Genomic DNA, 144,179 nt, shown 5'->3' with positions numbered 1-144,179 from the left:
CATGACGACATACCACATGACGACATACGATATGGTGACATACCACATGACATACACATGACGACATACCACATGACGACATACCACATGACGGCATACCACATGACGACATACCACATGACATACACATGACGACATACCACATGACGACATACCGCATGACGACATACCACATGACGACATACCACATGACGACCACATGACGACATACCACATGACGACATACCACATGACGACACACCACATGACGACATACCACATGACGACATACCATATGATAACATTCCACATGGCCACATACCACATGATGGCATACCATATAACGACATACCACATGATGACATACCATATGACGACATACCATATGGCCACATACCATATGACGACATACCATATGACGACATACCACATGGCCACATACCACATGACGACATACCACATGACGACAAACCATATGACGACATGCCAAATGACGCCATACTACATGACATACCATATGACAACATACAACATGACGACATACCATATGACGACATACCATATGACAACATTCCACATGGCCACATAATGACATACCATATAACGACATACCATATGGCGACATACCATATGGCGACATACCACATGACAACATACCACATGACGACATACCATATGACGACATACCACATGACGAAATACCACATGACCACATACCACATGACCACATACCACATGATGACATACCACATGACGACATACCACATAACAACATACCACATGACGACATACCACATGACGACATACCATATGGTGACATACCACATGACATACACATGACGACATACCACATGACGACATACCAAATGACGACATACCACATGACATACACATGACGACATACCACATGACGACATACCAAATGACAACGACATACCACATGACGACATACCACATGACATACACATGACGACATACCACATGACGACATAACATATGATGACATACCACATGGCCACATACCATATGACGACATACCATATAACGACATACCATAAGACGACATACCACATGACGACATACCACATGACGACATACCACATGGCAACATACCTCATGGTCATATACCACCTGATGACATACCACATGACGACATACCATATGACAGCATACCACATGGCCTCATACCACATGATGACATACCATCCGACGACATACCACATGACGACATACCATTTGACAACATACCATATGACAACATTCCACATGGCCACATACCACAAGATAACATACCATATAACGACATACAATATGACGACATACCACATGACGACATACCACATGACGACATACCATATGACGACATACCACACGACAACATACCACATGGCAACATACCACATGGTCATATACCACCTGATGACATACCACATGACGACATACCACATGGCCACATACCACATGACAACAAACATATCAAAAACGGAATCATAAATATGTCCCACTGCTTCTATAACGCCAGGAATACGCAGCCTTCCCCTTCACATGTCCCATGGCGAGCCGAGTCGCCGACAGCACAGGTATGACAGATATATGTGGTTTTAATGGGGGAACGACGATAACGACTAGCTAATGTCTGGCAAATACCCGACGCCAACTGAATGCAATATTATCTGCTGCTGTGATATAAATAGGCCAAAGCGAGGGATATGATCTTGCAGGGTAAGACAGGACGGTTAGACCAATTAGGCAAGCGGACGAGAAGCCGAAACACAGCTGCCTAACAAAAAAGACAGTTTGTACATGTACATGAGTGCAGTCGGGTGAAATGGAGCGTAATATGGCAATCAAGCCTTATTTCAGTTGCGTAGCGACATGCATGCACCTGTGTGTGGTTGCTTGGGTAGTTGTATGCCAGTTGTATAGTGCTGAGATACCATGCTGCAGTTTAACATGGACGCCCCGCTGACTTTGACTGAGATCTAATCAAAGAATATAAAACAATTCATTGTCTATCAAATACATGAAAAACAGTATGCCTCAGACTGCTGAAAAACAACGAAACAACTGTCATAAACGTTACATCACTGTGAAGTGTTAATTTTCACCCCAAAAAATAATATTGGCGCATAGTTTGATTCCATAATATTTGGTTTTACATATGCGGCTGAAAAATATCAAGTTTCTAAGTTCATTAAGAAATTGGTGAAGTAAAGTTACACGTAAGTCCTCACTGTTTACTTAGCTCACAGGGTTCACAGTGTATGTAGGCTACACCGTCTTATCTGTCACGAGAGAATGAGCGGATCGAGTTTAACGCCGCTCTTAGCAGTGTTCCATCACTAAGATATCAGAAATATGATCCGATTTTTGACGTGACGAGGTAGGCGTCAACCACCAGCCAATTCCTGTGGAACTCAATACAGCTGTTTTAAAGATGTACATATTGTAACGTGCATTTGTCCGAAAACTCCATCTAAGTATACCTGAAACCAGAACAACGTCGGTTCAACAGAATACCCATTCCTGACTTCCTTCAGAAACAGGTTGCATTTGGGGTGGAAAAATAACTTTGAAATATGAATGGAACCCTGAAAATCAGTGATGACACCAGGTATTCGAGACAGGGTAAGCATGTCCTGCCGTACATGACTGATGCGATCTACAACCAGACTTACAGTTGGGCCATCGTGACAGGACACCACGGGTTACATCATTCGTAACTACTCGTGTCGGTCCGGGTGTCGTGGTGTTACTTGTGTAGATAACTGAATGTACAATATACATATACGCCGGGTTCGTGGTCAATGGATTCCTTGAAGGTATCGAATATTCCCGTGACCAGATTCTTAAATCAGACAGACAGGCAGTTTTATTCAATATAAAGGCCATCGGCCCAAAATACAATTCAATACAATTCAATTCTTTTATTCGGTATAAAGGCCAACGGTCCATGTACAACATAATACAAAATAATCACTTAATGACAGATGGGAATTTCTGAGAAAAAGAGCTTCCTTAATAAACTTTGCTTCCTTAATAAACTTTGCAACATATAACAAAATATTTATCTTATTACATGTTAAAAGCATTTCAAACTTAAACATCGTGGGTGAATTACAATAATATCTTGGTATATATTTGGATCTGAGATAGTCATACAATGGACATTTTAGAAGGAAGTGATATTCATCTTCTACACAACCTAACACACAAAATGTACATATTCTAGTACTGCGGGGAATGTATTAACCATTAAAGGGAGCTCACATATTCGTAATAAACATAAAAGTCTTCTGTATTCTCTTTCTGGGAGAGCACACAAATAATAATCAATTGACAAAAGAGATTTATATTCTTTATAATTAGATAATTTACTTGAATCACAAATTTTGTTGATTGCAGTCTTTAAGTCTTTGTACAAAAGTATTAAGAAACATGTTTATATCACCCACTTCATGTGTGATCCACACTGAACCAAAGCCATAACTAAATAGTAAGTGTTAACCTTTGATGCCAACGTTATACGATTACATTCATCTAATGATTTACATAATAAATAGCATTGTATTGGATATCTAACAGTTGGCATTGCTAACATTTTAACCAAAAAGTAATACATCGTTTATCATATTCAATAAACAGACCATGTCTACAACATTCACCCACAGCAACATCATTTGAGACATAATACCCAACACCTAAAACATATTTACAAAACTTAATGTGAAAACGTTCAACATATTCAATTTTAGAAAATCTCCATACCTCACTAGAATAAAGTAAAATTGGTTTTATCTGTATATCAAAAATCTTAAATAAAACAGTGGGAGATATATTCTTTAACAGTTCAGATTTACAAGATTTAATCATCTCAGGTGTAACTGCATCAGGTCCAGGCGCTTTCCCAACACTGAGATTGTCAATAGCCTGAAGAATTTCAACGTTCGATATTTCACTGTTTAATATGTGGTTACCGCCATCATCATTACAAGCACTACAAGTTTTGTCATCATGTTCTTTCACAAACTGATCAGCTTTATTGAGATGATCTTGATCAATGTTAGTGCTTATGGTATTAAATCAGTTCCAAAATATGACACCTATTCAGTCGCTGATATTGAGTTTGATGTGCTACATTTTGGTTTTGTCAGTTGTTTAATATGACTCCAAAATGTTCTGGAATTACAACAGCTGCTAGACAGCATGTTAACCTGCTCCTCCTCGTGTCGTTCTTTCTTCAGACGACATAGATGTCGATACGAGTTTCTTAATAAACGAAATTCAGTCCAATATAAAGAGATGCCAGTTTTCCTGAACATGTCCAAGTTTGAATATTTAAGCTGTTTCAAGTGTCTACACTCCCGTCATACCACTAAGCACTACGAGGTTGAGAGGACAAACCTCCGTGGACTCGCATACCACACTGTTCTGCACTACGGGTTATACAGGAAGTTAGTTTTGAGACAGCGTCGTCTACACTCCTCAGAACATCGCTTGTGAAGTCATGAATGCCATAAGATGACAATTCACATGTGAGGCTACCTGAATAATCGTATATCTTTTCTTCCTTCCATTTAAGTTTAAGAACAGAAATTTCTTCATTGTCATTCACGTCAACTTTGTCACGATGTATTTTCGTTCGAAAGGTCAATACAATCGGCAGATGGTCCGATTCACATCGGGTATCAGTCTGAAAGTCATGATCTATATCAAACAGATCAGAGGAACATAAGCAGTAATCATCAAGGCTGGTGCCACTGGCAGTATAACATGTCATATCACCGTTAGGATCAGATTCACATCGGCCATTCATCATGTGAACATTCAACGAACAACAGAGGTCTATTAAATCTGTACCATAAGAACTCACAATGTTATCTAAGCTTTTCCTAGGTGTTTGAAAACTGTCAGAGATGTATTCCATATCTTCGAGAATCGGGATTTATTTATCATCATCACGTAGAATATTGTCTCTCAGGTTCCAAGTCCTCGCTTTCAGATCACCCATGATGATGCACCGAGTGTCCGAAATGTCAATGTCGGATAAACACGACAATAAGCAGTCTTCCAAATAGTCCAATCCGTTCAACAATCTAGAATCATTCTTTACCGATGGATTTACTGGATGAATGTAAACACAACCAAATAAAATGTTGTGCGACGTTCGACAAAGATTTTTATCAAACAGGATGAAAATTCAATCAACAAAACAATTATTTGTCATTGAATGATTAAAGCGTGCATAAAATAAGTAATGAATGAATATAGGATTTCCTGATTCCTGAGGTCAACACGTGTACTGTAACCAGGTCAGCTATGGCCAAATCAAAGATATAATACATGCAGATTATTTGCCACGGCACACTTGAAGATCCGGATTAGAATTGGTCTTTGGCAAATCCACGTCGTAAGAGGCGACATTTGGATCGCATGGTCAAGCATTCTGAATTGGCCGATGCATGTCATAGTATCCTGTGTAGATAGATGTCTGTCACTGGAATGTCTGGCCCAGACTCGTTCATTTACAGACCAGACTCAAATATCTGGAACATTAATACGTCGTTAAAGAAAACAAATCAAACAGAATTTACCACGGGTACAACTGTGTATAGTGAATATTATGCCATCATATTGAAGAGCATCTCGACATATTTCATCATGGTGTTCCCCTCCATCGGGACAATGTTCCACTTTACACCAGTTATGTTGCAATGGCTGCGTGCCAGGATGTGGATATCCCTATCCTCCCTATTCATCAGATCTGACAACTTGTGACTACCTTGTGTTTCAAAACTGAAAAAAACATCTTTGCATGGTGACAGTTTTGACGAAGACTAAGAATGTCTTGCTGTTGCGGAACAGGACTTGACCATCCTACAAAGCAGAGATGACTGGCCTACAGAAGAGATAGAAGTGAAGTGTGTTCGAACTCCACATTCGCCCCCGTCCACGACTCCTGGCATATCTGCCCCCTAAACGTAATGATGTGTTTTACCAACATGAAGACAGCAGTTGCCACAACTGACATGACCTTATTTTAGATAATCATTTCGTGAAAACACCAGTTAAACGTTCTGTCACTTGTAGGAGCCTTCTGTAACCTGTCACTGTGTCTAAATGCATATTTTCAGAGCGCTTCGCCTGCAAGCTGCAGTCCTCCGCATTTTGCCTCGTGCTGAATCGATTTATCTGCCTGCTTATTGTACACGTTACTTGACAAGATTCTCTCAGATAGCCCCGAGCACTGTTACATAATGGAGACGATATTGACACATGGGAAAACGACATGTTTTGATGAAGTTACAATCATAATAAATTTATAATGTATCATTGGAGAGCAATTATAATATTCAGCTTCTCTCACACAACTTTAATGGTCATTGATGTGCACAGACTGAAAGCGCAGAAACAGCGGCACAACTGCGGTGTGATGTATGTGACGTCCAGGTTGGAAAGCCATGATATCCCCCGCTGACGCTCCTTGCCGTGCCCATAGACACTGGGAACACATACTGCGACGTCTTACATAACCATCTGATGACCTTGTCCATATGTCATTTACCGTTACATATTCTCATATCACGACTGCCTATTGACTTAATCGAAGATAATTTCAAGTTGGTACGATCTTTATGAAAACAGGTTTGAGTGCTTGGCAACATGTATTAGCACACCGAGACTGAGAACCGAAGATAGACATTAAATATTAATTAACAGTCTTTAAAGGATCATGCCATGCACATAAATATATAATGTTTCGTTCAATGGATGCTTTGGAAAGTGTCCAAACTGCCAACGCAGTAGTGAGGCCTAACTCATGGCTAACATTTGGAACGGTGGTTGCCTTGCCCCTGCATGTGTTTTTGAGGGGTGTCAATGCTAGGGCAGGTATGTTTACCTTTTGGGGAACGTCTGGTATCATCTCTATTTGAAAGTGAATCACAGACAGATGCTACCGTCGGAATTTAGGCAGAGACTTCTTATGTTTTGTTTGTTAGTTAGTTTGTTGTTTAACGCCGCACCCAGCAATATTCCAGCTATATGGCAGCTATCTGTAAATAATCGAGTCTGAACCAGACAATCCAGTGATCAACAGCATGAACATCCAAATACGTAAAATCAACCAGGTCAGCGAGCCTCACCCGATCCCGTTAGTCGTTTCGCCTCTCATGACAAGCATGGGTTCCTGAAGATCAGATCTAATCCGGATCTTCACGGGTCGATTTCTTATGAATAACCACGGGAATTTTTCACTGTTAATCAATTGTTCAATTCATACAACAGCAACTCATGTATGATAAATCGGCTTGTATTTTCTTCGCACTTGTTAAAGTGAACTGATAATACACTACATGGCACATAGTTATTTTAGCTGAAACTTATCACCCGATTTCAAACTCCATCCCTACTTAATTAATCGATTACCTTGGAGTCGTTCAAACACGTGCCAGGAAAACCGGATATCCTGTGTTTCAGTTTACTGGTGGGTCACGTGATCATCTTCTGCGTCAACATGTATCTAATCGAATAGTTGGGATTTGAGCTCATTGTAACTGATTATTGTTTATACACTGTTTATAACTACTACAGAACTCGTCTCAGTATTGCTGTATTCAATATAATAACTCACCGCAATAAATGTATCTTGCCTGAAGTTGGTCAGTGGCTGTCCTTCATTAAAGACAAAGGTGACGTTGCCACGACAACGTGATACTGGATGGAATTACGGATGATAAATGGATGTTGATTAGATTCGCTAATAACCACATAAACAGAAGATACTAAAGGGTCAAAGGTCAAGGATATATAGCTTAATGACTGGAGTTGGAACTATATGATGTTTTTGTACCTATCATCGGGAGAGGGACCAGTCTATTTAACATTTACATCCATGTTATAATGAAGAGGTTGAAACCCTATATTTACGCAGACTTCCCATAATGATTGAAAAACAGTTTTTACATAGTTTTATATATTTGACAAATACTGCAGAATAATTGCTTTCTGTATTCGTTGTATTGGGGGGGAGGATATGAATCACAGGTTTAAGAAGTTTACCCATTGGGCCGAACCCGAGGACGTAGGATTTTGGTTTTCCCAAGGGTCGCAAGGAATTCTGGCTCCGCATACGACTGGGTGCTTCATTCCCCGTTGGTGACATCACAAATCATTCGGATGATTGAAACGCCTAAAGGACAACAGCATGTTTAGCACCACCATAATTAATCAGAGGGTCCCATTTATCAACTATCCCTCCTACACACCCATCCACCAACACCCAGGTTGTTCCACACACACGGAAGAACTGCTGTCCTTTGCAGTTCCCGACAGCCAACGCACGTCGTGCCAAATTAAAGACAAAATGCCACAACGCAGCCAGGTAGAAACAATCGATGCCTGTTTGATGAAAGGTATGCTTTGCCGGCTCTTGCTGCCATAGAAACATGCCCGATATAACGCGGCGACAAGCCACTTCGCAATAGTGTTATACGCCCGGGAGCGTTGTTCTGGACTGATTGTCTCCAACAGGACGGGACGAGTCGGGGAGGTTGTTGGACGTTGTTGGTGTCTGAGACACCTATAGAAGTGGGAATCACACCAGGCTGAAAACAGTACGAGAGGGGACTTTCATTCTCTCTCCTGGGTGCTCTCTCCAGCGTGACGTGGACATACTGGATAAATATTTAACCATTCATAACCGACTTGAACTCTCTCACGTAAAGGGTCGTTCGTGACACGAATAATAAGTGTTGTAACCACGGCCTGGGGACTATCGGGAAGACGGGGAGCTGGCATCACGACTCTGTTAGACACCGCTTCAGTTTGGTGACCCGTAGGATGCTATACGATGATGGCTTCGCCGTTGATAATTCTGATGGCGAATGCCATCTTCTTTGGAGCCCTGTCCGCCATGATGATAATGATAGCAGTTTCCGTGGACGCCTGGCAGAGCTACACGTTTGATCAAACCGTCTTGAAGTCTCTGAACGAAAGTCTGGATACTTACACCATCCTCCAGCTGTCCAACACAACGCCAATATACAAGGTTTTAGTTCAGACGAATCCGCAGTCTAATGTCACGGAAGACTATTATCTCCATGGTTCGTACACGGGCCTGTGGCGACTTTGTGACGATATGTCAGGTAGGTCTTTCGCCATTCGCAAACAGGACAGTTTACCTGAAATCGCTTTCAACTGTAGCATCCATGCTTCAAGACCTGTTATGTCTAGAACACATTACAGAATCCTAATATCCATGTACTAAACTATTCAAATCATTCACGTTATTTAAACAGCTAGGTTTGTAATTAACTAATTTTCGGAAAAGAGTTTTATAGATGTCAACCTCTTCATTAAGAGGAACACAATGTTTCGGAGTATATCCTTACTCCTTCATTCACCTGATGAAGGAGTAAGGATATACTCCGAAACGTTGTGTTCCTCATAAGAAAGAAGTTGACATCCATAAAACTATCTTCCTTATGTGTAGCACTTCTAAATGCCAAAGACCTAACTAACTTCGGTTGGCATTTTTATACTTGGTGGATTTCAACTTGGTGGTTGAATATTAAAGTTACATTGTATTCCAGTGCAAAGGTAAAAGTCACACACATAGACACTGATACGCACACGCACGCACACACACACACTAACACTAACATAGGTAGTATATGCCAAGTGGCTGGTAAAAAATCGTTTAGTTCTTTTAGGTTTTCAAAGTCCAAGTTTCGCTACACATTTTACAGCTGTTGTAGAACTAATTCCCTGGTCCGGACTCACGAAGCATTACATAACAATAGCAAACCCCTGGCAGATGGATTACCTGGACGTGTTATCCAACGTCACGTCATTTGACGTCCGGGGAAACACAAGAATTGTCAACTGATTTGTTCTATCATTTACGAAGGTCTTGCCCACAGCATCTGTCATAATCCGTCGATTTCCCATCTGTTAATTACGTTGCTGCTATTGATACAGCTGACGCTGGGCTTGCAATTACATTCCTGTAACGTATTAATGGAGATTTGAAGTAAAATGTCACTATATACTTTGTTCACTTATTCACGCCTTTTTGTAAAGTGAAAAATGAATGTTTCATTTTTCCACATTTATCTGTAAATTTATTGTCAACACAGACATCACACATAGTTCCGTTGAACATATGTTATAACATGTTCCTAGTTTGGGTTCAATCTTAGATTTGGCCCCACCCCAAAAATACTAAAATTTGTACTTTACCAAAGAGATGAAATATAACTTCCGTCACTGTAACGTATTCTTATACTCACGGTGTGTTCGGTTTGTACAAGAAGTGATGTACAATTGTACGATCCATATACAAACTAGAGATTCACCTTTTGTACATTTAAATACAGGATTTACTTTTAATTTCCTCTATATTGTCAAAGTGGTTACTACCTCAGAAAAGCTGTGAAGTTAAGGATCCACTTGAAGGCAGTTAGGTAACTGTTCAGATCCATACTATAATTATGTTTGGACAGGATGTTATCGCAAACTGTTAACTGCTTTCTAGCCTGGGAAGAATTTATTGATTCTCTGAATATTAATAATAATGTTATTATAAATTAGTTTGATTCCACTTAGTTTGTTTTCCTGAACATCTGGTATTGGACGGTGATTCATGGACCAACTGCGTGGGATATTTTCGGAATTACAGCTGGCTCTGTTAGGAGTACAGATTTATTGCGGTTATGGAAATGGATGTGTTGCTTATATTTGTATAAACACTGTCGAGGTATTGGACGGCATTATGGACATTTGTCAGTTATGAATAGTGCTGGTTGTTTATTTTTTTAGATGTCGAAAAATATTTTTCATAATTTGATTTGTTAGAATATTCCATTACCTGATGCCCTTGACAGAGTGAATATTGTTTCTAGTTTGGATAACCGTTTTTTTAATAAGGTCGGCGTTGTAGCTAGTTGTATCTAGAGCTGAAAGGTATACAAATTATTATTGATATTTGTACATGTTTGGCCATAACATATCATCTTGTCTGTCAACAAAAACAGTGAATACACTATGTGGTATTGGATTGTCTAATCAACATTCGATTGTTTCCAGAACGCCAGGGGGTTTACATTCAGTCAAACGAGAACCTCTTGTGCTAATTGTGAATGACCAGTGTTCCAGTGTGACCTGCTTACTTCTTTTGCAAACACATCTGGACTGACCACATAATTTTCAGAGTGGTCAAGTTACGCTTTACTAGAAATATCATCATAAGAAAGTCAATCTATTTAGAAAAGGAAAGCTATTACAAAGGACTGATCTTAGTGAGTGAGTGATTATAATTTTACGCCGCTTTTAGCAATATTCCAGCAACATCACGGTGGGGACACCAGAAATGGGCTTCACACATTGTACCCATGTGGGGAATCGAACCCGGCTCTTCAGCGTGACGTGCAGACGCTTTAACCATTAGGCTACCCCACCGCCCCGACTGATCTTATAATGTGAGATACTTTCTGAATACGAACTGTGTAGTCTATATCTTTTATCTAACTTTACGGTAAACTCATGGAGGACAATTCGGTCACACAAATGATGTCCGATGCAATTATTTAACGTGACTTGGCCCATATTATCTCGCATTTTTGCAAGTAAAGTATTGACTTACCTTTGCATGTGTTTGTGACGGATATCACGAGATAGACAGGATACGACACCTTTTCGCGAACACCTGGTGTCATTTTAATTTATTATTAATTCATACACAAATGTTCATGATGCAGTCAGAATCACACCATGCCTTCAGAAGAGATGCTGGATGGCTTTGGAAATGTTTTGTGAGTTTTCATTTCTAGACACATACCGTACAGCCATACTGTTGAAGCTTATAGTTCCAAACTGGTAATAAGGTATCACACATGCATGGTATATCAAGATGCTATTTAAAAACAACAATTTCTAACTTCTATAGGTTTTTCCCTGGTACATTCCAATAAGCCTACCCTTAAAACGCCATACTGATATGAGTACCCATTGGTATTACAGACAAGAGACGATGTAATGCATTCACAACTTGTCATTAAACGTTCATCTTACTATCAAACAAAAGTGAAACATATATACCATCGTAAAATGAAATATTAATCCGAACGATGACGTTAGGCCTCATTGCCTTGAGGATACCTTGCCAATCCTAGCTGTGAGGATTTATGCTTTGACGTATTTTTCTCTTTCATTTACATACTGAATTAAACTGCCGAGCTAAAGAATAGTTGAAAATGGGATTTGACCAAAATAACATTGGTTGTCGAACTGAAAAAAGCGAAGGACAGCAACCTTTGCTCCATCTATGATGCAAAAATATCACCATCAATAAATTAGTACTTTTTTTGTTAGCTACCAACAAACATGGCTGTATTCTCTTTTGTTCGGTAAGATCTTCTGGAACGATATATCATGTTTTTGTGATAAGTACTGTAACCTGTGGCAACATGTTCGAATCCCTTGATAACGTCAAAATGAGAACATGATAATACTTCTATGGATGATGATTCGTGGAACCGTTTCTCTCAGTACTGGACTGGCTGTTCCGGTGTCATACCCTACCCGGATGTTGTTAACCGCATGCATGACACGGTAAATTATAGCCAGGTTGGTTTCGACTGGATGCCCAACAAATGATGAGATGCACATTTGTATAGGTTCATTACAATAACCAGAGATGAAATAACACTCCCAGATGTTAGTGTGAAAATGTTGGAAGCTTACACTATTTTGACAGTATTACGGTCTACGAGGTGCACCTGAAAAGTTATGAAAGATGTAAAGTACATCCAGTTTGCGTCCCATGAAGATCTTGGCTAGAATTGATCTTCAGTAACCCATGCTTGTCGTAAAAAGCGACTAACGGGATCGGTGGTCAGACTGGCTGACGTGGTTGACACATGTCATCGTTTCCCTATTTTGTAGATCGATGCTCATGTTCTTGATCACTGATTGTCTGATCCATACTCGATTATTTACAAATTGCCGCCATATAGCTGGAATACTGCTGAGTGCGGCGTTAAACAACAAACAAGCAAACCCACATCCAATTTGCGACTATGAAGGACAATATTTTCCATGCATTTGAACCGGCAACACAGTGGACAGCCTATTCTGCATGCATCAGAGTGACTAAGTACTAGGGCGGTGGGGTAGTCTAGTGGTTAAAGCGTGGGCTCGTCACGCCGAAGACCCGGGTTCGAATCCCCACATGGGTACAACGTGTGAAGCCCATTTCCGGTGTCCCCCCGCCGTGATGTTGCTGGAATATTGCTAAAAGCGGCGTAAAGCCAAACTCAGTCAGTCAGTCAGACTAAGTACTGCGTTGACGAAAGTGGACAAATCTGACTATATGAAGTGATCAAATATTCTCAACTGAAAGGGCTAACTCAAAAAAGCCATCCATGCGAACACTGAGTCGTCAGTTCGGAAATGATGACCCTCTTTCGTTTTCCCCTTTTGAGATCCTCGGTGTTGACCAAAGACTTCACAAAGTTCTTAAATGATCCGTGATGTTGAGTGATATCAGTCGCTGAAAGCAATGTTAACATCGGACTGTGAACATCTCCGGAATAGAAGGAACGGTGTGCTTGGTAATGCCTTTAGGCTTTCCAAAGTAAACGTGACAAAACCCTTTCAACATCCACAAGACGTCTTTGACAAAAGCAAGTTTCGACTGCAGCATGAGCATGATTTCTTTAATCACTGTAAATGGTGATGAATGACACCTGTGAATCTTAGAGGTTGATAATCTCTGGAATGGTGAGACCATTAAAGACAATTATTACGTTAAGACGTAAAAGGTGATTTCCCCCAGAAGATGATACGCCTGTTCACCATGTTGTCACCGTGGATGCAAAGTTCTGAAAGAACTGTCTAGCAAGCATCATGACAATGATGATGATCTTTTTTGGTTTGCTATACATCACATTTTAAACTACGACGATGAAACCATCTATACTAGTGTCCTCCAGATAATCCAGAACATTTGGAAGAAAATGGGAGCACCTTGGAGTGAATTATGTATACAATATCGAGCAACAAACTCAATCACTGCAGTCAATAATTCTCAGCATATTTCAACCCCCTGCGTAGCTTCTGGTATATATTACATACAATGCCGTGAGAATTGAACCACAGTTTTGTAATACCACCACAACCATTTTTACGCCCAACTGCTCTAATGCTGGATTTCCAGGATCAGAATATACATGTGTCACGTTCTGTGTATTGCATTTATTACTGAACTGCCAACCATCAGTGCCGTCATTGCCATCGATCAATGGCATGACTGAAAGTAATTTTGTACTGACATGTAACAAAAACATTATACGGAACATGTGTCACAATGTGTTTCAGCAATTTCTTTTAAATGAAATTGGAAATGAATTTGAGCATGAAATGTTGTGGCGTGGTTCGTTCATCGACAGGCTGTTGCATTCAGTAAGCGCCAATCAACGGTATCAACAACTAGGTAACTGATAGGCTTTAATATAGTATGTCTGGGCAACAATACGTTTCATGATAATTGTACACGATACGTTATCTATCTATATGTAAAAATGTTTGACATATCAAGAAAGATCTGTATATATCTCGATAGTTTGCGATATGATAATATATTGTGCACGGTAAGTCTTTAAAGGTGTGTGCGCTGTTATAGTGATATATATATATATATATATACATGTATGTATGATCGTAACTTACAAATTCTCCAGAGGAGATCTCTTGCACAGTGTCTGCAAGCTGTCTGTATGTGCCTTCCAATAGATGGAGATCATGACTGCTCGTGTCAAAGAACAATTCACAGCCATAGAGACTGGTCTTATGTGTCATTCTAATCTAATGTTCACTCTTTAAATACGATAACGTTATGCACACTTTGCTGAATTGTACTCACGTATTGCTTGTTTTGGTGGAATATATGTCTGGCATCACCTTGATACAATATCAAGTGATATTTGTAAGTTTCTTGGTGTAGTGCAGTCAGTGAGTAAAACCGTAGGAATATTCATTCTATATACACAAAGGCCACATTGTCTTTGTATAAGTGACCCGTGATGATCCGGGTTAGAATTCGTCTTCAGTATCGGGTGGTCAGGCTCGCTGACTTGGTTGACTCACATGTCATTGTATCCTATTTCCGTAGAACAATTCTCATGCTGTTGATCACTGGATTATCTGGTCCAAACTATATTACTTACAGACCGTCGCCATATAGCTGGAATATTGCTGAATACGGTGCACAACTAAACTCACTCACTCACTCACTCACTTTATATAAGAGCTGTAATAAGATCATTGATAAAACAAGAAACACTCTCAGAGATGACTCTGCTTGGGTCAGCTCCTAGTTGAATGATGTGTCTAACTGACCTGATTATATGTATAACAGTGATGTACTAATGTCGTTGTATTCTCTCTAATACCCAGTTCAGGCAGTTGGTAAAACAGTCTATCGTGCAATATGCTATCGAGTATTTTGTTATTGTGCAAGTAAGCAGGTTAGACTGCAGAACCCCTTTGTTTGCAATATTGAACGCCTTCTAACAAAGTAAATACAGACATAATGGCTCCGGGTTCCTTTCATAAACCAATCTGAAACATATCAAGACAATATGGCGTAATCACACGATTTAGTTTAGTTTAGTCTTCTCTCTTGCTATAAGTTTTAGTAGTAAAACTTTCAAAGAACTTACAAAACATTATGTGAAACCTGAACAATTTCCCGGACCAGATTTCTCATTGTTACCCCTATCGACTGATATGAACACAGAATGTCGATAGTCACAGGATGATTGATCTTTTCACGTAATTAGAAATAATACACAAGGAATAAATATGTTTGCATGAATAATATGTTCATCTTTAACCAGGGGTAAATTCCTGCGGAGAAATTTGACGCCCTTTGTTATCTCTTGAGATGTAAATTCATGTTCCAATTCCCTTTCAGGCCTCAGTTTAAATATCTTACTATGCCTTACTAGTTATGTTTTCTATACATATCCCATACGCCTTTCAAAGTACTAGGATGTGCATTAAATAATATGAAAATATTGTCTCATAATCAACTAATATCTGAATGTGTAGAACCACTTAAATCCTTTTACTGAAATAGTATATCATCCACTCGCCTCCGCTGTTTTTTCTTAAAAGAAAGTAATTGAGTCACCCGTGACGGCACTGTACGTTGTTGTCGCCACAGAGACTCATAAGGAGCTTAAATAAGTGGTGGGGTCAATGATCTGGACCGATTGCAAGTTGGCGTGTCGCAATAGCAGTTTCTGTGTGCGGCTGTGAATTTGCTTTAGGAAAGTAACGGCATCACGGCTGCGGCGTCCTAGTCGTCTTAGACAGCTCGGCGTTCTTTACCAGAGTGGGAATTCTAAGGTCGCGCGTACGAACCTATATTCGAGCTTGTACTGTACTTGATCTTTCGTCACCACATTCGCGGTTTTCAGGAATCGGATTGACATCTTCGAACTGAGTTGAACCCTTCCTTGAGCAAATGCCCAGCAACGGTAGGTCGGCGTTAGACCAAACTCTGCGTCACACCTTAAGCCGTGACAAACGGTACTTGTTGTTAACTTGCCTGGCAATAAGCATAAACAGGATACAACAACCACCATTAGTCCACACTGTTTACTGTGCGATTAGGGGGGGAGGGGGGGGGGGTAGTGTAGTGGTTAAGCGATCGCCTGTGACACCGAAGGTCCGGGTTCGATTCCCCACGTGGGTAAATTTCTGGTATCCACCACCGTGATATTGCTGGTGCAATAAACATGTGGGGAATCGAACACGGTCGTTCTGCAGATGTAACCACTAGACTACCACGTCAATAACTAAGTAAGATAGCATCTTAAGCCTACAAAAAATGTTTCGATTTAAAATATCATTTCTTTTAAGTTCCAAATCCTTTTTCTTTTTCTTTCCAAGAAACACTTTAGTTTTTTCTCTGTTCAGTAGAGAAACATGAAAGCATAAAAATCACAAAGTGAAAACGACCATGTTGACAATCGTTGCTAGGATAAACTAAAATGAATAATGTGTTTCTCTATTTTCTCTATTTACTAAAGCACTCACGGATTAATCTATATAATGTGAAATCGAAATACACTTTAATTCTTAATTGAAGACGTGTTCTCCGTAAAGTTCGAGATGTGTCAAAATGCACATTGTTATCTCCAAACACGTCTTAAAGATCAAAAATGACCTTCACAGCCAAAGTAAGTTTATCTTGTCAATACTGGGCCTTATCAAAATAACCAGGCATGGAAAGACGAGTTTCCTATGAACTTCCTCGGTGAAGATAATCACAGGGCTATCAAATCGATACCTCGTTTACTATAAGGAATTATCGATCTTGCCTGTTATAGCGAGGATGTTATTGATTTGTGGTTTATTAGGGAGATAAGTGTGATATCAGTGTGACACCCATTTCATGTGTTGACTCATTACCCTTGTTTCAACACCTGGTGTCATCACTGATTTTCATAGATCCGTTCACCGCTTGCGCGCATTTTCGGAATCTATATCGGTTGACAATCGAGACAGGCTATTCTCTGGCGTTGACGTCTTAGGATATTGATAGAGTTATTAATTCCTCCTGAAATATAGGCCGATGTACAAACGAGCTGACAAAGACACTGACCACATTTATAGCGTATCTTGGATTCAAACCGAAGATCATAGGATCCTTGCACGACTAACACACTCACAAATGATTGCAGCGATTTAGACTCCAGCGCCACCATTACCCCTTAGTGATGTTCTGTTTTAGTGTTGAGAATATTTAGAGTAGGTGGCATATATATATATATATATATATACAGCTGTTTCTGAAGTGACAAATTACGTGTGTGTTTGTATCCAGGGCCTAGATTTTCGAAGCTCGCTTAGCGCTGAGATAGTCGTAAGTTAGTGTTAATGCATGGTACTTACGGCTACCTTAGCGCTAGGAGAGCTTCGAAAATCTAGGCCCTGGACTGCCAATGTCTAATGACGAATTATCAGGTTTAACAAATTTCTTGTTGCCGAATAATTGATTGTTGAACTCCGTAATCATCAGTAGCACGGTGATTATTGAAATGATGGTGACTAAACCAGACAAGCCATAACCGCACAGCCACATCCCACAGTCTGACCACCTACTCTGTAAACTGACTTGAACATAGGCATTATGGCATAAGGTTTCTCTCTGAAGAGAGAAGACCAACACTTTGTCTCTGGAAAGAATAAATGTCTCCATTTAAACTGAAAAGGATCCCTGTGGTATTACAGTAGTGTGCTGGGCTGATGTAAAGTAATACGGTTCGGGAAGTGTGACAAAGATGGATCTGTCCAAAGCAAATTGATGCGACATCCGCGACTGGGACAATAACAAATAAAGACATTTAGAGATAATTATGTCGCATACATTCCCTTTCACAACGTTCTGGTATCCATGGGGAAACTATTCCCAAGACTATCCACAGTAACCTTTTCTGTTGTGGACTCCAGCAACTGCACGTGTCTGATTTACAGTACGTTACTAAGGGCACTTAACTCAATAATCATCTTGTTCGAACCCCTAAACTGCCAACACAAACGACAACATATATACAATGCATGATATTATAATCAATCACACAACACACTGGATACAACAGGAAAATTTCATGACAGAGTTGAGTACATTCTGATTAATGGACATGGCATGACTGACAATTCCCATGTTTCTGACTTCTGTGTTCATCGCGTCTCGTGAAAATCGTTTTGAAGCAACTCCAGCTGATTGTGGTGAACGATTTGTAACCATGCAACCAATAGGCTAAGCAAACAGTCAAAGTGGTTGAAAGTTTATCCTCCAAAAAAGAAGCCAGCTCGAGTATTCTGGGTTTTTTTGGTGCTTCCAATGAAATCTTACCGATGAAGGTACTCCAGTAAAGGTCAAACATTTAATTACCATAATCTGCTATTAAGATACGGCAGCTATGCGGAATATTAAGGCACTGAATCACTGAAACACTGATCGCCCATCAGGACACAGCACCTGTGTTCAAGTCTGTCGGCGCCATATCTACAATGCATGACTCTGTCATGATCTCAAGAACATCCTCTGTATATACCAAGTTTGGCACCGTCACTTCCTCTTCCCTAATGTGACTGAAATGTCATCAAGCATTATGCAAATTATAATAACAAACGATCAGGTATGGAGGAACTTTCAAACATCGGTAAGGAAGCTTTCCTCAACAGTGAGATGAAGACAACACAGTAACGTTAGAGATTCTGTTGAACACACATTTTCAACCAAATTCATCAAGGGAGTCCATCATATTTAGCCACAGAATGTTTTAGCCACTCCCCGACTACTTCGGCCTGGTAAGATCTGGAAACCCCTGGCTCCTGAGAGTCCCATGTCGTGTGAAGAAAGCATTTCGATCTGCCGCAACGGTTCCACATCGACTTTACCATTGATTTTCTTGAATACCTTTACGTCCCTTGGCCAGGTAGTTATCACGACAACTCATTACCCTATGTAGTCAGAGAGCACATTCCAAGTTAGTAAATAGGGATTTGGGTTTGATGAGACATTGAATAATAGTTTTGCTTTATCACGGTTCATCAAGTTTAATTTGGAGGTAAGTTTGAAGTTGTACGTTTGATACATATTTGCTGACGAGCTTGGTTATGATGATGGCTCAAGAGGACGTATAATAAGGGTGTATTTAGGATTCGAACCCACGCTCGGAAATGAGAGGTATTTGATCACGAGGACAATACTAGCACCCACAGACCCTGAACCATAGTATGTTCCTCTTCCTTCAAGTCCTGACTATATTGCTCTAAATGAAACAGGTGCAGACTATGTTTAACCGTCTTGCGACGGGATGACATTGGACTGACATTGCAGATGACGCCGATGAAGGTGGCCTGTATCAAAGCACACGGTGAACACTCTCGGAGTGAGAAGGAGCTTTCTCTCTATGCACTTTTGCTTGTTACTGTACCTTACCCGTGACGATCCCGGTTAGAATTGATCATTAGCAAAACATCCTTGTTGTAAGAGACGAATAACGGGATCGCGTAGTCAGGCTCGCTGATTTGGTTGACACATATCACATGTGCTACAGATGAAGGTTACTGAGGGTAGATACAATAACTGAGGTACATTGAGAGGTTCTATTTCAGCACATGAACTTGGCAATTTGCAGCCTTTCTTATCGTTTCTCATATTACAGATCAAATATGAATAACAAACGCGTAAACCAACATATAAAGTTCATTATATTTTTACAATAATAGAAAATGGCAAAATACCCAAATGAGTTTGAGTAAGGTGGGTACAATGTATTTGGCTATTCGAAGGAAAATTAGGATACCCAATCGAGATGAACACAAACGAGTACATAACTCAATGACTAAAAAGGTTACCTGTAGCTCTGAACTGAGACATTGTTTTCCCAGGTGATGTAATTAAATAACATGTTTTGAACCATTTTCTTTGGACTGCATATTTCACAATAAGCTATGCCTTTGAAAACAACGATTGCGTGTCAGTGCTAATGAGATGGATTTGGACCTATCTGACCATATACAGTCTCTGCTTCGTGTGGTGCCGATACTCGGTTTACTGTGTACTAAATAATGTAGGTTTCTTCCAACTTCCATGTTAAAATTGGAACGGTGGTGTAGACTAGTGGTTAAAGAGTTCGCCGAAGACCCGAGTTCGATTCCTCACATGGGTACTATGTGTGAATCCCATTTCTGGTTTCCCCCGCACTGGTATTTCTGGAATATTTCTTAAAGCGTCTTAAAACCATACTCACTCACTCACTCCATGTTCAATTGAGATATGCATGTACATCCACAGACAAGTTTGAAAGGAATGTAAATGAATGTTGAGAAAACTTCGAAATACCATGTACTGTAACGCTTCAACCTACAGTGGTGAAGAGAGGATGAACGGGAAGGGGGTAAATGATGAGAGACGATATGTCATCAATGATGCACACTTCATCTTATATGCCTCAGCACCTCCTCCAGTTTATAGCCTCATATTCCATTGATTGTCATTATCTATATTCATTGGACGCTCTGCACCAGTCCTTTGGGGTAATCAAATTTTTCCACGAGAACAGGAAATTAGAGTCTTGCTAGAACCAATATAGGCATTCTCTACAAGGATCCCTTTCAAACTACAGCAACTACAACGTCTTCACTGGCGCCCCGTCGTTGCAATGACGTCATTGACGGAGATATCGATCGAAATGTCATCGGAACCTACCAAGCCGGCCTTATGAATCTCTGAAAACATTAATATGCCCCAGTAACGTAGTGTCCCGAAGTTATCCGACTGAGTTAGAAGGGCGACCATAATGGGAGTAATTGAGCGAGGAGAGAGTTTCAGGACAGAAAAAGGGAAACTATTATATGTCGGAAATCAATACCTTTGATTGTTTAATTACTGTCGTTCTTTCAAGACATAATAGGTATTTTCAAGGATGATTTATTAGGAGTGTACGTAGAAAAAAGCTTTGTTTATGTTGCCTAATTGTTATTCAGCTTCGATTTATTTTGTACTTCTTCGAATATAAGCCTGTGGTTTGTATCTTGTTTTTATCGACATGGTTGCTAATAAACAATGCTTCATGACAGTCGAACTGTCTAACTGTATTTGTTCCTGTTTCCAAGGGAGTATTTTCCACTGTGTGTGGACTTTTACTGACAGCCCTCAGCTCAGTCGGGATTCCAGAATGGATGAATTTCCATGGTAACCACGAACATAATATGGGAATAATGGTTTACGTTTTCTTCTAAAATGGCTTTGCGACTGAGAGACCGTATGACATTTAGACTTGGGCTTGGTAAACAGTAGGGCAAACATTCGAATAATAATTGTCTTTTTGTTTTATTTTAACCCCCATCAAACATGGTGTCGACGTTTTTCATTTGCCCGACTGTTTTGTCATCTATCGCATAACGTATTATTATGTTTGTCAATTGTTATTTACAACAGTTTGTTGTAAGACTTATAGGTACAGCCTTTTGAACACAGACCGGAGAAATCCTATCACTGGTCTACAGTAACAGAAATTTGTTATTGCTATGTTTTTATGAGTTCTGTTTCAAAAGTGTCATTGAATACAATATAATTACAGTTATTTTAATATATGTATTTTGAAGAAAGCCTTAACAGTTATTTGTCGGTTGAATAAAAACAGTGAACCCGTGTTACAATCGTCAGTGTTCGGGGTTGAAGTTCGACTTTAGCCAAAGTCCTCTCTCCCTCTCTTAAATTTTCCCACATTTCAAATCACAGTTTGACACCAATACTGCTGAAGGAACCCACATATTCTTGTGTTCTTTCAGATTACGATCGGAGCATGATTCCAGAATCTCATCGTTTTAACCCAACCAAATGCTTCACTTTCGTCACCGACTACAACGAGGACTCCGGTGTATTCACCAAGCCCGCCATGCAGATTGCACGTGAGTCACGAGCCAGTGTTCATTTCAGCGCCGTTTACTGACAGCTGTCAGTTGTGTTTGGCAGGTGTCATCGATTCATTTGGCTTCGTCAATGTGGACAATAGAAAACTGGCTGTTATACTGTGCTTGTCTGCAAATGACACTGTGATGACGTAGTACATGTCAGAGATATATGATCTTGTTGACAATATGATTATTGACATTTGACATCCCTGGGTGAAATTACGAAATAATGAAACTTATTTTTGATGGTGACCTTACTTCTATACGAGAGTATTGATCCAGTTTCATTTTTCATTAATATCATTTTGTCTTTACGAACTTTAATCAATGTTCTTAGGTATGATAGCCTGTGGTAAGGTGTCTGTTTCGTACATTCGCGGTAATTTTAATTTGTGTCTTACGCCAAACTCGGCAATAGTCCAGAGTTATCGTGAATGTCTGTGTTCGAATCTAGACCCGGCAATCCAGTGTCTGAAGGCTCGGAGAACAGCGACATACAATCATCCATGATAGACTTGACAATCTGATACTCAGACAATTCGCTATAATACAAACCACACATGACCAATTGCAGGAGTAAACCAAACTTTAGGTCAATAAAATGTAGTCTCACAATAGCATTGTGTTGCTTGAACAGCGTTAAAAAAAGATCCTATACAAAACTAAACAACATGTATCAGTCTCGGTTCTCCGTCGGTCAGTAAATATTAATTATAGTATTCATACAGTTTACATTGTTTATGTTACATTAACACGTTCTTTGTCTTGTTAATCGTGCCAACACGATCCTTGTGTTCTTAATGATATCATGTTAACACATTCATTTTTATTATACCTTTTTGCCTTGTACTGTTGATATAATATTAACATGTTCCTTGTATTGCTTGGATTGTATTATTAACACGTTCCTTGAATTAATACCCTGTCCTTTGTATTGTTGATAATATAAAATGAACACTTTCCTTGGGCATAGCGATTTTATTGCACACAGTATTGCAATTCCAGTTTAATTTGGTACTCTGTCCCAGTAGACATACGTCGATCATCAGTAATTTACACTTTTGGTATGAAAGGATGGATCGGGTATACAACCACGCACGGATACCACCCCACATAGTACAGCCATTCTATTTTGGTAAATGACCGCAAGCAAATCATCATTGAAGCTTCGTGTCGGAAATGGCATCAACATCTCCAATCACCATTGTCCGCACCAACTCAACATATCATTTTTCTCGCCCCTGTAATCAACAACCAGTCAGAAGGACTCTTCTAAACAAGACATGGATACGAATTTGCCAAAATTGCAGCCTCGTTCAGACGAGGGACTCGATATGTGAAAGCAACAACTTATAATGATATTCCAGGGGTAGAAATGTCTCCGATACATCAAGAGTGGGCAGGGAAATCTTGAGTGCGCTTAGCTGTGTTCCTGGGTGTATTTGAGGCGATTCACTCACGTCACTAAACTCGCATTTTGCTTCAAACATGAAAGAATGACTTTGATTAAATGATTAGTGTATAACGGCAATTGTCAAGGATAGTACAAAGAAGAAGTGTCCAAACTTCTTTAGTCGTTTACAAAATATACGAATGTTACAGATAATCAAACCAGCAGTCGAGCTGTGATCCAGTAACTAATATACTATTTAATAAAAGAAATGCATAACCCAGAAATCTGTTGCGAAAATGTATTTTAAAACATGTATAACTCGTCCACAAATCCTCGTCCAGACTTTAGGAAATTAATTTAGGGGAAGGAAATATCTATGCAACCAAGTGGATAATTTTAGATAACGGAGCGCCATGGTGACGACGTAGCACGGGCCCGACGTCGAGTCTCCTGGCTCTCAGTCCAATCTCTCTCAACCTGTTCCGTACAGTTTGACCGGATATCCTCCGAAATCCAGGCACCCTGGCTGCTGTGCTCTCACCCGTGTCAGTACGATCACGCAAATGTAGTACCCGGATGTACCGATCTTGGGCTACAGTGGTGACTCGAAGTCTGTCTGTACGGGGAGGGTCATTTGTTATACCTGTTTGGTTGTAACGAGCTGTAAGCCGTGATATCGTGCCCAGACTAACATTCAGACGCCTGGCAACACAAGATTGATAATCTCCAACGTGCATTCTTTCAATGGCGATGTTCCATGTCGCAGCGTCAAGACGTGGCGTAGTGATTTGGCCTTCAAAAACGAATGCCGATTTCCGAAAGTAATCTGGATTTTTATAGCCAGACAGTGCATGCACTCTGCTCACAATTTCAACTGGATGGGGATTTCTGTTGCGTTGTGGTGATGCCTTTTTAATCCTTGTAAGAAATCTCATCAAAATCAACATTTTCATGTAAAGTCGATTTTTTTACTTGTGCAATTGTGTAAAATCATGTTATTAACACTTTTGTTACATATTTTGACGACTGCTTGAACACAAAACGTAATTGATAGATTTTTTAAAATACAAAACGCCTATGCGTTTCTTTTTTGGGGAACGTATACTTCCAAGTCAACTCGAGCAAACATGCTACTCTACTCGCGGTTATATATACAGCTGCAGTCGAAACACGCCATAGTAACAGTATAGACGTAAACACATATAGGTAGACATGGAGAACAGTGGACCCCAGGGGACCAATGGCGTTTGCCTGGACATCGGGAGTGATTACCAGCAATGTCCAGGGGATATTGATTTAGTCTTAAAGGTCCTAATATTAAGTAATTAATTGCTATGTTGTGCAAAGGCCCAATAGATTACAGTGTCAGAAATAATTTCCTTCCTAATCAATGCATTACAGTCTTCATAAAGTCCCCACACGTTATCCGTTGCGATTGCTATGACGTCACACTCTCACTGAATAATAATAACAACTGTAAACACTTAATATTGTCTCTTGTACAGGGTGGTCAGGTCACAGTTTAAGACTTCTCGGAATTTCGATTCACGCCGTCATGCAAGTCAGAGGAACTGTATTTCTTTCGTACAATGACAGGCATATGGAATTTCCTCAGGTTCCGCAAGTGTGATCCTTTTTCCAATCTTGGTTTTGTCGTTATATGCCTGAAATGACGCCGGTTAAACTCGCCTATTTTCCAAAGGACAAAGACTCATGCTTACTGCCCTAATATGTCGCTGAAACACAATTGTTCAATTTACTCGATCCTGTGGCTATACCTGTATGACGTCATGTATTATGACGTCATTCTATGCGTTGGTAAGGCGTTATGATTGACGTTATCGGGTGGTCACGCTCGCTAAGTTGGTTGATGTAAGTTATCGCGCCCCGTTACTTAGATCGATGCTCATGATGTCTGTCACTTGATTGACTGGTGCAGACGTGAATATTTACAGATTTCTCAATCTCCCCCACACCCAAATCCCAAGCCACCCCAAACCCCTCCCACATATAGCTTGAATATCACTGTGTGGCGTTAAACAATAAATATATAATAAGAAGCAAGGAACACGGATGAAGCTACTAGGGCTGCGCAATATAACCGGTTTACCGGTATTTACCGGTTCAGACATGAAAACGATACGTATCGCGATACGCTGATCGAAAACCGGTATTTTGACATGCATTCGGAAAACTTCGGAAATCTTCGGATATTTCCGTTTTTTGAATGGTTCTTTTCCCCGTTTCATTAGTGCCAAATGTTACTTACATTTTTATTTTGTCATGATTAAAAGTTTTTATAAAAGGTTAATCAATCATAGTGATTTTGTTGTGTTTTTGCTTTATAATCCAGCATTAACTCGATTATAAGTAGTTTTTGTTAAAAAAAATAATCCTTGCAATATATTGCAATACATATCGCAATATATGCTTCTGCATCGCAATATATCGCAATATGAAAATTTTCTGCAATACCCACGCCTAGAAGCTACCTACAATCTCTTATCTACCACTGGTGTAGTTAAATAACCCAGACATGACAGTTTAACTCTAGCAGGATGAAAGAAGCGTGTGTTCCTCAACTCCTTTTGAGAAGTATATATATGACCTCTGTGCCATTGTTCGGTTGATATTATACAAGGGTACTCGTGCATGAGGTTACAATTTTCAAGTGTTTGTGAATATAGCTTTAGTATGGCTTCATGGGTTTACCATTGTCACAGTATGAATCCAGACTTGATACTTTTAACTTATAAAGAATGAAAATTGTATTCAGTTGTCAAAACTAATGTGTTTCCGTATTACATTGGATACGGTTAGCGGGATATCCACAGCTTGGGTTTGAAATTGCGAAGTGGAAGACTGTCATTGTGATCACTTTCTGATTGTTTTCTCATCTTTGTACCTTTAACGTCACGTAATGGCGTCACGATTGTTGTGGTTGGCCAGGGCAATTCTGAACGTGCAAATTATCAAGGAAATGTCTGCTTAGCTCAATGCCATCATTCAAAATTATAAAGAAAGTACCTCAATTATACTTTGGTTTCAGTCAGGGAAATCACTCGACTCTGTTGATTCCAGCAGCAGAATAAACAGATTGGACTGATTTGTCCATTAGTTATAAACATCCTGATATCAATTAAGATCAATTTCATGTGCGCTGTGGTTGCTAGGATACGATATTTATATTCCTGACTAGTCTGAGACGAAGATCCTAAGCCAGACTTCGTAACCGGGTTCTAGAAACGTTTCGAGACGATGTCTTGGCAGTGACAGCATGCCGTTATTTCGTGTATGATTTATCTTGTTCACAAAAAAGACCTTTCTTCCATCCTTGACAATTTGTGTGGGCAAGGCCACAGCTTTAAGCTCACACCAGTTAATATGTTTTTGCCACTTCGAACATCCGATCCCCGTTTTTAAACTTTTAGTTCAATTACAGATACCTGATCTGCTCCAGAATCCCTCGGACATTAATGAAAGTACATATACTCAAATCTGCCAGGTGAGGTGAGGTGAGGTGAAATTGGGTTTTACGTCGTGCTTGAGAATATTTCGCTCATATGACGACGTGCATGCGTGTGTGTGTGTATGTGCGGCTGCTTGTACTAGCCCAGACTGAAGCTGGTTTTATAGCGCTAGCCCACTGAGATACCATGCCGCAGTGAAGCATGAATACCCTACTCAGACACATTATACTGATTCCGAGCCGACCAGTCCTTGTTGTACCCATTAATGCCGAGCGCCAGGCAGGGACCAACAAGTACCATATGTTAACGTCTTTTGGTATGACGCGGTCGGGGATCGAACCCGCGACCTTCCGCTCTCCGGGCGGATGCTCACCACGGAGGCGGTCTCAAATGTGCCAGTGGTACATTCGGTCGGATATAGTAATGTCATGACGAAACACTGGGGTAGTGCTGTAACGATGCATCGATAGTATGTGTGACTATCGATACTTTAGTAATTGACTTCCGTTGATAAATGCGCAGCGCAAAATACAGGAAGTACCAGGTTCGTTTGATTTAGAGTTATCCGCCCCTGTTACCTCTTCAACAAACACGACATGCAACTCGGAGTTTGAAATTGTGAATAACAATAAGTTTATGTTTTAACTGTTTACTTGATCTGGGTTTCACGTTTCGTGTCAGTTATTAAAAGAGACTGAAACTACTTCAACTTGTTTTATTTCATATAGACTATACCTTCATTTGGTAAAGGCTTCAAATGAGATAATTCAATCCCTCAAAAGTCATCTCCACCTAGTGGTGTGTGCCTTTGTCGGCATGGGCATAGCAGCCTTGGGTATATGTTCCTCATGGGTACACAGTGTGAGGACTATTTAATGTCCATGTTATTCCTGCTATATTACAAAGACTGAAACTACACCATGTACTCATGGAAACTACACCATTCAGTGATAGTCATATCTGTTGAGCTCCCTGAAAGCTGATGATTATTCTTTTCTTCACATCCGGAATCAACAGATTCTCGTGATTTCTCCATTCCAGAATGGTGCGTACTAGCGGTGTTCCGATTAATTGAAATAATCGAAGATTGGTCGCAGTGACCAAACGACAAAGCAATCGATCACATTTTCTCATAATCGAACATAAACGATTTTGGAACTACTGTTTTAGTCTTTGAAAAACTCGACAATGGAACATATCTTAGAAGTTGTCAGGGCCAGAAAACGAGTTTAATTCTTAGAAAACTCACTTCACTAACTGAAAAGCCATGACTGAATATTTCTGTAAGACTCTTATGTTCATGATATATTAGTCATCACTTTAAAGTAGCAAGTTGCATCATGTTATACATATCTGCGTTAACAACCTGGATTGGAAAATCTGAAAAATCTCGCTAACCAATTTTTTTCGATGATTGTTCGTTGGTAGTGAAGCAATCATCAACTGAGAGATTTCAACCAATTCCCAACACTAATAGTCATATCTGTTGAGCTCCCTGAAAGCTGATGAGTCTGAAAGCGGAATGATTATACTTTTCTTTACATCCGGAATCAACAGATTCTCGTGACTTCTCCATTACAGAATGGTGCGTACATATGAAACAAAGATGGCGTCAGACAACAAACAAAAGAAGTCACCCTGTCTAGTGAAAGTATCAATAAAAGTCAACAGAGATAAAGGGACAAGCAACACTCTAACGTTATGGAAGCATTGGTAAAACGGCGATCTAAGGTGTCGCAATAGTGTGCTGGGATCTGTTTGTTGTGGCTTCCAGTTCCAGTTCATCCCGGACATGCTCAAACAAAGCGTCTTTCCGGAGAGTGGAGGGCTGCTTGTTCTATCCCCGACAGTCTCGTAACAAAAGACATTACAAGATGCATGATCCTGGCTGCACTTGCCTGCACTCGATACGAGATTAAACAAGCACAGAGTCAGTGTGTTCTGTCCCGGGGGTATCCGTGTTATCGCGGTGGGCTAGCACTAGACTTGAAGAAGTACGGACTAGTACAAATAGTCAAGGATATCATACGTGATCTATTCTTGACAGCCCGTGTAGATCCGGGTTAGAATTGATTTTCAGTAACCCATGCTTGTCGTAAGAGGTGTTTAACAGGATCGGGTGGTCAGGCTCGCCGACTTGGTTGACACATGTCATCGTGTCCCTATTGCGTAGGTCGATGCTCATGGTGTTGATCACTGGATTGTTTAGTCCAGACTCGATTGTTTACAGACAGCCGCCATATGGCTGGAATATTGCTGAGTGCGGCGTAAAGCTCAACCCACTCACCGTAATGAGGTTTGAATGTTCTGAAAACATGATGACATTATAAGCAATATAGAGCCCTTGACAAGGACATATTATGATATTTGCCGATGGGGGGTTTTGTAGATTTTCTCAGCAAAAACGTAATGTATTATACCTGATTACTTTTATATGACCACAATTATAGATGCGAAGGACTACAGCACGCCTTTGTATAATGTCAGATTTTTGACTCAAATAGCATGTTGTCAAAGTAAACAGTCGGCGTGTTATTTAACATGGGGATATCCACGTCCCTCTCCATTTACCGTAATACATAGGGGGGGTGTTCTGCTTTAACGTGATCACGTGTAGCTATTTAGTTACAACGGTGGCATGTGGAGTGATTGCTAAAAGTATCGTTTAGTTACATATGTTTTGTTGAGGTTTTGTTTGTATATTTTCTGTATTACAAGATACATATATTAAGCGTTGTTCTATACAAACATATGGGAATGGTCTTAGTGTAGTCTCAAACTTAGACTTAGATAAAGGATTGGAGCGATGAAAGAAATAATGACATAATATAAATTATTTTACAATAACGAAATAAAGTAACAGCTGAAGTATAAGGATAAATTCGAAAATCAATTCAAACTTAAGAACACGATTTCTTATGGACGACGACTTCTTTAATGTTACAATAAGGCGAAGTTTGGATGTAAAGTACTGTCAAACCGAAACAAATTCTTGAACACCGAACTTCTATTTATTGTTTGATTGCTCAGTTCATATTCACGTGTCACAGTTCCTTGTATAATTTGGACGTGAATGTCAAATGTATGTTGAATTATCTGAATATCCTTGTGAACTGCCGGACGTGTGTGTTATGTCTCCGACTCTTGTTACCAGGTTACCAATCCATGGTGTTACACTGTTTGGCACCCTCTGTGATTAAATATCTGCCGCCTTGTAGTGGGTGGAAATCTCACATCTGTCCGCACTTTTGCCATTAGCGAATGGTAAATCAAGATGCCTTATTGCGCTATGGTTTCCAATCCAAATATATGAATAATACAAATGTAACAATTATATAAACTAGGATGCATTTCACAAATTGCGAACAAAGAGGGCTAAGATGAAAATAATTTTACCATCAAAGTTAACAGAGATTTTTATAAAGGTAAAGTAGAAATATTCTCTCTCAGTATAAACCGAGCAAATAAGTAATTCGCGAAATTCGTCTTCTATGTGTATATTACAAACACGACACAAATTAGCTTGTTTTTTACAGTTTTTTTGTGTTAGATTTTCTGAATACATAACATTTGATAAGCTTTAGAGCCTGTAGGTCTCGCGAGGCGCTCCTTCCGGTACTAAGCTGGTAAGCCGTCTCCCTTTGCGCGCGCCGACTTGCGATATGCGAAACGGGGCCTAGCCTACTTCCGGTATCAGATTTCCGGTGACAAGCGTATATTCAAGAACCAGTTCTAGTTCCAAATAGCGCGACCGCCAAATATGACTTTACTAGACCTGAGCAAGTCGTAATGGTTGGTTAATTTGGGTATTGGAACCTGTTAAACCTGCAAGGATGATCGGTTCCTTACAGTCAACTGACAACCATGAGACCATTTGAAAAGGTATGAAACGTTGTCACCGGAAGTACTAAGGTCTTGCGAAGTGCCGTGACCTACTTCCCGGCCCTATAATTTGAATGATAAACATGATCTCAGTTCTTCTTCTAGTCTGTCTTACAGACCCTGAAGCAAATATATCCAAAAAGCCCACGCAAGTCTAGAAAATATGGCAAGTCTAGATTTCCACAGCTTATGGTAAAACTACATGGTGAACACACTTAACATAGATGATCCCATGACTAAATCGTTTGCGACAACAATGTTTAATCCGATTAATCACGCTATGGGATTAAGGCGTCGACGTCCTTAAAAGACACTGTTCTATTAATGTAGTGAGACGATCTTGTGGTGGTGTCGTTGTCCAGTCCTACCACGCCCAGACCTCATTGCAACCCAACCCGTCTGACGGTCTTTGTCAACAGTCCGCCATTTTGTCTCAACAGAGATACCGTCTCGTATGCATTTTACGACTGTGAGATCGACTGGCACGTGCGTCACATGATATTCATGCATGATGTCAGATTTCCTTGTGTTTAGATGTTGCGTTCAAATGCAACGTCACGGTATTACAAATGTACATCCCAAAGATTGCATAGCTACATTCCAATCACTGGTTCCCAATTATCTGTGGGTACTATATATTCCTGATGTAAGGGCAGATAGGTTAGCCTAGTGGTCAAAGTGTTTACCCGTTAAATCAACAACTCAAGTTCTATTCTCCATGGGACCATAACGTGTGAAATATAAACTCAAACATTGCAAACTGCTGTCGTTGTGTAAGATCACGATACCATGTACAATAGAACATTTCTATAAGCAAAAGGAAGATAGATGTATTAGGATCACAACCTCCACCCAACAAGCCAACTATTGTCAGCCAGGCTACATACATCTGGAAGTGTTCAGCCAAGCGCGATCTCGCGAGATATCGCTTGATCTCATAACAGGATCAGGAACTCTCGTGGGAGCCGGAGTTGTATGATGAACGCAGTATTAAACCTTAACGTCTCTCTGGAGAGCACACACTTGTTATTGTGACACCATGAATAATATATGAAGGTGAATGTTTACGATTGTTAGAAAAAGTATCAACTGAATACACAACACTAGGCTGAATATGGACAATGTAATTAGTAATATCCCACAGCGCAACAAACACAACAAAAAATTCAGAAATCGATATTCGCTGCAAGTATATCCTGCACAGCCAGAAATCGATATGGATGTATGTATTGTGTAATTGAAGGTCGGTCAAATGAACTGCTTCGTAATGAGAGAGTACTCAGCAATATGGCATGTGGGGCTGATACTTACTTCATTTGAAAATGTTTGTAAGTAAAGTGAATATTTCAGGCATGTGTGCATCAACCCAGTGCCACCCTGTTCCGGAATATCAAATATACCAGTGATCAGTGAAAAGTCCGGAATATATTTTTCAAAATTAACATTTTAGACCAAATAGCCAAACAACTTGGATGTGTATTTCTGTCATTTTAAAATATACATTTCTTCGAGTGCTTCTCGCACGTTGTGTATCAACCATTGTTAGCCGGAACATGAACACAAAAGCAACTTTGGAATGTGTACACGTTTGAAAAACATAGCCAAACAACTATTTTTCCTACAAGACTAACCACCATAATTCCCATTAACAATTAAATTTCACGTTTCATTGTGGCCTGTGTTACTTACTGTGTCTTGATCCACTACGATTGCTGCTGGTTTTCTGTGTTACTTGCTGTGTCTTGATCCACTACGATTGCTGCTGGTTTTCTGTGTTACTTACGGCGTCTTGATCCACTACGATTGCTGCTTGTTTTCTGTGTTACTTACTGCGTCTTGATCCACTACGATTGCTGCTGGTTTTCTGTGTTACTTACGGCGTCTTGATCCACTACGATTGCTGCTGGTTTTATGTGTTACTTACTGCGTCTTGATCCACTACGATTGCTGCTGGTTTTCTGTGTTACTTACTGCGTCTTGATCCACTACGATTGTGCTTGATCCATCTACGATTGCTGCTGGTTTTCTGTGTTACTTACTGCGTCTTGATCCACTACGATTGCTGCTGGTTTTCTGTGTTACTGTGTTACTTGATCCACTACTTGCTGTGTCTTGATCCACTACGATTGCTGCTGGTTTTCTGTGTTACTTGCTGCGTCTTGATCCACTACGATTGCTGCTGGTTTTCTGTGTTACTTGCTGCGTCTTGATCCACTACGATTGCTGCTGGTTTTCTGTGTTACTTGACTGCGTCTTGATCCACTACGATTGCTACTGCGTCTTGATCCACTACGATTGCTGCTGGTTTTATGTGTTACTTGCTGCGTCTTGATCCACTACGATTGCTGCTGGTTTTCTGTGTTACTTACTGTGTCTTGATCCACTACGATTGCTGCTGGTTTTCTGTGTTACTTACTGCGTCTTGATCCACTACGATTGCTGCTGGTTTTCTGTGTTACTTACTGCGTCTTGATCCACTACGATTGCTGCTGGTTTTCTGTGTTACTTGCTGCGTCTTGATCCACTACGATTGCTGCTGGTTTTCTGTGTTACTACGATTGCTGTGTCTTGATCCACTACGATTGCTGCTGGTTTTCTGTGTTACTTACTGCGTCTTGATCCACTACGATTGCTGCTGGGTTTTCTGTGTTACTTGCTGTGTCTTGATCCACTACGATTGCTGCTGGTTTTCTGTTTCTGTGTTATCCACTACGGCGTCTTGATCCACTACGATTGCTGCTGGGTTTTATTACTTGCTGCGTCTTGATCCACTACTTGCTGTGTCTTGATCCACTACGATTGCTGCTGGTTTTCTGTGTCACCTACTGTGTCTTGATCCACTACGATTGCTGCTGGTTTTCTGTGTTACTTACTGTGTCTTGATCCACTACGATTGCTGCTGGTTTTCTGTGTTACTTGCTGCGTCTTGATCCACTACGATTGCTGCTGGTTTTCTGTGTTACTTGCTGTGTCTTGATCCACTACGATTGCTGCTGGGTTTTGATCCATGTGTTACTTTACTTGCTGTGTCTTGATCCACTACGATTGCTGCTGGTTTTATGTGTTACTTGCTGTGTCTTGATCCACTACGATTGCTGCTGGTTTTCTGTGTTACTTGCTGTGTCTTGATCCACTACGATTGCTGCTGGGTTTTATGTGTTACTTGCTGTGTCTTCATCCACTACGATTGCTGCTGGTTTTCTGTGGGATGACGGGTGGAAAAGCCATGTTGACGACTTATTCTCAGAACCACCAGGCAATGGGGTACTATAAAATCCACTGACCAAACTGGAGGCCCGGGTTTAATGGTTGGAGAACATTCTTAATGCTCCTTTCATGATATGAGTTAGGAATAGAGAAACGCCTGGTCATTTGTCCACCCACACAAACATTTTCCAGCGCCTTCAGGTCTCATTCATTCATGAATTCTCTGTAGTGATTCCGAGTCGGACTTTGGCTTCCATAAACAATGCCAGTTGTTAAAGCATCGTTTTCAGATCGCTGGTCATGCTTTCAATTACTGGTTTGTCTGGTCCAGATTCGATTAGTGACACGTCAGAGAGACATGGTATAACTTGCTGACGGCGATACTATTCACCCACTCCCTTAACGTTCTTATTTCTGCTGTATAGAATACGTATAAATGCATCCTAATAATGGTATATGATAATGATAAAAATATTGCTGATTGTTTTGCTAATTACCACAACAACACCGCTAATGATGCACAGTGGTAATAATCTGATATTCTGAATATATTACAGGTCTACAGAATTCGGCTGCTTCCTGCTACATCGTTGTTCTCATCGACCTGGTGACGGCAGGTGTCGTTGGCCTCATCGGCCTCAGCCAGAAGCAAGTTGCCAGCTGCATGGTGACGGGGGTGTTGTACTGCATGGCGGGTGAGTCGATGACGTCATTGATGTGATGAATGACAACGATCTATCTCGAGTTGTACAGAGTTGCAAAACGAAGTGACGTTAACACGTTCATCATATTATCATATGTTTATCTTATATTTCATGTTCATCATATCATCACATCTTAATTGTATCATATGTTCAACATATCAACATACGTTCATTGTTCGTCATCATGTTAATCTGTCATCACGTCATTGCGTTCATGCAAGGGCAAACTCTGATGGAATTGATTACGAGTACTTGATGTTAACGCTTTTGCTGTACATATTGCAATATCATTTCCTAAAAAAGATGTTATTGAACATAGCAATTCAGGGGCTGATTCAGGATTTTTCTTCTATTTTCCTTTATTTTTGGAGGGGGTTGGGGTGGGGTGGGGTGGCACACATACATCATGAAGTCCAAAGGTTATAAGGTTATGGGGAAAAGCTCCTCGGGTATTATCTTTTCGGGAGGGAGTGCGCACACGCACACGCACGCACACGCACGCACACACACACACGCACACACACACACACACACACACACACACACACACACACACACACACACACATACACACGCCTCAGTTTGCAGTGTAACTGTTTTCAGCCCAGTTACGGTTTATACACCGTATGTAAATGTCGAATTCAATTTACAAATGTATGCTCTCTGTTGATTTGATTTTAAAACATCATCAAAACTTCTTTCTTTATTCTGATGGTATTTCACATTGCAGCACTGTTCGGCGTGTTCGGCTTGTCCATGTTCCACACGAAGAATTACTACGAGACATTCCAGTGTTACGCTATGGACAAAATCCCAGAGCCGCTGTGCCCCGCCCGGCATGTGGACGTTCTGTGGGCAATACCCCTTGCCTGGCTGGGGGTGGTGTTCTGTGTCATTGCCTGCATATTGTGGCTGATCGTCGCGAGGGCATTACGGGTCATTAAGGCGAAGACGATGTTGTGAAGCCGTTGACGTCGTCCTTACACTGACACGCTGTTGAGACCAATCAGAAGCTGTATGGCCAAGTCCACAGGGTCTATTTGTATGTGTCTGTAGGCATCTCATAGAACTGGATTTAACGGAAGAACACGGGTAGCATAGTGATTATTCGTTATTCCGTCACCTTCACGCCCCTGGTTCGAATCCAGTATGTGTTTAGTATGAGAAAGCAATTCCGAAGACAATCACACATACATGTTATATCCCCGCTAAGGTTGTGCTTGAAATGTTGCCCCGAAACATATCTCATTTAATATCTTTGACGAATGACTGTTAAAGTTGTGGCAATATGTTTCACCGTGCTGAGATCACGTCACATGAGTCTATACATAAGGCCATCTTAATAATGAAAGCTTTATAACAGTTGACCGTTGTCTAAAATACGATATTTATTATACACGCCTTTACCTGTTACATAGGCAACAGCCATTCTCAATAACGATTAAAACTGGGATTTAAATACTTAAGGTTTTACGAAAGGTTTTTGCAATTCTAAAACAGTTGAACTACTGTGGATGATAAGCATGGGATTTTACAAAACAAAATCTTGGCAACACATCATGTATTTTGAGAACATTTCCATCTAACTCGCACATAGGCTTTAATTTGACAGGACATACACATCAATGAATATTCATGAGGTTCCGTCCCCCAAGTCCGTCCGTGTAGTAAATGTATCCATTATTATAGAGGAGCTCCGTCAGTACCAGATCATGTGTTCTGTTCATGACGTGACCAGGAAGTGACGTCATTGGTTGAATATTGTCACGATGTTTTATGGTGATGTGAACACGTCATTTGCCTTATCACATATTGCACACAGTGATAATAATGCATACCGACATTGGTCTGGAACACTGGTTTCATTAATTAATTTCATGGTTACAATTTTACGCTATTTACCACCGTTTCTAGACTGGTGCTAGACTTTGTATTACGACGATATATCCATTGCCTATGTATACAGTGAAGCAAATGAGCAGTGTTTTAGTCCGCGGTAATTAGGGACCGTTCATAATTTATGGCTAGGGGGTTGATGATGATTTTTATGGAGAAGCATGTACATTGTGAATGCCCCCCCTAAAATTTATGTACAAATGTAAGTCGTAAGTGACAAACCCCACCACCACCCTTACATGTCATGTACAAATCAATTACCCCCTTCTCCCCTCCCCTACTTTTAAGCATTTGTTTTAATATTGCTATGTACAAAATTGCTGATGCCCCTAGTAGATGTGTAAAACAATGCTGATATCCCCTCCCCCTTAAAATCATCAACGAACGGTCCCTTAATATTGTTTTATCAGAGCGTGAAGTTCAGGGGGTGGGTGAAGCCGAAAATTATGCAGATAATTCCTAGACGTGTTTGGTCAAAGTGTGTAGGAAGTATATTTAACATCAAGTATTTTAATTTATACCTCTCTGCTTATCAAAGTATATTTAACATCAAGTATTTTACTCCTATTTATACCTCTCTGCTTAAAAGTCTGTGTTCACCCTAACAGAAGGTCGGGTCAGGTGAACCTTCTGGTCATCCAATCAGCGCAAAGCTTATAAAATCTCTAAGAATTCAGATCAGCATATCTGATTTCTGTGCCTCGAAAACGAGCTTAAACGACCTTTCCCGAATGTACAAAATGACTACCGCGCTATTATATTGTGCTTCATATCTTACACACACATGGCCGTCATATCTGCTTCTTAGCTTCGTGTTATCTATACTCGAAAGGGAGTGCTATCAAAGCGACTATACGTGTATACTGAATGTTTTTCATGTTCAACAAAATCAAAATGTCCGAATCGATGTGGCAAAGGAAGGAAGTCGAATCGCTGTTGAAAGCTGACATGTGATTGGCTCAAGAACCCACGCCTCCTTCATTCAGACTGGATGTCAAAGGTCACTGAGAATTCATCAGACACGAACTTCTAAGGTTTCCAAATCGCGACACAGAGAGATATTATATTGGAGTAAAACACTACGAAAATTGTTTACGGTTCAGACAGACCAATCTTCAGGATTATAGCTTTACTCGACGTAATACTGGTTTCCTCATCCCAACATGTCGTATTTCAGTAAACTACGTTTCTAACGAACACGCGGATATCACGAACTATCGTTGTATATCTTGCAACAAAGGCGTTATAACGAACTAAAATAAGTAGTCCCTCTCAACTAACCGCATCTTACTGTTTTTTCAGCTGTAAATAACACTGGGCTCATGATATAATAGATTTGAAAAATGTTAATGTTTTGAATTGTTGAAAATATTATTTGCTTTTCTTTTTAGCGTACCACGAGTTTTGTGATTCCAAAGTACCGAATTGTTTTCAGAAACAGGCTTCCATGTGTCTTCAATACCGTAATTCTTCTATGATTCTAAAACTGAGTTCGTTTAGAAAGTGCCGAGCAGGAGACGTATGTCCACGCGAATTGCTTAACACGAACAAGTTGCACAACCAACAGACATCCACGATATGTTTAAAGGGAGATAACTGCTACGTTTCCCTTGACGAATGACCCTTGACGAATCGCGGTATTTGTTTGTGCAATATGAGCGTCTGTTTCCTTTTCTGTCTTGTAATGCTCGGTATGGGATTATCTGCATGCAGTGTTATTGACTAGACAGGTAGCTGTCTTCCGGAGGTTTTATACACCCTCTTGATGAATGTTAATTGTTTTACTTGTGAATTGCAGTCCTCTTCAGGTCAATGGCGCCTTCACTTATGTAACTTACTACTACTACTACTACTACTACTACTACTACTACTACTACTACTACTACTACTACTACTACTATTACTACTACTTCTACTACTACTACTACTACTACCTCGTAAGGATGGGAAAGCCACAATAATTCGGTGCGCCTAGTGGCTGCAAGAGTTGTATCGTCTTCAGGGAGTTGAGATTGATAATTCGATGTGCCGTTGATATTGACATCCAAAGATCGAGGGAAAAGGATACCAGCGCCTTGACCATGTACTAGTTGCGTGGATATGTGCGCTATATAAATATCCTATACTACTACTACCACTACTACTACTACTACTACTACTACTACTACTACCACTACGACTACTACTGCTACTGCTACTGCTACTGCAACTACTACGGCTAATTCCACTGCTACTGCTACTACCACAACTACTACTACAGCTACTACTACTACTACTACTACTACTACTGCTGCTGCTACTACTGCTACTGCAACTACTACGGATAATTCCACTGCTACTACCACAACTACTACTACAGCTGCTACTACAGCTAGTACTAACTACTACCGTACAATGCGCCATGTCACAGACCACACCATATCTAGATTGTATCGGCAATATATACACTTATCGCAGGGGTGAAAATAACCCATTGCCCTACGTCCTAGTCCAGTGTTTTTTTTCTGTCGGGCAAGCAAATTTTATATCACGCTGTACCGGTGTCCAGTTGACTTTCCAATGTTAATTATGTTGTTTATTTGAAAAATCAACAAGAAAATCGGCAGGTATAGTGAACAATTATCAGGGCAAGTGATTTTACATGTGCCAGCGTACCGGAGTACACTAGCAATTTTAAAGTTATTTCCACCCCTGCTTATCGTCCTCATTTTTACAATATTATTTTCATACATTTCATAAATGTAAATAGCATCACCTGCGCTGTACATACTTCAGCGTCTCCGTCAGTCCGTAAACCATAATTTCTCGACAGTTGAATAACGTCGGATTTATCAAAATAGATTGGGAATAGATTCCATCTGAACACTACAGCAGCTTATTAGTTTACTTGAACCAGTTTGCAAAAATGTATTTTGCAACAAGATAGTATGCGAGAGAGAGAAGGTATGATGAGGGGAGATCCCCCCCGTTTTGTTGGTGTACATCGGTGATGTCACTCACTACCAGCTTAGTCGTTTGTTCAAAATGAAATGACTCTTGCACATCTTGTGAAACATGTAAGCACGTTTGAACCTTCCACCGCCTGCAGATGTTGTTCGATTCAGAGATGTTTGTTTGTACATGTAAAGATTCTGTCACAACATATGTTGTACTAGTGAGGGTTTTCTATTTCCAGGATAATTAGATATGATAAATATCACACGTGTTTTTCCCTCTGAGATTAACTCATGTTTATTTCCTTTTTTATAATTCAGTTACTGAATATTGATCAAAACACGTTTACGACATACTTTTTGCAATTTTGCAATACAGTTTCAAGCAATACCATTGTGTTTAAACGTTCAATTTATATACATGTACCTAGAATCCATCCAATCTATTACTGCTCTTAATAAAATTATGACAATAATATGATTTTTAAAGCCAATATTTTGGATCGCTTTTTGCTTGTTTATATGCCATAATGTTGTTACAGCCGAGTTATCTTTGTTGTTTAATTTACCTGTTCTGTTAATTAAATCCATTGACAATAAAGCTTTTACGAGAACGATGTCTTTTAATGTGTTCAATGTATTGCTGTGTTCAAAAACTAGATGCGTTCAAGCGGGAGGGGAGTAGGTGATGACTACATAGTGGTTACAGCGTCATCTCGGGTTCTTTTTCTGGTGAACCCGCCTGGGAAATTGTTCGAATATTGGAAAGAGCGCAATAAAGCGCACGTAGAGTGGCCGATGTCGGAGGGAGACTGAACTGACACAAGGCCAAATCACAAAGCACAAGTGGCACTGTGGTCTCACCTTAGGCAAGTAAGTTTGTTCAAAATTGCCTCTGTTTACCCAGCAGGGAATGGGTACCCGGTAAGATAAGTCACAGGCAGCGTGGGTTAACCGGGGTAATAATGTCTTAAGTAGCGCTTTTTGTGTCCATTATTTAAATCTTCATGTGCGAATTCGTGAGTAAAATGCTGTTTTGAGTATTTCAGCTACATCACAGGTAGCTTGACGAGGGGGAAAGCAAGAAGAATCTACCCCTTAACTATGTTTGAGACAACCACGAACACCGACGAGGCGCTAATTACTAATGCAGTCAGCCCTACAAGCTGTCAGTAAATCAAGCAGTCTAAGGGACACAACTCTGTATATCCCGTTATATCGTCACGTCACGCACAACACAAAATGGTATATCCCTTGAAATGAATTATTAAATATATCCTACTGTAATGTACATCTGTCTAGAGACGCTTTTGTTCACGTAAATTGCACAACGAACTGTTGTAATTGTTCAAACAGTGCCAGTCGATGAACCGACAAGGCCAGAGTTGCTTTGAAAGTGAGTAGACGAATCATCCGACCCCAAGGAGCTTCATAAATGTAGAATAAACAGAAAACATCAATAACTGCTGTTATCAATATGCACTATATATTATTTATATATTTATATATATAAAATTGATAACTGTTGAAATGTAACTTTAAACTCAGAAACGAAATACGCACATCTATGAGATGAAATAACAAAACTGTAAAAATCGAGTCTGGACCAGACAATCCAGTGATCAACAGTGTGAGCATCGATCTACATGGACATACAATCTCTAGCGTGTGAAGGTTATTTCGTTACGGCTTTCAGCTGCAGTTCTGGTGTGTTATTCATAGTTTGATCACATCAGCTCCTGTTGTTTTCTGTATTTCAATTTTAGAGGGGGCTTTAATTTCTTATGGTCTGTTTAAACACTTTCCTTAAAGGATTTGGTTTTAAAAGAGCTTGAATAATTATAAATTATGAAGGATTTTGCCGGGACCGAGATGTTATATCGAGACAACCGAGATATCGAGTTGTCAGAGTTCGACACAACGGTGCTCGACTGTATTTGAAAAAGTATTGTCATATTTTCAAAAGTCATATCCATTTATACACACGAGAAGTCATTTATAAACATTTTGAATTTTGAAAGGGGGTGGGGGTGGGGTGGGGTGTCTTCAATGTGGTCTTAAGTTCTTTTCACAAAGTTTTAAAACACCCTAAACAACACACACACACACACACCTCTCTGGATCCGCCAATGATAAAGATAGCAATATATACTAAGAGTAATGTGATACCAGATTAACTATGAAAATATCGGGTGTTCTTTGACGTCTTTTGAGTAGCATATTCGTAGTTTAGTGGCAACGCATACCGTCCGATGTACAACGACAATAAAGATGGTATTTTATGTACGCTTCGAACCGTCCATATCGTGCGACACAATCGCCAGGGCAACATGTGGTCACTGGGCCCTCCAAATGACCAACCGGGGAACCGGCCACTCAAAAATACCGAAAACAACATTTACCAAAGGGTTTCTTTATTTTAATCACAATTACCTCAGCAATTAAGTGAAGACTTTTAACTCGTGAGTCAACACTTGTATTATTTTTGTTTACTGTTTTTTCGACAATATGGTTTGGGTGACAATAGAATTTATGTTTTGCTTTGGATTACTTCGTCGAACAATTACTGCCATCAGATTGTTCATTAGACTTGCTTTTTATGTTGTTAATGATCTGATACACATTGTGGTATTTTAAGTAGGGCTGTGCAATATTACCGGTATATACCGGTACAGCATCTCGCGATACGATTATCGCGATATGGTTCAGATTCTGCAATATATTGAGTCATCTAGAGTTAGCTCTCTTTGCATTATCTGCCCTTGTACTTTGTCTAAAATCAAGCTGGACTTTAAGTAACTGTCAGATGGTTTGTTCTTTCAAAGATGTGGGGGCCGGGGGGATATGTCATCTTCTGATGACTCTGGTTGCACTGCTTATAGTCAGTGAAGCCATTTCTTGACAAATGAAGTATTCCGACAAAAGTGCTAAACAAATTTTGTTCCGATTGGTTTGAACCGAACAATAATGCATATTAAGAAAGACTTTCTCTGAACTCTGAAATTCGACTAGGATGAATTTGACCTTCATCATTGACATTCCTCACTGGCCCTGACTGACAAAACAATAGATTGGCACAGTCATCGCCAACATAACCACCTTGGAATATGTTTGAATATCGCCTTTTCTTGAGCTAAAGAGAGACTGTCATTGCGCGACAAGTTAAACAGCTAATTTGTGTGTGACAATTTATTAATCCGCCACTGAGTTTTCATCAGACTCTTCAATGTAATTTTCTCTTTTTCTGGAATCCTAAATTACATTCCTAGCTATAGGAATGCCAGTTTGCCCGACTGAGCAACGGCGATGGCAGGAGATGTTTTGCAAAACAAGTACAAACATATTAGGCGTATGTTGCTTTTCGAAAAAGCACAACTTTTCATAGACGTATTGTTTGTTTGTTTGTTCGTTTGTTTACGCCGCCCTCAGAAATATCACATCTAAATGACGGCGGTCTAAATCGAGTCTGGAACAGCCAATCCAGTGGTTGACAACAGCAGCACTGATCAAAACAAATGGGATACGATGATATGAATCACGCAGGCCGTCCTGACCCTATGTGAAACTGATACATTCCGTAGTTGGCTAATCCTTAACGGCATGCTTCGTATTCCTCTAAAATGTGAGTAAGTAAACAAACGCAGACATCGGCCATGACTGACAACTGGCCCATGCCTAACCCTTCAACGTTTTAAGCAACACTCGAGTAAGTGGTGTTTCCATTGACAACGTTACTGCGTTTCAGTTGTTCCACCTCACTAGGGGACATTTTTCCATCCTTCAGTGATGCGGATCTTCTTACTTTAAAAACACAGCAATCCTTATTCAAATTTGCATCGATTTCAAGATGGCGGCGTTTAACGTCTGCTTGTCACTTGTCATTGCGCTGCACCTGACAAAGAGGCGAACGCAGGTGGACTGGAACGAGCCGGCTTAATTATTGATGAGTTTATAGGCGGAAAACTTTATGGTTTAGTTTGATTGGGTTTCTGAATCTAATTCCAAGTGGCCCCAGGGGCCGCTATTTGGTGGGAGACATGATACAGGGATCAACAAACACCTGACAACGATGTCGTACGTGGGTAATGTCTTAACATTGGCACGTCCATGTTGTCGGATCCAGGGACATGAATGAGACGATCTGAGGAATCGAAGTGTGTTTAGTTCGAAGTGTCAGTTTTAACACTGGTGCCAATATGTGTCAGTTAAAACTGTGATCTTTTGGTCTACTACAAGATGTAGAGTACTCAGAAACCTATAAATGTGCATTGATTTCAATGGGCAAATATGCATATCTGCATATTCAGCAACAATTAGATTTCAAAAGACTTAAGTGGACATTTGGAAGGCAGACTGAAGTTGATATTATATGAAAGTTGCCGTTGTGCGAGTTGCTTTTGGAATCTCCCTATTCGTTTCAACGAAGTCAATGTGGGAGACAACTTCAGTGCAGTTGTGGAACCAGTGATGCTTCTCAATGCATGTTTGTACCTATAGCTGTGGCATTTTCCACGTTGACACGACGTAACTCTGTAACACCGCCAATGCCGAACTGTTGTTCCCCGACGATGGTGAAAATCTGCAACTACTCCACCCTCATCCTCTCCGGCAACACCGTCGTGTTGTTGATCGTTGCCGTAACGACCGACTACTGGCAATACCGAGGCTTCAACCTTGACAACATCACCAACTACCTGAAACCCCTGGAAGGTGTTGAGGTCAACACTCCCGATGGCACGTCTCCGTACAAACTGATAACGACGATGATGTCCATGCCGGAGAAGAACTCGTCACAGGCAGCCCATGTGGCCGTGCATTACCACTCGCCCATGTACGTCAGGGTCTTTGACAACGGAAGTGTTGACGGCAGGGGTCACGTTAAAGACGTTATCCAAGTGTATCTGTTCTCTCAATACGGGAATTTGTTCAAGGATTGTGACAACCTGACTGGTAAGCTCTAATACAGATACTTATAAATTGACTATTTCCTTCTATATGCATAGTGATAACGTATAGTCCGCATTGTAGATTAGTGGTATTTGATACCACTGTGTAGAGTTGCTTCCCTTATTATTGAATCATAATCTGCTGACCGTATGTTTGAATTCAAAATTCATCTCAACTTTAATCGTCGGTGCTGAGATAGAGGGAAGTATATATACTACGCCCTACATTGCTGGACAAACTTAAAGATATACCTGAAGACTGAAATTTGTTTGTTGTACTTAGAATGGTGGATTTATTTTAGGGACCCTTTCAAAACGCGACGAAACCCTTCACATACCGACTTAAATCATTGAAAATTGGACATCATTTAGGATACTGATGGACCAAATTAGAAATGTCTTTTTTTCATGTATAATACTGGACGTTTTGGACGCTTTACTCTGAGCTTGAATGTTGTGACACTGATCAAACAACCTTTGAGCACGATTATGACGCTCTTTGCATTCTCTGTAGAAACAGCATGCTTGATTGTACCTCAGAAGTTGTTGACGTTAAAACCTTACTGGAATAATGGTTGTCATAAAGTGAGATTTTACTTTTTGAATGCTAAAGCCAATCTTCATTGAATACAGTCTTGTTCGTAACAAAATTCGCCAAAACAGATATGAAACAAACATCATAGCAGGCATAATCCCCTTTTATGTGTACATTTATAATTTGTGTAAACCCGCGTTGTGTTCCCATAAAGATTGAAACTTATATTTCCTTAGCTTTACAACAATTCATCATCTCAGCTTTAATGTTAATCTGTACATACAGACACATGCAAATACACACTATACAACCCATACTCACACACTCGCTCTCTCAAACGCACGCACTCACACACGCACGCGCACGCACGCACACACACACACACACACACACACACGCACGCAGACACAGACACGCAGACACACACATGCAGACACGTCAACCCGCTACACGTTTCCCATCAACACGCCATCCCTAGGCTCTGTCCGACGTTTCTACTGGTGTCACTCTGGTATCAAACTTTAAAGCCATTGCAATTTAACCAAATACTTTCAAGTGAAGAATCAGTTGTATTCGTATCGATCGTCACCTAGATTCAAATGAAATATTGAATTCGTTAAACCGCGTTGTTGTTGATGATGTTTTGTTTACCTAGGTAACGAACAATCAGTAGAAATTATTAATGAAAGGTGTTCAGCTGACGCACTTGTCTGTTTGAATTGAATTAAAGTTAAATTCTGAAGTTCCTTGCAATATTTCTATCTACAAGTGCATATCACTACAATGCGTCTTTAACAAAAGGGGGGCGGTGGGGTAGTCTAGTGGTTAAAGCGTTGGCTCGTCACGCCGAAGACCCGGGTTCAATTCCCCACATGGGTACAATGAGTGAAGCCCATTTCTGGTGTCCCCCGCCGTGATATTGCTGGAATATTGCTAAAAGCGGCGTAAAACCAAACTCAGTCAGTCAGTCAGTTTAACAAAAGGGTTTGAAACTTTCTGGGTCCGTAGTTGTTCGATGCCCGATGAGAGTCGTAACTGACACACTGACCATCCAGATCAATGACGGTGATAGGCGAGCTAGGGTCAGGCGGTCAAATGGTTGATCAAATGGTTGATAGTAGGAACACAATCCATGTCAAGGTACGAAGTCTGACAATCTGATTATCAGCTGCTCAAACTTCGGAACCACTACATTTCGGCCCTTACAAGTACTTCAGCAGCATCAGCCCATTCAGAAGCTAATGATTGTTAGCGCTATGAGCATACCTAGTGTGGAGTTTGGCGCTATATAAATGGACACATTATTATTATTATTATTATTAAATTACGTGAAGAACAAGGCCCTGTTTCATGCAGCCATTGTTCCTTTAACTATCAACCTGATGCACTTGTAAACTATAGAACCAATGTAACCTCTCTACACCATGGCACGCCTTCCCTTCATCGATGTCTCATGGTTAATTGTCATTGTTTCACCAAATCAATACATCGATCCGAAATTTTAAACAAGTAGGCACTTTGCTTCCCAGCAAAGCATCTAAAGTTAGTTAAATCAATAGAGCCGAGTGCCAGCTGCTGTTTCTCCTGTGTATGTACTATAGGCTGTGCAGCATCACAAGGACGAACTTCATGGCAGAACAAGGAATCGATTGATAGCTAGGTCATGATGGAGGGTGGTGGTGATGATTATGGTAGTGAGGATGGGGATGATGATGATGGTGATGATGTTAGCGTGATGTTGATTGTAATACTGATGTGACTATAATGGTGATGTCTGTGATTCTCAGATTGATTACTGAGTGAGTGAGTGAGTTAAACTTTTACATCGCATCGGCAATATCACAGCCATATAGCGATGAAAACAAGGTAATCAATTTAAAATATCTGTCGACAAAGGACAGTAAAACCAACCAGACTATCACAGATATATATTTAAAACTAGTAATCAAATCTAAAATACTTTAACTATAGAGGACGATACAATATTAAAACAGGCTACAGATAGCCGACAACTGAAGGTAGATCAGCATACTAGCGACCATGGGGACTTACAGTACCTTTGCTACCTGCATGGACCCTAGTTGGATTTACACCATCCCTTCAGCCGCTGGCGATTGTAGTAAATATTTAGCCAAACTTTACAAGAACAAAATTACTACGTTTTAAGAATGTGGTAAGGTTAAATTCAGCTTTGAAAGTTTTTGGACTTACGTATCGTCCCCGGAGGACAAGTTTACGATACTTTAACCCCCTTTGAGGATACAGCCACTAACGGATTGATTACTGATAAATAATACGGTGATGGTAATTATTATGGTGAGTATCATTGTGAGTTGGACTGCAAAAGTAAACAGCCCCGCCCTTGAATGCAAACGTTTCAAAAAAGGTTGAACGTCTTCATTTCACTGCAAAGTGGTTCTTTCTTTCGCTGGGCGGGATGGTAGTCTTGTGGTTAAACTGTTAACTGGTCTCGCCGATGCCCCCGGTCGAGTCCAGTTATGGATACAATGTGTGACGCCCACTTCTGGTGTTACCCTCCATCATATGGTTGGAATATTGACGAAAGCGGCGTAAAAGCGCTCATTCATTCGCAGTGACGTTAGCCCATACTTTATTTTTGGTATGGTTATCAACACTGTGCAAAACAATGCCCACTCACCGGCTTACGTACTGTTTGAACCTAGCTCAATCCCCTAGCGGGTCCCTTTCTCATTTTCACTCCTAATGAAATCGGTATGTAATGAAAATTGATTATTCTCTAGTGATGGCGTTTAATATTTGTTTGTTTGCCATAGTACACCACGCGTCTGAACATCCAAGTAATCCATGACACCGATAAAATAAATAATCACACCCAATGATTGATATAATGAACAACGATCTAGTCCCATGAGATTACCATGGCGTACAATCAACCAAATCATCACACCTGACCACTCGATTCATATGTCACGTTGTACGATCAACATATATTCCTGGGGTCATTTTCATATTCTTACTCGGATTTCCAAGGGGTTACCTTCAAATTGAATATTGCGAAATACGTTTTATTGCCTTGAAGTTATCAATAGTTCCCAACTGTTTAAATTACAAGTTTCCGGGAAAACGTAGGTTGCAGACTTCTTGTGATACGTTATGAAGTGTCTGAATAAACCAATACAACTATTAGATACAAGTACCATATTTCAGATGGTGTACGGGAACAGTTGAAGATCAAGAGAATACGACCAGAGAAGTGCGTTATGTTTATGTCCAGTCAGCCAGTCCCAACAGACTCTAGAATACACATACCGGACGCTCTCAGTAAGTGATCATTATACATCAGATTGTATTCTGTTTTCACCCGCAACTTTTTAACATTGAACGCACGAATTGTACTCTTGTCGTAGCATACGTTGGTATATCTTAAGCACCTCATCGAGAACGCTGGTGGTTACGAACTATCGAGTTCCATGGGTAGTTTCAAACGTTCACAACAACCACACGTTATCGTTGAAGATAACTACTGATACGTATAGGCACAACATGAAGGGATAACCATTTACATTAACTAACCTTTCTTATCGTTATATCTATAAGACACACAATCTCGCTGTCCAGCATACACATTTTACATATGGTTTTCATAATAAACACATGGGGTGGTGTTCAAATACAACCTTGATGAATGAGATTGTGTCAATTCAAGTTCATTAATAATGTAATTCTTCCGTTCATTTCATCAAATTGTCATTTTCATTCATTACATCAAACACTGTTTCTTATTTGCTGCTGGACCGCCTCCGTGGTGTAGTGGTTAGAGCGTCCGCCCGGAGAGCGGAAGGTCGCGGGTTCGATTCCCGACCGCGTCATACCAAAAGAGACGTTAAAATATGGTACTTGTTGGTCCCTGCCTGGCGCTCGGCATTAATGGGTACAACAAGGACAGGTCGGCTCGGAGTCAGTATAATGTGTCTGAGTGGGGTATTCATGCTTCACTGCGGCATGGTATCTCAGTGGGCTAGCACTATAAAACCAGCTTAAGTCTGGGCTAGTACAAGCAGCCGCACATACCCGTACACACGCATGCACGTCGTCATATGAGCGAAATATTCTCAAGCACTACGTTAAACCCAATTTTACCTCACCTCATCTTATTTGCTGCTTTTTTATCCATGTTTCATATTGTGTAGGGATTACCCGTGTTTTGTTATACTTGTCTGTGAAGCCTAAAAGGAACCATACGAGGCAGAGATAATTTAATCTTGTTCTCCATCTTTGACACAAAGCCATTTTGTAATTCGGTCCATATGACCTTTATAATTTGTACAAGCAGTCGTAATGAAGTGAAGTGTTCAATTTGCATTATCACAAGCTGATGACCTATGATTATCCTACTTATACATCAGTGAAGTTCGTAAACTGGCCGCCCTTGATGTTACATAGACGTAAGCTAAATATAATGTCCAGGTAAAAGGCTTCAAGTTGCCAAGGTTGAAATTTCTCCTGTGATGAGTTCATACGAGTAGAATTTTCTGATGGTTGTGTTTGCTGTACGTCTTCAGAGGTTGAGGTAGCAGCCTTTTGTTCTGCTGTATTGTCCATCCTGTGCCTCATCACCAGTTTGGCAGCGGGTAGTCTCGGGTCGTTGTCCAAAAGTCACAGATACATGACCATCGCTTCCGGTATGGCACTCATAGCAGGTCGGTATTGCAACTATTATGCCATGAATATGTACGATATTGTATATACAGTATACCCGGGACAATATGTATTATTGAAATCAAATCAAATCCTCACAAAAGTGATTATTTAAGGGGGGCGACCATCATATATTCTTCAGAAGCGGGCTTTGGGATGGTATCTTTATAATATAATTCTGAGTTGTACATAAACGTCTTTTGGAGCGGTGGGGTAGCCTAGTGGTTAAAGCGTTCGCTCGTCATGCCGAAGGTACGGGTTCGATTCCCCAAAAGGGTACAATGTGTAAAGCCCATTTCTGGCGCCCCCGCCGTGATATTGCTGGAATATTGCTAAAAGCTGCGTAAAACTTAACTCACGCACTCATAAACGTCTTTTACTCCTTCGTCCTCAGAAAAATATGTTTGAGGCACTGACCAAAACAAAATACTGCGGCACTCTTGAACAAAATTACCAAACCATCCTCTCCTGAAGTGTAAATGGCAAGTACTATATGATCTATGGTCACTGTCTTCTCATCCAATTGCAAGTCTTACGACTTTGTGAACGACAAGCCTGAGAAAATATTGGAAGGGTTTCGAGGGGGCTTGTTTTCTTACAGATGGTACGTCACACAATAAACATAACCTGGGGACATTCAGCATGATGATTAATGTTGTGAAGACGAACATATCTTTTCATACTCTTGACTTCTTAAATGTACGTTTCATAATCTTCTACTACTATCATCAATAGTGTTAATACGGCGATACAAGCTTCTTCTCTATGTAAACAGATTGAGGTATTCAATGCAATGTTGTTTTTACCTGGCAGCCATCATTCTCATCACCACAATTGCGCTCTTCAACGGGAAAACTAACCTACAGTGGAGAGGAGAATTATTACCAGGTGTGAAATTCCCGCATAAAGAACTTATTTTAGAAAACAAGATTCATTCCTACGGATGGTCCTTCTTCCTCGCCTGGATTTGTGTCGCCCTGATGTTTACGTCGTCTTTCTCCTGGCTATACAAGGCTCAGTATTTACTGTTACCGGAGGGGGACGAATTTACACAGCTGTACCAGGTGCTCCGGCAGAAAGAGGACACGGGAAAGTCTAGGGTCAATGCCCAGTATGTAATTGACGAGGAGGAGGAGTACGCCACAACTCATATTGAATGTACAGTGTGATTGACGTTGTGAATGTAAACGACAAACCCAATTTCCATATTAACAAGAGACCTCTGCCAAGGGCTGAGTCGGCGATACGATTTTGATTATATCGTAAGTAAGTGTTTATGAATCGCTATAAAATTGGGATGACAGAATGTGAGCATACGCTGGTGCCCCACTGGTGGCCATCAACGTATGAAACGGCTAGTCAACAGCCAACCTGAAGAGAATGGCACAAGTCAAAATGAAGAACTGCATCGGGCATCATTGAGACGCGTTTACAATATGGTCGTAAGAAAGATACGATACTTCATGGACAGCAACTTCTTCATTGTGTTATGATGTGACGTTTCAGTATATATTCTTATACCGTGAAGCTTGATGCCGAAACGTCGCATCATAACATAATAAAGAAATTGTTGTCCATAAAGTATCTATATGTCTTTCTATTCATCAACTTCTAAAATGTCAATCAAACAGATACTATGGTCGTAGCATATTAAACTGTTGTTTAAGAGCTATTTTTTCATGACACAAACATGATATAAATTATATAGGACAAAATAGCCACTAACCAACAGTTCATTATTCTAGGACCATAATGTAAATGCGAATATTCTGTTTCTTCTATCACTCCTCTCTTTCCATGTCGTGTTCGAATCATTCGGATGGGCTCACAGGAGATTAAACAAAATCTTTAGTTTTCTTATCGAACTTCATGATCTTTAAAAGAGGCTGTACAAACATACATTTGTTCCCAGGAGCATGGTATTTTTGTCTCAGTATCATTATATGCCGATTTGTATTCAACACCAATCAGGTTTTGTTTCCATGTTTGTAAATGTTTCGGGAAATGAAAAATGTTTTAATTTGTTTTGTGTTCTATATGAAATTTATACTCATGGAAGCGAATAAGGAAACATATGAAAGTACAAGTGTTCCTATAATCTTTTTCAGGTTTCTTGACAAGGTATGTATTGCACTGTGAGTGAAATTCTGGAAATAAATAAAGGAACACTTTAAATTTACTTTTAAGTGTTCCCTTATTCGTTTATATGAGTATATATATCTCATGTTGTCTGGTTATTAAGACCATTGAATATCACATATATTGTACATGGCAAAAAACGTATCATTACATTGTCATTCCACGCAACCATTTTCTAGAATAAAATCTTGAGAAACATTGGATTGTGTTTTGTTAACGAAGTGCAAATGCCATTTCAGCAGCCTTAAACTGATTATGTCCTTGTGAAACATGTTACATGTTAAATAACTGCAAACTGCTCCCCGCGACATATACATATTCAGCCTTGACAGGGAGGCACATAATTTTCACGGTGATTACAGCATTTTAAGCTCCGCGGAATGTGTTTCCACAAATGATGGAGTCTGATAATGTTCTGGAGTGTTGTTTTGAAAACCTTACTGTTCATAGCAGCGTTATTCTCAAAATTCGAAAACAACAAAAGACGTTCCTCTTCAAAACAATTTAATAAATGGTACGTAAACTACCTGAAAACGATACATTAAATCAGAATTTGCTCTAAACTGAGAATTTAAGAAAACTGTAAACGTTATTTCAGACAAGCGTGAGGTTTAACAAGAGAGTAATGAGATGTTTCCCGTTTTCTTTCTGGTGTAATAGTGTCAAGTTACAAGTCTGAAATACCGACATGCTTCCACAATCACACTAAGTATCAGCTGTGATAATATCTGATGTCAATATGATAATGATTATGTTCACAGCATGCTCTAATTACTGGCGTTTACAATTATGATCAAATAGCATGATGTAGTTCCCTTGAACTGGGACCTTGTCTCACATGTGCAAAACATTTCTACAAAGGCCTACGTTTCATACAAAACGTTCATATGTGTACTTTGAACACGTGTTTCGAATATAGACACTCATGAGGATACTTAACCCTGGTCCAGAAACGAACATTATGTAATGAGTTCACCTGTCAGCATATTACATGGGCATGTATTAAGACATATTAGAAACATCGGTGACAAAACTCTACAGGGTGAAACGTGTGTGCAAAATGGGAAACTGCCATTTGACAATATCACATAACAATGCAAAAACATGCAGAAAACTATGTACACAAACGTTCAACATTATAAGTAACAACATAAACAATTTGACAATCAAAAACATTTTGACCAATATATTTGAGAACAGCCTTAACACTGTTTCTTACAACCTATACGTGTGATACATTTCATAATATATGCCATATGTTTTTACGTTACATATATTCATTTCACTGAAATGTGCGCTTAGACGAGAGCCGATCTCACAGTCTCAAAATAGAAACGTGTACACATGAATGTATATAATATTACATATAGGTCCATGAGTCACAAGTCACCGAACATACATGTATCAATAAGAACACTATGATTGCAGTGCCGTGTAAACCTTATAACCGGTACCATCTACACGCCTGTACGTTAATACATTTGAGCACCAGTATAGGCGAATAATGACTAACACCCCCATGGGGTATTGGGTAGATGTTATCAATGAAGGGATGGTCAAGGCATCGGAAACCGTTTCTTGTTTTCATTATATTTATTATTGTATAAAGGTGATGTTTTTACTCTTGTAAACATAAAGAAAAGGAAATATTTTCCTATGTAATCGGTTAAATAATCACAAATGATCTGAAACAAGTTTAAATAATTTCAAGCACGTTACAAAATCGTTTCACAATGTTCATTCCTTTTTTATAACATCGAGTTGTTGAGCAAGCTATATTCAATTGTATCAACTGTGTAAATGTCAAACAAAACTGAACTAGCACCAATGTCACTGTGTTTATATTTGGCACATTTTTTGGTAAAACATTAAGTTTTCGACCCCAAAGATTGGACAAAAGACTAATGGTATTGTCAAATATAATAACTTTTGTTACATTACAAAAGCTACGAACAAGCATCTCATGTGTAAGTGGGGCGTGTGCATAGGAAAGTGTGTAGCTGCACATGTTTAAAATGCATAGATACTAGCACCAGTTATCAGCACGTAGAATACCACAATATGACGAAGCATATTTGAGCATGAAACTTCACCAACTGCACTGTTGTGAAGCATATCGGATGTTAATAAGCCAAATCACAGCTATCTTTGAACATACATATAATATGTAATTCAAATATATTATTTTCATTACACGGATACGTATATTTCTAGTTATATTTTAGAATATGATTTTCATGGCGTTTTGCCTTTAATCTCCTTTTAATCCTAAGCTTTCTCCTCTGCCTGGCCATGCGGGTGTGGCGTCTGTAGGCGGCCCCTGTGCCCTGGTAGCAAGACATGCAGCACATGTTCCGGAAGCCAGCAAACCGGCATTTCTTCACTGATGCGTACGCGCAGAATGAGTATTTGTCCTTCTTACACGAAGGTGGCGGCTTAGGAACTGAAAAGAAAGAAGGACTTACTTCAGTGATTCCAAGAAAAAATGGCTTGGGCTCCTATAGACAAGTACTAATATATTTTCGTCATTAAGATACAGAAATGAAATCCGTAAAACAGAATGAGGATACGTAGGTATATGTTGTGAGGTACATGCAAACAAAACTCTGCAGACATCCTTCGTGAGAGCAATGCTCTGATGTTACAATGAATAGGATACTGTTCTGATATTGTACAACGCTATACATATTCTGTGATGTATACAAGCATACTCGAAACAAGCCTATTGTTATCTTTAAGGAATCCTGTAGCTTGTGGAGAAGCCCAGTGGTAACAGTGATATCCATGGGCGTGTTTGGTCTCCAGAAGAGTAACTGTGAGATTCTTTATAAGTCGGCATTGTGTCCATTTTCAACACTTATTCAAAATATGACCCACTGGTGTAAGAGGCGAAAATCTCTGTTCTGTATTTGCTCAACGTCATGTGAACTACTTCCTCGTATCGACTGCATCATAATCGGCTGGACGTTCGTGGTGCAGATCCGTACTGGCTAACCAACTTACAACAACCAGTATTCTACATGTATCTCATCCTGTTGCCTATCTATGCTTTCCCGACTCACAGCAGGGGCCTTTGCTACATATCTTCTCTGCAGTGGGTATATCCTCGTCACAGACGTCGTCCTCACTCCAGTCGTAGAGGTCCCCGCACCACACCTCCCGCTGCTGCATCCCCATTCCGCACGTCTTGGAACACTACGGTGGAAAACAAGCCAAGTAACAATGCCCTTAAACTCTACGGTAGACGTTCTACACCAGCATAACGCATTGATAACCACACCGACTATTCAGACTGTTTGAGATGCTTGATCAGGGCCTCCTTTCACCTTAGTGATCGTAAGTCACTAAGGTAACCTTAGTGCAATGTTGACGAATGGGAGTTAAGGTTAACCTTAGTAAAGGTTGCTTTGTGAAAGGGGCCCCAGATGGGTTTCTATTTAGAAGTGTTCGAAGAAAGTCAGTGTCTGTTAGTAACAACCGTTGTGTTAGTAACTATCTACGGTAATATCGTACTTCACTCCACTCTCCGACGCTCCAGTTTAGCATGCAGGGGAATCGGTTACACTCCACTGTCTCGTTAGGTGGCGCCACCTTCTCGCAAAAGTGATGGGGGACGTATTCAGTTGAAGCATTTGGGTAGTTCCTCTCACAGCCGTACATCTGTAACTTGTAGCCACGGTCGCCACACGAGGCGGAGCAGTCAGAGAAGTTGTTGAACATCGCCCAGATGTACCTGATGTGGGACACTTATATAGCTGAAGGCGGTCATATTTGCTTGTGAAGGGAGTTCTGTGTTGTTTTATAAAACCTATCTTTGATATCCATCTATCTACTGTATCTACATGGGGAAAGACCTAACAAGTGATTCACCATACACTTAGGTTATGCATAATAGCAGGTCGTTTCTATAAACGTAACAATTAGTATATTTCATACAGCCTTAATATTTTAGATATGTAAGAAAGAGTGAATGAGAGGTCATGAAATATTCTACGTTTCATTGGGAAAAAAAACACTATTAATGACAACATTTTGCCGACATATGTGCATTACTTTTAAGTGGACATCAAGCGTCATGTTTACACTGCAAGGTAAAGACCAATCATGATCAACATGTAATGAAGTCAGACAAGCAACACATGGACCATCACGTCGTTCAGGTGATGCAGTTACCGTATTTGGTCACATGACTCCCTGTGGCACGTGGCCTGGTCTTGTCGTGGTAGGTCTAGGAAGCTGCACATTTCGTCATTCAGTTTCTCGTCGGTGTTCTTGTCGAAGCACCCGTGCATGATAGTCTGAACTCCTGCAATCATCGAAACATGTCATATACCACTCAAAAGATATAAAAACACAAATTGTTACGACGACATTAACTATATGTGTCGCATTATATATGTGACTGTGTAAAAAATGGGTGTTTATATATCGGCATATCATCGTTTACACGAGCAATGCCATGGGACAAGACCACTGGTCACTTCATGAGAATGCCTTAAATAACCATCGCGAGTGAACGAGCTGTCTTTTGTGCCTGTTTCAACTCTGTTTCGGCTACATCGGTCACCCTGCTGTTTGAGCTAAACCCGAAGAGATACAAGACTGAGGTGAAACCCTATTGAACGGCAGAAATGGATATATGCAGTTTTAATAGGGGTACATGTGATAAGATGTCACGTGACCGGAAACTAGCGACATGTGCTTGTCAATATTACGTTTATGTGAATGATATTAACCATTCTTTATTATCATACAGACTGAGTTATTCTAATCATGCACGTATCAGAAGTATTGTAGGCTCAGAACATTTTGATAGCCCTTGGGTGGGTGTGTGTGTGTGTGTGTGTGTGTGTGTGTGAATAGTCGTTCTGGTGTGAGATCATTCTGTGTTAGACACACATACACCATGTAATAATTTAAATTGATATTTACTCCATTTGTAAATTTAACTCTTGTAATTCTTATAAGAGTACAAAACTCAACACCAGGATAAGAAAATACTTTACCTGTGCCACAGGTTACAGAACACTCCGACCATTTCGTAAATTTCCATTTATACTTAGTTTTCTCCAAAGTGTGATCGTCTTTATTGACCGTGTAGGCGTAGGTGACGGAGGCAGGTGCGAGGTGTCCGGCTGGAAACAGCTGCAACCACACTGCTACATTACTTAGATAATCGCTTCAGTGTAGAACACACGTGGACACCATTAGGATGTTCTCTACGAGATACTTAATTATTTACAGTCATGTCAACTGGAGCAATAACATAAGTCTCGAAGATGAACCTCTTTATAGTCCTCTTTATGTGATCATGGACCATTAGTATAATAATGTAGAAAATAACAGCTTCAGCTTTTCATGCATATGAACAGTAAAAAGCTTAAGAATGTATCATTTACTCATTACTCGATTGATTCTACCTAACATTTCCTTGTTTCTCTTCACCTGAGACATACAAAAGTGTGTATCTTGCTAGGTATACCAAAGGCAAATGTTGTTTATTTTTTAGTACAATTTTGTTCTTAACGTACGTGTTATTTAGTGTCTATGTAATGAAAGAGAAAGGTGAATGTTGCAGTTTGTGGTAGTGAATACAGTGTATTATTATAAATTGGTTGGTTGTTTCAACCTGTTTGTTGTTTAACGCTGCACTCAGCAATATTCCAGCTATCGAGTCTAGACCAGACAATCCAGTGATCAGCAACACGGACGTCGATCTTCGCTATTGGGATACAATGGCATGTGTCAACCATGTCAGCGAGCCTGACCACCCGATCCCGTTAGTCGCCTTTTCTCACAAGCACAAGTTGGTAAAGACCCGGATCTTCACGGGTAGCATTATTATAAAAGAAGGCCTACCAGCCTAATATGACCAAAGGGTTGAGAAACAAGAAAATGCTTCCATTACCATAATTTCTCACGGAGAAAAGCACATAACAGATAGTATACTGTCAATATACACATGCATAGTTATATATTCTACTGCTATTGGTGAGGCTCACTACACAGAGCAAAGTATCGATGATAAGGTTAGATATTGCAGAGACAGCAAGATTTTATAGATATGATAGTGACAGAACGTAAGTAATCATAAGTACATGTGCGACCTTTCATCAAAGATACTCATGTAACTAGCAAAAGATAAAAGCCACCAAGACCAGGCACCAAGTAGAGAACCATAACAGAATAAGCAACAGAGTGAGCATATTTGCAATATAGATAAGTAAGCTGAGGAAATGGTAGCTTCAGAGAGTAAGGCACATCCTGAAGACATAAGGAAACCCTCACAGACATTAAGTTAGATATATAGCCTCAGTAAGACGGAGCATCATACGACCTATGGCAGAATACAGATTTGAAGCCTCTAACGGCGGAAGGAAGCTGCAGCCAAGAAGAATGTTCAGCCAAGAGAGAATCTACAGCAACTACTAAATAACATAAGAATGTTTTCCAGATATTTAGGGGTCAAATTGAGAAAAACGTGGTGACGCTAGCCTCCCTATCATAACTGAAATATATCATCAAAATAGGACTGCTACCCTTGTGATGAATTGGTTACCACCTTTTCGATGAACGCCATACATTGGAACTCTTCATTGTGTCTGAAGTATCTCTACTTTATCAATATTCAAACTTCCCAAACATCAGATAAGATACATCCATTGGAGTCCCCATGGACTTATGCGTGAATATTTGGGTATCATAATTATATCAGAGTCACTTCTACGGCAATAATAAAATGTACATATGTTAGCCCATCTCCAGTTTAAAATATGAACTTTAAGTATCAGCAAGATATTCAATCAAAACAGCACCTTTCTTATCCAGAGCACCCAAGTAATAACCACATCCCTTTTGCCTGAATCGTGGGAACTTCTCATATGACAAACACTGTGAATACATAGGCTGAACACATCCCTTCTTCCTACCTCATCTCAAAGATGGCCTACATGGGTGTGTACCTCATGCTACTCTCACACATTAACCGTCAGACCTAATCAAAAGACGTATCCATCTGTATGACGAATCTCCTATTTCCGAAAACATGGCAACCAACTGACCATAATCTCCAAGTTTTTCTTCAAAGGCCCTCTGGAAACCAGACTTTCGTATGTTTGTCCCCTTGCGTATGTGAAGAACGCCCCCTCCGCCACGAGCTGTTTGGAGCCCTCCTGCTTCCCGTTGCCGTTCATGTAATAATCGCCTCGTGCTGGGTCCTTCATTGCTGGAACAGTAGATGACGCATTAACAGAAGACATTCTGCAAGCATTACACTTTTCAAACTCTGGGCCAATCAGCTTTCCCAAGAAGGGTGTAATATCTTATGATATAATTTAAATGACATATGGGCAAGATGGGTGAGTACATACTGCGGTGGTGGATAATGTGTGTGAGAGTGAGAAAAATGTGATGTTTTAGAATACATACAGCTTACATGTGGATTATCAGTATATTAGGCATTTAAAACGTTTATTGTACATGACAAAAAGATCAAGTGCGTTGGTGCAATCAGATTACAATATGATGATTGATTACCCAGGAAATGCGGTGACTCTTCCGTTTTGGTTATTTCCACATTCCGGGCTCCGTGCGGAAGGAACACGACTTGTTCATATTCATCTTCTGAAAGTCCAAATATTTGACATAAGTATTATAGACCAAAGCAGTCATTACAAACGTACCATGACACGTTGTGAGTTCTGTATTCCTTTTCCCGACAGTAACTATGTGTTATGATTACTTTTATTCACATACTTTTATTCACAAACTTTACATTTGAGTTATCTAAATTGAGCGCAAGGTAATACAGTGTCACCTTTAGTAGGCCTTCTGAGGAACTCTCCTGTGACGGTTTTACAGAAGGAGTTATCTCCACCACAAACACCGCAGCTGTCACTCTTCTTGGTTGAATTCATCACACCGTCACACCCCACATCCTGTGTTGGAATGTAAATAACAAAGATAATCCGATTCACATACATATGCATAATCATAATGAGTTTAAGACTGAAATTTCACTACCCCGACGTTAAGCAATCAAGTTCGTGGTGATCAAAGTTCTTTGATTCCTTTGAAAGGTATTTATTGGTAGCGAGGATAGCTGGCCACGAAGTAGGCTCGGGTTTCATTCTCACATTTGTAAAATCTAGTTAAGATCTGCCTTCATGTTGAATACTGCCTACCGAACACTCATTCTGACAGTTATACTAGTTGTATACATTGGTTCTTTGGACAAGCGCAGCTCATGCATCAAGCCCAGTTTTACGACTGGATTTACCGACTTGACATGAACCCCTTTCCCCATCTCCTTCTCCCACAGTGATGACAGGGCAGATCTACTGTCTACAACGTGTTTGTCCACTAACACATGCATGGCTTTATATCCACAACTGATGAGGGAAAATATTGACATCTTAAAATTTTAACTATTGCCATTTATTTTTCTTCTAATGCCTGGAAAGTTAAGACATCTTAAGACACTGGTTTCCTTTGGTATTGTGCACATACTGACGTGTTTTGACTGAATATATTTTCAAAAGGCATGTTGATACATTGAATTTGCACACGTAACGTGTGGCCACAACCATTCACTAGAAAAGGTAAGGTTGATACTAACAAAACATTTTCCCTCTATGCAGATACTGAAGTCGGTGTCGTATGTACACGGAGTGCCGTCTTCAGTGTTGATGTCGATGGTGACGACCTCTCCAGTCCTGTCCGACTTACAGGTTTGTCTACACCAATCCTCCTCTGAAAGAGGAACACATGTGTACTCTTCCGTCATTCAATGAGGCAACGAATCATTTCATGAATATTATTTACTGAACTTCAAACAAAATTGATCTAAGTGCAAATCTCCTACGAATTGTTCCCTGACCTAGTTTAACAGAATGAGCCTTAACGCGTCTGTCAGCCATAGGAATATCTAGACAGTATTTTCTACTCGTTTCGGCTGACATTTGACAGTTGACAGTCTAACCACTCTTTGAGAATTGTCAATTCATGTACATTCATGTAAAAGTCTAGTACACGTGTTACCAGAGCAACGGGCAGGTATAAGTCAATTAAGTGATGTACTTTCCGTCAGTGGAATAAATAAATACATACAAATGATCAACATATCCTTACGGTACGTGTTTTTGGCGAGAACAGTAATATTGTGATTTATTTTTAGAGTGCCGCTTCATGCAAAGTACATCAACTTAGTGATGGCGATAAGAGCTTCTTTGATGTTACTAGCGGGGCGCACTAACACAAAGCTGTCTTACCTGTCCGAGTATTTAACTCTCACACTATAAAACAAACTTTCAAAGTCCTTAATACTTCACATATATGATTAAATATGCTATATTATTTAGCATTATCATCGCCCTTATAATTATTTGACCAAAAGCAACTGCTGCTGGTCACAAGGCTACGCGTGTATTCAGCTTCAGAACACTCTTTCCCCAGACAACATACGTACACATGAAGAAATAACGGAAACCACATGGTGTATATATAATCCGTTTTTGTCAACTGTGTATTTGTATAGTGGTCGTAGAGTGGTTTACAATCATCACCAGATTTTATTATTATAGTGTGAGTTCCTGAAATACATAACAAATGTTGTAATTCAACAATTACAAATGCTGTGGAAATTTAGAACAGATCCGAGCATTTCACAACCTCTCGAGTGCTACAGAATAAACCCTTATTAGTGCTCCGCGCTAGACCGGTCAGTGTTTCTATATTCGAAGGCATTTATTTATCATCGGTATTGTTTGAGTGAAAAAAGCAAGTATGTAGTTTGGGTTAGGAATATGACCATGGTTCGATGTTTGAGGAATGCATCCCAAATAAGAAGACAGACCCAGGACAGAATGCCTCCATTTCAAAGAAGCAGGCGTTTAGGAGGACACTGGACTGCCCTGACGTACTGTTTTTGGCTGGGAAGGGCTTCCAGGTGTGTCTCCCAGGTCTTACGTTCATCTCGGCCCACACTTCACACTCTCCAGCTCGGATGTCGGTGTACGTGGAACATTTCTGTCAAAACAATATTACCATTTATCTCAGACGTGCAGCTACAGTGCCCTAGACCATTACCTGGAGATTTGTTCGATGACCCTGTCTCATGAAAGAACTCTTTTTTGCATTTTCTTCATGAATATGATAACTAATTTTATCCTTTCAATTTAAATATGTCATCGCAACACAACGATCTACTATTGTGATCTTCAATATTGAATATATTTTATTGCACGCTCTCCAGTTTTCTTTTAAAGGAAGTTTTTATCATTGTCGTCACGCGACGTGTTATATTTCAGGTTTATTGCATTATGCTAATAAACAAATCTTCCCTGTAACGTTCACCAACCGCAGTCCGAAGATCTCACAGGACGGGAACATAAAATATCTCTTAAAAACTCTGTAGGTAGTCAATGCAAGGATGTATGCCTAAACGCATGATGTGAACAGGTTGAACAGATATTCAGTTACGCCACAGCTTGTCATTTAATGGACAAGGAGATGCCCGACACCGATACTGCAATGAGAGAAACCACCATCGATAGATCATCATTTTGTAGAGTTTGGCCGTGTGGTCCATCCGTGCCTTTGTCTTTTTGGTTTGGTTTGTTGTTTAACGCCGCACTCAGCAATATTCGAGCTATATGGCGGCGTAAACGAGTCTGGGTCAGCCAATCCAGTGATCAACATCATGAGCATCTATCTACGCAACTGGGATACGATGACATTTGTCAACCAAGTCAGCGAGCCTGACGACCCGATCCCATTAGTTGTCTTTTACGACAAGCATAGGTTGCCAAAAAACAATTCTAACCCGGATCTTCACAGCTGCCTCCTTTGTCAGTGTCGGAACGCAGTACATACCGTGCAAACATCGGGTGTATAACGTGTCCGACATGAACATATCCACAAGATGTTAGACACCTTCATGGTAACAATGTTCTACACCTTTTAAACATACTGATATATAATATAGTTTTTAATGTCTGTCGTGGGTAAACATTTGGTACCAGTACTACTACTTACCACCAAATCAGATACGTTACTATCTAAACACATTATTTACAAAGCATACATGCAAGTGTCATTCCAACCTCTTAACGGCTCGGTTATCACAGTGCTGCCAAGCCGAAGCTTGATGAAAGATGGTTGCTGTGAAAAGACCCTTATGTTGCACAATCATTCAGTTATTTCCCCATTGGGAAGGACTCGGGACTCTACCTTATTTAAGCATGTCCCCATTTCGTCCTTTCCGCCCTCACAGTCCCGGCCTCCATATTTAGGACTGCAAACATATATGTCTACATAACTGTACATAACTGACAACACACTGCAACAAAGGTATCACTGCAGATACACAACATTCCACGAGATTCCAATAACTATTAACAGTCTTAATCAGCGCATGTGATTAGCCGGTTTGTCTTGGTGGGATTGCAATGAGTACATATAAACAAAACCAGTGTATTAACCATTTAGGAATATGATGATAAACAAAATATGGTTGATATTAAAACTATATGAGTGAGTAAATAAGGCTGGGTAAAAGTCACTTTGAAATCTACTTCCGCTAGATCATATCAGCTTCTATATGAGGAAACCAGGAAGTGATGAAGGCTTTTAGAAGTTTAACAATTTGGCGAAACCCAAAACAACGGATATGGCTCTGACAAACCAACAAACACGATGAGGGTGAATGATTTGGTTGGTTGATTTGTTGTTTACCGCCGCACTCAGCACTATTCTAGCTATATGGAGGAGGTCTGTAAATAATCGAGTCTGGTCCAGACTGAGTGATCACCATCATGGGCATCGATCTGCGCGATTTGGATTCGATGACATGTGTCAACCATGTCAGCGAACCTAACCATCCAATCCCGTGACTCGCCTTTTACAACAAGCATGGGTTACTGAAGACCAATTCTAATCCGGATCTTCACGGATTCACACAAAACTCATGAACGCGAAGTGTGACGCACCACAATAGAAGGCCATTCGTGTCCAAGATTTAAAAAGATTAACAGCATGAACTCTAAATTACGCCATAGGTAGTGCTGATCTCACCTTGGGTTGTCACATGTCCGACTACGGTACCGAAGTCCCACGCCACACTCTCCAGAACACGGTGTCCACGATGACCAGTATCCCCACCGACCAATGACTGGAGACTGGTTGCCAACGTACTCACACCGACCGTTCACACATTGCTGTGGTCATAGCAGGTAGACCATTGTATTGCCAATATATGCTCCGGTTATAACGATACGGTATTATGCAATATGCAGCCCTGGTATAATGAATGTATTCATTTGCAAAAACATAAAATAACATTCAATTGTTTCCCCTAACACCTATACATTCCACGTTCACAAATATCACCAGACACTTTTGTCTGCTTGTTATTTAACGCCGATTTAATAATATACGGGCTGACAAATGAATAATTGTACACAAATAACACAAGCGATCGATCGAAATGTTGCAGTCATTGCGCTTTCTATGGATATTATTGATTCGTCGAGGAATCATTTACTAGTAAATAAGTTTAGATGCTTCTCTCCCCAGCCTACCCCTACACCGAAAATGTCCATAGTACATAATGCTTATCATTAAGAGTTAGTTACAATAACTTAAACAAAAATTTGCCATTGTTCAACGGCGTTGTCTCTCGTGACTGAAACAGTGAACGCTCTGGCACAAACCTATTTTACCAAAGCTCCAATTATATATCTAGAACATTTTTACTGTTACAAAAACCTATTACGTACCTTGTCCCTACCGCAGGGCGTTCCGGGAGCTGGCGGTCCCCTCTTGGTCCGGCATAGATGAGGCCGGCGGTAGTCGCCGCACCAGAGCATGTTGCAAGAGTCTGCGTAAAACTGCAGAAAACCCACTAAGGATAAGGCAAGTGCCATATCCCCCTCATACGGACATGGTTAAAATCAACAAAAAAGGATTATCACACAAAACAGACAATTTACAAGAGTTCAATAGGAACTTTAAAAAGGAACAAAACATATACAGACACTGGGTGTAAATAAACGATGCAAGCGTTTATTACAACAAACAACAAAACACACACATGGGTGATTTTTTATTGAGTACATAATATAATCACTGCACATTGAGAGTAGGTAACAATGTTGAGGAAGGGAGTCATGCAACGTTGCAAAGGAGGAGCAGGAGAAGATAAGAATAGAGAAAAAGCTATTCGCACTACATTTAAGATAAGAAGGACTTCCAATTCAGATTGTTTGTGGATTAAGAACCTGTTGCTGTGCATTTAAAGTGTATATGAATATATCTATGTATTTATGTATATTTTACGTTTCATCTGCCATGCAGGGGTAAAGCAGAAACAGTGAACACTTGCACCACATTCAAAACGTGAGTAACTCGGTGACAAGGGAGAACAGGTAAAGAACATACCGAATTATATTCCTGTAGAAGAAAAGAAGACAGACATTGAGAAATACAGGAATGGGAGTACAGCAAAGTGTTAGTCATAGCAAAAACACGCTTCAAATCTGCCACAACATCAATAGAACTGCTCTCCAAACATCAGGCTGCACTGCATAGTTAGAGAATAGTTAACACCTAGTCAAGAACCAATCTCAGTCTTCATCACTTCGCAACTAGAAACACAACGCCATCCTTTCTATGATGTCTTAATGATATACTACTGCTGTGCGACACTAGTTAAGAGTATTCGTTAGAAATTCGAAGATCAGATTTAATGATAATCAATTAAATGCGTTTTCATATTCTTAAATGAAACGATGAGAGTAGAGTTCAAGGCACATATGGACTTAGACTCCTTATATATTTGCTGTTATCAGATAAGTGGCTGACAGAAATTGATATTTCAAGAAAACGTAAAGCACATAATCTGATTTGATTAGCATTTTAGAAGTTGGTGACTAACAGTACAGGCAAGACACCTTATGGACGACATGTTCATTAGGATGCGACGTTTCAGTAGAGATTCTTTTACCGCCGTCAGAATCAAGAACTCTGAGCTCTCTTTGTTGTAAGAAACATATTCTACCATTTCAACAGATACATAGGTGATCTCTAAAGGAACTCCTAGTTGTCACTTAACACTATATGGCTTGCATACCAGGCTGAACTGATGAAGACAGAGATTGACCACACACCTCGCGTTAAGATTTTGCCTCTGGTGAGAAGTATCAAAGAGACAATGGTTTGTATATCAGAGTGGGGAGTAGCACCGGAGAAGCCACAAACAATGCTCTCTTATGCAGTCCAAGGTGACCCATATTGCAAAGACAATATGCACATGCGCAGTTTGTTAGAGAAAGGGACCTTCATGACAGCTGGAGTTTACCTTATTCATTTTAGCGACCGTGACATTTTGGCACTCATTAAGGTAAAGATTGATTTGACTTCGCCTGTGAGGTGTCGATAGCAAACATTATTTTCGTTTTGTTTGATAGTCTTATTAAACGTGACAATAACCAATTACAATATTTAAATGATTCAACTTTTCAAAATCGCAGAAGACATCATCTGAATATAGTCAAAGTATCAACCCTGAAGGCATGCTTTCTTGGGGGGAACAGAAACTGACAGAAAATACGACATCTCACACAATTTCAAACGGTAACGATTCATATGTAACAATTAAACACAGAACACGGATCTTTCACAAATGAACATGATCTGAGACGTTTAACAAGGGTCACAAGAGGTGTTATATTTGACTTCGATGAACGCCAAAGACTTTACTTACAGCTCGACAAACTGAAAACTGTTCTCCGAACTCCAGAATGCACTGTTCATTTAGCGACCAGTTCTTTCCTATAGCTGCAGGTAATTCTGGCAGACCTTCCAGTTCATAGGGATCATCATATAGGCAGTAAAGAGAGCTGATAGATAAAAGCATAAGTTCATAGCATCATCAGCATCTGGTTAGGCAGGGGTATATTAATTAATTTTCTGACAACCATGCGAGATTGAATTCCTTAAGTCAAATTAGGCGTTTCCAAATATTACCGTCGTTGTTAGCTGACTTGCTACTGTTGATTCTAGATACACAAAACACATGTGGGTGTTTTGAAGCCTCGATGACACATTCTCTGAACTCTACTTTAAAGTAAACATTTGGTTTTTGTGATAATTCTATATTACCATACTCCTATTGCCGTCAATTTACATGACACTAAATAGATACAAAAAAACGCACATTAACCATTCAAACGTTCAGAAATGAGCTGTGATACGGGGTGCAGTACTATCATTTGGTCAGTTGAGACTTGTCTCAATGCTTACTTAACCAGCGACTTCATCCTTTCTTGGCTGCAGATTGACCACCAATAGTGGTTCAGCTTGGACTCCACAAGAGTCGCCATTATGGCTGTTCGGTACTCGCGCCCATGGCAACGGTTGCCATGGCCATCATGGAATAAACCAAACCTAGAAGTAGTTTCAATGAAGTCATTCACATTTCATTTAGAAACCTGTTTGTCTTAGTACATAAGCACATGATAATACACTGTATCTGTTTCATACTGTCTAAATCATAAAGACGTTAAAATCATCAGATCAAATACAAAAAGTACACATTGGCATTTATATAAACACTACATAGTGACCTGTTATGAAAATATTTCAGATTCTCCAACTATTATATGTTCCCTTAACAGAAGTTTTCACTGTAGAAGGAGTAATTATCAACTTCAATCTCATGGATAACTCCAGTATATCATTACTCACACGTGTGCCATCTCATGGGCTATAATAAAGGCCGACGTAAATCCTTCATCCTTAATAGCAGCACAGCTACGTATCGGGTTACAGAGACCGGTGATAGGAGCGTAACCTGAAACAAGAATTCAACGTCATTCAGAACAAACCATCGCAGTTTTAACAATATGTATAGTAATATTTACTAGGACTTCTAGATCCCAAACTGATCATCATGTATAAAACATGAGCGGACATTGTTCACGACCAGCGGGATGATTTTGTAAGCATTCAAGAAACTGATGTGACGGTGTAGTTTCTAGTTTGCTATTTTGAAGACATGATATGACAAAACCTCTTTGGAAACCTGACTTCTGGTTCGTGATGTTCTACATCACTGTCACACACACCAAGATGTAACTACTTTCAGAGATGACCTACACCATTTATATATATCAATATCGTTTGATGGAACCTGTGAGATGATTAAGCACAAGTATTGAGTCTGGCTCAGATTATGCTGAGCTACTTGATCTGAACGGCAGCTGTAGACAAACGCTTAGTCTCTGAATACATGTATATATAATTCTGGTAGTAACAAACGAACCCACTCAAAGTTAAAAGAAGCCCAAGGGAGACCAGAGGAAATCTAGATTTGCTTCATTTAGGGCGTTAGCATTGCAGAGAGGGCTAGGCAGTAGGGAAAATAATGTGGTTCAGGGATTGTGAGACAGACTAGGGCAGCTGCATGATGCTGAGTTTCGTGTCTGGGCCAGTGAAAGGATTGTACGGAGCTATTGGGCTGGAGAAAAGATTATGTAAAGCAAATAAATATACCCGAGAGATGCGAGTGCTGTTGTACAGACCGGGACAATGTCTCTGTGCACCGTTCCGCTCCTAGTTTACAACACTTACTATTTACTTTAAGAATACTCTCAAGCTCTGAGCACATTGAAATGTCAAGGGATGAGATGTTTATTTAAGATTGTTTTCCTTTCTTTACAAAACCAAGCATTGGCACTCTGTCCGTCATTATTCGCATGCATGTACTCAAAGCATACCGTAACATGTTTTGTGTCTCGATATGCCACTGTCGGTACGAATCAGTGCATGTGAAGCCGTACATAAATGATTCTGTTACCTAGGTGTGTCGATGACGCACGATGAGCATAGTTCTAAACATATCATGTAAATAGATACGACACTTACATTTTGAGAAATATATGTAGCACCAAAGGTTGCTTGTTATTTCGGTGATATAGATGTTCAGTAGTGAGGATGTGCTCGGTCACTTTTCACTTATGTTATTTGATCGTTCTACCCAACTACACAACATTTGGACATGGTACAAAGTGGCTCCAGTGTTATTTGCCATGCTTTCAGGACAATCTGAATACATTTTGTTAAAAGTTTGGGACACGGGAACAGGGAGGCTGAGAAACTCAACATGTTACTGATTATATCGTTTATGTAATGTAACAAACCATTGTTTGTTCGTTCAGGTCACTGCCTGTTTTCTTTGGCTTTGATACAACGATTATCGATTATTTTTCATTTGATTGTTGGTAAACGCCGTACATTGCAATATCCCCGCTATTGTAGCCGATATGTAAATAGTTGCGTCGGAACACACAAATCATGCTTTGACTGTTTGTTTGTTGTTTAACCCGTACTCAGAAATATTCCAGCTATAAATAATCGAGTCTGGACCAAACAATCCAGTGACTGGCATCATGAACATCGATCTAGACAATTGGGATTACACGACATGAATCATCCAGGTCAGTGATCCTGTTATTCGCCTCTTAGGGTAAGCATGGCTTGCTGAAGACCAATATTAACCCGGCTCTTCACGGGTCACATGTCATGTACATCTTGATCATTGATCTACGCAATTAGGGCACCAACCAGTATGGCGAGCTCGAACACTCTATACCGTTAGTTGCTTCTTCCGACAAGCATTGTCACCTGATGACTAAAGACATAATTTACCACGGATTTTCATGGGAGTATATACCATGCACAGTAATCAATACATATTGCATAATTCCATATGAGGGCGTTCACTGTCATACAGCATTTAGTGGCATGAGGTATCGAGGTTGATTTGCAGCCTTCATTCATTAAAAACATTAACATTCGAATTTCTTCAGTAAAGTAATGGAGATATGTGATCCTATATTCAACTGTGGGTATTTGTAAAGAAGTATTTCACAGATCCGAAGAATACATTTGAAGTTAGTTTGCACGAAAGGCAAGCATACATGTGTTACCCCTGTGTGGATTCCGGCTCAGGCTTCTTTCTGTTTGTGAGAGACAACCAAACGGACCAGGTGATCTGGCTGGGTGACTTGGTTGATAGCGTGTCATCGTACCAAGACAGCGTGGTTCGTTGCTCATGATATCGATTACTGGATTATGTTGTCCAGACACGATCAGTAGAGGCCACCGTCACACTGCTGAAGAACTGCTGAGAGCGTTGTGAAACGACCTACCAAACCGACATGCATGTCAGAATGACCTGACACGTGTGTTCCACCTCTTGATAGCAGGTGTTGCATTACCGGTAGGAGTAAGATGTTTGTGCGTGCAGTGCACATACCTGTCTGGGTCTCGTCTGGGTCTTCCAACCATTTAAAAGGAAATGACTATAAGCTTTATAACTGCTAAAGCTTACGGGATCGTATTATTTATTGTAATTCAATTAATCAAGTTATTTACATCGAATAGTCGATGTTAGATTAACAGCATGGCGTTTATAAGAGATCGGCAATGAACACACTGGAACAGTGCCTCTGTCATATACGGATTCAGGTTTATATTCCTATTAACGCTGAGACGCAGTCATTTTGTGAATAGTGTTGGTAACAGTGCAACTGCACTGCGACTGACTGTGATATATGTGAATTTATTTTAACACAAATCTGACAAGTTTCACTTGCATGTACATGAATGAATTGGCGAATTCCACAAGCACGGCTTGGGTCCTAACAAACGAAGAATCATAATCAGATGTGAGGATCCTGGTAAAGCCAAGGACAGATACTCAATAAATCACACCAGGCTTACACCTGGGCCACCAATGTTTCTCTCACTTGATATATAATCAAATCTGGACTAGTTAACCCATATGGGTGATCGATACAAGACACTCGTGTACGCCAATGGGAACGATCATGCCCCTGGTTGTATCTGAATAATATCCACATTCAGCAGCATCAGGTCACCAGGTACATTTGAAAAAGATAATGCACGGGTGACCTACACTGCCTCCTAATCAGCTAGAATGGTCTTTGAATGGCATTAGAAGTGATACACACAAGTAAGAGAGGTTTTTTTTATGGATGTCAACTTTTTTTATTATGAGGAACACAACGTTTCGGAGTATATCCTTACTCCTTCATCAGCTAGAATGCACATTAACCTAACACGTCTACGACGCGGGTTTCTCACACTGGTACAACGAAAGCCGAACATCTTCGTTGTTCTTTACCATACCATATCACGACCGTCATGGTAAAATCATATAACACTGTAATGTACTCACAGACCCAGCGGTGAAACTATTGCTGACGTGGGGAAAACAACATTGATGGCATAACAACATTCCTGTGTCTTCTTACATGACACAAAACAAGGTTTCTCTTCAATATGTCAATAGCTCTGTTTGTGTATACAGGCGTTAAAAATAACTATCTTTTGTTGTAATAAGCAAGCTAACATCAGTGTGTCAATGTGTTCGTTCTTGACAGTAACGCCTTTGTTCTTGCACGTGGTTTCCGTATCGTGTTTATGGTTTCGGATGAAGATAACAACCCCTATAAAAACTACTTTACGATTTCACAATGACCATGTGTACCTACTTGTCCCCATGCTTACCTGAACATACGATACAGTCACGACAACTGGGGGCATCAGTTAGTTATTTTATTACTCTCTCGTTGAAGATACCAGTGGTGAATAACAACGAACTGGTATTACACAGTGTTTGATACTAAAGCGCGTGTACTGTGAAAAGTTTCGCGACAAAATAGTGAAAGCTCTCCACATTCCTGTGTGTATCCAATGATACTATGTGTAGAGATGATAATTCACCGCGAGGAGCTTATGCACACTTGATGACCCACATAACCTCGTTGCTAGGCTGATGTCACATGACATTGTTTCGCCCGTGTTTCTTCCTACAACATTTTACAAATTGCATAAAACTTTGTGATAAGGGTTTTCCATCAACGATGGTAGCGCAACGTCAGTCCTACAGTATATAAGTTATGACAAATTTAGAGACTTTGGTTTTGTGGAACAGGTCTCCCTGGTTACAAAAGGTTGGCCATTGTACGGTATTTAATTCAAGCTTTTAATGTGTTTGAAGTATACATTTGTAAATCCCAACTGGATTACCCACAGGATAGTGGCTAGTAGTGAATAAAATACTAACGTCGCTCCATAATAGTAATTTTATGAAACGAGTTGAGTAGTATTCAGTCCGACTAGAACGCTATTTCTTTTTTAAATTATTCGTTCAGCTGAGGAAACATCTTACATGTACATGTTAAAAGGGGACATTAACACAACATGAATTAAGGTAAGTTTCATTTGACCATTAAATATTCAGGTAATGAGTGGAAATATGATGTTATTTTCTAATTTTGGCCGAATATAAATAAACCACAAATTGAATGTTAAAATACAAAGACAGAAGTCATCAGCGCACGCATCTTACTAAATCAAAAGTACATCTTCAAGGAGCAAGGTGTTCCCCACACACATTACGATACCCAGTAGGTAATTCACATCTCTCCTCCATCTGTCCGAATATAAGCTAGGACGCAAGATCTTCTCAGACATCTCAAATGATACACCATCTGATTGCTGGTTATGCTGCGACACAATGACCGACTCCGTCGTCTATGATTATACCACGAGGTGTCCGCCAAGGCGGGCACCTGCTGTGTCGGTACTGAAGATGACGGTCTACCTCGTGACCCACCTGGATGCCAGTGTCACAGCGTTCGAGACAGCGATCCTCTTTCAGTATTCTGTGTGGTAAATACACGCTGGCTATGGCTACCTTGTCGTATCTATAGCTACCCTGATGGAATGTGATGCTACCTCATATTTGTTTAATATCATGGTGAGAAAATTATCAACCATGTTCTCCCATGACACCGGTATTGCTACTTCTTTTGTCGGAATATATTATTCATTCAGAAACATCAAACGTCCACAAGATCCACAATCATGTAAGTGTTTCACACAATAGACGCCTATAGCCAACGAAAAAGGATCAGAAGGCCTACAGTCAATTTGTAAACGCTTCTTGGACAAAAACATCATACACAATTCCTCAACAAACAAGAGCATAAGGACTTAGATGAAGTCAAGCAGGTGTGATGCCCCTTACGATGTACTATAAATCGGACCGATGTCACCCCGGGTAAAACGTTGGTCTTGAAATATATAATCTCAACTCATCACCTAATTTCATTGCTCAGTGGATTCTCACCATGGACGATTCTCCCTGAGGGAAAACCGCTGAGGTGGGTATGGCAGAGTGGTTAGGATAAGTGCCCTTGATTCGGTTTCAAAAGACCTTGACAAATGTGTTTCAAGCTACATTTCAAACCTTTAGCAGATAATTTATAAAGGTATACCTCAGTCCTTGCTTGCCCTGCTGACATTAAATCAGTCTGTTGGATGTAAGTTATCGTCAACGTTGTAAAATCTAAGTCCATATCAATCATAAATATGCCGAAGATGGTAATAAAGTTTCATTCTTTTTGAAGGACTTAAGCTTTATTGTGGTCTGGTTGTAACCATGACTGGTTCCAATGGTCTGGATCTAATCTATAATGATTGGATGTACAAGTGTACAGCAGACACATTATGGAGCTGGGGTTTCCTTGATATGAAGATAATTAAGGATTTAGAATTTCTTTTGTAGACGTTATTTACACTTCAAAACTCACGGATAAAAAAAGTATAAACTTGACTTGGATTTGAAAAATATAGACAAACAACATCAAACGTTAGGCTGAATACAGACACTGCAAACCAAAGCTCCAAAACATAATTGTATTACCTGTGACAAACCGGAATATCATGATCCAAACATATGTCCTTGTTTGTTTCATTTAGCCATTATCAAATATGGGTCTATATTTTCTTTTGCCCGGCAATGTAGTTCTCAATGTCTTTATGTGAATATATCTACTTCCCAAAAATTATTTAACATAGAGAGTGATTATTATGTCCGTATGTAAGCCTGTGTTATCCTAAGGAATGTCTTAGATTCTTACCGATTGTTCAACAGTGATATCATACACAGTATTTACATGAACACCCATGACGTTGCAATTCATTTTACATGATGCAGTGTGGATAACTTTACCTCCTGCTGATAACTCGTTTTAGCTGAGATTAGTTCTTTTCATGTATTGGAAAGCTGAAACCAATTGCAATAGGGCGCATCGGCGTTTAAGAAATACTTTCAGGAGAAAGCCTTAGTCGTCTTGTCATCTTACCCAAGACTTGGTTGGATTATCACCAAGCCTCAAATATCCCATTAGTTACGTTTTCTAAACGGTTGAATACAGATGTGTCAGATGCAAATGTATTCAGTCGTACAGTAACCAGCGCAAGTAAATCAGATGTTGGGCTGCAATTATTGTATGCATCCATTTCGTGGTAAGGACAGGGTTAGTATATTACAGAGAAGAAACATATATCTTTAGTTGAAAATACGAGGAAAGACAATGACAAATTCTGAAGCTTAGGCAAACTTGAAATTATGTTGGAGAAGTTAGATCGCACTTGTTCACGTGACTAACTACTAGTATTTAATTTCTTTCTAACCTTGTTGGTTTCGGGCATATTCGTGAGAAAAGTACCCTAGATCAGTAACCAGACTGTGAGCTTGCCTGTGTCTCAAAATGACATTTGACAATAAACTGCTATCTCATTCAAAGAAAATAAGCAAATATTGTACATTGAATACTGAATACTGTAATTGCGTTATAAATTTCTTAGGCTTCATCAACCAGTACACATATATCCCAGATCTACAACATCTTTGTGCTCTGTTCCACAATTCACCTGCCATTAGGTTACTAAAACAAGCAGCTGCACCTACCTGCTGGACCTATGTCTTCTCTGGTCAGCAACACTGCAATGTCGTGGGTCTGTGGATCTGACGGCTTATACAGGTACATTGCCCATTCGCAGAAATTCCTGACTGTTTGATAAGCATTCCGTCTAACTGTCACTCTGTCGGCCTGGGATGAAATTAATATTCACTGTTAATAAATAACGATAGCTCTGTAGTTATCTAAGCTTACGAACCAATCGCAGTCACTAACACTTTCAACACCCGACACGATTCAAAATTGGTACCGTCAAAATAGATGTGGGGTATATTCCGGCGGATAACTGGAATTTGAGAAAACGTCCGCGTGGGACCTGAATTAAAACGAGAATATATTAAGTATGTGCAAGTGTAGAAAACTGATACAGTATAGTGAAATAAAATTGTTAACTGTATATATTGTTCCAAACAGCATAAATGCTTATTAGACCCCAACTCTCTCTCACTCTCTTTCTCTCTCGCTCCTCTCACTCTCACTCGCTCTCTCTTTCTTTCTCTCTCGCTTCTTTCAGTAATAGCTTATTATGATAACTGCAATTCCCTTACATAAATTTACGACTAATTACAGAGTGAGTGATATATACCATGCACGGACTTGAGCATTACGAAGTACAACTGTTGTTGGAAAGGTTATCGCGCTGTGTGACAAACGATAGCTTAAGGACTTAATTAGCGAGATAGTGTCTCCTCGGGAGTTGATGACTTACACTGTGGCGGGCGATCCGTTACAGCAGGTCAAAAAGTGTAATTCAATTTCGAGTCAGTGACACATTAACACTTTTCTGAACGTGTATTTTTAGCATAGGCCAACCAAATCGGAGAATTCAATGCTCAAAACATGTAACACTTTATCCAAAGTAAGTCAAACCAATTGTGGATCGATTTATCGTTATAATTTACTTATCTCTTTGTAGCTTGTTAAAACGTTTATGACAAACCATGATATATTACGAAACCTCATTGTATGTTTAGGGATCTTTTTCACATTTAAACAAAATTCGGTTCAAGAATGATTAAAATGAAATAATTCATGGCTTTGATGGCGCGATTGCTGTGGTCAACAGAACGAACCCATTTGATTTTAGTAGGATCCGTTGTATGATGAACTGACTGACCAAAACATAATTATATATATGCTAGCCTATCCGAAGATCAAAATATGTCAATAATCCGATTATATTACCCATCATGACGACTAAATACTGCATTAGTGTACAAAGAATGAACTACAGATACACACTGAACTATGTAAATAAATAGTGCATAAGTATTTTTTACGTTTGGTGCCGAGCAGTGTCGAAATTCCACACGCCTGACATTACAATCAATTACAGAGCAATAACAAAACGAGTAACCTAAGCCAAACTCGGACATAAAAATGCTGTGTCAACACCCTAAGTCAACGTTTTGCCAAATCTTAAAGACGGCGTGTTGCTGCATAATGCGTGCATCTGATTAGTAACTGAACTGTTACACGTTCTGTTATATTATGTTACACATTGAGGGACTGGTACGGTCATTTCTACAGTAAACATATACCTTGGGACCTGCACTGAAACTTTATTACAGTCATGTGTGTGGGTGACTGACGTTATATCTAACGTCAGCAGTATCCTGTAGCGTTGTATGTCACGGCGACCTGCTGTTTATAATAGGATTCAGACATGGCGCCGAGTGTACTGACCAGCATCTACGCCGAAAGTGGAGATGCCCGTTTCAACTGTTTTTATATAAGGGCATTGTGGTAACATGCTGTTAGAGTACCGATACTGGCCATTCGCTCATCACGCCGAAAACTAGTCCGGTCACTTTATGTGTATAATTGTGAAACCAATTCTTACTGTCAACCGCCGTGAAAGTAATCAAATACACAGCGTCACTATGAGTGAAAACCAATTCTCTCACTCTGCCTTGATGGTCAACTAAAGTATGTCCCGTATATATCGGCTTCAAATTGTTTTGAAAGGCATATATATGTTCTTCCCCTGGAACCATAAAACATTTAATCGTGGCATGTGTTGGTAACGGGTTCTATCCGTAGGGCAGGATACGTCCAACATTTGGTATTGTCACTATTTCATATTTTGGACTTTGTAGGAATCGTAAACCCGACTCAGCTCTTTGTAGATGTCTCTATAATGACTGGGAAATCGTTCTGACACTCGAAGTGAGTGAGTGAGTTTAGTTTTACGCCGCACTAAGCAACATTCCAGCCATATGGCGGCGGTCTGTAAATAATCGGGTCTGGACCAGACAATCCAGGGATCAACAGCATGAACATCGATCTACGCAATTGGGATACGATGACATCTGTCAACCCAGTCAGCGATCCTGACCACCCGATCCCGTTAGTCGCCTCTTACGACAAGCATGGGTTGCTGAAGATCAATTCTAACCCGGATCTTCAAGGGACCTCACACTCGAAGCCGATACAAGGATCATTAAAAGGTATCATCTGGAAATAGCGTTCTAATAGTTCAAACTAAATGTCATCAAGGGTGCAATAACGGTTCCTCAATCACTTACCGTTCTATCATTAAGTAAGTTTAACCTTACTAGAGACACGCGTATATCCACATCAAGACTGGAATGTTGATATATTGAGTTAACCTGCAAGTGAAGAGAGTACATGCTTAATTGTAAATTGTAGACTGTTTGTCAAAGTTCAAATGATATCTTTTGTCAGTTAGTCACTTACACGTCAAATATTATTTTCAACGATTGTTTTACATTTTCTTATGTCTAATCTACATGTATTTTACTTAAAGTTTAAAATCCTAAAGTTAACCAGTTACTTAGTCACAAAAACTAGTATGAGAACATGATAGCACTAGTGTATTTCACAAATCAACAGAGATAATTTAAACATGATGTTGAAAACATACGAATATCAGTTTGAATGTGCACCAAATGCCCACAGGAACGCACCTTTGGACCCTCAAAAGGAAATAAATGAAGAAACTCACTATATTCATTAACGTCATGACGTAGGTCTTGATTTTCTTTTTTCCAACGACCTGGACGGTAGATGGCGCCACTGCCATAAACACTTCCAGGTACTTCGTTCTCCCCCTTGCAGCTCTCTTCTTCCTCCAGTGGGCATCCATCTGGCCGTCATTATAATCTGAAACATATTTACTGATTGTCACAGGTCCTTTTATTTGTCCTTTTATCATGTTTAGAGACATCACGTATGGAATAAGTTTGCCGTATATACTATACTCACTATAATAATCATTTTCATCTGTTTGATCAGAACCTGAGCCAAGAAAGCGTCTGTTTGAATGCAATTTTCATATGCAGTCGTTATTCCGTTCTACTCCTCACACATTAATCGATGAAACTAGAAATTGTTGTAATATATACTAATAATGCCAAACGTCTTGATTCCAGCTCATAAGTATAGACTTAAGACGTTATTGAATCATTATTTTTAATCAAAATGCGTAATTTCCACGAGGTATGTTTAAACGGTTAATGGCAGTAGCTGTATTTTAGTCAAATGTGCCCCGCCTAATAATCTCATATGCAACACAAGTGAAAGCAAAGCAATGTGACCTTGAGTTAAAGCTTAAACTGGTTACTATTAAGAAATAACAAGCCAAACAAGAAGACAAGGTCATCAATATCCCCCGCCACAGTGTTCTGTTCCTATTTGGTTCCTGTTTTTAACTCCACCACGACATTTTATTTTATTTTATTATAGGATATTTATATAGCGCACATATCCAGGCAACTAGTGCATGCTCAAGGCGCTGGATTTGTGTCCATGAAACACAAATTTGGATTTGTGTCTATTTGTGTCCTGGAAACACATACCACATTTGGATCTATAACGGTTACTGAGAAAATGTGTCCCCATTGGGGATGTCGTGCACTAAGTCAAGAAATGCATGACAAGGGTCATAACTCTGTACAGAATCGTGTCATGGTTTCTGTATTCGTACTCCATCAAGGCATTCATGTCCTGAAAACACATGTTCCAAATTTGGTGTATCTGTCTATAACGGTTTTTGAGAAAATCCGTCCCCTTCATCTCGGACGACAGACGGAGCTCAAACCTATATCCCCCTCCCACTTCGTGGCGGGGGATAGAAATGTTAGCATTGCTCACAAATTGCCTCTGGCCGTGACTCCCAACTTAAGTTGAACAACGATATTAAACACATTTTGACACCACTTTAGAGACATGCTACAAAACACTTCCCTGTACTGGAAAATATGTGCCATATATATACATTTTTTTTTGCCTTAGAGAGTCACGACATGTTCGCGAAAAAAAACAGGAACGGTTTCAGTTAGCAGCCAATTGGGATGGTCATAAGGCATTTGTGTGTGATAAGCTTAAATGCAGGTAAAAACTATGAGAATAAATGATATGTGATACTTTTTCACAATGTATACTGAGTCAAAAAAGAAACTTCACATTCTTTTCCATCAGGGCACTATAAAAGAACAAGAGATGGTAAGATGGTTAAATTGTTATTATTTCATTGGTGAGATCTGTGTGATGTACTCGATACACTGACAGTGCCATAATCAGTTCCATTAGGCTACACCGCCGTTCTAAAACATGGGTATACAGAATGTCAAGTCACAAGAATAAAAATGCGAAATTTCACAGTTCAATATCGTGTATGGCCGCCCCGCGCATTCACCACTGCCAAACACCGTCTCCTCATCGACTGCCTGATGCTTGTGAACACGTGGTTGGGGATTCTGCGCTCTTGCAAGGCAGCGCCAAGTTCCTGCAAATTCTGAGGTTGGTTCCAAAGACCACGAAGCCTTCTCCCAAGTGCATCCCAAACGTGCTCTATTGGATTAAGGTCAGGGGACCTCGATGGCCAGTCCATGACGTTGATTCCAGCGTTTTGAAGGAAATTTCGTGTCAACATCGCGGTATGCGGCCGAGCATTATCATGCTGGAACTGTAGACCTGGGCCATGAGCCGCCATGAAAGGAACGAGTTCAGGGGTGAGCACCTGGTCGCGGTAAGCAGCAGCTGTGAGGTTTCCACGGATGACCAGAAGTCGAGAACGGTTGTTCCCACAGAAAGCACCCCACACCCGCAACTTCCGCCCCCGAATCTGTCGACTTCCTGTACACAACATTGGGCATACCGTTCACGACGTCGTCTCCAGACTCTATGCCTGCCGTCCGCGAATCTGAGGGTAAACCTGGATTCATCGCTAAAGACGACTCGATTCCAGTCTCTCTGGGTCCATCGGAGGTGATGTTGGGCCCAGAGCAGACGTTGACGTAGATGAAACGGCGTCAATATTGGCCAACGATATGGACGTCAAGAATGGAGATTGGCAGCCCGCAACCGATTTCGAATGGTCTGTGAGGACAGTCGACCTCTAAACATCTCAGCCCTGGTTCCTGTAGCCGGCAGAAATCTGTCACGTAGGTGACGTAGGACGATTTGACGGTCTTCTGCTCGTGACGCCACACGTGGACGACCCGACCTTGGGCGATCAGAAGTGGTGCCAGTTTGTTGTAGACGACCTCGCAAGTCATACACAGTACGACGGCTGCATCCCATTGCTCTTGCGACGTCAGTAACTGATCTTCCCGCTTGCAACATGCCAACGGCACGTTCACGTTGCACATTTGACAATCGTGGCATTTCAAGTACCGTTAGAACTGTGGTTTAAAAGTGTTTTTTCAATTCTTGAGGCCAATGCAAACACGTGCATATGAAGAAAACTGCGATGCGAAGATCACGTGATCGACTGCACGTGCAAAACCTGATTTGGCACTAACGTCATTTGCACGACTAATGGATGGGTTTGAGTGGGTTTTGCTAACGTTTTTCTAGAGTCGAAATATAGGGATCCCATCTCGGATACATAGATGTATCATCAGAAAAAAATTATTCATTATTTTTCAAATTACATTTTGTGAAGTTTCTTTTTTGACTCAGTATACATATTTGAACTAAAAAATTACAACTTTCTACATTTATAGAGAGTGTGCCCCATCAAACAGTTTCAGGTTGTTGGTTGAACAAATTTGCTATTGGAATTTTCAGAGTTATTCTTGAAAGTATTCAAGTGTCTCTATTACACCTTGCACTGCACCTAACCTATAGAAACAAGCCATCACCCAAACCTGGAAGCAATCCAGCAATTAATATATTGGTTGAATAAATTTGCCGTGGGGATTTGTCCCGACCTCAAAAGATGAAATTTGTGATAATTCTTCATAAATTAACACTATCATTATAAAACAGTTCACTAAATCTTTCTGTAGATATGGAAGGTGCTCCCCAAATCTGAAATCAACCTATTCAAATGCGTTCAAGTTATTGGTTTAACAATCATTCCTAGGCGTTTGTAAGTTCAAAATATGTAAATAGACTGTTGCAGAAATGAGAAAATCGGAACCAAACTTTGCGCTTCCCCTCTCCTTTAGACAAGAAAGATATTGTCTACATTTGAAAACATTCTCAGTCACAGGTTAAGACAGTCGGGTGGACCTTGGAAGAAAAACCAAGTTCTGTGGACAGTCAACTTCTTTATTGCAAGGAATGCGACGTTTCGGTGTAGGTACTAACACCGTTATCAAGCAAGTGATCCCTTGCCTGATAACGGTGTAAGTATCTACATGATACCGAGTAATAAAAACTCATACTGCCTAATTAACTGAGTATCCAGATCACCTACGAATTGCAATCACTGAAGCCTGGCGTCTCGCTTTAGTAGTCTAATTAAATCTATAAGGGTGTTGTTAGACATAGGCTGCTAAGGGTGAGATTTGAAATATATTTTTATGAAAATAGAAAAAAACAACCTTGAGAAGGATATATTGATATATAAAAATAAATGGCCCCAATACCGTTAGTCATTGCTAAGGATGGCAAACGTATTAGTTGCAGTATCATTCCTACCTCATCAACGCGGCGGACGCCATGCGTACCGCGGTGGCTACAGATTCAAGACCAACAGAAAGAAGGCAGACACAACATACTAGCGTTGTACCGAGTCTCGGTGAAAGGGAACCATACAGACTGTAGATGATCACCTAGTGAAGATAGGACAAGAACACAGCCATCTTCCTACTCTCTACCTCTATGATGACGAAGTCTTCAAGTGTAGACTTCTGGAGCGTGCGTCAAGTGAACCAACACCGATTCCTCAGATCTCCGATGGTGAGTTATCAACCCTGAGTAAGAATGCCGACACAGTACCCGATGATCACCTTCCGTACTTTCCAACCCTCGACGAAGTGAGGACAGCGTCCGAAGAAGATCCCCGGACTCCCAAAGACGAGGTCAGCCATTCAGCTAGAAGATGAATGGACCCGCGCAGATGCAGATAAGCCATTCCAAATTGCCTGCCATGGAGTCGAGGACAAGATTTTGATCTTTGCGATAGAAGAAAACCTTCAGTGCCTTTGTGAAGCAGATATTTTGTATGCGGATGGAACGTTTTATTCATCACCCAGACTTTTCCTGCAGACATATATACCATCCAAGCTGAGGTGCAAGACATCAGGTATCCCCTTTTCTACATGCTCCTTCCCAACAAGTCGAAAGACACCCACACGACTGCTTTCCAGCTACTGAAGACAGCAGCAGAGCGCCTAGATCTCAACCTACATCCACAGATTCTCTAGCTCGACTTCGAGAGAGCAGATACATATATATATACATACCAACATTTGTATAGCGCCGATATCCAGTTCAGCTGCTCAAAGGCGCTTTGGTTTTTCGCTCGATCACTGGATGTCAATCTCAACTGCATGTCGTATTATCAATCTCAACTCCCTGGGGATCATACAACTCTTGCAGCCACTAGGCGCACCGAGTTAGTGTGGCTTTCCCATCCTTAAGAGGTACCCATTCACAGCTGGGTGGACTGGGACACATAGTCACAGTACTTTGTCCAAGTTTACTGCACGTTGCTGTACCCGCAACTAGGTGTTTGCACGTATTCATGTGGCCACCATCTGGTCATATACCAACGGATTCGTGGGTTCTTTTAAGTGCACAGGGTTGTGTACTGTACACTAGGGGTTGTGACAGCACTGAAAGAGTCTGCACACAAAGTTGACTCCAAGGATTTTACACCCGGTCACAGGTGGGTTCGATCCCATCACCTCATGCTCGCTGTATCACTAGCCTGTTCTCCCACAACGCCCCTCGAATACTGCCATTGCAGTGACCACAACCTGAGTAGACGAAGGACGCTGGGACAAGCTGATCTGGAATAACCACCTCGAAGGATGGCGTTTCAAGTTGAACTAATGTTCATCTTGCCATCCAAACATCTTTGACTTTGGCCTACCCCTACCTAATAGATAAAAATTAGGTGGTATGGGTGGACATATGCTTGATAACGATGTTAGTATCTAATGGTTTGATCGTCATTCTAGAAGTTAGTGAGTCAAAAATGAAACATACAACTTTATAGGTGACAACTTCTTGTTTATTACATAGAGCCGATTACATACTATAAGCCTTAAAGTTTTAAGAATTAATCAAACTATAGACTCTACGACTGCACCCTATCAGTTTGTAATTACATACAGCCCCTGTTAATTGTCGTCTTTGAAGTAGACTAACTGTAATGCATTGTCACAAATATATTCAGTGCAAGGCCTTACAGTGAACACCCCACCCCACCCCCACTGCTAACAACACACGTTCTTTCCGACATTTTTTTCTGAAATCTTCCTTATACTAGTCTTGAGAATCCTCTGCATGCACATTATTTGTAGCCTCTGAAATTGAATCATTCCTCGTTTAAATATTTATATAACTTTAGTAGATGCTGGCAAACATACATTAAATGCACAGATTACTATACAACCATGATGACTTATGTGAATACAGATGGGTCACTCACTGGTAATACAACTAATGTTTACATATTTTTGCAAGGGGAACATGTGTGAAAAATCTAACATGACAGGTATATTTGAGTAGAATACTGTCTGTTCTATTTCACTAGTTTTTTGCTAAATAAATTGTGTGTGTTTATCTATTTCTTTCTTTTTGTGACTCTTTCTACTATATGTTAGGCCATGATGTAATGAAAGAGGGTTCTATTACAAGACTTATACAAGAGTGCTTGTTGTAAGTTAAATGCCAGCCACTGATACCATCTGTTAACATACATACTATGACAACTGTTTAAACGACAGTAAGTACTAAACTAGCCATCACTGCACAATTCAATTAATACGTTACAATCCACTGTATTTTACTTTGAACTCAATGCCAACCATGTTTGACTGTGACAGGCTTCAATTGTTTACACCTGGCACATTTTACGAAAGAATGACCAAGACGTGAAGTGAACACAGATTAAAAGACAAACAGTCATTGTATTTAGAAACACGAGAATAGCGTTCATCTTCATCAAAACAGTCCTAAGTTTAAGAATATATATATACTCCTCCGAAGGAAGTGTGTTCGTATTCCATGATACCCTGGGTTTCAGCTTCGTCACACATATGCTCTATTAGTTGTATTTCCTGACAGCACTTACTTTCTAAAGCTGTAGGCATAGGTACACACGCCCCACAGTCACACTTAAAATATAAACCATCGCTGTTTCCGTCTCGTGATTTTTCATCGACGATGGTTACAGTTTGAAGTAAGTGGATAGAAATCAGTATTACTCACAATCTGGCATTTTCCCACCACTACTACAATATAGTAAATAGTCTAAATAACATATATTCTCCCGACATCTAAATGAATTAATTCCAAGGGCTAATTTGGTATGGACGAGTATGTGTAAGGCCACTGGGCGAAAATTCAACCTTTACGTGGGTGTTATTGTCGATACCAACGAGAATGTTTTAGTGAACTTCAAAACTGCTGCAGGTCGACCGGCTACTATGACGTCAGGTCACGTGATAACTACTCTGCGTATTAACTATCGGTAGTTTCTGGAACGCGAGTACCTTTTAAACGTTGTTGTTTTTTTCTTGGCTATTAATATTGACTTTTGAAAATAAATCTTCCTCACGATACTAATTTTGATATGCCTTATAAGCGATTCAATTATAATAGTTTACAGTATAGCCTACCTCCTTTAAGAAGAGGGAATATATTTCCTTTTGGAGGAGTAGATACAGAGAAAGGAGATGGTTATTACAAATAACGTAAATCTATTCATAATGTGATTTAAGAATATTCAAAGTTCGAAATATACATTACTATAAGTAACAGGAGCAATACATTACGTCATGAAGCAAATTTGAATTTTATTATGTAAAATTTTGTTTGATAATATGTTAAACAAGACCAAAAGAACTTAAAGTAGTAGTTTTTCTAACAAGTATGAAATGGAGTCATAGTTTCAACATGCATTAGTAGTGAAGAACTTTCACAAAAGCTTCAATGGTGAACAGTCATAGGCGACAGCCAAAAGGGTTTACAAAGTAAAACATACGTTTCCGTAATTGAGTATATACTTTACACAATTACAGTTAACGCCACAACAAAGTTGTCAAAACTGAAATCAATATACATTCTCGAGTGTTATTTCTCCTCAGGCGTCCCTCCACAGAGATAGACACATCACCTTGACTACGTATCTCTAACACTTGTTTTCACAACATCAGACCTACTTCACCCAAAGGTATTTAAGTAACATTGTAAGGACGATAGTGTTATTGGAACCATGAACAACCATAAATCCAGTGTGCCTGAAGCCCTTCTCTACATACATCTTGTATTATACATACACCGAAGAATCTCATTATGGTAACTAACTTACACGTCATCCAACTACACAAGTAGAGCCACCACTACACCGGTCTACATTAGACCTACAAAAGAAAGCATCTTACACCGCCACATACTGGTTTCGTTATCCTCAGTGAATCTCTAAAGCCAAGAAGATTAGGTTCAGTGTACCAGGGGGGTAAATTTCACAATTGGTCGTTTCCTCTCAGATTTGGATCATGACCCAGTCACATATCTTGTGGTGAATCAGACTTTCTAGGATTTTATGCGCCCTTAATCCAAACAAATGTGACAAGTCGAAAACGGTTATGGTCACCTGAGCCCGATATATCAAATGAGATACATTGTGGCAAAGAGACACCCATATACATAACACGTACTATAGATGCAAATGTTTTTTGGCACACCTTGAAAGTATTAAAGGTAGATGAAGCTGTTCTGGACTTTAAGGCAGGATATAATGAAACAAAATCGTGTCTTGGAACGGGTTCGAATCTCGTTCGAGGTGTTTCGTGATACCCTGCCAAAGTTGTTTTCTTGTCATTTAATTCAAAGTTGATTTTTCGGTGTATTTCAGTATAAATGTATTATTTTCGAACATGCATTTAAATATCGTTAAAAGCGTCTGTCAGATTCAAATTGCTGAACAATTCATGTTTTCCCTCCATACAACTGCTTATTACCTTAAATCTAAGGTTTACAAGGCTCAGGGACTTGCGAGACTGAATCAGTCGTTCAATGTCTTTGCTCTTATCCCGGGAATCACCCTAGTATTATTACCTTTGGTCTGTAAGCATGCAGGGAGCTGCAGGACTACTCCAACATGGAACTTCAATATTCAAATAAGCTTTAAACCTCACTTACCTTTAGGCGCCCACTGGTGAGTTTCATTGGCCGGCTCCCTATCTTCACATGTGTAAATCACGTGAGCTTGCAAGGAAGTGTCTCCCTGACGACTTGCTGCTGGTTCAATAAACAGGATCTCATCATCTGTCTGTATGTATCCAGCCTGCAGGATTAAGGTAGATTGTTTTGAAAAAGTCGCATTGACAATATTAACACTGAAACTCGTGTCAATATAAACACTGAAAACTCGTATCAATATTAACACTGAAAACTGAATAAACAAACACAAGGAACAAACCAGGAGAAAAGGTAAGATGAGGTGAAAAGTAATTTAAGGTCGCGTTGACGAATATTTATTTCACTCAATTAGGTATATGCACATGTGCATGTGTATATGTGTGTGAGCGGAAGCGGACGAGAGAAAAAGAACTGAGTAACGTGTACATTGTTTACACTCGCCTAAATTGGCGATGCATATGATACGCAAGGTGATAGAAATATTATTAACACGGCATCAAACGCCTAGCTTGTTCCGTCATACAGAAGAAGAAGAAAATATTTCTTTTTTATGTGTCACATGTTATATATAAAACATACATAGACTTCAAAACATTCAATAAAATATAACATCCGGCCATATTGCCCATGAGACACAACGCACTATATTATATCTAAAACAGATAGTAGTAAATAAAATATCACAGCTTTGTAAGCAACAATGGAGTGTGGTATATTTATTTAATTACATGACTACAAACTGCGTTTGAGTATGGTTACGGAGAAGAAAGAGTGTTATTATTTGTGTGTAACATATTATACCTTAAGACACTTAATATAAAATATAACATCTGGCCTATGAGACACAAGCCACTACATTCTACCTAAAACAGATCGTAGTGAATAGAATATCACAATTCTATAAGCAACAGTGAAGTGCGGTATATTTAATTACATGACTACAAAGTGCGTTTACGTCTATTAAACATTTTAGTAACTAATGCAGCTAAGGGTTTTATTAATTTAACATTACCTAGCATATATGCGGCCTGGTCAGAAGGTGGCAAGAGAGAGAAAAAAGGGTGAATATTTAATACATTTTCCCACAAGTCATATCGTAAATCCGAATATAGTGGACAGCTGACCAAAAAGTGAACTTCGTCCTCAACCGTATTGCCATCACAACATTTACAAATTCTATCGTGACCCGTGAAGATCCGGGTTAGAATAATTTTATTGATCTTCAGTAACCCATGCTTGTCGTAAGAGGCAACTAACGGGATCGGGTGGTCAAGCTCACTAACCTGGTTGACACATGTTATCATATCCCAAATGCGTAGATTGATTCTCACTGGATTGTCTGGTCCAGACTCGATTATTTACAGACCGCCACCAAATAGCTGGAATATTGCTGAGTGCGGCGTAAAACTAAACTCACCCACACTCACTCCGCCGTACAGGAATTGTCAAACGAATCCTGCAGAAGAGTTTTTTTCCAAATAATTTGACAAGACGTTATAAATAAATTTGATTTTCCTTCATAAATGTACAGGTGGACTATGTCCATGATCAAGTGTCCAATGTCGGACACGTCTGAAATTAGAGAAATGTGACAAACTTATGCAGTGTATGTAAGTATCAACTATGAGACTGATATATATGTAAGGGAATCAATGGCTTAAATGAAACTGACTTATATACCAATATGCTGGTGCCTAGTTCCTCTTAAATGCGACTATTGTTGTTGCAATAGCATGTTTACGACATATGACTGGTTGTACTGTGGCCAGAGAACGGCAGACACACACTAATCTTACGTAAAATATCTTAACAGATAATGCTTATCATTTTACCAACTGTCCTGTTCGAGAGAAGGCAGGGTGACTTTATCGTGGAAAACAACCATGCTACAAGTAAAAAACATTTCATATCTGCAGCAATATAGGGAGGCAGAGAGTTGCATGAATGAGTTGTCAATATGCCAAAGTCGTGATGGAATTAACTTTATCTCAGCTTTCAGCATATGGTACATCGTCTGGTACATACACATCTCCATATCTGAAAGCAGTGGTTAATACGAGGCCCAGCTCACAAGAGCGATGATACGTTAATACATTTTTGGTCAAACATTTACAATTATATTTTGTATCATTGTTCTATTCTGTATTCATTTGCGAATTAACACTTTTCAGCTCCAAATATCTACTTTCAGGTTGATTTTCCGCTTTCAAATAAACAGGCAAATCCTCTGACACCAAATCCGTTTTCGACTTCTTACGAATGGAATACTAACCAGACCTTGGAATACAGGACAGCGACAGCTGAACAAAGTAAGGGCATAATGGCGACCTCAACCCGGCGTATCATTAACATTGTAGACAGATAAAAAAACAGGAAGACGATAATTGGCACGATAGATTATGCATTATCATTACGTCAAGCAGACTGAAGCCAGGGAGGCAAACTGCAATTGTGGATATTGTGGTTGGGCAGTTAGGCGTCTAGTGGTATGACACCTCTCTTGGCATGCCTGCCTTTGACGTACTTCAGAAATTGTGGTGAATTGAATGGCGCGGATTTCTACACACCGTCAGGAGTCTGTGGTGTATTTGTCAGTCGGGTATTTTATTACAAGGGTCAATCCTGAAGGGATCTGGGTCGAGGCGGTCCGACATGAATACTGCATGAAACAGCTTATTGAGTGGAATCTAATCATGAACTGTAAATGCGTTTACATTTGTTAGTTTGTCGTTCCAGTTGATATATTTCTTTCCCTCGCAAGGATTTTTGGTGTGTGTGCGCGTGTTTGGGATGGAGGCGGTTCGTGCAGTGAGGGCTGTGTGGTGATACCCTTAAGCCAGACTGTCTCTTGGGCGAACAGACTTGTCCTCTATGCACTTCACTTACGTGGTCTCAGAGCATCACATGGTAAATAAAACGTTCATATCGGTTACAAACATGGTCGTGAAATTTTTATGCCGCTTGGAATGACTCTTGAAATATACATACTGCAGCGTTCAGACACGCAAACATGATCTCAAATAAGCATAACATGCATATATACATTGAAAGAAAAAAGTATTGAATAGCTAATGCAACAGTAATTCACAAAACAATCACCCACTGATCAATCTCCTAGCAAGGAAAGAAACCTTTCACAATTTCCCACTAGACCACGGGGCCAGTGAGTGGTCAATAATTAGTGGTCCTCTCTGTACTTCACTGGTCCAAAATAACATTCGTAGATTTACTTAACTATCAATACAAACTTCACTGGACACCAGGACCACTGCAAACTTATTATCTAGTGGTCCTGATGAATTTTAATAGCCAGGGACCACAGGGCCAGCGTAAATTTCCCACACTGTCCCAACAACAAATGGCCTAAGTTCGTTAATGAGTTTGAAATAAGGAATAAAGTATCAACTCAAAGTCTTTTTGAAACTGCTGCACATGTATACTGGCGAAAAAAGAATAACAAAACACTTCCATACAGTTTATGTTAGGAGAATACGTAACTGCTTAGCAACATCTGAGGGTCATTAATGCCCATCCCCAACCCAATCGAACACTCTGTTCATTAGCAGGAAAAAGTACGACAGTTGCTATAAGTGCTCCAAGAATCATTATACTTCTGATGAACGATGGTAATGCTGAGGGTTCTAAACAAGCTGGTACGTGTACGTATCGAACCCTTGACATCTAAGTGAGCTTGGTGTAATGTAATCATGCACAAAAACGCACGCCAGACTTCCTCAGACCTTTGGTCTTCACACCAAAATTAGATATCACAGAAACTGGGTACATTCAGATTTCACTACGCAAGCGTAACTCTTACAATACGCGTATTTGTGTTTGAGCTGGTTATCCTGTAACCACGTATCATAGGAACACAACAGCAGTTACCACTTGTAAGAACAAAAGGACATGGTATTTAATGTTGCATGGGTCTGAAGAGCTCTTAAGATCTCATATGTGAGTGTGGTTTCACGCTGCTTTTGTCAATATGTCCGCAATATCATGGCGAGGGACAAAAGAAATGGGCTTAACACATTGTACGAATGTCAGGATTCGAACCCGAGTTTTCGGCGTGACGAGCGAACGCTTTAACCACTAGGCTACCCTCCCGTTCCTTAGGTCTAACGAAATGCAATGGGGATGAAATCTCAATAATAGCCCCAACACTATTTTTTATTTACCCGTGAAGGTCCGGGTTAAAATATTGATCTTCAGCAACCCATGCTTGTCGTAAGAAGCGACTAACGGGATCGGATGGTCAGGCTCGTTGACTTGTTTGACACATGTCGTCGGTTTCCAGTTGCGTAGATCGATGCTCATGCTCATGACGACGTTTGGATATATATGGAATTTCTTTTCAAAATGTCCATCTTCCACAACAAAGATATTTCAACACCCATAGCAAACCTTTAATCCCGACTGTCATCTGGCAATTTGATGAAACCAAGTTATTACTGTTCTACAACATGGGCTGGAATAGTTGCTTCCAAAACCGAAGTGTGCAGATCGATGTTCATGCTGTTGATCACTGGATTGTCTGATCTAGACACGATTATTTACAGACTGTCGCCATATAGCTGGAATAGTGCTGAGTGTGGCGTAAAACTAAACTCACTCACTCACTCATTTTTTTATTTGGGTAAAATATATTACATATATACATATATAGTTACATCGGTTTGGTATTACTTAGTCTTTAGTCGTTAATCCATTGTCTAGACTGTTGCAGGAATACATAAAACGCCAGCATCAGAGAATAACCTCTCTCAATTATCTAGCGAAACAGATTCATTCCATCGGGCGTAAAGGTCAAAATAGCTGTGAAACCTCATAATGTGCAATACGTGACCCTCCAATCAAGAAAGTTCTATTTGTGCTCAACATTAACATATAACTCCGTTCAATGCGTCACGTTTTTCCATATTCACTAAATTTAAAACCAAGCTGATCTGTCATAAAAGAAATTTAAAAGAGACAAGCTAAATTAATTTTGAACACGGTGCCAAATTGTGCAAAAAAATAAACATGTGATTAATATATCAAAGAAGGTATCTCTCTGTGCCTTACGCTGAAATAATGAACATTGTACTTGATTGAGAATTTTGAATTGTCTTTTGAAAGGTTAGACATGGTTGGGAGTGCGTTGGGTCGGTCTCTGTGTTATAGAGTGTACATAAACAAGAGCGTGTGCCTGGTCCTGCATCTCGTTTGCTGTTTCAGCATTTGGTAAAATTTACGTTTTGGACAATCAGCAATCAGCAACACACAATGTAGGCACGAGACTGGGTAAACGGCCGCGGGAGAGTATTGTCCTGACAAATGTTCGTTCATACTGAAACACTTGTACACAAACCCTATTTCTACAGCTAGTTTTTAAGTTTTAACGAGGGGCTGATTTATGAAAGGCAAATAATGATTTCATGAAAAAAGTTTTAAAGTTTTTCGTATACAAGAGTTGTCCACATCTATGTGTAAAATTCCTTGTTTCTAGTAAATTACTAACTAGTGGTAAATAAATCTGATTTCTTTTTTGTTTGTTTCCAAGCTATGTGATGGTGGTATGTAAATAATCGAGTCTGGAGAACCAATCCAGTGACTGACACCATGAGCATCGATCTGCGCAGTTGGGATACGATGATATACATCAACCAAGTCAGCGAGCCTGATCCCGTTAGTCGCCTCTTACGATAAACATGAGTTGCTGAAGACCAATTCTAACCCGGATCTTCACGGGTTGGTAAATAGCATTGGTAAGGTGTATGAACATGAATCATAATGCATGGGCTAATGGTATTGAGTCATGTCAGTGACTTTTCAGCTGTTAACACCACTACCCTACGGGAACTAGGGCATTTGTCACTAGACCAAGTGATATAATTACGTTACATTCCATCTTTAAATGCTCAGGACAATTTGTCAACTTGCTTTCCTCTCTGATCTGATTAACTGTCCAAATGAACCGGATATTATGCTCGGACTGGCAAAATGTACATACCCATGAATACTACGTGAATGTGACCTGTCATCGCTCAGTAGCGGTAAACGAGCAATTCCCTTCATGCCACTAAACTCAATGAACCGGTTGTTCGGTTATTTGTTCAGGTGAACATCTGTTCATTGCATGTGTTCACCACCAGTTGGGCAACTAAACAGAATACGGCCTTGCGACAAACATCTCCAACTCAATAACAAAACAATTCGTCCGGTGATTGTTACCCTTGTGATCGGATGGGAAGATGTCTCCTTCGCTTCCATTTGATGTTCAACCCACTGACCAAGTCTTACATCCTTATTAATCGAAACCTGTGTGGGGCGATGGGTAGCCTTGTAGTTAAAGCGTTCGCTCGTCACGCCGAAGACCCGGGTTCAATTACCCACATTGATACAATGTGTGAAGCCTATTTCTGGTGTCCCCACATCGCTAAAAGCCGAGTAAAACCAAACTCACTTACTCGTAACCTTTGTAGATATGACGACATGCAAAATATTGCTATAAAAAGAATCAGATTCGCTAGCACACACACACTATTATGACACATCCGTTCCTGCTCTTTGTGTCAGAAGTAAATGCTAACCTTTATATGTGGCAAAGAAGATGAGCCATTAGAATTTTAAAACCAACAATTTAACTTACCACGCCACTGCATGTGGAGACAGCCGTGTAGGATGACCTTTGACCTTTGACATAACCGTGATAGAAACACTTGTCATCAATGTCTTCAGCCAAAGTCTGGTTACCTTCGTCCCATTCAGCGACGGCCCTCGGTGTGGAGATCTGCGACTGATAGAGAGCCAACTGAATCTTTTGTTTTCGCCATGACACCTCCAAGAAAAAGCCCCCGGGTAGATCTGTTGTACCAGGGATTTCTGATTTAACGTGTTTGCCATGATTGTCTATGACGTGAGGGAACGTAATCTCCGTTCTCTGGACGGAGCACGGGGGCTTGAAGGGCAGACCTGAAATCAGAACGATATTTAGACGTGTATACATGGCGAGTGTGGTGGGAGGGGGAGAGGGTGGGGCAAATCTGATGTGCTTGCCCCCTCCACCTCCATAGAAAGTTTACCAACCCCTATCCCTGCATCCCTGAGTGTGTTTCTGTCTTGGTCTGGACAATACGGAACAATGCAATGGGGGTTATTAGGATAGGTAAAATAATGAAACCACTCAGTATAATTATCATGGACCAGGAAAACTACTTATAGTTTGCTTAAGCAGCAAAGTATTCTCTGATTGAAGACATAGATTCAGCCAGACCACTCACAATTGCTTGCGATATTTTGTTTGATTCAATATCCCTACGTCCTGAACGTGCGTACGACCCCCATAATCTGAACGATAAAATTGAAACCGGCTCGATAAATAACTTTTAATCTGAACGAGTTGGCGTCCTGTGCCATGTTCTAGTTCATGTGTACAAATAGATGCGCTCCCAGTAGAGATCATCCTGACGGGTATTTCCATACAAACAAGGTTTCACTGTATACAAAAGTCACTCTACTATCTTTTACAGACACGTTAGATCGTTCAGTATGACCGAGCCTAAACCTATTCCTGAGTCTAAGGTATGTATGTAACGTATGTATTCTATGAAGAAAAAGACTAAATTGCCCCAGGTGTAGAATGAGTGAATTAGTGAAGTTCTACGCCGTTGTTAGCAATATTCCAGCAATGTAAGCGTAAAGAATACATGAAACTGAGCTCACACATTGCACCTATGTTGTGAATCAAACCCGGGCCTTAGGGCTGGACGACGTTTTACGAATAACCCAATGCACTCTTCCAGTGAGTGAGTGAGTTTAGTTTTACGCCGCACTCAGCAATATTCCAGCTATACGGCGGTGGTCTGTAAATATGAGCGTCGATCTACGCAACTGGGATGTGTCATGTGTCAACCAAGTCAACCACCCGATCCCGTTAGTCGCCTCTTACGACAAACTTGGGTTACTGAAGATCAGTTCTAACCCGGATCTTCACGGGTCGCTCTCTTCCAGATTATATCGTATGACTATAGTAAATCTGTCTTGTCAAGTACGATCATTTCATGACTATAGTTAATCTCTACTGACATGACAGATTCACTATGGTCATATGAAACCATCGTTCAACCAGCACATGCATATTATAGTTAGTGTCCCAAGTCTATCAGGAGGGAGGAATCCTGTTACCAAAAGCAATATTTCAAGATTCAAGCGTCGGCGACAGTCTGTTAATTTAGAGGAAACAGCCTGTCATACAAAAAAGGACGGTGATATTAGTTTGCCTGTTTTGCCTAAATGTAAATAAAAAATGTCATGTCCGACTTGAAACATTAATCATACTCTGATTAAACCAGCATGTATCTATCTCGCCAATATCGTTACATAGGCTTCTCATATTGATATGTCACGATGCTCCGATAACCTTCGTGAAATTAGGTTTCACAAAACTCTCAGCAGTTGATCAGGCCCATAAAAACCATACGGTTCGTTTTGCTGTCTAAGCGAGTAGAAAACCTTCCCCATACAAACATCATCTTCCACGTCTGAGTGTCTATACACCTCGGTGTGTGGATAATGTTATAAGCAGCCAGGATTCAGAAGGAATCTATACATTACAAACGATGTAAATGTTATGCCCCGTTTGGGCGCCCTCCTTGTCACTCCGACCAGACAAACCCCTGCTGTTCGGGTCCATCCAAGCGGACAAATTCTTCTGAATAACTCTTTCAGGGTGGTCATTCACTACACTGTGGAAGGTTTCTATACAATTTACATCATGAAAGTGCGGGTATTCTCAGACGGAGACTTTCATTAGGTTATCATAACATTTGCATTCAGACGATGACCTAAAGACGAAAGCGTGAGACCGGCGGTTACCTCGCAAAAATCAAAAACTCTGTCAAAGTTTGTTTGTACTGAGCTTAACTTAAGGAGCTATCAATTTGGCGATGAATTGTTTCCATGGCATTCCAGTTAGAATGTAAATCGCATTTAAATACATATGCGAGGTGAATATACAAATAGGCATTTCATGATTCGTTGGGCGAAGTCCCTTCGATGATTCTAGAAAGAAAGAGGTCGGGACGTTGATTTTCACTATGGAGTGATATTATGTTACTGAGTTTCAAGGCTTAACACAAAGGCTGTTTGTTTGTTTGTTTTGACTGTGTCAGGTCCCGAAGCGTGGGGTTAAGAGGGTTACATGAATAACGCCGTGGTAGGCATAAACTGATGGAGATGATAAGGCGTTAAGAACTTGGGCAACACTGAAATACTCATAAGCTATAACCATTAAACAATTGTATAACGGGCAGGCAGTTATTTTATCTTTGATAGAAAACGCTAAGGTCAACCAGGAATTGCAGAGTTAGGGTCACGATATCGTAAATGCATTTGCTGTATCTAGAACACAAAAACCCACTAACCGGAAAGAATAAAATTCACAAAGTTTGGGTTCACGTTCTCTCTCAATGGCTGTAAAACCAAGTCCCTCAAACATGTAAGGTTAATATTAAATAACCATCATGACGACGTTTGGATATATATGGAATTTCTTTTCAAAATGTCCATCTTCCACAACAAAGATATTTCAACACCCATAGCAAACCTATAATCCCGACTGTCATCTGGCAATTGATGAAACCAAGTTATTACTGTTCTACAACATGGGCTGGAATAGTTGCTTCCAAAACCGAAGTGTGCAGATCGATGTTCATGCTGTTGATCACTAGATTGTCTGGTCCAGACTCGATTATTTACAGACCGCCGCCATATAGCTGGAATATTGTCGAGTGTGGCGTAAAACTAAACTCACTCACCCACCCACTCCAAAACCGAACGTAGTTCAATCAGAATGCGTTTGCTGGATTATCTTTTAGGATAGGGAATAAATTCAAAAGCAAACCCTCTACATAAGCGCCAGATAATCGTATGAAATACCTCATCGTCGAATAAGTGTCTTACTGTATCCACCATCAAACAAACATGGGTGTATACGTTTCAGTTTATGATGCATATGTAACGAACACACTGCTGTGATCAGCAACACATACACACATCCACACACGTAGGGCGCCAGACTAGCGGCATCATCTGGATAGCCTCATCACCATGTAACATAGGTCAGAGATCCGTCCTTAAGCTCTCTATTGTCATACTGAATATTATCGCTGTATAATGACAGTTACATTTGAATCTAATGTTGGTGATTACCTGTGAATGCTACCATTTCCCACCACCATGAACATTATAAACAGCAAATGGTGTAACCCATAACGATCTTCACTTGTCAAGAATGCAAAATAATTGTTTTACGTTATCGCCTTTACGCCCTAAGAGTGTTTTGTTTTACACCACGGAGAACGTTATTCGAAAGGGTGTTTTTTAAAAAGGTAGCCCGTCAATCTGTACACTGATCCAAACTGTTACATTTCCTTATGTAATTGTCTGTGTTCGATCTATTCGGGCGTTACTCTTAGTGGTGCTTTTTTAAAACAATGAATAGTCTTAGAGAAACGGGGCGGTGGAGTGGTTAAAGTTTTCGCTCGTCACGATGGGGTTCTATTCCCAACATGGTTACACTGTGTGAAGCCCATTTCTGGTGTCCCCCGCCGTGATATTGCTGGAATATTGCTAAAAGCGGCCTAAAACTAAACTCACTCACTCACTCTTAGCCATACTGGGACATGGACTTCAAACTGTTAATTCCTTACGTAGTTGTAAGTTTTAGATTTATCCTGGTCCCCCGACTTTCTGTCAGGCGTGTCATACATGTACTGTGCCGGTTTCCCGAGGCAGGACAGAACCAGTGTCAGAATTCCTCCCTTCCTAACCTGCTCCCTCCATCTCTCCAGCTGTTGGACTATCGGTTGCTAATGTGGAGAACGTTACCCAAGCTCAGCTAGTCTACTGTGTGCATACAGCGACATGCAGGCTTGACACAGAAACATGGCTTCCTCGTAAATAATTGTTATTTTTCTTTTTTGCAGTACATGTGACAGAAGACGTATTTAGTCTCAAGAAAAACACAGTCCAGCTTTGATTACAGGAAGTGTGCAAGACATTCGCTTAGAGTTTATGCAAGGCTGCATTGTCAACCACACAGACACGCACATGTACTCTCACACGCACTTACGCACACACGGGGAGAACGAATAGGGTTTCATTGGGATATTGACAGGCACATTGTAAACAGATTCATCAGAGGGTAGCATGACACACGCATATGTCCAGCACTGTATCTATAAGGAAACAACTGCGTGGATCTGTACATAGTTTTCATAACCTCGTCTCAAGCAGCCATACAATCGTTTTTGTTCAGTATTTTTTATACATTGCAGAATCAAGATATGATTTAGGAAATCAAATACCAAAGTATAACTCTTATTGTCAGGCCCTGGGCGAGGTTTTCGGCCGTAATTAGTAAATCGTTAGCAAGACATTAGCTAATATGATATTCAATTAGATAATTAATATAGAAAAAAAAATATTTATGGAATGGACAAAAATATATCACTACACCCATATACCTCGTTAAAACGTCCCAGAGTTTAACCGCACGGCAACGCGTGACACTTTCGTTATAAAGAATGCACTGAAGGCACGAAATGGGAATAATATTTTATCGTCGAAACAAATTCAATAAAATTCCGATGTAAAACATGTGGTTTAAGAAGCATTTCCATCACAGAACAGAAAGAGAAAATTCAGCTATCTGCGTGTGTATGTTCCAATTACACAGTGTGAAGATAACGTTTTTCTATTACCTGATATTGAACGAGAACTTCAAACATATCAGTACTCTTGTGATACATGTAGGGGAAAAATACGGTCATTTTTCCTTTCCTCACTTCTAAAAAGGAGAACGGCAGTGGGATAGCCTAGTGGTTAAAGCGTACGCTCGTCATGCCGAATACCCTGGTTCGATTTCTGGTGTCCCCTCCGTAATATTGCTGGAATATTGTTAAAAGCGGCGTAAACCTAAACTCACTCATTCTTAAAAAGACAGAATACTCGCCTCAAGTAAGTAACCTCAAACATCCAAAACCATTCGTTTCTAGTAAAAGATGTATTAATACTAATTTCAGCGAATTGGGAATCAGTATTATGGGAAATATGTTGACGCTTCTGGATAAGCAGTGCGATACTCATCACTCTAGATGGCATGCTATGCCCGAGTCTCCGGGAGTCAGTCTCGACAGCCTTTGGCATTGACGCACGTGTCACCTTATCATATCACAAACATGTTCAGTAGGATAACGGTCAAAGCTCATTGCTGGCCATAGCATGCTGAGGATGTTGGCTTCTGGAGATGAACACATTTTCTAGTCCCGATTTTGTAGAGCCTAGGTTGGGATGAGTCGACCCTTGTTGTTGTTGCTGATCTGATCTGATGGGGGTCGTTCGTCAAAATGTTTGGTTTATTAGAAAATGCTTCATTGTCTGCTGGTAACAGAATGTGAAACGTTGAACGCACTGGCCACTGCCACTAATTTCTGCCACTTTCGAGCATGCGGTAAGCCAGACTACTTCGGAGTAGTCAGTTAATACGCAAGTAAGTAAATCACATCTAAATGATAAGCAGAATCAATATGTTCTTTTCTTTGAGAGGTATTTGGAATCAATATGGACAGAAATGTTGGCCAACAAGGGTTACTCGACCATGGAAGTGTCTAACTCGACGAGGGTGTGTGTACTTGGTGCGGAACGTGCAAACTCAGGGATGCGGCTTCGTGTTGGGTTTCGTGTTTAATTGTATTCCAGATAAATCATGAAATGATGTCACATCAGCTTAATAAGGAAGGCTGTAGTGATGCTTGTCTCAGACGCTGACCACATCGTTGAAAATCAGGATGATCGCAACATATTTCGGGAAAAATTTGTATTTGAATCCCTCACATGACTGGGCCAATCATACCAGCCATATCTTCGTTCTAATATTTGACAGTAGTATATACATTATAGAAGCTGAACGATTTTGGACAAGTGGTACGTTTGTAAGTTTCAATTAACATACTTTGAATGTTGGGCACATATTATGTTGCTTGACGTAAATAATTGGATATAACGGGTCGCTGTAACATGAGCGAGCCAAAAAAATTCAAAGTAAGTTAACTGTAAAAACAATATTTATTACTAATTTCTTAATTTTGTAAATCACGAATCTGCTTGCTTCATGACTCCAGGTCCTCTCCTAAAACTGTATGTGTAAACAGAAATGGTGTTCCTATACGTTCTTTTTCGTGTATTGACCCTTTTCTTAATAACCGTGGATGCTCATGCTGTTGATCACTGGATTGTCTGGTCCAGACTCGATTATTTACAGATCGCCGCAATATAGCTATAATATTGCTGAGTGTGACGTAAAAATAATCTCACTCACTCATAACGGGATAACATAATAGACTTAAGTACACTTTCTAGCGCAACGGACGACGGATTGGGCTGCGAAGGCTCTACTTTTCATAGTCACAGTGATGTTGTTAATCATCTTTGTTGATGAATAATTCGTTAATGACTGAGATCACAGCACTTACAACTGAGAACGTCTGATGCAGGAGGCAGCCACGATTTGGTCTCAACAAATAGTTCTAACATCAGCAGTTTAATGCCGTTTGTATGTCCATTGTCAGAATTACTTAAATGATCAATGAGTATAATATATTGCCGCACTTCCTGCATGATTTGCTGTTTCAAGAGGGGAATATAGACTACATCTATAACGTTCATTTCAAGAGAATTGCATGTGTAAGTTAGAGTCGTATAACGGCATTCCTGCAACTGGCAAATGTGTCAAGGAATAATGTGAGAGCAGCAGCCGAAGGCTGAAAGGCTGAAATGCTATGAAATGCATCTCTCGTTAAAGAGATGTTTGTACAGCGTTAACTTGCATTTGTACTTTTTTCTTATACTGCTGTTTCGGGGTTTTGTACAATGTGGTAAACATATGAGCAGATTTAAGAGTTTTACCACTGATTTAGCACTCTTGAAATTCTTAAACAAAAAACAAATCACTGTTTTACGACGCTTCCGACAACGATAAAACTACTATTGAAACGAGGAAATGTTTACAGTCATTGCAGCGACATAACTAGGGGCTACGCCTTAAAATTCTTTACAAAAACCCCAACATGTGATGAAACATTTCATGTTTAACATATAAGGAATATATTAGTCAGACCCTGATATTTACAGTTTAAAGGTAAAAGTTGATATTTCGGAAGAAGGAAACGAGAAAATATACCGTGCAAATAGAGTACTGAATATGGCAAGAATATTTCCAAACAAATCATGTTCCCAAACACAACACTGTGACAGTTGTGAAGCTCGTGACTTCGGACAGCACGTCCAAAAGGTGGCGGTATGCCAGAAGAAGCATTGTCACTCAGACTTTTAAAAGTAAAGTTTGAGGAAGTAACAGCATTGATCATGTGATACTCGCCGATATATGATATACACTGAACGTTTAGGCATGTTGTAGCTGAACATTGTTGATAACCTATCTTAATCTGTCAGCAGTCGATAAATGGACCGCCGATCTGGATGCTAACAACTCCAGCCGAGAACAAATTCGCCAGAATGATGGCATTAAGAATCTGATTCCGGTTGCAAACAGGCACTCAGATACGGAACCGATTAACAGGCAACGTTTGTAACAGCACATGCTCCCTGGCAAAATGTCGAACATCGTCTGCAGGATGGCAGTGGAGAGCTCAATGCCGACGACCTATCCCACAGCTATCTTACTGCACGTCATTTGAATCAAGCGTCAGTAGGCTAGTGTAGGGAACGTGAACGCTGCGACCATCGACGATGGACTAATGTCATGTTTTCTGACGAATAGAGGTTCACTCTCGACTTCCGTAACAAATGGAATCGTGTTTGGAGTATACGATAGAAGTACAGGTACAAATGTCACCTCATGTTCATACATCATGTTGCCACGGTGGTACTGCCCAGTGACACGTCCGTGAATAACATGTAAAGGTGTTCAGTCAGTCACAGTAATCCCAGCCCTGGCGAGAGCACCCCGGAAACGACCGTTCTGTGTAACGTCAAGGGCAGGAAAACCGTCATTCCGTCTACACCACACACTGTTGCGCATGTCAATGAAGTCTAAAGTGGCTGAGCGGGTTCGGCGGCTGACTTTGTGTGCAGGCGATTAGGTGCCTGACTCTGAGGTTGTGGGTTCGAATCCCGAATGGGACTCAACCCAACCAAAGTACAAGCATCTGTACTTTACTAAGAAAGTGTAATCCCAAATATAACATATGTTACATTTGACCACTTTCTAAATGCCATTGTGTAATCATAGCTTTCGGCCGTGGGAGCTGTGCCAATTAACACTAATCTTATCAGAGGGGTACACAAAGTCCGCAGTCTGGACTACCAGTTGTCCGACTTCCATTTTTGTGGAAGTTAGGCGGCTGACTTTGTGTGCTGGCGATTAGATGCCTGACTCTGAGGGTGTAGGTTCGAATCCCGGATGGGAAAAAAGTAGAAGAATCTGCACTTTACTAACAAAATGTAATCCCAAATATAAAGTCTAAAGTAAACCGTGTTTCATCCGAAGACAGAACATTTGCCCGACGACATTTGGTCCAGCGTTGCCGCTCTTAACACCAATGACGTCGTGCTGTAAAGTGAATGTCCGCCAATCGTGGGATAACACATGGATATCGGGCATGGAAAATTAATGCTGTCTGGGTAGCCAATTATTAACCGTCTATCCACTTAATCCTGTAGCTCTATGAAGCTCATCATCATCGGACACTTTGACCACGGTCTCGTACAACAGTCATTCTGATGAAACGGCTCTTGGTCGACAAGATCAATGTCTGTGGGTAGCTATGTCAACATTGTGATTACTTGGCTGTTCTTTTCGAAGTTCCAACATGCCAAATGTCGTTCCTGGTGTGTCAGACGCCGCATGTCATGATAATAAAACAGAATAACCGAGTATAAAACAATATCAGTACAACTTTCAGTCTGTTTTTTATCATTGAAATGTTCGGGCACACACTCACACGTCTCACTGTAAATTTCAAACTTAACCCCAACCACATTCACATGCTCATCATGAAAAACTCTTCCATGAAATTGTCGTGTTTGCATTACATTCATAATACAATGTGACTGGAATAATTATGTTCTAAATCCATGTACAATCATACAACTTAGTTCCAAAATAATATCATCCAAAATGGAATGAATGAAGGGAAGAAAGAAAGAGGAGAGAAAGAGGTCCAGTATGTCATGAACCTGATTAAATTGGTTTTTGCGACTTTTTTCCTTGACTTTTTTTCCGATCACCAGTGGAATATCTCCTACTTTTTCTTATAGTATAATATTGCCAGGGCTTTATGTGGGTGGTTATGGTACAACACAACCAAAGATCCATGTAATTGGATGGTAGACTATCAGCAAAGTTTGTAGTTAGAGAGGCAGCAAAATGTACCAAGCACTTTGAACATACTACAGCTTGCTACGACTGCGGTCAGACGATCCCCATTTCAGATACCACGAGTTCCCCTTAACATATTTTGTTGGGGAGCGCTAAACACTAACTTAGACGGATAAGAAAAAGCGTGAAATACTGTTTCACTTCAATCCGTATAAGTGCATAGGTTTACATACATACACCACGCAATGGGATTAGTCATGTAGGAAGTTTCAACAGCGGTTTCAAATTAATTAAATGAAAATTATGCTTCATGTGTACACAGCACTGGTGTTTAACAAGACATGCACCTGCAACAGTCACTACATTTAGGTCTTTTGAGCCCCGTATAAAGGGAGATTATATGAATTTAATGCACATATTTTATGTTGATTTTCATGACGGGATAGCATAATCTATTAGGGTGCACCCAAGCGAACATATGTGTAATCAGGCACATGAAATGGGTGCTTCTACCCAAGGCATTTAATTGTAATGTATGAGAGTGTCTGTAGCTGTAGTTCTACTTATGATTTATGGACAAACCAGGAACCTGACGTGGGAAATATTACATGCTAATATTTGTAATAGACGTCTTTCTTTTGAGCATTATAACTGGTGTTGAAATAAGATTAAACGATACCCTGACTCTGTTTAATGTGTGCAACGGTGCAGAAACGTTTTCCCTCTAACCGTTGCTCGATGCATGACCTCTGCCAGTCGCTGCAAGCCTGTATGTCTTAACGCTGACTCAGCTATTCTAAACGAATCTTGCAAACTGAAGCACCTGAAGATTGTTTATGACAAACGCGTGTCCTTTACCTCTATAACCCCGTTCATGAGCACACTGAGGCATGTGAGAAACACGAAGTTGTGAATGAAACGTCCTCGAAGATAATCCCAATACATTCTGCTGTTCTTACATGAATGAAGGAGTGGGTATGGCTTAACTCCGCTCTGAAAAGTATTTTAGTTCCACACTGATATCACAATGTGTCCGCTCTAAGAGAAAAAGTAACGCGAGTTTTGCACTTGTACAACTTTCACGAACGCCGCGAACAAGTAATGACGAAAAAGGGACCAGACGTTGAGGGAGTTTGAAGGATTCGATGCCACGATCATAGATATCTAGCACCCCAAAGGGACAAGTGCGAATGAACAATGAATAGATCAGAGACATGTAAACAATTATACTCCACAATTCTAAGCTAGCATAACGTGACAGGCAGCACATTGAGATCAGGATTAACTGATCATTAGGCTTGGCTTAACCTTTTAGGATGTGGGAGAACCTAAAAATATCGTAGTTAACCAAATCTGTGATGAATCAAATACTCACGAGTTCCATTGGACTCCTCTTCGGCAGTGACCTGAAGACAAAAGATACGATTACGTTATGTACGTGTCGAATTAAAGGAACAGACATTATTTACATCGTTCATAACATTTTTCACCGTCAACACATAGAACCGAGTAATGGAATATTTATGACACTCCAGAATGGCAAGTATTTCGCTGATATGATGAGAAAGGGCGTTGTATTGGAGAAGAAATTCTGTTCGATAGAAATAGGCCAAGAATGGAAACCCATTTCAACATAAAGAACATGACGCTATGACGATCGGCGAATCATAGTATGTACAGAGTTAGGATAATCGGAATTTTGTTTGAGTACGACAGGCGCCAAAGTTACGCCTAGCTATCAGATGAATTGGAGTTCTCGCTGATGATTTCCATACTCTCGCATGAGTGTAAAGAAGTCGCTGTGAGAGTGCATGAGTAAACACCGAAGTCAGCAGTATTTCAGCTGTATCGCGGCGACATTGACAACTGAATGTTCAATAGTGTAAAGATTCATTATCCACGTCATCGCGTTTGAATACCATGACATGAATGATCACGTCGACACAGTGTGTGACCCAACCTACAGGGTCATCGTAACCCAAACGTTGTTCATTCTATTAGGGGCGGTGGGGTGACCTAGTGGTTAAACCGTCCGCTCGTCACGCCGAAGATCTGGGTTCGATTCCCCACATGGGTACAATGTGTGAAGTCCATTTCTGGTGTCCCCCGCCGTGATATTGCTGGAATATTGCTAAAAGCGGCGTAAAACTAAACTCACACACTCATTCTATTAATTAAATGTTCTCCCTGACTCGAGAGTGTGCGGGTTGTCGTGACAGAACGGTAATGTATGTGTCTGTCTGCAACGTAATAGGGCATTCATTCTTTCATCCACTCGTTTCGTATTCTGTATACCACACCTATATACATACCCTCAGGAGACAGGAAGGGTTCTTGTGTGTACACGTGAAAACAATACTATTTTCACTACAGGCCTAAAGACTTACAGCTGGCAATCTGTCTGGAATTTTTTTATCTTCAAACCAAACTGTAGCTTGTCGTAGAATAAAACAGTTGGGGTTAGTTTACTGGGTCAACAAAGTCTGCGTTTTGAGACGTGATTTAATTTTCAAAGGTAAAAAACACATGTAAAATACGCCCAACTTATACTTGTGTAATGACCACTGAGTCAAGATTCGCGATAACAGACTTAACATATGCATCACATTACTCTGTTCGTTGAAGTACGATCAGCTTCCAGACTGTTAGTGTCTGGCACTGAAGACATCATTACTTTGTCCACCGCAGTGTCTTACACATACATGACTACGAAATGTTCTTTAATCAAATGTTGCAGACATTACATACAGGTAAGGGCATACACCAGAGACTATCCTATTTCTGATCAATGTATAAATAAGCGCCTAAAGATGACTCATATGCAAGATTATGCCAATATGTTAAGCACGTGTGAATCAATATCCATTTGTGGTGATAACCTGTGTTCGCGTATCCATTCCGCTTTCACCAGTTGGTCAGCACATCCTAGCTATTCAATACTCACTAGCAGTGATATACCCATTACAAACTGTAAATATGTAAAAATAATATGCATTAGGTCGGTGGTTGGATCCCCGGCCGCGTTATACCAAAAGACATTAAAATATGGTACTTTTTGTCACCATGCCTGGTCTCGATATACATGGGATAAGCAAGGGCTGGTAGGCCTGAAGTCAGTAAACTCTGTCTGTGAGTTGTATTCAGGTTAAATTGAAGTGTGGTATTTAGTGGGCTAGCACTATTAAACCACCAATAAACCTCATTTCATCTTGGCGTCATTGCGTGGTGAGTACGGTCAGAACGAAGTATGATCACTTTGGTAAAACCGACAAGAGCGGCAAGGGTGCTGACAAACTAAAGATCATACAAATGTCAACTGGGTTTTTCATAGACGCAACATACTTCAACTGCACACATTTGAAATGAGAAAATGACCACTTAAGTCAGAGTAAGAGGCGACTAACGGGATCGGGTGGTCAGGCTCGCTGACTTGGTTGACACATGTCATCGGTTCCTAATTGCGCAGATCGATGCTCACGCTGGAGTGCCTGGTCAAGACTCGATTATTTACAGACCGCCGCCATATAGCTGGAATATTGCTGAGTGCGGCGTAAAACTAAACTCACTCACTTAAGTCAGAGGATAAACCGAAGTGCACGCTCTACTTGACCCTGTTCAGACCCTGTTCAATACATACAGTGTCAGGCCATACTAACTGTTATGGCTCATATTCTGCAGAATGGTAATGGGCCTTTGATATTCCCAGACATGGTAACTGACCAGAACGTTTAATGGCCAATGTTAACGGACATAATGGTGTTTACAGTTTCAGCTGGACCCGACAGTCGAGTATTTAGTGTAACCTGTCCAGAATCAAAGAGACCGTTGTACCTGGTCAGTCAAACCACTTCGCAAATACTTGTAAACATCTGCATCATCTGTGTAAACAAACGTCTCTCCTCTGACCCTTAGCATATCATAAGATCTTCTGCCCTATCCTGGGATATTGACCTGGCGCATACAGAACTGATTGTTCCCCCTGTTAAGCACATTTACGCCTACATGCAAAGAGGTTGACCCTTCTCGTGTCTGCGAGAAGCATGCAAAACAAACATATCCGTTGCATATCAACTGCTCCAAATGTTCCCATACATGTTTTTCTTTCTAATCTTATACTTTTTTTCGTATATATGTTTCGTCTCTGCGTCTGGCTCTCGAAACACCGACGGTTTTATCTGACCATTACACAGGCGCGGTTCATCTCGACTCAATGAAACATACATTGTGCACGCTAGGGCTAAACATTAATTACAAACGATGAAACTGTTCTCTATTTCATGGTAGTTGTAGACAACCTATGCATACACAGCACAGAGCATCTCACAGTGAACACGAGTCCGTCTGAACACTGTTATTACCTGGTTGGATGCTGTTGTCTGCAATGACTGCCATGTTTCAGATGCACCATGAGGTAACAGTGGGTGATTGTATGCTAAGCATATTTTAATCAAATAACCTATTCAGGGCATGTCTCAATTCCTGACAGCATTAAGTAAACATGAGAGATGACATGCTGTCAAAATTTAAATTAGCCAACACAAAAATACATATCTCTAGGAAATCATGCTAAACATTTACCTAAACATGTCCCTGATATTGCGATAACGTAGTTTAATATAATAAACCTACTCTACTCCCACACTTGGTAACCTATGGCAAATATGGTCTTGGTATGTCTGATCATATTCTAAACTTCGAAGTAATCATTAGTCGATGGTAGGAGAAGCGACAATTTTATGATTTACGATAAGTATGTGAAGTTTACATATGTGTAAATGACAGTGTTTACCAATTCAATCGTAGATACATTTAACTGAACCTGTATCAAAAGTTAAATATAGAGCAGACATGAAAATACTTAACGCCAACGAAGAAAGCTGTTGTAAATATTCTCCTGACTTGCAATATGTGCTTGTTCCTGTTTTCAGCAGCTTCCTCAAAAAGCTGAATAAGCAGTGTTTTTCACTGCTTTCACTCAAACAATGTATAAACTACTCACCGCAACCACAAGAACGCATAGGAAACAGAAGAAGCACCGAACTGATATGAAAGTATTCATCGCTAGGGTTGCTTTCATCAGTCAGTCTCTCAACTCTTCCTTTGCACTTGTCTGTCTGTCTGCTAGCCCTGTTTGTCTATCCACCCTCGAGGTGTGCTCGGCGGTCGAACGCTGGGAGTGTTTGGCGCGAGGGTCCCCTTAGTACACCCCTTCGTTCCTGGAGAATGAGGCCTGTACGCGTGGCACGGCTTGAAACTAGAGACTATACTCGTTTGGAAACTCTATCTCATATGGTTAATATGCCGTCTCACATATCCAATGGTGACACTGCTCACGCGGGCGTAACGCCTAGGTGGTTGCAGACCCCTATAATCTGGATGACTGATGCACCACGTGGGGGGAGGTTCCGCTTCACAGGTCGGGGAATTAGTGACGGACACGCCAGTCCGTCCCACCCACCATCACTCACACACATACACACTGGGCGATATGTGACGCCGACAGGGTTTACTGTTGCCGCTTTTATGCATAGAATGTATCATCCGGCTATTTTATCATTCAGACGATTCAACAGTCATTATCGGACATTGTCGTATTACTTCTCCCCGGCGGTCTGTGACAAATGTCAGTTTGTATAGTTCTACACTGGACCAATTTTACGATCCTATAAATCAACGTGTAGCCCACGATACATATACACTTGTTCGTGAACTTGGCTTGATGTTTTGTGCTCCCCCCATTTTTCCTGTCTCGTGTTGGTTTATTTATATATGCACTAACTAAAGTATAAAGATAATACAGTTTCTCTGCTAGATGAATCTAATCACTGCGTTGTTATTTTTTCGTAATACAATGTGTGATGTCTCATGTTCCATATATCTTACCTTGAAATCCGATTAATAGGTGCGACTGAATGTCGTTTTATGCCGCAGACAGCAGTGTTACACAGTGTCCAGAACATTACTGAGCATAGATTGTAGAAGCAACTATCCATGTAGCCCGTTGTACTGGAAGGATGCCACACAATAGACCAGGTCAAACATTGTCACAAATTGATTCCCGTCCGAAACGCCTCCTCCGACATGCATGAGGCGCCGTGAACTTTGCCCATGATGCCCAAGACGAAATGTTTCACTATTCATTGCATGGTAATTCTTTGTACCAGTTACTATAGATCTAATATATTCATCGTTTGGCTGAGCACTAATTAAGTAGGAAGCTTAACATATTAACATACACCTATGCATCAGTGCTTTTGTCGGCTCGAAAATGAAAATGAAAGCTTCCACCATGTAGAAACAGCCTGCTTCTGCATTATTCATTCTTTCATACATATCAATATGTACAGCGCGTTGATAGTTAATTCCGACCTCCATACTGCTAATTTTAAAGAGAATCGAGACGTCCGCAAAGAGAAGCCAAGAACATGTAACAGTCCTTATTCAGGAGACCCTCTCTGCGTGAAAACAAATAACCCTAAACTGTATACGTTTCTGGTATATAAATTTGGTTTGTCCAAAACATTAAAGATTTATGAAAGAATATATCGTGAAGGTGGGACAATCAGTATGGCCTGAACTTGCCACAATTATAAGATGAAATCAAGGACAATGTTGACAGGGTGACATTTATCACTCTTTTGATGTTATGGAACACAGGTAGACAGGTAGTCTATGCATGGAAATGGTACGAATTCCTTCTGCAGAGTTATGCGTGCCAGAAGCCTAGGATCGTCAGTAGGGTTTCCGGATTGACTTTAACTATGTTACCTGTGCTGGTGGACCTGCATCACTTTGAGTTTTCCTTCGACATGGAGCCAAAAAACCTCTTTCAGTTGCATAACTGAAACAATGTCCACAGCGAAATTGATGTCACTCACTCTGATAGGAGTTGTACTGATTTACCTGCTGTATATACACCATTATAATAAAGACTCAACTTTACAATTGTGATACCCGTAATAAATATATGAGAATCGAATAAACATGGTGTCATTTTTAGCCACCAAAAACATGGGTGTACACTTGCTTTGCCGGCATTTTATATCAAATACCATACCACTAAACCCACACTAACTACGGACTGGCAGGTAACGATGTGATAGAGAAAATAATGTTTATAGACAACCATTCATCTGAGATTATCCCAGAAATAATGATCTCAAGTCTCAAAGAGGATTTGAGACGGGGTGGGAGACTAGAAGTTGTAGGCGACACCCATTTAGCTGGATCGTCTTCTGTTACATCGTCAGGGGTCGGTCTAACTAGAACCATTAACGCTACCCGTGTCCTGATTAGCATTGACTATTGTCAGGGCAAAAAAAAAGATGCTACATTAGATATAGTCTTGCTAAAGTTGCGTGGCGAAACGGTGTCGTGTTGGAATATGCGGCTTTATGATGGTGGTGGGGTTGGAATGTGGAGATGTGGGTTACAACGGCTACAGTAATATATAATAGCCAACATCGTTGTAGGACGGGGTCCCCGCTGGTACACCGTAGGTGAGATACAAGAAAAATGAATCTACTCACACCATTACACAGAAGCTCTTGTTCTGATTTGGACGAGAGGTATGCTACACATGACGCTCTGAACTAAATGACATAATCAAGCGGGCTGGTTGCTGGTAGAACAGGTGTTATTTCAGTTATTTGGAAGCTGTATGTCTACACGTGGTTTTATGTCTCAGTGTAAACCCTAGGAAGTGAGAAACGCCCATCATAAAACCTTTAAGACAACGGCATCTCCCAGAAACGAGAAGAACCTACTAACTTTTCTTAAGTTTATCTTCACATATTTAGTAAGTTCCAATGCCTAAAATATTACTATCCGAGTATGTTTAAAGATTATATCGAAAATGTAATACTGAACATATAGTTTTCATGCCTTATGGGCATTTCATAATCGTTTCCTTGTTCTGGAAATACCATAACTAATCTGAATTGTTTGATTGTTGAGCGCCATATATCCACAACTGTACCAATATAATGAACAGCATTTGCATGAATATGTTTTTCGAATACGTTGTTTGACGTATTTTAGTATGTAATGAGTTTCTCGTGTTCGCATTTACAAGTGGTCTTGTATTCGACAAATTAAATTAAACGCGTTCACTGGTAAACGGTATAGAAAATGTAAACGTAGCTTTCCTGTTGTGTGAACAAACACAGCACAAGTATTACTTACATTGCTTAAACACTGTTCTTCGTTCCATGTCCTGGTATCCCAATTACGAAGATCGATGTTCATGATGTCAATCACTGGACTGTCTTGACCAGACACGACTATTTATAGACCGTCGTCATAGTGAGGCATTAAAATATCCCCGAATAAATGCATATTTAGAAGGTGACTTATAATCACTGGTTTCAGATACAACCTGGTTTCCTGAAATAAACTGAAACAAATAATTATTTCGTTGTTCCTATTTCCAAGGTCAAACTTTCAGGAAATGCTCAGAACCGACAGACTGACTCAGTGCACTTGCTTCAATGCAATATTTTTACCTTGGGCGTTAGCATCATGATTGTGAAGTAGTACAGAAAAATCACATGATTCATGACAAAAATACAATGAGAAAAAGGTCCATGCTTTACAATGGTTTCTGGAGGTTTTCTGCGGGTCTGTTTAGTTCAGAACATTGTCCTCAAGCCAAATGTGATGACTAACTAAACTTTCCAGCAAAGTCGTCATTTTATAGAGACGGCTTTAGGTCATTCCTATGCCGGCTAAAGACCAACACGTGTTCATTGCACACAGCCATGTGATTAACCCTCTACCACAACGCTATGCCCCACACATGTTGCGTGAACGCTGTCAAAATATGGGTAAATACTGACACAATTCTGCAGTTGTGTTTCCAATTTTACACAGATGAGATTAATAGGTATACTATGCACCGTACTCCACTGACTAGGAAAACAATATCGTACAATCTGGTTACTGTTTCTGAATCATTACGACATACATTTCTAAATTTGATTCTTCGAATTTCATTTATTACCAGATATACAAACACTGAAAGTATTTGTTAATGTGATCAAGGTGACACACTTGAGTGCAAACATAGAACAATGTTTTTCGTTTTGACAAAGTAGTTCTAGGTCAACAGTTTCACCTCTCTCATTTTTCATGTGACGTTTTCAATGAGGACAACCTATTTTTGAGAGGGCTAACGTTTTCTCATTTCCACCGATTGTAACTTCTTAAACTCAAAAGACCTGTCCTCGACATATAAATTTGACAATTGGGAGGGTGATTGTGTGTATTTCACTGCAGTCACCAATAGTGAGTCTGTACCATAGCTGACCCGTGACGATCCCGGTTAGAATTAATCTTCAGTAAACCATGCTTGTCGTAAGAGGCGACAAACCGGATCGGGGGATCAGGCTCGCTGACTTTGTTGACACACATCATCGTATTCCCATTGGGTAGGACCGCCTCCGTGGTGTAGTGGTTAGAGCGTCCGCCCGGAGACCGGAAGGTCGCGGGTTGGATCCCCGGCCCCGTCATACCAAAAAAAGTTAAAATATGGTACTTGTTGGTCCCTGCCTGGCGTACGGCATTAATGGATACAACAAGGACTGGTCGGCTCGGAGTCAGTATAATGTGTCTGAGAGGGGTATTCCTGCTTCACTGCGGCATGGTATCTCAGTGGGCTAGCACAATAAAACCAGCTTCAGTCTGGGCTAGTACAAGCAGCCGCACATACACATACACACGCATGCACGTCGTCATATGAGCGAAATATTCTTAAGCACGACGTTAAACCCAATTTCACCTCACCTAACCCATTGGGTAGATCGATGCCACTGGATTGTGTGTCCCAAACTCGATTATTTACAGACCGCCGCCATACAGCTGGACTATTGCTGAGTGCGGCATAAAACAACCAACAAACATATCTATGTTGACCTGTAGATCGAATGGTCTGCTGCATGAGTAAAGATCTACTGCAGAATGATAATGCAGCCAGATAAAACTCCATACCTCCCCGCAGGACTACCATATCACTCTTCATATAACAGTCCAAAGCTGCGCTCTCCGTCGGCTCTTACAAAACACATTTTTACCTGAACAATGGAAACGCTTATAGTGACCCCTTCACCCTAAATATGTATAGCCTGTACCAAACTAAAACACGATGTCTGAGAGTAACAAATATACAGTTATACAGACTTTGGGGTCCACGTAATATCAGTTTCTATCAATGCGTGCGTGCGTGCGTGTGTGCGTATGGGTGTGTGTTAAATAATGTACTTCTAGGTTTACTTGTGTTGCCCATACCACAACATTTAACAGCATACAAAGGAGTACAGGTGTACAGACACCGCGGAAAAAGGCGTTTGGAGACTTTCATCCCAGTGTCGTGCTGAAGTATTCATTGCATTGAAAATGCAAAACAGACTGATAAGCATAAGAAAAGAAAATTATTACTGTTTTGTCACGAAATCTCTACATTCTGGTTATCTGCATTGATTTGGTACATAGTTGAGGTGCAACCGAGATCAAATCTCTGTTGCCTCCTAACCAGCTTCATTTGTGGAGAGTGCAGAGCGTATGGATTTTATGAAACTTCGATTTGAAGATATGAATTTTTCAAGCAATAGGCTGAAAATAAGCAAAAAGAAGAAACTTACAAGTGTCCCTTACCTCAATGTTCCCGCTGTGCCTTTCTCAGTAGGTGGTGTTATCTTCGGTGCCCAGTGACCATGGAAACACAGGAAACATAATATTGGAACTTTCTGCTCAAGTGTTTGGTACATCAAATGTAAACTAAAATTTAAAACTAACAGTGATCAAATTCATATTTATCATACAGTGCTTTTAAGAATAAAAAAACTCAAGGTGAACTTTTATTTGATTTAACTAAAGAGAACGTATGTTTTTCTTAAAGATGATTTTATATAAATTACTTTTAGAGTAAACTATGAAAAGGGCACATCAAAATTTGAAATTAAAAGTTATATTAAAGGTGCAATACTAAGTTATCTTTGCAGCAGTTTGAAACGGAGATAAAGGTTATTTTCAATTTCACTTAATACCCTTTCGAAAGACCTTGATCTAAACCATTGTGCTCACCAAATAGAACACCGAACCACCTTCAGTCATCCGTAGATGGTCGACCATACAATGTACAACTTGAAACCTGTTCCTGGTGCATTAGACACCACATTACAGTGATTTGTTTGGAGTCTCTAGCTTTAGGACATATCATAGCCCCATATGGGAATTAATATTGTTTGCCCATGCTGGTTACATAATTCCCCAAGAACCTTGGGGACCGTCCATAATTTATGGCTAGGGGTGGGGTGGTGTGATGATGGTTTTAATTGAGAAGCATGTACAATGTGAATGACCCCTTCTCCCCACCCCCCGAAATTTATGTACAAAGTAAGTGACACCCCCCTGCATGTCATGTACAAAAATCAATACACACACACACACACACACACCCCCCCCCCGTGATTTTATAACCATGTTTTTTAATAATTCTACATTCAAAATTGCTGACCTCCCCACCAACCCCCAGTACATGTGAATAAAATTGCTGACCCCTCTACCTCCCCAGAACAAGAAGGGTGACCCCCTTAAAATCATCAACCCCCACCCCGCCATAAATTATGAACGGTCCCTTATATCTGTAGCTGGTCGTACTAAATGGTATCGGGTTGACATGGGTCGTTGTTCCTGTTTTAATAAACTGGTATGACACGTTCTGGTGTAGTACAGCTGGAGTGATGATGACTTCAAACGTGGCAACAGAAGCCATGAGCATGATATAGATATTTTACCACTGCTTCAAAAAATATTGTTCAGTGATTTCAGCCGTGTTTAGCGTTGGTGTCATTTTGTTTATGAAATAAGATATTATCTATCCATATCAAACTGACTTTTACTCTAATAAAACGTAAAGCACTAATTGCAACAACACATTGACTCAGACTGAAATTAACAATTTTAAGAACGGCACTGAATTGGAATGGCAATGTCCAGGCAGTCACTTCTACGTTTACATTTTTTAAATGGTGATTTTAGTATATATCGACAACCAATATATATATAAATATATATATATATATCAATGTAAACAATGCTTTATATTCAGTGATATTTGCTCATACTAAGTTTGGTCAGAATCGTTGTTTATTTATTGAAGCTCATTTTCAACATCTACATTAGAAAGCTTTCATGGGTGTGTAGACACAACGCTCCATGGAGAGAAACACTACAAGAAACCAGTGAAAAAATTACGATGACTGACAGGTAGATGTAAATTACAAAATGACTGACCTGGACACCTCACCTCTATTTATTCCGTTTTACAAATTGTTTTGATTATTGACGCAACAATTAGAACAGAAAGCTGTAGCTTTAATAGCATTTCTATTTACCATGTGTGTTTGTGAACATGTGGTATCAAAATTGAATTTTTAAGAAACCATATTTCCTTCTTTTTGTTTCAAAATTAGAACGGTTTCAGGGAATACTACTATTTGCAAAATGAATCATAATACCTACCTTGCTTGAAGAAACGGAATACGTGTGTATTACATTGATCAATTCGGATTCTTCTCACACAAATTTTGAAATCCCCCTGATATGTATGTGTGAATGTCAACGGGGGAGATCCCTACTCTGATGTATATTAGTTCACCTGGTTAAGTTTCACATTCAAGTTCACAATATTCGTATCTGTCATGGACAAAAAGAAAAATATCACAAGCAGACGATAACGATTTTGATGACGTTATCGCTGTTGATTGGCTAACAGTGGAAAGAATACGATTAAACTAACAACTGCTAAAATAAGTCCTTAAGTTACTGACTGAACATTTGTCAAAATCCAGGCCAAACATATATTTATTATTTAAAATGCAATACATATATGGACTATTACTCAAAATTATTTTTATTTCTTCAAAATATCATAATACTTAGGTATCCAATGTATTCTGTTCATATAATAGTTCAGTAGTTCAGAACGGTCTTACCCTAAGTACTTTTTCAAAATACACGAAAAACGTGCTGTATGAGAACAATATCGGACGCTTCACTTGCAACATGTACTGAGATATGAATTACCTCCCTTCCATTAATGTTCGGAAGCCGTCTTAAGGTTAGTGTAATTTTTGAAACTGCATGATATTTTTCCTCACATAAAACAGAACCATAACTCTAGGAAATAACATTTATTAATTCCAAGACTGTACTGAAGCAGTATTTTTGCCTGAACAGGGTTCATGTATGTGAATGCTATATGTATTTTAGCTTGGGAACGTCGCATCTATTGCTATGAACAACTTGTCGATCCATAAACATTGTTCCTCTTCAAAGATATTAGGACGTTTTTAAGAGGTGTCAACAACAAAAATTTCATTTTCCAGGAAACCATTTTCATGGTGATACTTCGGCCAATCTAATTTTCACAGGATATGTAGAGAAAAAAACACTACAAACAATAAAACATTCTTGTACATCTCAGGAGAACAGGGTGGGAGGCATAGGCGCCCGGCTCTGATATATTTATAAGTATGACCTTGCCTATTATATAGGTCATACCTATAAATATATTAGAGCCGGGCGCCTATGCCTCCCACCCTGTTCTCCTGAGATGTACAAGAATGTTTTATTGTTTATAGTGCGGCTCTGATATATTTATAAGTATGACATATATATATATGATATAAGATCTGATATCTTATATATATAGGTCATACTTATAAATATATCAGAGCCGGGTGCCTATGCCTCCCACCCTGTTCTCCTGAGATGTACAAGAATGTTTTATTGTTTGTAGTGCAGCTCTGATATATTTATAAGTATGACCTTTATATATAAGATGTAAGATCTTATATATATAGGTCATACTTATAAACATATCAGAGCCGGGCGCCTATGGTGGGAGGATATTACCAATGTTTCACTGGCCAAGAAACCAGGTCAGTTTATATTCTACTCAACAGAAGTTAAGGACCATCCACTTCTTTCATGTTACTGTAGTTAATCTGTCATGGTATGAGTAGTTAATCGGTTTGTATAGTCACCCATCCTTACAGCTTGTCCACCCTGTGGTCAACCATGTACCTACAGTATATTGCCTGTATAATTAAGAGCGAAGAGGTTTACTATCCTCCTGGGTGGTCACTGCTTCAAATCAGACAATGTCTTTCTTTACAGGAAGGATATTAGAAAAGCTATCAACCCTTGCTTCAAATCAACAGAATTTGTTTGAGTTTTTTTTGTGCTGTGACTAAATTCCCCATTAAGGTGGTAATGAGAGAGTGAGTGAGTTTAGTTTTACTCAGCAATATTCCAGCTATATGTCAGCGGTCTGCAAATAATCAAGTCTGGACCAGACAATCCAGTGATCAACAGCATGAGCATCAACCTGCACAATTGGGAACCGATGACATGTGTCATCCAAGCCACCAAGCCTGACCACCCGATCCGTTAGTCACGTCTTACAACAAGCATGGGTTACTGAAGGTTCATTCTAACCCGGACTTTCACGGGTTGTTAATGGAGAGAGATATGTGTACTGATAATACTTCAGGTGTTGTCATAAGCAGGTCATGATGGGATATTTTCTTTGAGGTAAAACTTCTAAAACTTGCAGCAAAAACATAGATTCATCATTTGTAGCTAACTATTAACACAAATTGTCCGTAACAACTGCTCAGCATAATTTAAACTTTACTCTTATTTCATAACCTTATTTGGTATTGCAAAATTATTAGAGCACGCTGTCTCCATTCACAAAGAGGTGGCATTGCTTTTCAACTGACAGATTCAACTTGACAGTGTGTCTGCTATTCAAGAGGGTGTTTTTTAACTAACCAATGAAGGCATCAAATTTGACTGTATCTGGGCAACTGAAATGTTGTATTTGTGTTAGGATAATCAAGAAAAGTGTTTAACCAAGTTAAATCAAACTTCAACTGGGACATCAAGCTGGATTGAGCTCAGTTCACCTATAGCACAAAATAACATTTCCCCTCCTCTTTGGGGTTTAAAGCATAACTACCCCTGTAATTCGGTTCTACCCCTAAAGTGTGACAAGACAAAGAGGTACAGTTCATAGTCAGATAACTAGTGGTACTACTTAGGGCTGGGATGATTCACCAATACATCATGATACATTTAAGTTTGATACAGCTATCGTATCGTCGACTGGTGTATCGATACAAAATGATACACAACTTTTTTTCAAAACAGTATTATCTCAAACATGTTTTAAATTTACTTATTTAGTGAAACATATGCAAGCATGATAGAGTTACTTGTTTGTTTAGTACAATCGTGTTATTGTTATACACAAATACCTTGAAATATATCATTTTAAATCTTAATACTGTGTCATTCTTTTAAGGTGTATGTATCGTGATACATATCGTATCGCAGGTAAAATATTGCGATACGTATCGTATTGTGACATAGTGTATTGTCCCAGCCCTAGTACTACTACTGTGAAGACAAATAAGAACAGTAAAATGACAGACCAATGCCTGTAAGTGGGCCAGATTGGAATCCAAATACACAATCCTAGCTCATTTAGGATACACAACTTTACAAACTTTGTTGTAGTGTCTTTGACCACTGATCTATGTGTCTGCTACAATGTTCTGTTTCATGGCCTCTGCGTTTTTTCAATTAGTCTTCTGGTGTTCTTGATGCGTCCATGTATTCTTCAACTGCATGCTTTTAGTCCTTTGTGATGTATGATGACAATATAATAACAAACAATCACCTACATTGAAAAATTTATTATTTTTTACATGTAAATCATTTTATTTACAAATTCAACAATTCTTTCACTGCATTTCAAAAATGTACTACACGCAGCATAAACCCCAAAACAAGATATCAGACATACCTGTAAGCACATATGTAACAATGCTAGAGTTTTGTCTTTTTACATGTAGATAGTACTCATGTTTCATAAGCTATCAAAAACAGACTTAAAAACCCAATAAGTATTCATTCAACTATTTCTCTTAACTACACATGCACATGTAATATTATCAATCTGAAAGTCAGATAAATTTCTTTTCAACAAATTTTTTCAAAAAAGCTCACATTTTGGCAAACTTAAGCTTCAAGATATTTAAAATGGAAACTGCAGTTTTTCAGGCATTCTTAAAGAAAACTTTGGATCCGAACACTGAATGAAATGCTATGGTTTATTGAAAGGGTTATTGCTAAAATAAATCAATACATCAAGCCTATCATTTGTCAGCAAATAAACAACAAATAACAAATTAATTTAATAAATGAACCTGGCAAGGAGTATCTTATCACAACTAATTTCAAACTGTGAACTGCATATGATCATTTTCCATTCAGTATGAAGTTTGCATGTTTTTCATTTTGAGCAATGACAAACATTTTGGACTTTGGACAAAAACTTGGTTACTACATACTAAATCTAGGAATTTAATAAGATTAAATATACCAGAATCTGAATGTTTAATATCCAATACAAATGATTACCCACTATTTAAACAAAACAATAAATAAAATTAATATGGTTTAGTATGGCAAATAAAATAATTCATATGATAAGTCAAAAATGGGAAAAACATATTAATCTGCCCTAATATTGATATGAAATCAGTATGTGCTAATGAGATGACTGTTATAAGGATTTGATGCAATGAAAATATATAAATATCACTCAGGTAAGATGACACAATGGTCACCAGAATATAGAATAGTTCTGCTGACTGAAATTACCTTCTACCTCAATGTGTCCACTTTGATATGTTAACACTACAAGCATCATAAGCAAAATTGTCAAGGAAATTTATCCGAGAGTCAGTACATTTGACATTAGCGAAATCCTTAAATTAATGAATGCGTGAGTGAGTTTTAGTTTTAAGCCACTTTTAGCATTGTTCCAGCAATATGGCAGGGAACACCAGAAATGGACTTCATACATTGTACCCATCATTAAATTAGTTCAACATTTGAAATATCTGATTAATTAAATGTCCCTTACAGATTCACTACAATGTTACTACATTACCAGTACTTCTTAAAAACTTAAAAAAGTACTGTTTCAGTATTTACTTCCCTTTAAGTTTCAGTTGAGCTGCAATGACATTAAACCAAGTCCTTACAAAACATATGAGTATGTGTTACACAGACACACAGATGTACTATAATAATATAATGAGCAACCGATGGGCTAACAGACCTGTCATTTTCAAAACTCAACAGTACTTTCAACAATTGTCAACAGTTATCACATGGAAGTCTCATGTGAGGCATACTTTCTTAATTGGCCGCTTTCATGACCCTAATGAATAATTCACAAAATGCTAAAAACAAACTTCAACATGAATTTCTTGATTGGATTCTTTGGAAACCTGCTACATCCTCAAACCAAAATGATGAAACCATCTGTCAACCTACTGACATGTTCAAGTAATAATTTCCTGCTGTAAGAAACACAAAGGTTCGCTGACAACATCAGCAATCCTTTGATTGGTGTAAGGCAGTGTAGCTTCTACATTAAGTGTGTACTGCATGCACCTGAAAGCACAACTAGGCAAATCCTTTTTAAGACAAATGCATCCAGAGATTGCATACACTCTGCAGGCTTTAGCATTTGTAATGACTAACCTTCTGTTTATTTATCATAATATGCGTATCTTTCCTTCCAGAATATGAGAAAAACATTCAGACACAATTATTACTATTAGCTTGAAAATTGTATTAAGTAAACTTAATGTCTTACTTGCTTCATCAAGAGTAATGCTTAAAATCAAATGTAAATATTTTAGTAGAAGGAATCAGATGGGTGCAATAGTAAAGAAACATGCTTAGGTTGTTCTCTGAAGCAGGTCAGGTCTCTTCTATTATCTATTTTAGATACTATTTATTTTGCAAAAGATTTAACAATTTTTACAGTAACACAGACTCCACTGAAATTTCATTTAATTCCAAATTTACTTGTCGGTCATATGCAGCAGGCAGGCCTGTTTGGAATGAGTGAGTGAGCAAGGGTGGATTTTGGATGTTTTTGCAATGATCCAGGCATCACACATCACAGGATACCAAGAAATCTGGGAATCAAACCCAAGCTATCTGTATGAACCACTTGCTCACCCTGCCACCCAAGGCCTACCAGCAAGTCCTCTGGTAGTTTGACAACAGCTTTCTACATCAAACAGCACTAAATGGATATGTGACATACCCAAATTCTGTGTCTGAAGGAATACTGTTTGCTTGCTGGTTGCAACATCTTCAGTTACTATATATAATGCTTACTCTGACTGGCTCACAGTTCATCCTCAAACTGCTGCAACAGATGCATAAAAGATTCATGACTGTGATCAAAATGATAATAAAGATTAACCAATGTGCCATGTGAATACAGTCAACTGACATTTCTACTAGAGACCTACCTATTAAAATTTGTTCATATAAGGCCATATTAAAAAAATGTTGTTGTTCCCGATTACAGCTCTTTAAAATTTAGAGTAGGTAGGAATATATTTTTTTACATTTATTTTAGAAGTAAAGTACAAACTAATAACACATTTATCAATGTGTAATTGTTTACTTAATCAAGCTTGCTGACATCATGTCGACTTTCTCTATCAGAATGACCGATGTCCATCGGTGCCGGGGAAAAAACAATGGTATCTGAATGCTTATTTTATTTACACCACTTAAAAAATCTAGGGTCAGCACCAGAATTCAAGGGTCGGTCGGGTAATCGGAACCACAACTTTATTTTTTAGGCCTAATGTACTTTTGAAACATCATATCATCCCTACAATAGCATTATGTCTAACGTTTCACGACATTGTATCTATGAGCCAAAAAAGAAAGATATGAAAAAATACATGAACACTGCTATATTCTTTGAAGTTTATTCATTTAGTAAAGTCTAATATCAAGGAGATATTGTTTGGCTTTCTGACAATTCAAACTGCATAAAATATAACAACAAACATCAAGTTTGACATGAGCAGTTGAATTATGAGTTGTTTCATTACTGGCTTGTACATGCTCAAGATGAATTATGTTTCAGAGCCTGTGTTACTTTGTGTAGTCTGCACGGTGCAAGGGAATAATAATTTGGTTTACTTTGATATTATCATTTGGGTGATTTTGAGATAATCTTGAGATAACCACAATAAAACATTGCAATTTAACTACAATTCATTATAACGCAGAAACTTTGCTTTGGCAAAACATATGTCTGATGCATTCCCCTATTTATTCTTGTACCATGTTCTCCATGTTTTTCAGCTGAACAATTGACTTGCCTTCACATGTGTTTGTGATGGGTTCCATCCTTGGGACAGGATGTGCTTATCTTTTGTAGACACCTGAATTATCCCTATATGAGAGTAATTTATGGAAAACATGCTAAGAATATAGTTAGGAACTTGCAGTGGGTTCTGCTTTATGCAAAGATTTCTAATGATTAGTGAAAGTTACTTTGTTGCTTTTTTAAATGAACTGGCAAATTTGGATTTTCAGTTAGTATGACACTTTTCTTTTTGCTCCAAATAATACTCAAATACCTAAGAAGCTATGCTAAAGAACTGTTTGCGCATCCTTTATTTTACATGTTGAATAAGTTGCAAAAGAATAGTAACACAAATCTAGATTAGAACACACACAAAAGTGAATAAAAGAAATATTTGGTTCATGCTTACATATTTGTATAGATAGATGTTCTTGATTAACAAGTTTGGTCAATTGTTGAAAGGTAAACAAAATTTCACAATCTGTAACAGATATGCAAACAATATGAGTACACAAGCATAAACAATGGACAATTCTAATAAAATGATTAATATGCTAAAAACTTTATAAAATGACTTCCCCTTGATAAAATCTCACATTCACATGTTGACAGGTATTATATCTACATCAAGCAACTTGCATAATTCAGGATGTTATTAAGGTCTCACTATAACAAACATGGTATGTTTCCACATCAGTATGGCACTATTGTACAACTATCACCTGCCAAATGACACATACGCTTTGGTTCTCAAGGACATTGTGCATGTTTGTTCATTTAAGTTCAGGCCAGACTAAGTTTATTATTAAACAAACAGAATGTATTCAATATTTTGGCCAGGTGGCCAATAGTAGTTGTAGTAGAATATTCTAAATGTATCATGACAGTAATAAAACATGAATTTATCCTTACGTATTACAAACACCTGATAAATAACAGCTTTTCTATTACAGTATTTAGAAGAGTTTACTTTTGCAGTGAGATATTTTGATCAAAAGGTAGTTTGTTTTTATCAAACATGACAGCCTGCAAACTTTCTGAAAATGAATGTCCAGAGAGTAAAATGTGTTGTTTTATTGAAACTATGCTTTTCTAAATAACCTTTCTGGTGTATATTTTAACAAACTATCTGGATGATTCCTTTTTTAATAAAGATATTTATATTTTTGCTTGTTCTTCAGTGTTCCACTTTGTTTCAGATCTAATGTGTGTTTGATAAGTTGTAAAACAAGCTCTAACATTGATCTGGCATAAAAATGTATGTATACAAACTGAATGTATCACAATTTAAAGCTAAGGCCTTGCAGTGTTTGGTTCTTTTTGGGCTTAGTTTACGGATTGAAAAGTCAGAAAAAACAATCAGAACACTCAGGGCTTTTTGACTACCATTTGCTAAGATTGCTTTGATAATGAAATCCCAATAAGATACTGCTATCAGATATTAGATTTATTAACCCAGACCAGGATTTCCTATTTTCATATTACCCACATATCCAAGTAAAAAATCATGGGCTTTTTTTCACCTGCCTTATCAAATCCGTAAACCCACCATAAAGGAAAAAAATGTCTGGCCTGTTTAATAAGTTCAATAGTATTTTGCGTACTATTTCTAAGAATTTAGGGGAAGGGTAGAACATACCTAAGAAAAAATGTTTTTCTGCTAGAACTTGCTTCTAAAACTGGGAAAAGAACTCAGTGTTACTTCATCGCCTTCTAATGCAAAAGACGTGAAGATTTGTTTGCTAAATTCTTCAATATCATTTCTGGATACATATCACTATATGTTATCTGCCTAGTTTGCTCTTAAAAATAATTTAGACATACATTCAGTAGATTAAACCAATAAATATGAAATATGAAAGTCCATAAAGCACCACTTGTTTCAAAAACAAGGCATTTCGTGATAGTAAGAGGTTATCAGCCGTGATATGTTTTTGGACTGTGTCACAGATCAAGGTCACACTGTGTCAAAGGTCACCATGTCACATGTCATGTGTGACAAAGGTCACACAGATCAATCATTAAAGGTCATATACATACAGTAATGGCCACTTGCCAGTTGGCAGAATCAATTCACCAACTGTAGATCACAGAATCTGTTTTTCCATGAAAGAGCAGTCCCTGTGGGCAATGCATTTCATTTGTCCCATTGCCGTCAGAAACACAATCCTTCCAGTCAGTTTTGTGACTAAAATCAGAAGGTGCAACAGGGGTGCCATCTTCTTGGTTTCAAACTGAACAAAATCACTGACTAGCCAAAAAACAAGAAGGGTCTCCATGAATCTGTGAACACATTTGTTTCTAAGCTTGTAGTTGTAGGTTACAAAACCTAGAAATTAGCTGTTGATGTCCTATCATCACTGTTGTGACTTGCTCGTGCCCATTTCACAACCAAAGGAAACAAGCATCATCACATGTAGATTTCAATCTGGCTCACAAACAAGGTAATCCATGTTCCAGGAAGATGTGTACTGTCGTCTGTGTTGAAGGTGTACTGATGTAGTTGCCATATATCCATCATCTTTCCACCTATCTGAATTCCACGACTGTCTGGTTTCCAGGCGTTGCACAGTATGGAAATTGCATAAGGATGATTCATCATTCATACATTCTTGTCATTTTCTCTCTTGTGGCTTTTAACCGATGTCACACTAAAACTGTTCTTCGGAATATCATATATACTTCAGTTGTTACTCTATGGCACTCATATATGCTTGTTGTATATGGCCCACTGTATTGGTGCCAACATTGATAATGATATGAACGATGAAGTATTCTTGATGTGTGCTTTACATGGGGTCACATGATAAATGCTAGGGTCAAGGTCACATAACGAAAACAAGATGGCCACCCCTGGTTGTCTTGATCATACATTTGTTTCTCTGTTGCAGTTGTGTATGTCATTTAAAAGGTGGTTATTGTATAAAAGTGTCTGTTTTTTCTCATCTTCTGTTATTGACTCATCTCCTTCATCAGGGCTATCATTCTGAAAAAAGGTTAAAATCAAGTTTGAAATTGTTCACATTTAGCCACTTTTCCAATTTCGCTGCATACAATTAGGTTGTATAATTTATTAATATTAGGGTGCACAATTGCGTAGATTACTGTTCACGATGTTGATCACATGTCTGGTTCTGACTCAATTTACGGACTGCTGTCATACAGCTGGAATGCTGCTGTGTGGGACAAATGGACATCACCTTAAGTGCTTTGAAATATTAAACATTTTTAATGAACATGCCAAAACAGGTGAATATTTCACAAGTATCATTATAAAGAGATAAAACCAAGTAGCCACTGAAACTGTGTCAAACACACATCTTAAATGCAGATAGATAGGAAATACCTGAGACATTATAAATATTACTGAAAGTGTACATACTAGAACAAATATTCAGCTCATGAACAACTAACAACCACAAACAACCCGTGATAGCAGTTCCATTAACATGATTTGAAAATGTTGACATTACCTCATTTATTGGCCTCAAAAGATTTCCATTTTTTTGGAACCCCATTCAGCCGTGTCTCCTGGCGATTCCGTCTTCGTTTAACTTTGACAACAGCATATATTATCCCCATTGTCAATGAAATGATGAGTACTGACACACCGGCTGCTATGCTGGCTGTCACAACCTTCTCCTCCTCTCGTACTGCAACAGATGATCATATTGGAAAATTTTATCTATTTATTAAATGTACATTTATATAATGCTTGTGCTATCTCACATTATGCTTTTTCTCTTGTTCTCCCAATCCTGGAGTGGAGATGACCTGGAACAAAGTTTTTAGCTTCTTGTAACACCTTGCCTGAAGCTCCATCTATTGTTGAATGCAGTTACTGTCAGCTCAAGCAAAGCATATGTCTTGCTCCAGTCGACCATGTGACTCCCACCTTAATGGTATCCTATCTTACGTTATGCACTTATCATCCGATTGGGGCTGCAGTTTACCCTGGTCTGCAGGAAGAGGACAACCATGAGTAGGAGTCTCAAAAGCTGAACAGACATTCAGATCACAGGCTCAACTTGTGATGGGTTGTTTCATAAAAACAAACTCCAACCGAGTGGGAAGTCCCAAGTTACATGATTTCCATATCATTTGTCAAAGGACAAACTGGTCCTCAGTCCCAGCTGGCGAGTTCTCTGCAGACACCTGAACGATATGAGATGGGACAGTTCAGGTCAGCTCTCCATTTAACGTTCTGCTCCTATCCCATCCAGCGACCTTCACCTAAACTCAGTCACCAACAGTCAAGGACCACAGGAGAGGAACACTTTGAATCCTGCTATTTTTCAGGAGGATTCACAATTCATACTTCACTAACATAATTGTTCATTAGAGTAGAGGCTGGCAAGTATGTGTGGATCTCTTCCATGCTGTTATACCAGGCTTGCCTGGAGGGTCGATAGGTGTGTAGGTGTTCGATGAGCCAACGAGACTCTCTCAGCATATCCTTTGGCTATCACAGATCTGTGAAAATGCACCAAACGTGAAAACGTAACGTCTGAGCAATGAAGAGGTCTGGAATGTGGATGGATCAGGGTGTCATCGCTTAGCAGGTGGGCCAGCAGTTTCCGATCTGTGATGTTTCTGAGGTTTTTCATTAACCAACTTCTCAATGGCAAAAAAGTTCACAACCAAAAGCAAAAGTATCTTCTTGGTTGCCTGAAGTTCATGCAGAACCCAAGGAAGGAGGCCTGTTGGTGGGAATGTGTAAGCTTTCTGTCCTTCCCTTGAGATTGCCAGAGTGTCATGATCCCGGGCAAACAGGTCTGGAATCGGAGACAAGAATCTGGGCCTTTTCCAGGTTGTTTCCACTCCAGGGTCATAAGAACAAGAAAAAGTTGATAACATGACTTAGGAAAGTTTGAAACTATATACATGTATTTTGTAAACATTTCCTTGACAAGAACAACAAATGTTGCTCATATTCATAAGTTTGCTGTCAGAATTAGAACTCAGAATGTCATATAGAGGTGAGGTTCGATACTGTATAGCCATCAATGAAAGAGGAGTGTCAAAATAAAGACTAGTTTAAAAAGATAGGTGCTGAAATTTCCTGATACAATGTATATCAACACACCAGTCTCAGTCCATTCCCAGAAACACACAGGTATTGTCCTGTGCCATGCTCCAGGTGTAGATATACAAAGTGTGCCTACAGTATGGCCATTGACCATGTTGAACTAAGGATAAGTTAAGGAAGCAAATGCAAAATAAGATCTTTTGGACAGTTTTTAAAATAACCATTGTCAATCATATGCCAGGTTACTGCATAACATAACTGTTGTGGGAAATCATTTCCCTGAAAAACTGTTTGAGGCACATATGTACTCAATCAAAAAGATTTTTTCATTCAAATTACATGTATGGCATATTTCATTTAGCATTTTTGTTCAATTTCTCATAATATCTGGGTTGGCAGTTCTCCTAATTAAGAAAAAGGATATGGTCTTAACATAGTTTGTTATTGTAATATGATACTCAAAAAACTGTATTGAAAACCTTCATAAATAGTTTCTGTTCCATGATTAAACTTACAATATACTGGTGCACATAGCAACATAAGATGTAATATGCTTGTGGATTCGAATAGGTGACATGCAATGTCCACATAATGAATGGGATAGATATTACACACAGACAGAATGCATAAAAAACAAGGCATGTGATTTTTAATAAATGCTTAAATGAATGGAAAGAGTGTGTTTTCTCTGTTCTTACAATAATAGGAAGTAGATATACATGTAAATCACAGTAAACATCTCTGATTCACAACAATTTCAGTCAATAATATATATGTATCATAGGTGATTTTACATATGATCAAATTCTGCAGAATCAACCACATGTTTTTATCGTTTACAAGTTATTGTCCTGAGTTTATGTATCCTGATTCGTGTTGTATCAGTTGGTTTATCTGTTCTGGTTTGGTGAGATATATGCAACAGTGCTGAGAAGTGTACCGGTAACAATCTTGTGTCCTGCTATACCAGGGGTAGCTCAGGTCTATGTCTTCCAACTAGGAACTAAATCAAGTTAAAGGTTCACATGTACAACAGATATATAGCCAGAAAAGGTATTTACATTTTTCGAAGATATCAGGTGATAGCTCTTCACATCTCTGACCTGTGAACATCTCTGGACACCTGAAAGAAACAAATACACAATATGTGAAACACATCATGTGCCCTGTGTGAACAGAATATCAGCAATATCCACCTTTCAGAAAGCATGTGTTGTTTTCTTTGTCATCAAAGTAACACCCATAATACACTGGTATATATATATATATAAAATCCAATTTACATGGTACAGGCACAAAGACACATATATATATATATGTGCAACACATTATAATCAGGGTGCAAATAAGAAGCTTAACTGTCATCCATCTCATCCTGCCTTGTACCCAGTGACAGCTAAATGAACATAGGCATGTTACATGTGCTTCATTGTGGCGTAAGGGGTGGTGGGGTGGCCTAGCTAGTGGTTAAAGCGTTCGCTCATCACATCGAAGACCAAGGTTCGATTCCCCACATGGGTACAATGTGTGAACCCCATTTCTGGTGTCCCCGGACGTAGTATTGCTGGAATATTGCTAAAGGTGGCGTTAAACCATACTCACTCATTATAATCCTCAAATCAACATTTGTTGACAACTCTTAATCAAAAGCATAATTATTGACTATTCTAATCTGAGACTGCAAGGGGCTACCTTTCCTCCATATTTTATAGTGAGTCTCAGTGATGCGGCTAACTATCAAGAATACAGTGGCCTTCAGTGACCTAACTCATCTGGAGCAGGATCCAGTTACCAATAGTGTCATCAATAGTGGGAGCATCACAGTCCGGCAACTTTCTGCTGATAGTTGGACACCCACATCACATAGCTGATAAGGGTCAGTTAACTTGACACGCATATAAACTGGCTAACGGTTGTTACCAGACCAAACTATGTTGCTTTACAACTTTCAAAATTTGTAACACAAAACAAGCAAGAACTACAGAATCCTGTTACTGTTAACTCACCATTTATTGTTGACTGAACTAACTCTCTGCCCTGCTAAAAATTATGTCACTTACTTGCAAGATAGTGTTCTGTTTCCACCTAAATGTACAGCAAAACATTCTCCATTTTGGAGGCATCCCTTTTTGTGCTTTTCACTATCAGTACATGGCTTCCGATGTGAAAAGGCTTCAGTCGTGGTGTCCGGGACAGGGGCTGGAGTTGTGGGCTTGCCTGGAACCCTTCCACAGGCATCTGCAACAACAATAGCAACATATTACACAATACTGACAAGTTGGTGAGTTGTTTTGTTCAACATGTGGAAGAATTGCAAGTATTAGAAGGGTTTATGATGCCATTCACTGTGATGCAACACTCCATCACTGCACAGTGCTCTCTCTATAATGCTCTCTATTCTGCAAATGCAAATTGTGTCAGCATCTTCCAGAATCATACTTAGTTAACCCAGGATTCCTCAGTTATTCGGTCATATGACAGCATATCATCTTGATATGGGAGAAACGCCTGAATTGAAGCAAGTGTTATGTGTTACCAATGATACCTAAGAGCATTGTGACGGTGGACACACCTGCCATACAATAAGAAAGAATGCCATCTGAATATACAGTACAAAGTTTATGGAAAAAAACTTCTTATATTTATCAAGTGTGAACTATCTCAGTACCCCTCCACTGCATCCTACATTCCTGCTTGACAACAGTACAAGAATCTGTATCAATACATCACACTCACAAAATACAAGCAGTTGCTATCCATAAAGTTAGTCAAACTTAAATATGCACATATATACGTAAATTCAAATAAGATGAAGATATGATATAACTGACCATTAACAGACAGCATACACACAAGAATGATCTCAATGAATCGAGCCCAAGACACCATGATGAACATACACTGGATAATGTCACAATATTCCAGTGTCATGAATGCTGTTTATATACACAAACATGTGAAGGAAGTCTAGGCTTCCTCCACTCAGCACACAATGGCTACCTTATACTGGCCACACCAACTGGACAGATTGACCAATGGCTAACCTGCATTGTGTGCAGGCGTATAGACATGGCAATGTCTTAATCCTACTCTGCAGTATCATTACTTCCTGACTCTTATAATACACTGCATGGCATTATAATTAGATGTGAACAGGGATATTGCGTAATTCCTGGGCAAGTGTAAGTTAGGACTAAGTGACCTTTTCAATACTTCAGTAAAGCTAAACAAATAAACATCAGGTGAAAAAGTATAAACATCAACAGAACTGGTCTTATTAGAAAAAACAACACTTATCTGTTAAAAAAAAACAATAAAAAAACCTAAGCTGGTGTGAACATTTGTTGTGAAAACAGTGTTTTGCAAAAAGTTTGTTTTTATTGTCAGATCAGACTCATTTCTTTCCCTATGGATTTTCCTTGTCAATTAGCCAAGATGCATGAGGCATCGGGGTTGAGTTCATATCCTAAAACTGCTCTTGGTAGTTCAAACAAATTAAACATGTTTCCAATGATCACTTTTTATCTAGACATACTGTTTTCACTTTTCCCAACATTGCACCGGCTCCTCTACAAAACAATTACAGAAATGGTCAGGCCTCATAGAGACTGATTCAGGAAACCTGTTAATGTCTGAAAGATCATTTAATTATTTTAAAGGCTAATTACTACATAGCCATGTCTCGTTTATCTCTGGCATCACTTAATTGCCATTATGTATAAGATACTAATCCCATTGCTAATCCTCATCCCTTCTGTATTATACAATGACCTGTGCACCTGATGCATTCTCACAAAGCAGACATTAGAGTTTTCACTGAAATTCATTTGACCTGCTTTGTTGTGTTTGTACTGTTGTCTTAAGGGATTAAAGCTCTGGTTACTGTAAAATTGAGAACTGTGTTCTGGAAAAGGATATTTGGAAAAGGATATTTTATATATCATCACAATAGATATGTGCTTAAATCATCATTTACATATTTTTCTGCTACTTCACCTTGCAACATAACCTAGTGCTTGTAATCACACTGGCTGCCTTTGGTCAGAGATCAGTAGACCCTGAGCGCACGTAGGAAAAAAAGAATCAGGAAAAAAAGAAACGGAAAAAAAGAATCAGCTTATAAAAAAGCTTACAGTCAGTATATTGTTATGGGATTAACTGGCTGCCAATCAAGTATAATTGGTTTAAAGAATCAGCTTATAAAAAAGCTTACAGTCAGTATATTGTTAAGGGATTAACTGGCTTCCAATCATGTATAATTGGTATATGGTTACATTAGTTTTGATAGTGGTACGAACAGATCTATATAAGAGTAAAGCATGTCAGTTTGAGGTAAGACATTATGGAGGTGATAGAGAGCAACAAGGGTGGCAAGAAGCTTTGCTGGAATGGGTACACCAGAAACTGTACAAGAAAGAACAAGGTCTGATGGAAGTGCTCAAAGAAGTCTAGTCTTAACTGCTGGGAACTGATTCTTTTTTTTCCTGTTTCTTTCTTTCCTAGCAAAATTTGATTCTTTTTTTTTCCAATTCTTTTTTTCCTGATGCTTTTTTCCCGATTACCCCTTGAGCACCTTCCCATGCATTTCAGCTACTTTGTTTTTACCACACCAGATGGTTTACCTTTTTGAAAAATAGACTTGCATCTCTGTCACTTGTCATTGATTACTTGTTCTTTTTTATATGGCTTAATCTATGTCAGGTAACTTCGGCTGATTAAACAGTGGCCCAGAGATGAAGAAAGAAAGGTCTCTCCTCTTCAATGAGTCAAGTTAAGGTAAGGCTAAGACCTCTGGACACCTGCACAATAAAAACTACCCCTATGTGTTGACCAAGCATACATCGCTTCTTGTATATATATATATTATAAGTTGTATGCCTTTCTCGAGGGTCTGATGTACCGTATGCCTCTTTGTAGCAGTGTCACCCGAGATGGTAGGGCGAAGGATGACACTGCCACGAAAAGGTGTACATCAGACCATATTACCTGAGGGAGAGGTGAGGTGAGGTAAAATTGGGTTTAACTTCGTGCTTGAGAATATTTCGCTCATATGACGACGTCGTGCATGCTTGTGTATGGGTATGTGCAGCTGCTTGTACTAGCCCAGACTTAAGCTGGTTTTATTGTGCTAGCCCACTGAGATACCATGCCGCAGTGAAGCATGAATACCCCACTCAGATACATTATACTGACTCCGAGCCGATGAGTCCTTGTTATACCTATTAATGCCGAGCGCCAGGCAGGGACCAACAAGTACCACATTTTAACGTCGTTTGGTATGACGCGGTCGGGGATCGAACTCGCGACCTTCCGGTCTCCGGGCGGACGCTCTAACCACTACACCAAGGAGGCGGCCAGAGGGAGAAGTTTACAACATATTTAACTTATTTTATTTCAATTTGAAATTTGCTACCGACTATATGACATGTGAAAACAAAATGGCGACTGCCTCTCAACTGGATTTTTAAAATCTGTGAAAAATATTCTGACAACCATAAAAATGGTTAATTACGTTTAAGTTGAGTGTGCAAACGATTCAATGTATATAATAGTTTAAATAAAGCAGTGAAAGTCGGTAAAATAAATGTGTACACAGTGAACTGAAAAACAGCTAATTGAACGTTGCACAGCATGCCTCACATTTGGATGTCATACGATTGTTAGCAATACAGCTTCTCGGAGGAGAGTTTGGCAGTTACCGTGGGTAATATTTTTCCAGTTGTCACCCTCCTGAGAGGGGTGACACGGAAACTTGTTAAAGCGTCATTGACCAATGAAATTAAAGTATTTTACATGAAGGTAAGATAACTACCTGTATATAGAAAACACTTGTTTGTGCTACAAGCCATTCATCTGTATTCAGGTAATCACATATTCATACACAAACCTTGGAGATTGCGTGACATGTATCTGTAACCAGTGCAGCCAACACGTTAATGTTCAATCATATTTGATAGTACTGAGGTCATTCCTCCGTTATTCTAGTCATAGGTATATGGAATCGTGCTACAATACTTACATGGTTTTGCTCCAGGTTTGGTGCAGTCTATGTCATGTGCTGGGTTTGCATTGTTCAGTGAAATAAACATGGGTAAAACTACACATGTTTCTATGAGAGCTGATAAATTCATTTTAACCTATTTTTTCAATACATTTCACCACTGTCACAGTGTTTTCAGAGTTGTAAAAAACCCAAACCAGTTTCAAATATCCAAATGACAATTATTTAGAAGAGTGTAACCTATACCGAAATGTCGCATCATAATATAATAAGAAGTTGTCATCCATAAAGTATCATACCTTTCTCAATGTTTTAACAGTTGAAAATAATCAAACTCAGTTCCATATATCCAAATGATGATCAAAGTGAGCTGCCCTCATGAATCCAAATAATAGCACAACTAATCAATCCTGGTATGAGATACAGAACAGTCTTTGCTTAGTCAATGTCATTACTGAGTAAATAAAATATGGAAGGTTTTGTCACCTTATGAATAGTGTACACAAATATGATCCTGCAAAGCATACTACTTCTGTCAAATATTATCAACAAACTATGGCACAATTCCACTGATGTGTCTGATTGACAGCACCAGAACAATTACAACATTTCCAAACCAAACACAGCTGAAATACTCAATACCCAGTGACTCAAACCGAATGCATTTGACACAGAGTGAAACTGACAAGTCCTAACATGGAAATGCAACAACAGATTGAAGAAAACATGCAATTCACATTTGAACACTACAACAAGCCTCACAGCAATATCAGACTGCATTCAGCTCAGGCTTTCCTTTGAGGCAATCGTATGCAACACGACATGTAATTAAAACAGCCTGCTTTCAAACACTTCACTCTGAAATGGAAATGGAACAAGAAACTGAATCACGAAGTATTCACAAAAAAACAGGTAATAAAGAAACATTGCAACATGTGTCGATTCCTGTCAGCTTCCTATATGATCAGTATTTTCCACTGCTCTAAAAGTCACATGAAACCTCAACCACAAGCACAATCAACACAATACCAACAACACTTTACGTTTCACATATCTGAAATTCTACCCCCATTCAGTACAATAACGTCCACCATTTATAATGTGCTTACCTGCATAATAACAACACTAAAGTAAATTAACCCCTTTTAAGCCAACAACCAAAGAAAACATGTTTGTGAATGTCAGGTATCAATAGTTGACAATGCATCAATAATAGTTTCATTGTAACTTCAATGAAATAAAAAAAACATTTCCTGAAAAACTTAGTTGACTAATTCTGAGAATAATCACCCAACAAAACCCTAATTGTTATGACCCAAATGGTTAATGCAAATCTGAATTAGTCAATCATGTAACAGCACTGCATACCAGTCACTCATGAGTGACTACACTGTACATGATGGATTATACTTCCCATGGGGTTCACACTCAAACACACAGCGCACCAAACAAGGTACATTTAAGTCATTAATGGGCCTCACCCCTGCATTGTGGTCTTACAAAAGAACATTACCATTTCCTGCTTTTTGTGTAATCAGAATAATTAACATCACTAATGTTTGAGACTTGGAGTAATGTGAGTATGGTGTTGATTTCACCAACTGATAGGAGTATCTGTAATGTCCTTATTCAACCTCTGTCATATAAACATGCAAGCAAAGTGTTAAATGATTTTTTATTTATTCAAACATATTAATACTTGTTTAATTTATGTTTTAGTGGTTTCATTTAGATTGATGATCTTCATCTATTACTGCTATGACAAGTTTCAATATGTTTTGATAATATTTAGTATCTATTATTCAACAAAGAATACTTTTGTAAACACTATCGGTAAAATGCTTATGGATAGCAAGGGGGAGGAGGAAGAAGCATGAAGACTTCACTGAGGTTTTCATAAACATTATAAGCATTAAAAATGAATGAAAACACATTTTATCATCCAAAACTGTGTTCCATAGGAGATATTGCTTGTGTGAGATCAGACGATATCTCCTGGGAGATATCATTTTGACAGTAGATTTTGTACAATGCCCTGACAATGCTATGACATCATGAACTTGATGACGTCACAATGTTATGACATCGCTGCACTGCAAGTCTAATATGGCAGAACCGTGTTCAGAGATGTACATTTTTCATTGAAAACTAATGAAGAGTGATTTTTTAAGATAAATAGAATCTCACCCTCATGTCTTCTGATATCAAATATATCAACACTCGTTGACAAAAGTAACAATATTTAGGGCATATGTAAAACAGGTAATGAAAAATAAAAGTGAAAATATCCTTTCCCCATTCTTAAGACATCAGCAGAGCTGCTTGTATGATTCTAAATATATCATGAGCATGTGTTTATGAATCAGTGTCAAATTCTTATGCTACAAAGTATTCACAAAAAGGTGAATACCTGTCACAAACACAGCATGATGCAAAGGCAAGTCAGTTATCTGCCTGGAGAAAAAGACATGGGATCATATGGCACAATTCAAAATATGGAACTGCATCAGACATCTAATTTAGAATAGTTTTCCACATTCATACCAAAAGTTTATGTTAATGTAAGGGGTTACAACCATCTGAGAATGTGTTATGGAATTAAGTGCTGTCCTGCTCAAGATCTGATTATATGCAGACAGCCCAAACACCTGGAATATTCAGCACTGTGGCTAGAAAAACACATCCACTAAGCTCTCTGATGCCATGATATTAGCATTATGCTGGATCATGTTTGGGGTATACCAGTAACGTATAAACTAACATTTCCAGCTATGCAGGTTCCGGGGAAACTGTTACAAAGGAACCGTATCACAGGCAAAGAAATACTCTGTTATGTAGCCAGCTCACAAGCTGATCATTTTGCATCGCTGGGTTGGTGTCTTTCAAAATCCACTGTGTGAGCAGCATTGTAGCCATGTCATGATGTGCATCAGCTTATTCAACCAATCAATCCTTGTTGGAAGATATAAAATGTCTTCATTTTGATAAACAAGAAAAAGTTAAGTGCTTATTCAGCTACTTTCCAGACAAAAAGGTTATAATTAATTCAGAGAACAAACAAGTGTAGTTACTTCCCATGACCTGAATTTTAGAATTGATTGTAACATACATAAATCATCATTTGTTCACACCTAATGCTTTTTCCACCACTATCTACTTTCTGACTGTATTGATTACCTCTCTCTAATGCCTCCATTATGGCCAGTAGTATCATCAATATTAATTCACAGAAACGTCTTGTTACAACTTAAAAGTACCCATCATAATATCATGTCTTTCCCAACAGACCATGCAGACACATCTGTGACAAAAAAGATGTCCATGATGTTCCTTCTTGTGACTTGTACCATATGTTACTGTGTTCCTTAGGTGGATAATTGACTTTCCTTTGCATGTTTTTGTGACAGGTGCCACCTGTGGGCATACATCATCTTGTCATGAACACATGGTATCATCCCTATTGATACTTACTCATTAACACATGCCCATGATCCAGTTAGAATTGTTGTACACGAGGTATTGTCTTATGATTATGGAAATGTGTTTTTTTACATTCTGCTTAGAATGGACATTTCATCTTCAACATCTATCAGATTCTTGCTATAGTGAACTTCTAGCATAACAAGCTAAAGCAACAACTGAAACCTAACTTCCACCTTCAAAGTCTCTGTCATCCTCTCTCTCTTCATCTTTACCATCATTACAACCACCACCTCCATCATTGTGCTAATTCCAATAATCTTCACGACTGGTAACATGACCAACATCGCCAGTAAAACCTCTATCATTACAATCATCATCATCATCACTACCAGCATCAATACCTGTACCATCACCAACTTCTATCATCACAACCATCACCAACTATACAACCACTATTATCATCACCATCACCATCACCAGCATCACTACCTGTACAACCCCTATCATCACCAGCATCACTACCTATACAACCTCTATCATCATCACCATCACCAGCATCACTACCTGTACAACCCCTATCATCACCAGCATCACTACCTGTACAACCCCCTATCATCACAGCCATCACCACTTTACACCTCTATCATCACCACCAGCATCTATCTGTACAACCTCTATCATCACAGCCATCACTACCTGTACAACCCCTATCATCACCAGCATCACTACCTATACAACCCACTATCTATCATCACCATCACCAGCATCACTACCTGTACAACCCCTATCATCACAACCATCACCATCTATACAACCTCATCATCACTACCTCCCCTATCATCACAGCCATCACCACTACCTCACCTCTACCAGCACCACCTATCATCACATCACCATCATACACTACCATGTACAACCCTATCATCACAACCATCACCATCATACAACCTCATACCATCATCAGCATCACCAGCATCATATCTCACAACCATCACTACCTGTACAACCCTATCATCACAACCATCACCATCTATACAACCCCTATCATCACAACCATCACCATCTTTACAACCCCTATCATCACCGGCATCACTACCTGTACAACCTCTATCATCACAACCATCACTACCTGTACAACCCCTATCATCACCAGCATCACTACCTGTACAACCCCTATCATCACCAGCATCACTACCTATACAACCCCCTATCATCACAGCCATCACCACTACCTCTACAACCTCTATCATCATCACCATCACCAGCATCACTACCTGTACAACCCCTATCATCACAACCATCACCATCTATACAACCTATGTCATCATCACCAGCATCACTACCTGTACAACCCCTATCATCACAACCATCACTACCAAAACAAACCCTATCATCACAACCATCACCACCACCTCTACCATCATCACCATCACCAGCATCACTACCTGTACAACCCCTATCATCACAACCATCACCATCTATACAACCCCTATCATCACAACCATCACTACCTATACAACCCCTATCATCACAACAATCACCAACACCTCTACAACCTCTATAATCATCACCATCACCAGCATCACTACCTGTACAACCCCTATCATCACAACCATCACCAGCATCACTACCTCTACAACCCTTATCATCACAATCTGTACAACCTCTATCACCATCACTACATTCTTCGCCACCATACCATCTCTATCTACGACACTATCTGCACCATGACACACCACTTTTACAACTAGCATTATAACCATCATTGTCATCATCATCATCATCAACCACAACATCATCGTGGTGTTTTTGCATTTCCATTCAACTTAGACAACACCAGTTATAAGTATTTCAAGAGCCTCAGTTGTCTGTGAAACAGACCAGTCTATCATGAAAGTCACCTGCAACAGTCAGGTGGCATATCAACTTTTTGTTGCACAAACTATATACTTTTCAGTTTTTAAAGCCTCTGCTTAATAATATATATGCAAGTGGGAATAGACAAGAATAGTAAAGGTGACAGATGAAAAACCCTCAAACATCTCTGTGTTGAACACCTGGATTATCATAAGTGTCAATATCATTTTATGATAGTTCAGTTATGCATTTTTTTTAGTCACTCCTTGCAATATACACCAAGAAACCAATGAACAGTCAATCCTAATTACATTTGTCAAGTATATGGTACAGCATCGTACAGGACTAAATAAAAGTCTTTCAGAAAGTGACAAATTCCTAATGACAAACACGACCTTGTGTGAAGATGAAGAAAGTATGAAATATGATGAGGAAACAACAGGAAAGGAGATGGCTCAAAGAAGCTTCCTCAAAAACACCACCCAGAGAAGAATACCCACAGAAAATATTCCCAACAGATGACTAAGGTTCAATTCATGAAGGAAAAGTGTTAAATAAATTGATGTAAAAGTAAGTATACAGTACCTGGGAAATATGGTACACTATTATTATAACACATTAGATACTCATCTATAACCTCATTAAACATTCATGGATCTAAAAAACAAACTATTTGATGACATACACCACATGTCGTTGATTTCAGCCTGCAATCCCACATCCAACTTTAATAGCTATTGTACCTAACATATGCCTGTCAGTGAAGTTGGACGCTTCATCAAATATTTAAACAGTAACAGCCCATCCAGCTACAAGATGCACCTCATTGATTTCAGAGCATGTAACACCTACAGCAGTAGGCAGTCATCCATGGCGGCACGTGGTGGCGATGTCTATTACATTACAAGATGACTACATTTCACAACTCGAAATATGCGCTCCTCACCCACACCTCAGATGGCTCTGTGCAAATGATTTATCCTTTGAAACTTAAGTTTAAGGTTTTGTCAAAGCCAAATTAACAAACAATTATCTTTAAAGTTAATATCTTTACAAAAAAGGAAGAATGAATAGGTTGTCATTGACAATGTATTTCTTTTCAAAGAATGTTCAGTTATTGTGAGAAAGTTGATTCCAAAGGTTATATGATGATAAGATTCAGATCCAGTTATAGGGATGTTATGTTCTTCTCATCTAGTAATCCTCATCTTTCCTCCCTTTATTCCACAGCATTTATTTATATAAGGAAGCTATTATGTCTGCGTTTATGTTTCCATGGACCTACAAAAATGATGAAGCCCAATAATAACCTGTTCTTTCCTGATCGGTTTAAAACTGAGTGAGCAGGATTTGTGTCATGTGACAGATTTCAAATTGTTAGTGCTAAATGCTACTGGGATTGTGCAAAGTGAGCACACCACTTTTACATTTACACCTCCAGCACACAAAGAAATATTGAAGTCAATTTTACTCATAACAATTCAATCAATACAGATGAACTGCAATACCTTGTGTAAATGTATTTGTAGGTTCATATGCAATATGAAAGAAAATGACACTAAGGTAAGTTACTGTCATATGCAACTGTTCAAATGCAGCTGAAAGGTGATTGCAGGAAGTTTAGTAGAATATTCACATTCATGACTGACTGACTGAGTTTGGTTTTACGCCGCTTTGAGCAATATTCCAGCAACATCACGGCGGGGGACACCAGAAATGGGCTTCACACATTGTGCCCATGTGGGGATTCGAACCCAGGTCTTCGGCGTGACGAGCCAACGCTTTAACCATTAGGCTACCTGACCGCCCTCACATTCATGAGGGTTTAGTAGTTAACCAAACAGTATTCTGTGCATCCTGCAGAACATATTACTCATGGGTAAGGCACCAACAAATGACACATGTGCCTTTATTGTGATCAAACCTCAGAAAGCAACCGCCTCTATTTCACCTAGGCCATGCTTCAATGTTTAGCTCCTGCACTGAATTCAGGTGTTTTCTCTCTTGAACAATTGTTACAATATCTTCTAAGGATCCAAACTATCACAACCACTGGGTCTTACAATACAACTATCTTTCTACCAACACTACCACTGGGCATTACAATACAACTATCCTTCTACCATCACAACCACTGGGCATTACAATACAACTATCCTTCTACCATCACTACCACTGGGTCTTACAATACAACTATCTTTCTACCATCACTACCACTGGGTCTTACAATACAACTATCTTTCTACCATCACTACCACTGGGCCGTACAATACAACTATCTTTCTACCATCACTACCACTGGGCCTTACAATACAACTAACTTTCTACCATCACTACCACTGGGCCTTACAATACAACTAACTTTCTACCATCACTACCACTGGGTCTTACAATACAACTATCTTTCTACCAACACTACCACTGGGCCGCATACAACTATCAACTATCTTTCCACCATCACTACCACTGGGCGGGCATAATACAACTATCTTTCCACCATCACTACCACTGGGCCTTACAATACAACTATCTTTCTACCATCACTACCACTGGGCCTTACAATACAACTAACTTTCTACCATCACAACCACTTGGCCGTACAATACAACTAACTTTCTACCATCACAACCACTGGGCATTACAATACAACTAACTTTCTACCATCACTACCACTGGGCCTTACAATGCAACTAACTTTCTACCATCACTACCACTGGGCCTTACAATACAACTATCCTTCTACCATCACTACTATAGTCAATTGACCATCACTACTATAGTCAATTGACACTACTACGGCTGCTTCTACCATCAACCTTCTACCATCACTACCACGGGACCTTGCAATACAACCAACCTTCTACCATCACTACCATAGTCAATTGACACTTCCACTGCTACTACTTACTTTTCAACTAGCCTCCTGTTATTATGATACTGTCTTTACCCCTGCTAACTCTACAACTTCAATCTCCTGTCATAATGACTTTCTTTTCCTTGCAACTACTAATAATTGCTAAATATTATGTTGGGGATCCGCATTCTAAAAAGCCATTTTTTCCATTCTATTTTTAACATGGCTTTAGATTAACTAGCCACATATATAAAATATAACCAGCCCAATTATGTCCATATCAAATATTCCAGTGAATAAATAATGAACAGGAACACAATATCTATATTCCACTCTGAAACCTTGCAGCAACAGAACTTTAATTATATGTGGAAGTTTCACAAATTACTGGATAAAATCACTTTTCAAAAGACTAATCAAGTTGGATTATTTCCTGACGTGAAACACAAACAGGGGAAATGCCTCCCTTACATGTGCTGATACGGTTCTGCAGCAAAGAGAAACGATTCAACTCAATTAACTCCACTGCTTCAAGCATTATGGAGAAGGAACCCAACAAGTTTTTGTCCAATAAACCCTACTATAGATGTTCTTAATAAGACCTTGCTGTGTACATGCCAAAAAAGAACACTGTGATTATAGTTGAAACAAGATCATGTTTGTCGTCTTTACCTTGTATATGGTCTATTGGCTGATATATACTGAACAGCAAAAGAAACGCAAGTTTCGAAAAATGAAATCTCATGAAGGTAAGCGTTCATGTTTATGGAACGTTCATGGTAAAGTGACGTAATGATCCAAGATGAGATGATGTCATGCAATTTGTCGTCCATACAAACCATTCTCACAAACACACCAACAGTGCAACAAAACCATAATTTTAGCATGTGCATCGACGGTTCTGGATGTAAAGCATGCATTTCACTCTGAGGTATCCTTTATAAAGGTTTGTGTCAAAAAACAGTTCAGTATTGACACTAGGAGATGTACACACCACACAAACGATGCCTAAACTAACAACTGAGCAGAGAGGAATGGCTATTCGAAAGTTGCACGGAGGTAGCTCTGCAACCGCTGTAGCTAGACAATTGGGCTGTCATCTTACCACCATTACACGACTTGCTCAACTTGCTCCCCATACCGGACGGCAACAAGTGACATCTCATGCGCAAGATCGGTTCATCTGGGTCACTCATCTAAGGAACCGATCTCAAGCACCAACAGTAACAGCAGCCTTAGTTCATGGGTCAAGGGGAGCAGTGTCCAGCGATACGATTAGGCGTCGTCTTCGGGCTGCTGGAATCCACTGCCGAAGGCCATATGTGGGGCCAATTTTGACACACCAACAACGCAAGCAACGTTTGCAGCCCTCCCACCGGAGGGGTGTCGATGGATTATCTGGCTTAAAACAACATTAACGTTTTCCATGGCCGTCTCTTTCCCCGTATATGGCTCCCATTGAACATTCTGGGACGAAATTGGACGGAGGATTGGTGCAGGTAGACAGCCATTCACACTTGCACAATTGGAATAGAGATTGGTGTTTGAGCGGAACCAGACTCTAGTGAACTCAATGAGGCCACGTGGCACGGCCTGTGTGCAAGCTCAAGGTGGCCATACACGCGACTAAACAGACTGTCACTTTTCGCATTCAGGGGTATCTCCATTTGACGGACTGTGATCAATTTGAACTTATTGCAATTCAATATCAACAGCAACTTTCAGCTGTTAAATTGGCAGTGTTGTCTATAGAATAAATGATTGGACATGATTTTGGTTGTCTTCTATTCACAAACTTGACAAAAAGCCAGACTTGCGTTTCTTTTGCTGTTCAGTATATGTATCAAGTAGTTTTTCTTTTACCAAAAAAAAAAAAGACACCACTTTTTTGTACGATCATTAGTGAAGTAGTCTGGCCTGGCTGGAGTTAATTAACTATACATGATGTGATATTCAAAGGACTAAGGAGACTTATCAGCACTGTCCATTGTTGGCTGCAGCTGAAGACATCAAATACTCTAATGACTTCCACTGTCATCTTGGTAAAAAACCTGTATGATTATATTACAGTAGGCCACGTAGTTATGCAGTCTGGAGTTGTTTGATGATGGGGGTAGGTCATAGGGGGATGGTCTGTGCTTGCTTGATTATGTTACAGCAACAGAACTGTTACAGTAAAAAGAAAAGTAAAACAAGTGATGGGTGATGCGAAACAGTTTGGGTGGTGAAAAGGGGGCTGCTGGAGTTGAGATGGAGGGAGAGGTGTAGGGAATGAATACTGGAAAGGTGAGGCATTATTGAGATGGAGGGAGAGGTGTAGGGAATGAATACTGGAAAGGTGAGGCATTATTGAGATGGAGGGAGAGGTGTAGGGGTTGAATACTGGAGAGGTGGGGCAGGTGTTGAAATGGATGGAGAGGTGTAGGGGTTAATACTGGAGAGGTGAGGCAGGTGTTGGGGGCAGAGGGGGAAGGTGTATGGTAAAGGCTGAGGGAGTAGGGGTTGACTACTGGGATTGTGAGGCAGGTGCTCTCTTGGAAGTCAGGTCACAAATCGCATTGTTTAGTACAGTCTGAGAAAAGAACAGAAAGAAAACACAAGAAAATCAGTGGAGTGACCAGTTAGAGTGTGTTTATCTAACTGTTTTTATAATGAAAGAGTACCAGTTATTGCCTT

At 39.6% G+C, this 144,179-nt stretch overlaps 4 protein-coding genes across 8 annotated transcripts in view; 2 read left to right on the top strand and 2 right to left on the bottom strand.

The window, feature by feature from the left end:
* Window positions 1-8,363: 8,363 nt before the first annotated feature.
* On the top strand, window positions 8,364-37,210 carry LOC124291751. Its single transcript, XM_046728823.1, has 4 exons — window positions 8,364-9,125; window positions 22,357-22,476; window positions 34,989-35,126; window positions 35,866-37,210. Exons 1-4 carry the CDS (start codon window positions 8,831-8,833, stop codon window positions 36,096-36,098), a joined length of 786 nt encoding a protein of 261 aa, XP_046584779.1. The 5' UTR covers window positions 8,364-8,830; the 3' UTR covers window positions 36,099-37,210.
* Window positions 37,211-43,911: 6,701 nt separating this feature from the next.
* LOC124291693 lies at window positions 43,912-52,464 on the top strand. The gene is made up of 4 exons (XM_046728746.1): window positions 43,912-44,914; window positions 48,635-48,748; window positions 49,990-50,127; window positions 50,939-52,464. The coding sequence occupies exons 1-4, from the start codon at window positions 44,446-44,448 to the stop codon at window positions 51,292-51,294; spliced, it is 1,077 nt and encodes a 358-aa protein (XP_046584702.1). The 5' UTR covers window positions 43,912-44,445; the 3' UTR covers window positions 51,295-52,464.
* A 290-nt stretch (window positions 52,465-52,754) lies between these two features.
* LOC124291692 (A disintegrin and metalloproteinase with thrombospondin motifs 3-like) lies at window positions 52,755-108,527 on the bottom strand. 2 transcript variants are annotated; one of them, XM_046728743.1, is made up of 24 exons: window positions 108,072-108,527; window positions 104,448-104,478; window positions 93,323-93,645; window positions 86,692-86,836; window positions 78,089-78,246; window positions 77,649-77,732; window positions 75,111-75,252; window positions 68,009-68,114; window positions 67,565-67,708; window positions 67,026-67,161; window positions 65,702-65,713; window positions 65,041-65,151; window positions 64,337-64,479; window positions 63,494-63,557; window positions 62,185-62,290; window positions 60,882-61,015; window positions 60,081-60,201; window positions 59,801-59,887; window positions 59,326-59,489; window positions 57,271-57,409; window positions 56,438-56,570; window positions 55,778-55,997; window positions 55,327-55,459; window positions 52,755-54,707 (listed from the first exon to the last, which is right to left on the bottom strand). In XM_046728743.1, the coding sequence occupies exons 1-24, from the start codon at window positions 108,147-108,149 to the stop codon at window positions 54,475-54,477; spliced, it is 3,147 nt and encodes a 1,048-aa protein (XP_046584699.1). In that variant the 5' UTR covers window positions 108,150-108,527; the 3' UTR covers window positions 52,755-54,474. The 2 variants fall into 2 exon arrangements, with proteins under 2 accessions (XP_046584699.1, XP_046584700.1); XM_046728744.1 differs by lacking the exon at window positions 65,702-65,713.
* A 10,294-nt stretch (window positions 108,528-118,821) lies between these two features.
* LOC124291702 (pro-neuregulin-2, membrane-bound isoform-like) overlaps window positions 118,822-144,179 on the bottom strand; it is a 244,422-nt gene continuing 219,064 nt past the window's right edge. For 2 of the 4 annotated variants that reach the window (XR_006902265.1, XM_046728761.1), the window contains 4 exons: window positions 129,429-129,606; window positions 128,430-128,491; window positions 125,813-125,992; window positions 118,822-125,325 (listed from right to left, as the gene is read on the bottom strand). Coding sequence is in view for 3 of the 4 variants with exons in the window: in XM_046728761.1 (XP_046584717.1) it covers window positions 125,814-125,992; window positions 128,430-128,491; window positions 129,429-129,606 (419 nt within the window). In the remaining variant the exon portion in view is untranslated. Of the gene's footprint in view, window positions 125,326-125,812; window positions 125,993-128,429; window positions 128,492-129,428; window positions 129,607-130,199; window positions 130,340-133,387; window positions 134,388-144,179 lie in introns of those variants that run through there. The other 2 variants (XM_046728759.1, XM_046728760.1) reach the window with 2 other exon arrangements.

The sequence above is a fragment of the Haliotis rubra genome, unplaced genomic scaffold (assembly GCF_003918875.1).
Source record: "Haliotis rubra isolate DU_JTF1 unplaced genomic scaffold, ASM391887v1 Scf5, whole genome shotgun sequence".
Taxonomy (NCBI): Eukaryota; Metazoa; Mollusca; class Gastropoda; order Lepetellida; family Haliotidae; genus Haliotis; species Haliotis rubra.
Note: the sequence above shows the minus strand (reverse complement) of the source record. Positions and strands in the feature narration are given on the sequence as shown.

Bases quoted from the DNA above. Each gene is read 5' to 3' on its own strand.
- LOC124291751 (XM_046728823.1), top strand. From the start codon at position 8,831: ATGATGGCTTCGCCGTTGATAATTCTGATGGCGAATGCCATCTTCTTT. The intron at 9,126-22,356 runs GTAGGTCTTTCG...GTGTTCTTTCAG, and splicing joins ACTTTGTGACGATATGTCAG to ATTACGATCGGAGCATGATT. The intron at 35,127-35,865 runs GTGAGTCGATGA...TTCACATTGCAG, and splicing joins GGTGTTGTACTGCATGGCGG to CACTGTTCGGCGTGTTCGGC.
- LOC124291693 (XM_046728746.1), top strand. From the start codon at position 44,446: ATGTTTGTACCTATAGCTGTGGCATTTTCCACGTTGACACGACGTAAC. The intron at 44,915-48,634 runs GTAAGCTCTAAT...ACCATATTTCAG, and splicing joins GGATTGTGACAACCTGACTG to ATGGTGTACGGGAACAGTTG. The intron at 50,128-50,938 runs GTCGGTATTGCA...TTTACCTGGCAG, and splicing joins CGGTATGGCACTCATAGCAG to CCATCATTCTCATCACCACA.
- LOC124291692 (XM_046728743.1), bottom strand. From the start codon at position 108,149: ATGAAAGCAACCCTAGCGATGAATACTTTCATATCAGTTCGGTGCTTC. The intron at 67,162-67,564 runs GTAAGCATTGAG...TTTATCTATCAG, and splicing joins AGGATGAAGTCGCTGGTTAA to CTCTCTTTACTGCCTATATG. The intron at 55,460-55,777 runs GTACGATATTAC...TTTCCACCGTAG, and splicing joins GCGTCGGAGAGTGGAGTGAA to TGTTCCAAGACGTGCGGAAT.